Source organism: Oncorhynchus masou, chromosome 27, assembly GCF_036934945.1.
Source record: "Oncorhynchus masou masou isolate Uvic2021 chromosome 27, UVic_Omas_1.1, whole genome shotgun sequence".
Taxonomy (NCBI): Eukaryota; Metazoa; Chordata; class Actinopteri; order Salmoniformes; family Salmonidae; genus Oncorhynchus; species Oncorhynchus masou.
The window spans coordinates 40,578,109-40,722,287 of record NC_088238.1 but is presented as its reverse complement, the minus strand read 5'-3'; the positions used below and the strand labels follow the sequence as shown (position 1 = coordinate 40,722,287).

At 41.9% G+C, this 144,179-nt stretch overlaps 3 protein-coding genes across 7 annotated transcripts; 2 read left to right on the top strand and 1 right to left on the bottom strand.

Annotated features, from left to right (window-relative positions):
* The first annotated feature begins 24,200 nt into the window (after positions 1–24,200).
* On the top strand, positions 24,201–88,853 carry LOC135516156 (astrocytic phosphoprotein PEA-15). The gene is made up of 4 exons (XM_064940238.1): positions 24,201–24,700; positions 78,516–78,690; positions 79,665–79,820; positions 79,975–88,853. The coding sequence occupies exons 2-4, from the start codon at positions 78,519–78,521 to the stop codon at positions 80,037–80,039; spliced, it is 393 nt and encodes a 130-aa protein (XP_064796310.1). The 5' UTR covers positions 24,201–24,700; positions 78,516–78,518; the 3' UTR covers positions 80,040–88,853.
* An 11,258-nt stretch (positions 88,854–100,111) lies between these two features.
* LOC135516155 (NACHT, LRR and PYD domains-containing protein 1 homolog) lies at positions 100,112–109,002 on the top strand. Of its 2 annotated transcripts, none has more exons than XM_064940235.1 (8): positions 100,112–100,271; positions 100,466–100,548; positions 104,014–104,051; positions 104,189–104,253; positions 104,337–104,934; positions 105,314–105,439; positions 105,575–105,707; positions 105,992–109,002. In XM_064940235.1, the coding sequence occupies exons 2-8, from the start codon at positions 100,527–100,529 to the stop codon at positions 106,282–106,284; spliced, it is 1,275 nt and encodes a 424-aa protein (XP_064796307.1). In that variant the 5' UTR covers positions 100,112–100,271; positions 100,466–100,526; the 3' UTR covers positions 106,285–109,002. The 2 variants fall into 2 exon arrangements, with proteins under 2 accessions (XP_064796307.1, XP_064796308.1); XM_064940236.1 differs by lacking the exon at positions 100,112–100,271 and having other exon boundaries at positions 100,281–100,548; positions 104,337–104,557; positions 104,675–104,934.
* On the bottom strand, positions 108,992–143,949 carry LOC135516154 (E3 ubiquitin/ISG15 ligase TRIM25-like). Of its 4 annotated transcripts, XR_010451900.1 has the most exons (11): positions 143,793–143,940; positions 139,863–140,138; positions 133,591–133,788; positions 132,256–132,474; positions 129,245–129,340; positions 128,701–128,934; positions 124,987–125,009; positions 121,228–121,373; positions 113,974–114,123; positions 110,202–110,273; positions 108,992–110,092 (listed from the first exon to the last, which is right to left on the bottom strand). XR_010451900.1 is itself a non-coding variant. In XM_064940234.1 (10 exons), exons 2-10 carry the CDS (start codon positions 140,118–140,120, stop codon positions 110,260–110,262), a joined length of 1,338 nt encoding a protein of 445 aa, XP_064796306.1. In that variant the 5' UTR covers positions 140,121–140,138; positions 143,793–143,940; the 3' UTR covers positions 108,992–110,259. The 4 variants fall into 4 exon arrangements, 3 of the variants coding, with proteins under 3 accessions (XP_064796306.1, XP_064796305.1, XP_064796304.1); XM_064940234.1 differs by having other exon boundaries at positions 108,992–110,273; XM_064940233.1 differs by lacking the exons at positions 108,992–110,092; positions 110,202–110,273 and having other exon boundaries at positions 110,293–114,123; positions 143,916–143,949.
* Positions 143,950–144,179: the final 230 nt, after the last annotated feature.

The following is a 144,179-nucleotide window of genomic DNA, read 5'->3' as shown; positions in this document are numbered from 1 at the left end:
CGAAACTACACAGTACTGTATTTCCAAGCTAGTCGGAAGACTTCCAGTTTGGTGTGGTGCCATTTCCGTTCCAATTTTCTGGAAGCTTGCTTCAGAGGTCGGGAATTTTCTGTATACCAGGGAGCTAGTTTCTTATGACAAATGTTTTTAGTTTTTAGGGATGCAACTGCATCGAGGGTATTGCACAAGGTTAAATTGAGTTCCTCAGTTAGGTGGTTAACTGATTTTTGTCCTCTGACGTCCTTGGGTAGGCAGAGGGAGACTGGAAGGGCATCAAGGAGTCTTTGGGTTGTCTGAGAATTTATAGCACGAATTTTGATGCTCCTTGGTTGGGGTCTGAGCAGATTATTTGTTGCGATTGCAAACATAATAAAATGGTGGTCCGATAGTACAGGATTATGAGGAAAAACATTAAGATCCACAACATTTATTCCATGGGACAAAACTTTGTCCAGAGTATGACTGTGACAGCGAGTAAGTCCAGAGACATGTTGGACAAAACCCACTGAGTCGATGATGTCTCTGAAAGCCTTTAGGAGTGGGTCTGTGGACTTTTCCATGTGAATATTAAAATCACCAACAATTAGAATATTATCTGCTATGACTACAAGGTCTGATAGGAATTCAGGGAACTCAGTGAGGAATGCTGTATATGGGCCAGGAGGCCTGTAAACAGTAGCTATAAAAAGTGATTGAGTAGGCTGCATAGATTTCATGACTAGAAGCCCAAAAGACGAAAATGTATTTTTTTTTTGTAAATTGAAATTTGCTATCATAAATGTTAGCAACACCTCCGCCTTTGCGGGATGCAAGGGGGATATGGTCACTAGTGTAACCAGGAGGTGAGGCCTCATTTAACACAGTATATTCATCAGGCTTAAGCCATGTTTCAGTCAGGCGAATCACATCAAGATTATGATCAGTGATTAGTTCATTGACTATAACTGCCTTTGAAGAGAGGGATCTAACATTAAGTAGCCCTATTTTGAGATGTGAGGTATCATGATCTCTTTCAATAATGTCAGGAAGGGAGGAGGTCTTTAGTGAGATTCCTAAGGCGAACACCGCCATGTTTAGTTTTACCCAACCTAGGTCGAGGCACAGACACGGTCTCAATGGGGATAGCTGAGCTGACACTACACTGACTGTGCTAGTGGCAGACTTCACTAAGCTAGCAGGCTGGCTAACAGCCTGCTGCCTGGCTTGCACCCTATTTCATTGTGGAGCTAGAGGAGTTAGAGCCCTGTCTATGTTGGTAGATAAGATGAGAGCACCCCTTCAGCTAGGATGGAGTCCATCACTCCTCAGCAGGCCAGGCTTGTTTGTAGATGATTCCCAGAAAGAGGGCCAATTATCTACAAATTCTATCTTTCGGGAGGGGCAGAAAACAGTTTTCAACCAGCGATTGAGTTGTGAGACTGCTGTAGAGCTCATCACTCCCCCTAACTAGGAGGGGGCCAGAGACAATTACTCGATGCCGACACATCTTTCTAGCTGATTTACACACTGAAGCTATGTTGAGCTTGGTGACCTCTGACTGTTTCATCCTAACATCGTTGGTGCCAACGTGTATATCAATATCTCTATACTTGGATGTCCTGACGAACCATGTCCAAATAAAGCGTCCGGAGTGAAAAAGTTGAATGAAAAAAAAGTTGAGTGAGGGAAAAACTAAAAATATAAACGGTAAATTAAAAAGTAAAAAACGTAAAATTGCCAGGTAGCAAAGTAAGGTTGGCAACAAAACGCACAGCAACAAGTCTGCAAGTTGTGACCGGAAATATAAGGCCATTCTACTGACAATTTCTGTCTATGGATATTGCTTGACTGTGTTAATTTGGTCAAGTCGCCAAAATGTTCAACAGTATGCAACTGCAGCCCACAATTCGGGGCGTTCCCTAGAGCATCCCATTAGTGGAGCAACACCGCTTGCTCGTTAGCGACACCATGTGCTAGCTTGCTAGTTAGCTAGCACATAGTGTCACCCCTGCCTGTTGTGTACCTGAGAAAACCGTGCCCGACAGGCAATAACAGGGACACTGTCTACCGGTGTCGCCCCCACCTACCTTTAGTTACTCTGGTATACAGCAGGCGGGAGGCAGGGGCAACCCTGTGTGCTACCGACACAGTGTGCTAGCTTGCTAGTTAGCTAATTAGCACACAGTGTCGCCCCATCCTCAGTAGGGCTAGCTGTCTAAGCTAGCACACAGTTTCCTTCGCTCCCACCTAGTCTGGTTCTCCTAGTCTGTCAAATGGTAGGCTGCAGTGTTCATTGTAAATTGTGTTTGCTGTCAAACAAATGAAGACAGAGGAGATGGCACTGTTTACACAAATGTGATAGTAATGTCACCAATCTTGAAGGTATACAAGGTAAATAAAGTGGATGATAAAATATAAGTGAAGCAATCAACCTATACTATATTAAAGTTTTAATTACCTATGATACCAAAACAATGCAAGGTGATCTAAAATTATTTATCCTTAAATAAGTGAATACATGTACACTGCTCTTCTAAATCAAGCCTTGTGAAATGCACAGTATGATACGCGTACTGTACATCCTGTCACCTCCTTAAGACCAGATGCATGGTGGGAACTGGGAATGTGACACTTTGACTTATAGTGCTAATGAGTGCTAGCGGTGGGAGGGAGGGGGGTGTGGTGAATATGAGAGAAAAAGAGAGCGAGGCAGGAATACAGAGAGATAGACAAAGAGAGAGGCAGGGAGATTAAGAGGGAAGGAGAGATGGGGAGATGGGGAGAAAGAGAACAGGAGAGAGAGAAAGAGGGCAAGGGTAAGAAACAGAAAATGAGGAAAAATCCATAAAATGTGTTTTAGACAGACATTGCAGTTTTGAATCTATGAGGGAATCAAAAATTATTATGAAGAAAATATAAATCGTCTCTCTGGCTTGCTATGTATCTCAGTAATTACACTCAGTAGAGACACTGAAAGACTCGCAGCGACTGTGTATAGTGCACACAAACACATGCGTGCGCACGCATGCATATTTTGCATGGGCACACATATACTGTATATTCACACACTCACATACATATCCATACACGCATATTTGCACACACGCAAGCTCAAAAATGCTCTGCATTCTCACACACATAGACACAAAATAAAACACACATTTCAGAACTGTCCGTATTGATGTCTGCTTGAACCTCAGATCCATCAGATCATTTAACCCGCATACCCTCTCCTTATCCCATCACAGCCCCTAATCAGACCTCCATAACTTGCTCTGAAAGCAAACAGGAACACAGAATATAACATACCAAACACGCAAGCGCACACAAACACGCACTCACAAATAAACAACCTGCTGGGACAGTAATGGCCTTAGTGCCTACTCCCCCTCTGTGGCTCGCCCACGGTCCGTATGCTAGCCTAAATGTTGCTAAGTAGTGTGTGTGTGTGTGTGTGTGTCTCATTCTCTTCTGCTGCGAGCTCCCCAAATGGGTTCGGGAAACATGTGCCAGCCTTTTGCACTGGTGTCCAGGCAACCAGAAAGGGCAGAAAAGTGTGGAAGACAGCCACAGACACACACACAACCTGTAGAGCATTACGTTGTCATTCTACAGAGATTCTGAAAAGGGTATTGCGTGTGATGGAATACAGACGATTTTGACTGCCTTGTATTGCTATCAAAATCACTATCCCTGTAGAAGCCTTCTATTAGACCTGGGTTAATACTATCTGAAAGCAATTCAAATACTTTATCTGTGCTTGACTGAGCTTGCCTGGCTTAATGGACCAATAGTCCTCGAACTAAGGATCCTGCTAATCTGGCACTCCAGGCAGACTAGACCAAACGCTCAAAGTATTTGAAAGACTTCAAAAAGTATTTGAACCCAAGTCTGACACATATTTACATTATATTTCATATTTTAGGATGACAATAATATGACAGTGTTAGTCACTGTTTGCATCCTAAATGGCACCCTAGACTGCACTACGTTTGACCAGGGCCCATAGGGAATAGGTTGCCATTTGGAACAAAGCATCTGTAAAAATTGAAAGATTCTTTGACAGTTGGGACTTGGGGATAACATGTTGCTTGGTAACTGCAGAACCTGACAGAATGAAAAAAATCAAGGCTCCAATTGAACAGTTTGTGTTGATGATTGGTGAAGGCGTGTGTGTGTGTGTTTGTGCGTGTGTCGTCCTTGAATGAAATACATTTGCCTCAGTCAATGTAACTATGTCACACACTAAAGACACACACACACACAGACAGACACCGACACACACACACACACACACACACACACACACCTCTAAAGAGCCAGATCTGAGGCAGAAGGTTCTTCAACCAAAGAACAGTTCAGAGGTCTCTTTCTGTGGAAAATATCTTTGTCCAATCAGCCAGTCACTTCAGTTCCTCAAATGTCAATGCTTTCCTCTATTCTAGTCAACCTTGAATGAACTCAAAGCAGCTGTTTCACACTCAAAAGATCCTGTAACATGCATTTGTATTGTCATTTGTTTTTGTTACAAAGTCAATTAAACTAATCACAAAGAAACAGAACATTCATTTAACTGGCTCTAGTTTTGCAACCCACCATTGTGTGTTTTTCTCTGCACCTCACTGAAACTGCAGCCATTTTGGATCTTCTCCCTCTGCCTGTGCCAAACTGAAACTGCAGCCATTTTGGATCTTCTCCCTCTGCCTGTGCCAAACTGAAACTGCAGCCATTTTGGATCTTCTCCCTCTGCCTGTGCCAAACTGAAACTGCAGCTATTTTGTATCTTCTCCCTCCACCAACACTAACACGGCAGCCTTTTTGGCATCTAAATTAATTTTCTTCGATGGAGTTTAACGGCGTTTGGCATCCAATGTTAATGGAGCATTACCGGGAAAAAAGAAGAAAACGTTTCGGGAAGGGGGGTAAAACGACATCATACAAAATTAAACACGTCAATTAAGAAAGCCCATCACACTTCAATCACAGTCCACTCCAAAATACATCCCTACTCAGGGGCCTGTGATGGGGATACATTCACCGACAGGATTTCTTGCACCGCCTCGGATGTGAAATCACGAAGTCCCCCAAAAAAACGTTCAGCAGCATTTCACAATGATTCCAATTTTCTTAGACTTGTTCTCTGCTTGTGCTGTCCAGCTTATGACCATTACAATAAATAATACAAAGTCCACCTTTTTAAACATGTAGCATTTCACTATCCCTTGGTTGATGAGAAACCTTCACTGGTCGTGGTGGCTCCACTACCACTGCTTAGACTTGGATGTCAATGAAGGAAACCCCCCGGCTCCTCTCTGATTCAGAGGAGTTGGGTTAAATGCAGAAGACACATTTCAGTTGAAGGCATTCAGTTGTACAACTGACTAGGTATCCCCCTTTCCCTTTCGTCCCCGCCACTCGTTCCTTTCAATCTTTTCACCGCCTCCAGATAGGAGACACGCTGGACACTACTTTAGCCTTGCCACCTCATTCTCCCTTACACTAACAGGGCACTCCAAGAATTCAGGCTCATGTTTCGCCGTCCACCATACAGGTCAGTCGACGTGCAAATCAAACCAAGTTGTATTTGTTACACGCGCCAAATGCAACAGGTGTAGACCTTACAGTGAAATGCTTATGACAAAACCTTAACCGACAATGCAGTTTTAAGAGAAATAAGTGTTAAGTAAAAAAAAATAGATAAGTTAATTTGTTTTAAATAATTGCAGAGCAGCAGTAAAATAACAGCAGCGAGGCTTTATACAGGGGGTAGTGGTACGGAGTCAATCTGCGGGGGCACAGGTTAGACGAGGTAATTGAGGCAATATGTACATGTAGGTAGAGTTAAAGTGACTATGCACAGATAATAAGCACCAACAACTCCATTAATGTCTTCAGTTATAGCCTTTGCCTTCATTTCTTGCACCACCACAGAAATAAACACCCTAATAGGCGCCCTGCTACGAAAATCCATGCAGGAAACATTCCACTCCGATATCGTTTTGCCTTAAAACGCTTCTTCTGCTCCGCAGACAAAAAAACTAAATCCAAATAAGACCACTTCTTGTGACTCACCGACTCCACACTTTCCTCCGACACATTCCAGATTTTCTGGGAGACGTTAAACAGATTTCCTAAGTGGCATTGATCCAAAACCCTGACTCTGACTAAAAACGAGTCTAGGTGCTTCTCTATTTTCCAGCACAGCTTTACTTCTCTTGTTTCCCTTTTTCTTCACCACTGTAACCCACTCATTCTCACTTTCTGTACAATTAGCTTCACCCGACTCACTAGCAGTTCCAAACAAAACCTCAGTTTCTGCCTGAACCCCATCTAAATGAATGAGGTAAACCAATAGAGATGTAAAGAGAACTCACGTGCCCTAAAAGCCAGTTTTAGCATTGGCAGCTCCACTGAGGACTTTCACCATTTTGAAGTAGTCAACTGGGTGCGACTTCCTATGGGTTAAGGAAGGATCATACAACTCCATAAGTGCAGGTGGCTGTAAATCCCCAACCTTGGCTTTATACCTGTTCAAAAAACAGACTACAGGTGGCAGTATGCACCCTTTCAGTTTGTTTGCCAACTCATAGAAGTAGTAGAAGAAAATTGACTACCCCGGGGGAGGGGCCTCATTAATGAGCTGCTGGTAATGGATACTAATTAGTGTCACACTCAGACCTTAGACCTGGGCTTGTCTCCCAAATGGCACCCTATTTCCTATAAAGTGAGAGAGAAAAAATGTACCGAAGCCCTGCGAGCCCCAGGTCAAAAGTAGTACACTACATAGGGAATAGGGTTGCATTTGAGACAGCGACGTTAGACCAGGGCCTGTATCCACAAAGCATCTCAGAAAAGGTCTTGGGAATGCAGATTTAATCTGTTTTAAGAAAACAAATCCAAGCTCAGAGTAAGTTTAAGGATGATGTTAAGACACTGCCCAGGCAAACTCTGAGCCAGGAGTGAAATCAACTCATAAAAGTTTATCTCAGCAGGTAATCATGACAGTTTGAGGTAGAGCAAAGGAAAGATATTGATGACGCTCATTGACATTAGGCAAGTTTCCATTGACCCAGGTTTAATCAGCAAAAGCAATGTCACAAAAAAAGTATTTGCGACATGTGTAATGGAAACCGCAGATATAGGATATATTTCCTAAAGATCAACAATATTTTTATCCATTCTTATTGCAACAAATTATGATGACAATGGTGTTATTTGAATAAATGATGATTGACAAATAATTTTGAAGGTATGTGGAGCACGTGATGTCTCCGCCTAACTATAAAGCTCCACATTTCATTCTAAATGCCTGTCTTGCAAATTCAATATTTTTCAACTATAATTGTTTGTTTTTTTACAGGAAAAAATGTTTCCTGACTTTCAAGAATGCTTGAATTGCTTCGCCTTTTCTAGTTGGCTGGCAAGTTTCACCATCCAATTATTTCAGACCTTCAGGAGTGCAAGTTTCACCATGGCACGAGACCTGGGCGATGTGTTGGCACATGAGAAGTATTAGAATATGGCAAATATTAGTCAATGATTGCATTCTATCCATGCTGGCTTTCGTGGGCCATCTGTGACATGGAACAGACAGGTTGGAGGGTATACAGGCTGTCGCCAATTTATTAATGAGCAGTTAGTCTGATTGGGTAATCAAAACACTAGGTTTTTGTGGATTTTTTTACATTTTTATAGGTGTGACATCATTATTTCCAGATGTTTTCATCGACACAAGATGGTTAAATGGAATTGTTGCATCTTTTTTTATGTGAACTTCCCTAAATGTCGACCCAAAAACGTTCAGGGAAACATACAGTTGAAGTCGGAGGTTGACATACACTTAGGTTTTAGTCATTAAAACTTGTTTTTCAATCACTCCACAAATTTCTTCTTAACAAACTTAACAAACAGACAGATTATTTCACTTATAATTCACTGTATCACAATTCCAGTGGGTCAGAAGTTTACATACACTAAGTTGGCTGTGCCTTTAAACAGCTTGGAAAATTCCAGAAAATTATGTCATGGCTTTAGAAGCTTCTGATAGGCTAATTGACATCATTTGAGTCAATTGGAGGTGTACCTGTGGATGTACTTCAAGGCCTACCTTCAAACTCGGTGCCTCTTTGCTTGACATCATGGGAAAATCAAAGGAAATCAGCCAAGACTTCAGAAAATAAAATTACTAATTTACTAAAATTACTAAGGTTCATCCTTGGGAGCAATTTCCAAATGCCTGAAGGTACCAATTTCATCTGTACAAACAATAGTACGCAAGTATAAACACCATGGGACCACGCAGCCGTCATACCGCTCAGGAAGGAGACGCGTTCTCCTAGAGATTAACGTATTTTTGTACGAAATGTGCAAATCAATCCCAGAACAACAGCAAAGGACCTTGTGAAGATCCTGGAGGAAACAGGTACAAAAGTATCTATATCCACAGTAAAATGAGTCCTATATAGACATAATCTTAAAGGCCATTCAGCAAGTAAGAAGCCACTGCTCCAAACCACCATAAAAAAAGCCAGATTATGGTTTGCAACTGCACATGGGGACAAAGATCGAACTTTTTGAAGAAATGTCCTCTGGTCTGATGAAACAAAAATAGAACTGAGGGGAGAAGGGGAGGCTTGTGTAGGGTTACAGTTGATTTTGGAGGTCTTCTAAAGAACCCCACCATTGATTATGTTGTTATTAATTTGCTTACATGCCATTGTACTTATACTCACTGAATAGCTGAATATTGAGGCCTCTGTATTTCTAGCTCTCTGCCAAAACCCGCAGCCCCGTGTCTGTGAGAAAAGGTGAGAAGAGGGACTGAGGGTGATAGCGAGACACAGAAAGACAGTGTCTGTTTTTCTCTGAAACAAGGGGTGATTTGCATACCGCTGAGACATGTTCTCAGGAAGCTTATGTTAAGAATAACTTGTTCTTTTAGCTACACATGCAGGGTTTGATATAGGAGAAGGTGTGATCCCGGGGATATAAGATGCTGTCTTTCTTTTGTTCGGAGCAGAACTCTGGAGAGACAAATTGTATGTTGATCTTTTTATTTTTTTATTTTAAAAAAAACAACCCCTTTTCCTCCCCAATTTCGTGGTATCCAATTGTTAGAAGTTACTATCTTGTCTCATTGCCAAAACTCCCGCACAGGCTCGGGAGAGACGAAGGTCGAAAGCCATGCGTCCTCCGAAACACAACCCAACCAAGCCGCACTGCTTCTTAACACAGCTCGCATCCAACCCGGAAGCCAGCTGCACAAATGTGTTGGAGGAAACAACCCTCCCTAACCCGGACGACGCTAGGCCAATTGTGCTTCGCCCCATGGACCTCCCGGTCGTGGCCGGCTGCGATGTATGTTGATCTTTGACTTCTGTCTACGGCTGTATTCTAATTAAAATATCTTCATTTTATATATGCACATTTTAAGTATTCCTTATTTGTAAAGTAAATAACGGTGCCCAGAAAAGTGGACCCAACACTTGCAAGCCGAAGAGTACCATCCCAACCGTGAAGCACAGGGGTGGCAGCATCATGTTGTGGCGGTACTTTGCTGCAAGAGGGACTGGTGCACTTCACAAAATAGATGGCTTCATGAGGAAGGAAAATTAGGTGGATATATTGAAGCAACATCACAAGACATCAGTGTCACGCCCTGACCTTAGAGAGCTTTTTATGTCTCTATTTTGGTTTGGTCAGGTTGGTCAGGTTGGTCAGGTATGTTTTTGTATTTCTTTGTTTTGGCCGGGTTTAGTTCTCAATCAGGGACAGCTGTCTATTGTTGTCTCTGATTGGGAACCATACTTAGGTAGCTTTTTCCCAAATGGTTTTTGTGTGTAGTTGTTTTCTGTTTAGTGTTTTGCACCTGACAGGACTGTTTCGGTTTTGGTTATTCACTTTGTTATTTTTGTTTAGTGTTCAGTTCAAATAAAAAGTAGTCAACACTTACCACCCTGCGCTTTGATCCGATTCCTTTTCATCCGACGATGACACCGGTTACAGGAAGTTAAATCTTGATCGCAAATGGGTCTTCCAAATGGACAATGACCCCAAGCATACTTCCAAAGTTGTGGCAAAATGGCTTAAGGTCAACAAAGTCAAGGTATTGGAGTGGCTGTCATAAACCCCTGACCTCAATCCTATAGAAAATGTGTGGGCAGAACTGAAAAATTGTGTGCGAGCAAGAAGGACCACAAACGTGACTCAGTTACATCAGCTCTGTCAGGAGGAGTGGGCCAAAATTCACTCAACTTATTGTGGGAAGCTTGTGGAAGGCTATCCGAAAGGTTTGACCCAAGTTAAACAATTTAAAGACAATGCTACCAAATACTAATTTAGGGTATGTACACTTCTGACCCACTGGGAATGTGATGAAAGAAATAAAAGCTTAAATAAATAATTCTCTCTACTATTATTCTGACATTTCACATTCTTAAAATAAAGTTTTGATCCAAACTGACCGGGACAGGGAATTCTTACTTGGATTAAATGTCAAGAATTGTGAAAAACTGAGTTTAAATGTATTTGGCAAGGGTGTATGTGTCACGCCCTGACCTTAGAGAGCCTTTTCTCTTTTTGGTTTGGTCAGGGTGTGATTTGGGTGGGCATTTTACGTTTTGTTATCGTTGATTTTTGTATTTCTATGTTTTGGCCAGGTATGGTTCTCAAACAGGGACAGCTGTCTATCGTTGTCTCTGATTGGGAACCATACTTAGGTAGTCCGTTTTCCCTCCTTTCTTTGTGGGAAGTTAACTTTGTTTGATGGCACATAGCCTTAAGCTTCACGGTTTGTTTTGGTATTGTTTATTGTTTTGTTGGCGACATCTACTATTAAAAGTGTGTACGCTTACCACGCTGCACCTTTGTCCTCTTCTTTTAACGGCCATGACAGAACTTCCCACCACCAAGAGACAAAGCAGCGTGGTAAGGAGGGGCAGCGTTTTCAGGACTCCTGGACATGAGAAGAGATTCTGGACGGGAAAGGACCCTGGAGTCAAGCTAGGGGAGTATCACCGTCCACGGGAGGAATTGTAAGCAGCTAAAGCTGAGAGGCGATGTTATGAGGGAACATGGCTGGCAAGGAAGCCCGAGAGGCAGCCCCCCCAAAAAAATTGAGGGGGGGAACACGGGGAGTGTGGCAGAGTCAGGTTGGAGACCTGAGCCAACTCCCCGTGCTTACCATGGCGGGTGTTGTACTGGTCAGGCACTGTGTTATGCGGTGGAGCGCACGGTGTCTCCAGTACCCGTTCTTAGCCCGGTGCGCTACATCCAAGCTCCCGGCATCTGCCGGGCTAGGGTGAGCATCCAGCCAGGACGGATTGTGCCAACCCTGCTCTCCAGACCTCCAGTACGTCTCTACGGCCAAGGATATCCTGCGCCGGCTCTGCGCACTGTGTCTTCAGCGTGTCTGCACAGCCCAGTGCGTCCTGTGCCTGCGCCCCGCACGTGCCGGGCCAAATTCACCATCCAGCCAGCACGGATTGTGCAGGCTCTTAGCTCGAGACCTCCAGTGCGCCTCCACTGCCCAGTGTATCTGGTGCCTCGGCCAAGGACAAGGCCTCCGGCTCCGGTATGTCTCCCCAGCCTGGTGAGTCCTGTGTCTACTCCCAGAGCCAGGCCTCCTGTGTGTCTCTCCACTCCAGTGATGATCCATGGCACAAAGCCTCCAGTGATCCATGGCACGAAGCCTCCAGTGATGATCCATGGCAAGAAGCCTCCAGTGATGATTCTCCAGTGATGATCCATGGCACGAAGCCTCCAGTGATGATCCATGGCACGAAGCCTCCAGTGATGATCCATAGCAAGAAGCCTCCAGTGATGATCCATGGCACGAAGCCTCCAGTGTTGATCCATGGCAAGAAGCCTCCAGTGATGATCCATGGCACGAAGCCTCCAGTGATGATCCATGTCAAGAAGCCTCAGTGATGATCCATGGCACGAAGCCTCCAGTGATGATCCATGTCAAGAAGCCTCAGTGATGAGCCATGGCAAGAAGCCTCCAGTGGTGAAACATGGCACGAAGTCTCCAGTGATGATCCAGGGCCTCCAGATCCATGGAAGCCTCCAGTGATGATCCATGGCCCTCCAGTGGTGAGCCTCCAGTCCGGAGCCTCCAGAGCCTCCAGGCCTCCAGTCCAGAGGACGGCCTCCAGTCCAGAGGAGGGGTACTGTCACGCCCTGACCTTAGAGAGCCTTATGCTTCACAGTTTGTTTTGGTATTGTTTATTGTTTTGTTGGTGACATCTACTATTAAAAGTATGTACGCTCACCACTCGGTACATTGGTCCTCTTCTTTTAATGGCCGTGACAGTATGTGAACTTCCGACTTCAACTGTAGCTATTGTTGCAAATGATGGGGAATAACCAATTGCAATAAGAGAGTGGTCAAAATGTACACAATTGTTACCCGGAGGAAAATGGAGTAGGGTCCTTATAATATTAAAACAACATAGCCTATGCAGGGTTTTAAGACATCCAAACTTTTCACAATCGCTGGAATAATATCTAATATAAAGAGAAAGGGAGAATGTCCACACAGTTATACTGCTCCCAAATTGAATGTTTTATATACTGTATAAATCACATTTCTCTAGAAGTGACATTGCATACGCACCAAGGACGTTCTCACCATAAAACCAGGACAGCGTGAATCATTCTAAGTTTCGTTTTTAATGAAATTCGATGAAAAACAAGCAATCTGTTCTTCATTATAGTAGGCCGAGGATATGGGTAGCCTAAGAAGGGATTTGGGTTTTAAAAATGTGATACTGGAAACAAGCAATTGTTACAGGAAAATAACTTCTAAATACGAGGTTTACCGGTATTCACCAATGTTCTCATCTCTCGTTTCATGATGGGCATTGGACACGTGTAGTCTACATCATGGAGGGGGTTTTACACACCTCCAAAGCATGGCTAAAATAATATAGGCTAGCCTACAATAGATACAGTACCTTCGGAAACTATTCCTGACCCCTTAACTTTTTCCACATTTTGGTAAGTTACAGCCTTATTAAAAAAGGATTCAATTGGGGGGTTTTCCTCATTAATCTAAACACCAATCCCTCAATCCCCATAATGTCAAAGTGGAATTATGTTTTTAGACATTTTCACAAATGAATGAAAAATGAAATGCTGAAATGTCTTGCGTCAATAAGTGTTCAACCCCGTTGTTATGGCAAGCCTAAATAAGGGTGGCAGGGTAGCCTAGTGGTTAGAGCGTTGGCCTAGTAAACAGGCAGTTAACCCACTGTTCCTAGGCCGTCATTGAAAATAAGAATTTGTTCTTAACTGACTTGCCTAGTAAAATAAAGGTAAAATTAAAAAATAAGTTCAGGAGTGAAAATGTGCTTACCAAGTCACATAATAAGTTGCATGGACTCACTCTGTGTGCAATAATAGTGTTTAACATGATTTTTGAACGACGACCTCATCTCTGTACTCCACATACTGTAGATAAAAAGGGAATGTCAGCTCACCGTTTTCTGAATTGGGGGGGGGGGGGGTATTGGGGCGGCAGCGTAGCCTAGTAGTTAGAGTGTTGGACTAGCAACCGGAAGGTTGCAAGTTCAAGCTGACAAGGTACAAATCTGTCATTCTGCCCCTGAACAGGCAGTTAACCCACTGTTCTCAGGCCATCATTGAAAATAAGAATGTGTTCTTAACTGACTTGCCTGGTTAAATAAAGGTAAAATTAAATTGTTGCTTTTGTTAAAGAAAATAGGTAAAAGCACAGCCCTACCACTTGTTAGGTGGAGATTTTATTTTATTTTGATGGATCTGATTATATAAAGTGATCTATAGCGATGCTTTAGGCTGCAATGCTAGAAACAAGCTGTAAAATGCAGGGGAAAGACGTGACTCCAATGGATATGGGATATATTTGGGTTGACGCTATAGCATTCAAATGCTGCGCTACAACCTTCCATAGCCGAGGAGACAAAACAATGCACTTTGCTTGGATAAGTCATGTGTGATTCTGTCACTGTCAATTGACGTTGAATATTTCAACGTACTAACTCTAAATCAGTCAGGAGCAGGCTATACCCTGCCATTTCAGAAATTAATTGGGAAGCCTTTGTGACACACTACAGGCTGGCAGGAGCGCTCAGCTTTTCAACAACACATCAACACCAGCACTTCAACAACATGCCTATACACTTTGCATTTAGGCTGTATAAAATGAAATTGAAAGAATAATGAAACAAAAACTTCCTTATTAGGCTATACAGTCATTCTACAGTGCCTTAGAATTCAGTTTTAGAAACACGAGTTTGTCCAGTCTTTGGTTTGAAGATCATGTGGTGAGCTATGCATGCCTAGTTTGTTAATTTAGGCTAGGAGATGCGCTTATATTTCCATGCCCTAAACGCAAATCTATTTTCTAACAACAATATCATCGAATAAAATGTGATAAATCAGAAAAGGATAGTTTCCAGGAATTAAAAATAGTTACAAGTGCATATATGCCTACCTGATGTTATGCAGCTGCTGTGTTAAAAAAAAATGTATTTTTCACTAATTCATTGATGATTAGATACTTCAGTTGTACTGGGTCTGTTGCACTACATTTTTTACCGTTGATAGACAACTTCAGCACTGTTCCAGACTATCCTCTATTTTAACAATAGCCAATATAGAAATCAACATGCACTCATTCGTTGTCATGCTCTGTTGTGGTATTTCAAGATTCTTATTAGGGCCTCCCGAGTGTCGCAGCGGGCTAAGGCACTGCATTGCAGTGCTTGAGGCAGCACTACAGACCTGGGTTTGATTCCAGGCTGTGTCATAGCTGACCATGACAAGGAGACCCATGAGGTGGTGCACAATTGGCCCAGTATCGTCTGGGTTAGGGTAGGGTTTGGCCGGTTGGGATTTCCTTGGCCCACCGCACCCTAGCAACTCCTTGTGGAGCAAGCTGACTCTGGTCGCCAGCTGGAGGGTGTTTCCTCCGACACATTGGTGCGACTGGCTTCCGGGTTAAGCGAGCAGTTTTTCAAGAAGCGGCTTGGCAGAGTTGTGTTTTGGAGGACGTATTGCTCTCGCTTCTCCCGAGTCTCTAGGGGAGTTGCAGCGCTGGGACAAGACTGTAACTACCAATTGGATATCAGGAAAAAGGGGTACAAGTTTTAAAAAATCATAAAATAAAAACTATTCAGTTCTATCCCTGGACACTGGCTGTGGTGTCGCTGAAAGGAACGCTTGTGAGAGAAGGGGGAGGGGGAAGAGTAGACAGAAAAGAGAAACAATGAAAATGCAGAGTCATTCTGCCCCTCTCTTTCTCTCCTTTTAAACCCCCTGTCGCTTTCTCTGGCTGACACTGATCTGACAGCACTGATTAGGGACTGGACAGTAGTTTGTGTGTGTGTGTGTGTGTGTGTGTGTGTGTGTGTGTGTGTGTGTGTGTGTGTGTGTGTGTGTGTGTGTGTGTGTGTGTGTGTGTGTGTGTGTGTGTGTGTGTGTGTGTGTGTGTGTGTGTGTGTGTCTTACTGACTAAGTACCTTGGCTGATCTTCTTTAGTAACACACATCACAAGTACTAATTGGACATCAATAACAAGCATAAAGAAGTAAAGACTGCATGCTTAATATTGACATGTCAAATGATGTAGAATTGCATTAAACGCACATTTATAAAAAAATCATTTTATTTTTATCAGGCCACAAATAAGATGATAGATTCAAGCATTATTGGACTATTTCTCTCTATACCATTGTACTTCATATACCTTTGACTATTGGATGTTCTTATAGGCACTTTAGTATTGTCAGTGTAACAGTATAGCTTCCGTCCCTCTCCTCGCCCCTACCTGGGTTTGAACCAGGAACACATCGACAAAAGCCACCCTCGAAGCATCGTTACCCATCGCTCCACAAAAGCCGCAGCACTTGCAGAGCAAGGGGAACAACTACTCCAAGTCTCAGAGCAAGTGATGTCACCAATTGAAACGCTATTAGCGCGCACCCTGCTAACAAGCTAGCCATTTCACATCGGTTACACCAGCCTAACCTGGGGAGTTGATGGTCTTGAAGTCATAAACAGCTCAGTGCTTGAAGCACAGCGAAGAGCTGCTGGCAAAATGCACGAAAGTGCTGTTTGAATGAATGCGTACGAGCCTGCTGCTGCCTACCATCGCTCAGTCAGACTGCTCTATCAAATATCAAATCATAGACTTAATTATAACATAATAACACACAGAAATACGAGCCTTTGGTCATTAATATGGTCGAATCCGGAAACTATCATTTCGAAAACAAAACGTTTATTCTTTCAGTAAAATACGGAACCGTTCTGTATTTTATCTAACGGGTGGCATCCCTAAGTCTAAATATTGCTGTTACATTGTACAACCTTCATTGTTATGTCATAATTATGTACAATTCTGGCAAATTAATTACAGTCTTTGTTAGGAATAAATGGACTTCACACAGTTTGCAAAGAGCCAGGCGGCCCAAACTGCTGTATATACCCTGACTGCTTGCACGGAACGCAAGAGAAGTGCCACAATTTCCCTAATTATAAGAAATTCATGTTAGCAGGCAATATTAACTAAATATGCAGGTTTAAAAATATATACAGTGCCTTGCGAAAGTATTCGGCCCCCTTGAACTTTGCGACCTTTTGCCACATTTCAGGCTTCAAACATAAAGATATAAAACTGTATTTTTTTGTGAAGAATCAACAACAAGTGGGACACAATCATGAAGTGGAACGTCATTTATTGGATATTTCAAACTTTTTAACAAATCAAAAACTGAAAAATTGGGCGTGCAAAATTATTCAGCCCCCTTAAGTTAATACTTTGTAGAGACATACCCCAAGCGACTTACAGCTGTATTGACTTACCTTGAAAAAGGTCATGTCTCGTTTTGTTTTGAATTTACTCAATGGCAATATTAATCTGATCATTCTTGTAGCCCCTCTCCTTGAACTCTCTTTGCGTCTCAGCCATATTTCTGTCGAAATCGGACTGTTTTTTGCAAATTCTTTTGATTCGACAGAATTGGCTGTAGGGTAAACTGTTTTTCAAGGGAAGTGGGTGGCAACTATCAGCCCTCAACAAATTGTTACGATCAGTAGGCTTCACTCTGATTTACCACCCCAAGATATTCCTGAACAACGTCTATTTGCGCCCCTACTGGATGGAAATTACAAATGTAATGGCTGTGCTCAATGCAATGGCACTTATAAATGTAGATCCTTCAAACACCCACAAACAGGGAAATCGATCCCAATAAAAGGTGTTATTACGTGCTCCACTAAGGCAGTTATTTATCTTATAACTTGTCCTTGTGGTAAAAAATTATGTAGGTAAAACAAAGCGCGAATTAAAAGTACGTATCACAGAGCACCGTAGCACCATTAGGTGTAAAAACTTGACTTATCCAGTTGCGGCCCACTTCTTGGAGGCAGGCCACTCGATTTCGTCTCTGCGTTATATTGGCATCGAACATGTCACCCTCCCTAGGAGAGGGGGTGTCCTTGATAATTTATTGTTAAAACGAGAGGCTGCCTGGATCTTTAATTTAAAGACCCTTGCGCCCTTCGGTCTCAACGTAGACTTTGATCTGAAGCCATTCTTGTGATTATTGTGACTTTGCCATTGTAATTGTGTGTAAACTTGTATAGTCAAATTAATCTATGATCGTATGCTATCCATTTGTTTGTATGCTGTTCTTTGTATGACATTTTAATATTTGATTATTAACCAATGATATTAGGCCACTCCTGGCCATGATTACAGACACCTATGTCCTTTGACACTATATAAACGAGTCATCCTGCAGTGTTTGTGATTATACCCTGATGAAGACAGCTTGGCTGTCGAAACGTTGGTATTACATTTTTGCATCTGAGCTCCAAGAGTGTGCGGCTCTCTTTTATTTTTATTTTTAGGTTTGGTGCAACGACAGTGCTAAATCATCACCCGTTTGGCGAAGTAGGCTGTGATTCGATGAGAAATTAACAGGCACTGCATCGATTATATGCAACGCAGGACACGCTATATAAACTAGTAATATCATCAACCATGTGTAGTTAACTAGTGATTATGTGAAGATTGATTGTTTTTTTTTAAGTTTAATGCTAGCTAGCAACTTACCTTGGCTTCTTGTTGCCCTCGCGTAACAGGTAGTCAGCCTGCCATGCAGGCTCCTCGTGGAGTGCAATGTAAGGCAGGTGGTTAGAGCGTTGGACTAGTACTTGGAAGGTTGCTAAAACAAATCCCCGAGCTGACAAGGTAAAAATCTGTCGTTCTGCCCCTGAACAAGGCAGTTAACCCACTGTTCCTAGGCCGTCAATGAAAATATGAATGTGTTCTTCACTGACTTGCCTAGTTAAATAAAGGTGTAAAAAATAAAAAATAAAAATGTCCAGATCGGTGTCCAAAAATTCAGATTTCCGATTGTTATGAAAACTTGAAATCGGCCCTAATTAATCGGCCCTTCTGATTAATCGGTTGACCTAATAGGAGTACAACATCTTTATTCTCCACACTTTAATACGACCAATGTTCTACTCTGAGATGTATCGTGGATAAAGGCCCAGGACTTATCGACTCTCACACAGCATTAGGGAGGACACAAATGGATGTGGATGGATGGCGGTAACTAAAGGACCACAGCTCAGACCTGCATGGGTTCCGCTCAGTGGGCTAAAACATTTTGCTACGTTTTGCAACGGCACGTTCTGAACAACACATTCTCCCTGAAACAGACAGACTGGATATAGTCCACCTACTGAACATGGTCTACCAGGGTTTAAAGCAAAAAAGGTCAACTCAAAAAGCTGAAGTACCTCAGAAGGCAATTCTGGAGCAGGGGTTACCATGCCTACCACCGGAACACACATCTCTAAGTACTAATTACATGTCAATATTAAGCATGCAGTCCTTACTTCCTTATGCTTGTTATTGATGTCCAATTAGTACTTAGTGATGTGTGTTATCTAAAAAAGGCCAGTCTAGGTACTTAGATAGTAACACACACACACACACACACAAACTACTGTCCAGTTCCTACTCAGTGCTGTCAGATCAGTGTCAGCCAGAGAAAGCGACAGGGGGTTTAAAAGGAGAGAAAGAGAGGGGCAGAATGACTCTGCATTTTCATTGTTTCTCTTTTCTGTCTACTCTTCCCCCTCCCCCTTCTCTTACAACAAGCGTTCCTTTCAGCGACATCACAGCCAGTGCCCAGGGATAGAACACACACAGAAGCACACACTCAGACACATAGTCCCCCCCCCTCTCTCTATCGTTCTCTGGCCATCAGATGACTAGAAGAAATTTGTTTAGGCTATATTGTACAGTAGCTTTCAGCATAGACAACAACAAAAATACTTTTGTATCTACAACAGCAATCTGTACATATGATTCATAATCTAGTTTACCCTAAAACCATTTAATCTTCCTCTCCGCTATCTCTCTTACATTTTTTTTCTTTGTATCACATATATTTATTTATTTTGATTTTCTTTCTTTCTTTCCCTTCCTTCTTTCTCAGCCAGCCTTGATGAGCATGGACCCTCAAGGAGGGTTGCTTTGAAGAGGTCCTCTGTCTGTCTGTCTGTCTGTCTGTCTGTCTGTCTGTCTGTCTGTCTGTCTGTCTGTCTGTCTGTCTGTCTGTCTGTCTGTCTGTGTTTGTCTCTGAGAGCCTTTTTTGTTATTTTTCCTAAACAAGCTGATCTTGTGATGGGAAACGAGAACTTCCCGATTAGACTATCCTGGGAGCGAACAACTACACACACACACACACACACACACACACACACACACACACACACACACACACACACACACACACACACACACACACACACACACACACACACACACACACACACACACACACACACACACACACCCATCGCACTATGCAAAACAAACACATACAAAATACAAACACACAGACACACACACACACACACACCAAGGTTATAATGGTTTTGTGTTTTTATATTAGTTTTTATTTCTATTAATTTTAGGATTCTTATGTGAAATTCAGTTTGGTCTTAGTTTGTTTTCTGACTTTATTTACTAGTTTTGATTCAGTTTAAGTTTGATGAAACAAATTCTGTTTCGTTTTTATATTATTTTTGTGTTTTTCTGTTGTATCCAGAAAGAAGGATTCCCCATTATAGTCAGTGGGAAAATGGCAATATTTGTCTTCAATATTCTTGTAAATAATAAACAAATCGAAGACAATCATGGTACCAATCATTTATTCTATTACACCAGATGTATGTCCTTGGGCCGATTATTTTAAAACCGCACACATAAAGAGTTACAAGGATAATTTAGTTGCTACCGGTATGTCATGTCTTGAGAATCCCCCCCATGAGACGCCATCTTACCAAGCTAAAACCGACTTCCTGAGCATCAAATGAGCCATTGAGTCTTCACATAAGAATGAATAGTGTGACGTCATTGATGGCTTGGTCCATTCATATACTGTACAGTCAATGAGGCAGACATCTCCGAATGATTGGAAACCAAAGTTTTCAGACAAAACCTTTTCCGTGGTTTTAGGGAAGGTAGATTTTGCAAACTAGCCACTTGCGAAATGCACTCATTAAAAATAACCATATCGCTAGCTAGCTACTACTTTATGTCCGGCAGGGATGTTCACACTAGGGCAACAATCGGATAAGTGGTGACGTCACCGGATAAGGCAATGACAGTCTTCCATGTACTGACTCCTCCTCTCTGTCCAGGTACTTGTAAGGATGTGTATGTTGGAATATAGGTACATTGTGGGAGGCAAACTGTCTGTCTAGAGCAGGGCTGCCCAACCCTCTTCCTGGAGATCTACTGTCCTGTAGCTTTTCAGTCCAACCCTAATTTAGCATATCTGATTAAGCTAGCTAAGATATTGTTGAGCAGCTAATGAGTAGAATCAGGTGTGTTAAATTAGGGTTGGACTGAAACCCCACAGGACAGGAGATCTCCAGGAAGAAGGTTGGGCAGCCCTGATCTAGAGTGACTTGATAGCTAGTGATAGTGATGCTAAATAAGGCAGGCCCAACAAGATTTAAAATAGATTTAAAATAGAAAAAAACTAAAACTGAACATTATTCATGATGTTTTTTTATTTTATTTTATTTGTTTTGGAGTCAAAGATAATAGTTTCAGTACAATTTTTGTTTTTCAAACAGGTTTGTTAATTATTTTATTTCAGTTGACTAAATTGTTTTTTCAAGACTTGTTTTTTAAATTATAATTTTGACCCCTTTCTCATGGTATCCAATTGTTTTAGTAGCTACTATCTTGTCTCATCGCTACAACTCCCATATGGGCTCGGGAGAGACAAAGGTTGAAAGTCATGCGTCCTCCGATACACAACCCAACGAAGCCGCACTGCTTCTTAACACAGAACGCATCCAACCCGGAAGCCAGCCACACCAATGTGTCGGAGGAAACACCGTGCACCTGGCAACCTTGGTTAGCGCGCACTGCGCCCGGCCCGCCACAGGAGTCGCCGGTGCGCGATGAGACAAGGATATCCCTGGCGGATCCTGGCAGACTGGCGGCTCCTGGCAGACTGGCAGCTCTGGCGGCTCCTGGCAGACTGGCGGCTCCTTGCAGACTGGCGGCTCCTTGCAGACTGGCGGCTCTGGCGGCTCCTTGCAGACTGGTGGCTCTGGCGGCTCCTTGCAGACTGGCGGCTCTGGCAGCTCCTTGCAGACTGGCAGCTCTGGCGGCTCCTGGCAGACTGGCGGCTCCTTGCAGACTGGCGGCTCTGGACTGGCGGCGGGAGACTCCTTGCAGACTGGCGGCTCTGGACAGGCTGGACAGCCTGGACTCTAGCAGCTCTGGACAGGCGGGAGACTCTAGCAGCTCTGGAGACTCTAGCAGCTCTGGACAGCTCTGGACAGGCAGGAGACTCTAGCAGCTCTGAACAGGCGGGAGACTCTAGCAGCTATGGACAGGCGGGAGACTCTAGCAGCTCTGGACAGGCGGGAGACTCTAGGCCTCAGGGCGAGTGCGGGAAGGAGAAACAGGGAGTACTGGGCCCCGGACACGCACTGGAAGCCTGGTGCGGGGGGCTACCACCGGAGGGCTGGTGCGTGTAGGTGGCACTGGATAGACCGGACCGTGCAGGTGCACTGGAGCTCTTGAGCACCGAGCCTGCCCAACCTTACCTGGCTCGATGCCCACTCTAGCCCGGCCGATACGAGGAGCTGGTATGTACCACACCGGGCTATGCACCCGCACTGGAGACACCGTGCGCTCCACAGCATAACGCGGGGGGCTGCCACCGGAGGGCTGGTGCGTGTAGGTGGCACTGGATAGACCGGACCGTGCAGGTGCACTGGAGCTCTTGAGCACAGAGCCTGCCCAACCTTACCTGGCTCGATGCCCACTCTAGCCCGGCCGATACGAGGAGCTGGTAGGTACCACACCGGGCTATGCACCCGCACTGGTGACACCGTGTGCTCCACAGCATAACATGTTGCCTGCCCGGTCCCTCTCGCTCTCCGGTAAGCACAGGAAGTTGCCGCAGGTCTCCTACCTGGCTTCGCCATACTCCTTGTGTGCCCCCCCAATAAATTTTTGGGGCTGACTCTCGGGCTTCCAGCCCTGCTTCCGTGCTGCCTCTTCAAACCGCTGCCTCTCCACTTTGGCTGCCTCCAGCTCTGCCTTGGGGTGCCGATATTCCCCCGGCTGTGTCCAGGGTCCTTCTCCATCCAGTATCTCCTCCCAAGTCCAATAGTCCTGATTGCGCTGCTCCTCCTGCCGCTGCCTGTCACCACGCTGCTTGGTCCTGTTTTGGTGGGGGATTCTCTAAATGTTTTCTTCCTCTAAAGAAGAGGAGGACCAAAATGCAGCGTGGTTAGAGTTCAAGATGTTTAATAAAGATAATACACGAGAACACTACAAAATACAAAACAACAAAGGTGAAAACCGAAACAGTCCTATCTGGTGCAATGACACAAAGACAGAAGACAATCACCCACAAAATACCCAAAGAACATGGCTGCCTAAATATGGTTCCCAATCAGAGACAACGATAAACACCTGCCTCTAATTGTGAACCAATCTAGGCAACCATAGACTTACATAAACACCTAGACTAAAAAACACGTCATTAACATACAAAACCCCTAGACCAGGGAAAACACATAAATCCCCCATGTCACACACTGACCTAACCAAAATAATAAAGAAAACAAAGATAACTAAGGCCAGGGCGTGACAGACCCAAGTTAAACAATTTAAAGGCAATGCTTCCAAATACTGATTGAGTGTATGTAAACTTCTGACCCACTGAGAATATGAAGAAAGAAAGAAAATCTGAAATAAATAATTATCTCTACTATATCTGACATTTCACATTCTTAAAATAAAATGGTGAGGAATGTCAGGAATTGTTAAAAACGGATATTAAATATATTTGGCTAAGGTGTATGTAAACTTCCGACTTCAACTGTACATCCACAGGTACACCTCCAATTGACTCAAATTATGTAAATTAGCATATTAGAAGCTTCTAAAGCCATGACATCATTTTCTGGAATTTTCCAAACTGGTTAAAGGCACAGTCAACTTAGTATATGTAAACTTCTGACGCACTGGAATTGTGATACAGTGAATTATAAGTGAAATAATCTGCCTGTAAACAATTGTTGGAAAAATGACCTGTGTCATGCACAAAGTAGATGTCCTAACTGACTTGCCAGAACTATAGTTTGTTAACAAGAAATGTGTGGAGTGGTTGAAAAACAAGTTTTAATGACTCCAACCTAAGTGTATGTGAACTTCCGACTTCAACTGTATGTCCCATACCCCCCCATAACATTTGCTATCCCTTCTCCCCGTCTCTCTTTTCTCTCTATCTCTCTTCCAATTCTCCGACCCACTACCATCCAACCACAACATGTCAATTTAATATAGTAGGCCCATCGTTGAATACACAACTGCATCAGAGTGGAGAGCAAATTATATAAAAATGGGGCTTGTTTTTACTGTGACAAGGAAACCTATTCCCTCAGTTTAGAGAATTCAATGTAATCTACCTCGCGCTCCTGGCTAGAGAGATGCCAATGATTGTGATGCTCGCGATTCCGATGCCACACTGGATGTTACATCGGAGGAAACAAGAGAAAAAGAGTTGGAGGACAATAACGTGTCGGGGGGTGTGGCAGTGATGGAGAGCAGCGGGATCAGGACGGACGGAGGGGTGGAAAAGGAGGTGGGATTTGCAAACCGGATAGCGTGGTGACATCATCTTGGAAAAATGTGTGTGCGTGAGTGTCTGCGAAACAACGGTATCAGACAGCGCGTGTGACCGGGAACGACAACCGAGAGAGAGAGAGAGGGAGAGAGAGAGAGAGAGTAAAGAAAAGGCGTTTCCATCAACGAACCGGCAAAACTGTGTATCCAGACAACCGGATGGACGGATAGAACTTGCCAGGAACAAAAACAAAGCACTTATCCATACCAGCCAATAGAATTTCGCCTTAACAATTGCTTTTGTAATCGCTTTTATATGTTTATAAAATAAAATCCATCACTAGACGGCGTTCCAGAGCTGACAACATCCTAAACCAACCAGCCTACATTCTGGATAGAGGAGCTGACTGAAGAAGCCGATTTTGCAGCGAGATTGTGCGTCAATCGAATACAAATCACATTTTGATAACTGGTAGAGAAGTGAACACTATCTCACCCACAGAACAGGGCATCTCTCTTCGCGGACTCATAGCCTACACAAAGCCCGGGGTAAGCCAACACATGTTTTTAATATCCTGGCTTCACTCACTATTTGTATGGGAGGTTATAATGTTGGCGTGTCATTGTATGCGAGTGTGTTTTTTCAGTTTTTGCTTTTTGAATTTGTCATTATTCAATGATATAATAATGGTTGTATGCTACTACTTGATTTATCATTATTTTGGCACCATCATCAGAGAATTCCGTTACATGATGAACAATAAACCCTACTTCCATAACATGTATAGTTTTGTGTTTCAAAACACTTGATATGACTTTCGTTTGGTTGTTGGGTTGTCTTTTGTCTTTTGTCTTGGATGATAACCCACTTCCCAACAAGTGAACGATGCCGGCAATGAATGATGGGACGTTGCTCAGGAAGAGAACCCGACTTGAATGAACTGCTTAACCCATGAATTTGCATTATAGGCGAATGCCTTATCCTTCAAGGACCATTTCATTTACTCGATGTATTGATTCATCGTTATGATGATATTGTGTAAACTGTCACTTCTGCTTTCTCAATGTTGCTGTGTAGCCTAATCCCATTTTTTTTTTTTTTTTACATTGACATCCCTAACCACTTTATCTGGAATGTTCTGTGGCGTTCAATATCGGAGAGTGGTTCAACAATAGCTTAATAATCGATGCTGTTAAACAACCTGTGACCAAGCTAATGTGTCTGTGTTTTGTCGTGCCTCATCATGACTGTGAATAATGGCCATGAGGAAAATGTTGAGCACATATCATCCTTAATCCCGACCGCTGCGCCGAGCCCAGCATCACCATGCACGAATGTGTGCACGAGTGAGTAATTGGTGGAAAGCGAACGACCATATAGACTGCTTGCTGAAAACTACTGTTAGGCTATACTGTAATGAATCAGGTTGATGATTGAGACAACAATTAGTGACAGTACTATAATGAAATAATAATAATAATGGTAATAATTAATATTGCCATTATTGTTGGTTAATTACCAATGCATTACTAATATATTGTCATCAAAATATTGTTTTTAGTCTATTTCCTTGTAATTTTTGTCAGTGATTTGGTGTACAATAACCCTTGCACTACTAGGCTACAGAGCTGGAGCTGTACCAAGCGTCTCAGAGGAGGATCGGATCTAAAATCAGTTAAGCCTTTTAAACAGTGTAAACTGTGTTAGGCACAGGGTGACAGCTGCCACTGCATGCATTTCCTGTCACTGCCTTTTCTCTCACAAGTTACATTCCAAATATACCAAGGACCACTTCCACAAGTCTCCTGATCTGTGTGCAGTGCGCACACAATGGTTGTGTAAACTTTTTTAAACAACCAAACCCATAAAATGTCAGTCGATGTATTAAACGCGTTGTACATCTGTTGTACAAACGGAGTGTGTACTAGTCCAACAATAAGAGGAGTTGGCTAAAAACACAGATTCGGCACCAGACTATATTTCCATTGTTTCAAGTCATTCTGTAGGAAGATACAACGACTACAACTGTCACACTAAGAAAGCTACTCTGCTTTGTGCTATTAAAAAAGGACCCGTAGGTTTTTAAAGAGTCTGTCAACCCGAAAACCCCTTTGTGTCGACTCAGAGACTGGCGAAACACTCGACCGCATACATTCCCACAGACACAGACAGGACGTAGCCAAGGGGGAAGCACATTTCTGCTGTGCTGAACAGTTTTGTCCGCCGAGCAAAAAAAAAAAATCGATATATCAAATGGGAGAGCCATTCCGGCCCGGCAGAGAGAGAAAGACAGAGAGAGAGAGAGAGAGAGAGAGAGAGAGAGAGAGAGAGAGAGAGAGAGAGAGAGAGAGAGGGGGGGGGGGGGATCATTAAACCAAAAAGTAAGCTGTCTCAATGTCCTCTACCGCCCACGTCCAAGACACACGCTCCGCTGTTCTCTTGACTCCCTTATCAGAGCAGAACTTTCTTTACTGTGGCCGTTGAGCATTTTCCGACTGAGTCAATTGTGGAACCAGGAATGTCTCACTCTGTACCTGAAGCAAAGGAAACTATCACATGAAATGCTTTGTCGTGTTACGATGTAAGACATGTAATTTAAGCAGTGTTTCTGTGTTGAGGTCTGCAATCTCAGCACGTATTTTGGAAACGACAGTAAGGGAGTCGGGATGTGCTTGTGAAAATCTCCAGAATATTTACACGTTCTTCTCGCTCAGTTCCAGATGTAGAGGAAACTATGCCTTCGAGGGTGGGTGCTGTGTTGCATCATTGAGCTGTCGGTGAGGTGTTGTGCTGAAGTTGAACCCTGTAGGTAACTTTGGGAGTTTGGAATTGGAACGCCTCCCAAAAATCTTTCAAACCACGGTTCTGGAACATTATGTCACGAATGCACACACACACACACACACACACACACACACACACACACACACACACACACACACACACACACACACACACACACACACACACACACACACACACACACACACACACACACACACACAAATCCCCCCCCCCTCTCTCTCTCGCTGTCTCTTTCACAAGGTCAACCATCCACTGTCTGGCAGTCCAGTGGTGTGTTGGAGAGGAGAGGAGGGCTTAAGCCTCACCCAGCTCTAAACTGGGTCGGCACAAAATCCTGATTAACCCATCCCAACAGTTGCTATGCTGCAGTACTTCCATGCAGTCAGCGCCCTGGTAAAAAGTAGTGGACTATACAGTATAGGAAATAGGGTGCCATTTGGGACACAGCCCATATGTAGGCTACACTATTCCTGGTTTGTTATGGATTATGGAATCTTACTGGAATCGCTTGCGCGCTCACACACACACACACACACATCCAGCAGCCCCCCCCCCCCAAACCCCCCTCCTATATGTAATCCACTCTCTGCTTCCAGATGAAAAGTCTCAATAGCCGTGATTTGATTTGATATGACTTGATTCGATTGGACTGCTGTGTTTGGAGAAGGATGATTGAGTGCACAGATGGAGGTATTGTATGTGTGTGTGTGTGTGTGTGTGTGTGTGTGTGTGTGTGTGTGTGTGTGTGTGTGTGTGTGTGTGTGTGTGTGTGTGTGTGTGTGTGTGTGTGTGTGTGTGTGTGTGTGTGCGTGTAGTGATATCGTTGTGTGCCACAGAAAGAGGCACCTCTAACTCTTCATCTTTGTTTTTCTCTTTCTGTCTCACTCTTTACTGTAGATGCTAGCTAGCATGTCCGTCTGCCTGTCTCTCTGTTTGTCGGCCTCTCTTTCTGTCTGCCTGTCTCCCTCTCTCTCTCTCTCTCGCTCACCATCTCTGTCTATCTCTATCATGTTTGTCTGTCTGTCCTCCCTATTAATTTCTCCCTCTACCCACTACATTTTTGGTAGATTCCTCATACAGATGTAAGATCTTCATTTGATCACTCTTTTGTTGCAGAGAATGTTCCTGCACAGCAGCAAACACAAACTTGTAGTGTATTCAAAGGTTAGAAAGGCTTTTAAAGTTTGTAATTTCCACTTTAAAATGTCAGACTTGATTTTCCATAATTAAAAATGTATCAACCCCTTCAATATTTTCCATTAATTATAAACCACATAATAATTCACATTTCCTGTTGCTGCAGGATTATTGTCCTGCTGTAGAATACTGGCTCAAATTAAGATCCTACATCTGTACCTTCAGTCTGATCAGTCCAGCTGTGTGTGTGTTGGTTTTCTCTGCCTCTCAACCTGCCCGTATCTGTGGTGGGTATGGTGGCCTGTGTGTGTCATTCAGTACCAGCAGTCAATTGTTCTGTATCTTACTACACACATCCAATCAATCAGAATAAACCAAATTACAAGACAGTCAAAATAAAACTACATTACTTATTGGGTAACACAAGCACAAGCATAAAGCAAAATGCAGTGTTATCTGGCCCTAAATCGACAGTACACCGTGGCATATTATTTGACCATGGTTACTAATCAAAACCTTAGAAAAACCTTGACAAGGTACAGTGAGCACAGCCTTACCACTGAGAAGGGTAGACACAGGAAAAACCTGGCTCCCTATAGAGGAAAGGCTGTGCAACCACTGCACCACAGCAGAACCCGAGACAGAGCTGCATTTCCTGACAAAATGTCAAGAATATGAAACAATTAGAGTGTCACTTCCCCAAATTTGAAACTCTTATTCACAGTTTCAAAGATCTCTCTGATGAGAATATATTTCCCATCCTGTTGGGGGAGGATGCAGAGAGCTGTGGGTTGGCCTCGCATGACATTGCTGCCTGACATAAAATGAGGGACCATGTCTGACAGACCGAACAACGTGCACATGTCCTTTATGCCATTGTTAAATGAATGGTTATTTTGACCCTTGATTATTGTTGTTACTGTTGTCCCATTAACAATATTGATTCTTATTTTAATTATGTTAATATTGTAAATCTCCAAAGTAATCTTTGGCAATATGTACATTGTTACGTCATGCCAATAAAGCAAATATAATTGAATTGAAATTTAAAGAGAGAGATAAAGTCTGCATCTCTAGGCAGTGAGTCTGGTCTGTGCCTGTTGCTCTGCCTCTTCATCTGCTGTTGAGATGATCAAGTGGGACAGACAGGATAGAGAGAGAGAGAGTGAGACAGTGCGACACAGAAACAGAGAGAGAGGGAGAGATAGAGAGAGTGAGACAGTGCGACACAGAAACAGAGAGAGAGGGAGAGATAGAGAGAGTGAGACAGTGCGACACAGAAACAGAGAGAGAGGGAGAGATAGAGAGAGTGAGACAGTGCGACACAGAAACAGAGAGAGAGGGAGAGATAGAGAGAGCGAGTGTGAGAGAGAGCGAGAGAGAGAAAGAGAGAGAGAGAACGAGAGAGAGCGTGAGTTTGCCCATGCCAACCACTATGTAAGCAAGGAGGCAGTGTGTGTGCTGTCAGATGGAAAGAAAGAGAGGTGGATGGATGCATGGATGGATGGATGGAAGGAAGTGGGTGAATGTTACCATGGCACTGTGGATATCTCCAAACCTTGGTGCTGTTAAGAGATTTGTATTCCCCAAAAGAGCACACACACACTGACACAAACACACAAACAAAATCCCAAAGTATTTTGTTTTCAATCCTTTCTATCCCTTGTCTTTCTCGCCGTTATTTTTGCTCAGTAAGACATGAATCTAGCCATCCATCCAGCCATTTGGGTCTTGGCCAGACAGGGTCTCTCCATCAGTTAAGGTTTGCACAGACACACAAGCTTCATATTTCATCAGTTCCCCTTCTATAAAGCTAAGGTGAAAAAAGACTTCCATTACTTCGTGGCTTGTTTTGAAGCTCAGTGCCAGATAACAATGTTAACTTGATTCCCCCGACTATAACACAATAAAAAGACAGGCAGAGACACGCTCGGTCGGTGCGTGTGTGCTCGCATGCGTTCATGCATGTGTGTCCATACGCACGTCCGTGTGTGTGTGTGTGTGTGTGTGTGTGTGTGTGTGTGTGTGTGTCAGTGTGTGCATGCATATGGGTTTGACCTTGTGCTGTGCTGTTGCTTATGTAATCCACATGAAGATACCTAATCAAACCAAATGTTATTAGTCGCATACACCTATTTTGCAGATGTTAATCCAGGTGTTGCGAAACGCTTATTTTCCTAGCTCCAACCGTGCAGTAATATCTAACAATACACAACTAGGGCTGTGGCGGTCACGAGATTTCATAGACCGTTGATTGACAAGCAAATAACTGTCAGTCTTACGGTAATTGAGCGTTAATTAACATAAACACATTTAGCATCTCCTGGCTTCCACACATAGCCTACAAGACACTGTTGCTGACCTTTGGAACATCTACATTTAAAAAAAGATTAATAAAATCCATGTAATATAGCATACACCTTCACAATAAATCCATAATTTATTAAAGACAGGTCAAAAGATGCGTGATATGAAGAAAAAGAAGAGCATTCTCTGACTTGTCCTTATGTTAGGTCCTGATCTGGCAATGCCAAATGGCTGTGTGCTACACTAGTTCATTTAGCAGACAAGATTTGCTTAGAATTGCGTGGCATTATTTTATACTGTGAAGAATACAATTGAACAAAGCTGAATGAAATAGAATACAATCTCCAAACGATTTGAGGGAGTGCGCACATGCGGCTATTCTGTGTTGAGAAGTTGACAAAGAAATATTCCTAGAGCTATTAATGTAACTTTAGTTGTACTACAAACGTTGCGCTGTATGTTTCGATTTTTAATACATTGTAAGGCTGCATGATGCGACTCTAATGATGATTTGAAAAAATAGCTTAAAAGGCATGAGCTCTGCTTTGTTTTTTGTTTTTTTGCACAGGCTGTACACACTACATCAGTCTCTCATTCACAATTTGACAATCACTTGATAATGCCTAGAATTTCACGGCGGCATCCCCTTTGTGTGGCCGTAATGAATCCCCCCCAAAAATCCATGCCTTTTGCGGCCAGGGGCCGTTGTGCCCTTCTCCCCGAGTGCTGCGCGCTCCTTCTTGTGATTGGGTCTTTCTCACAGGCTACAAGTGAAGACAGACACATCGGGACGCAGCTGCGATGAGAAGGCCAAACGAACAGCAAAAGCACTAGTCTATGTCAAGCTACTATCCCCCGTAGTACAAAGGTCGACCTATTCTATTCTGTGCGAGAAATTAAATATTCCAAACATAGTCTGGGACAATTGTGGGATGCGATAGATCCCAAATTAATTTAACCACTAGCATCAAAACATTTTTTACGCCATGTGGCTGATGCAACAGATCAGAACATTTAGCTTAAAATGTTGATAAACTATTAAGCTATTTCTTCACATTATAAGCGCAGCAATGCGCACATGGTATAGTAGGTTATAAGAGCAAATGTTCCATTAAAGGAAAACACCATAATTAAAAGTGACCTCAAATGCGATTATGCATGTAATGCTTTTATTATAAAGGTGCGTTTTTATGGTGAAAATGATCTTCCCCAACTTGAAACTCAGGCGCTGCTTATATATGCCAGTTAGGCTCTACACCCCTTGTAAAACCGGATTAATGTGCTTAATTTTAAGAAGTTATTTGCCAGTTTAGTTGCGATACAAATCTTATTAAAACATAAAGGCCTATGGGCTACGCTACATGAGGTGTGCGAATATGATTTGAAAAAGTTGTCAAAAAAGGCATTGTTTCTTATGCTGGGCATCGTTCACAAGTGGTAATATATAATTCACAAGTGACAGGCTAATATTGCCACCCATCAGACGATTCTTGATTTAATCTTGCCTTTACATATACTAACTAAGACATGTGTGAAATTTGTTTTGATTTAGAATGTACCTTTATCATGCACCTGTATCAAAAAATTCAGTCATATTATGCACTCGATGTTTTCCCAAAACTGATAGAGAAATATAAGCAACGTGCAACTTACAGTTGAAATAAATATAGAGGCCATCATCAGTTGCATAGCCTATTGAAGCAAATTGATGGTAAAGGGACAATAGATTGCGCAAGTTTGGTAGGCTACTAATGAACATCAGCACGTGACTAAACGGTCACATGGAATTTAACTGCCTTCATGACTCGTGACCACCGGTGTGGCGTGAATATTACCGCAACACTATACACAACAATACACACAAATCTAAAAAGTAATAGAATGGAATGAAGAAATATATATATATACAGTGCTTGCGAAAGTATTCGGCCCCCTTGAACTTTGCGACCTTTTGCCACATTTCAGGCTTCAAACATAAAGATATAAAACTGTATTTTTTGTTGTGGGACACAATCATGAAGTGGAACGACATTTATTGGATATTTCAAACTTTTTTAACAAATCAAAAACTGAAAAATTGGGCGTGCAAAATTATTCAGCCCCTTAAGTTAATACTTTGTTACCAGATTTGCTGCGATTACAGCTGTAAGTTGCTTGGGGTATGTCTCTATCAGTTTTGCACATTGAGAGACTGAAATTTTTTCCCATTCCTCCTTTTGAACAGCAGTTTTCAGTTCTTTCCACAGATTCTCGATTGGATTCAGGTCTGGACTTTGACTTGGCCATTCTAACACCTGGATATGTTTATTTTCAAACCATTCCATTGTAGATTTTGCTTTATGTTTTGGATCATTGTCTTGTTGGAAGACAAATCTCTGTCCCAGTCTCAGGTCTTTTGCAGACTCCATCAGGTTTTCTTCCAGAATGGTCCTGTATTTGGCTCAATCCATCTTCCCATCAATTTTAACCATCTTCCCTGTCCCTGCTGAAGAAAAGCAGGCCCAAACCATGATGCTGCCACCACCATGTTTGACAGTGGGTATGGTGTGTTCAGGGTGATGAGATGTGTTGCTTTTACACCAAACATAACGTTTTGCATTGTTGCCAAAAAGTTCAATTTTGGTTTAGTCTGACCAGAGCACCTTCTTCCACATGTTTGGTGTGTCTCCCAGGTGGCTTGTGGCAAACTTTAAACAACACTTTTTATGGATATCTTTAAGAAATGGCTTTCTTCTTGCCACTTCCATAAAGGCCAGATTTGTGCAATATACGACTGATTGTTGTCCTATGGACAGAGTCTCCCACCTCAGCTGTAGATCTCTGCAGTTCATCCAGAGTGATCATGGGCCTCTTGGCTGCATCTCTGATCAGTCTTCTCCTTGTATGAGCTGAAAGTTTAGAGGGACGGCCAGGTCTTGGTAGATTTGCAGTGGTCTGATACTCCTTCCATTTCAATATTATCACTTGCACAGTGCTCCTTGGGATGTTTAAAGCTTGTAAATCTTTTCGTATCCAAATCCGCTTTAAACTTCTTCACAACAGTATCTCGGACCTGCCTGGTGTGTTCCTTGTTCTTCATGATGCTCTCTGCGCTTTTAACGGACCTCTGAGACTATCACAGTGCAGGTGCATTTATACGGAGACTTGATTACACACAGGTGGATTGTATTTATCATCATTAGTCATTTAGGTCAACATTGGATCATTCAGAGACTGAACTTCTGGAGAGATGCACTGAAAGTAAAGGGGCTGAATAATAAATGTTTCAGTTTTTGATTTGTTAAAAAAGTTTGAAATATCCAATAAATGTCTTCCACTTCATGATTGTGTCCCACTTGTTGTTGATTCTTCACAAAAAATACAGTTTTATATCTTTATGTTTGAAGCCTGAAATGTGGCAAAAGGTCGCAAAGTTCAAGGGGTCCGAATACTTTCGCAAGGCACTGTATATATATATATACATATATATGTGATGGGATTTATAGGAGAGTATATGGATAGAATATGTAGTATATCTGAGGAATAGGATATGTACAGCAATAGTTAAGTAGCATGGACTTGACTAGAGCACAGTATATACACATGAAATGGGTAAAACAGTATGTAAACAGCCCTATGTAAGTTGCATGGTAGAGTAACCGGCTGGTAGCTGTCTTGTGACAGTGACTTAAGTTCAGGGCAGGGTACTGGGTGGGGGCCGTCTAGTGGTGACTATTTAACGGTCTGATGGCCTTGAGATAGAAGCTGTTTTTCAGTCTCTCGGTCCCAGCTTTGATGCACCTCTACTGACCTCACCTTCTGGATGGTAGCTGGGTGAACAGGCCATGGCTCGGCTGGGTGTGGTCCTTGAAGATCGTCTTGGCCTTCCTGTGACACCAGATGCTGTAGATGTCCTGGAGGGCAGACAGCGTGCCCCCGGTGATGTGTTGGGCAGACCACACCACCATCTGGAGAGCCCTGCGGTCATGGATGGTGCAGCTGCCGTGCCAGGCGGTGATACAGCCCGACAGGATGCTCTCAATGGTGCATCTGTAAAAGTTTGTGAGGGCCAAGCCGAATTTGTTCAGGCTCCTGAGTGTTGCGCCTTTTTCACAACACTGTCTGTGTGGGTGGACCATTTCAGATGGTCAGTGACGTGTACGCCGAGGAACCTGCAGCTTTTCACCGTCTCCACTGTGGCCCCGTCGATGTGGATGGGGTCGTGCTCCTTCAGCTGTCTCCTGAAGTCCACGATCAGCTCTTTTGTGTTGTTGACGTTGAGGGAGAGGGTATTTTCCTGGCATCACTCTGCCAGGGCCCTCACCTCCTCCCTGTAGGCTGTCTCGTCATTGTTGGTAATCAGGCCTACCACGGTTGTGTCGTCTCTTTCCTTATCCTATAGGTAATGCATTTTCTGTGCAGGAACATTTGCAGCATCAAATGAGTGATCAAATTCAGATCCTACATCTGAGGCACTTTCTCAGACATGTTACATTGTGTTGACTTTGTGTTATGTCATGTGTTTGGACAAGTGTTTTTATTCTGTAAAGCCAGTTAATAATATTGGTTACTAAAACACATGTGCAGAAGGATTAGTGTATATACCACGAGCTCAGTCCCTGTCAGCTTATCAACAGCTGCCGTTTGTCTGTTATACTGGAAATACACACACGCACACACACTCGCGCACACACGCACACACGCATACACACAGAGAGAGAGAGACATACACACACACAGTCTACTTCCCATTGAATGTGGGCCAAAGTCCTGATTATAGTCACCCTGCTCAGCTCTGCTGTCTGAAAATAACCCAGCGACAGGATGGAAGGAAAATGGCCGACATTTTGTATTGGGGATTTATTTGGCTAATTAAATAAATCAGAGGGAGGACAGGACCGGACAGGAAAGGACAGCGGCTTTGACTTTGACATTGTATTATCTCCTGTTTGTTTTGACGAGAATAACAAAAGCCTCCTACTTTAAGTACCGTAGAGATGAAGACAGTGGAAAAAAGAGAGGGAAAGACACTGCAGGAAAAAAAGAGGGAGAAAAGGGGAAGCTGAAGGGCGATGGTGAGGGTTCAAACGGTTACTGAACGAGGGCTGGGCCAGATGAGTGTGTGTGGGGAGGGGGAAGGCACCTGTTTGTGTCTTTATTTCAGGCTGTTTTCCATTGATTCTGAGTCAGCCGTAGCGTGTTGCGAAACAAGGGATAACGGGCTATTTGCTGCAAGACCTGATCCCAGTTCAGCAGAAGTCAAGGTGTCAGCTGGTGGTTATGTAATGACATCCTGTATGTTCTATACCCAACAAATCCAGGGTCGCTTTTGATTCTCGGCTCCTAATGGGTAACCTGATCCTATAGGTCTGTATGGTTAGGGGCAAGTGGGTGTGGTTCCTTGACAATCATTTATTCTTAAAACGAGAGGCCGCCTGGATCTTCAATTGAAAGGCTCTTGCTCCCTTCGGTCTTAACGTTGAGTTTGATCTGAAGCCATTATTGTGATTGTTGTGTTTGTGCTACCCATTGCAAATAATATTTTACATTTACATTACATTTAAGTCATTTGGCAGACGCTCTTATCCAGAGCGACTTACAAATTGGTGAATTCACCTTATGACATCCATTGTAGATAACTAACACTATAGACACAATATAGACAACCAACACCATAGACACAATGCAGATATCTACAATGTGTCCATACTGTTAGCCATCCACACTGTGTCCACAGTGCCAGCCATCCACAACGCAACAACAACAATTTTGTAGGCCTATATAGCCAAATTGTATCTATGACCGTATGTTATCCATTCATGCTTTTTTACATCTTCTATTTATGTCTGTAAATCAACCAGTGAAGTCAAGCCAGGATTGCAGACACCTGTGTCTGTGTGTGTGTGTGTGTGTGTGTGTGTGTGTGTGTGTGTGTGTGTGTGTGTGTGTGTGTGTGTGTGTGTGTGTGTGTGTGTGTGTGTGTGTGTGTGTGTGTGTGTGTGTGTGTGTGTGTGTGTGTGTGTGTGTCCTTTCAAACTATATAAACTAGTGACTAGTGTTTGTCGTTATACCTTAATGAAGACAGTTTGGCAATACAATGATTGTCGGCCACTACAGCCAGGCGTGTTACACTGCTTTACTTTTCTTTCAGAGGGGAAGGAGGGAGGGGAAGGAGGGATAGGGGAAGGAGGGAGGGAAAGGAGGGATAGGGGAAGGAGGGAGGGAAAGGGAGGAGCGTGTCTGAGTCATCTACAGTTACAGACATCCTCGGAAAAGAGAGGGAGAGACCAAACGAGAGGAGAGCAGGAGGCTTGGGCGGTATTACATCATATACCATATATCGGGGTATTTGGAAAATACCGTCAATACCGTTGAAACTATTTCTTTGAAGTTTTTCAATAATATAAAATATTTGGCGCTACTTTTTAAGTTATTACCTGCAGTCAACTTGTGCAATACGATAAGAATACATACAAGCTTACCGTAGTTCCCCAGAACAGTTGAGCCAGTCACATGTTTGTTTGTTAAAAGCACAATGGTAGAAAGCGGGAGCTGGTGAGTCCACAGCATTCTATATCTATCGGCAAGTCTCTGTTGTGCGGTGCACATAAGGTGATGAAGTTCCACTTGTACGCAATTCACTACTAAATGTTTGCCATCAGATATCTTATAATTGGTTTCTGCCTGAAGTCACAGAGTTCTGGATGAGTTATCTGTACAGCTGCCATTTTTTCCCTCTGCTTCCTACTAAGCATTTTTCTTCTTCTTCTCACATCGGCTCCGTGTACACATGGTGCTCTTCATTCAGAAAAGCATGCATCACATCTTTGTTCATTTGCATAATTTCTCTCGTTCACTTTCGCTTGGCAATGTCCACGCTCACCAACAATGACATTCGTTAGCTACTAGCTATGCTTGTATAACTTTATGGGCTGGATTTTCCTGTCTTTGCAATTAGTTTGTTTATTTTCGCTGGTTAGAATTTAGGTAACGGTGATTTTGCTATCAGTTTGTGCTAAATTTGTTTGTGTTCTGGTAATAGAGGCCCAATGGGCTTTTCTTGAGGTTTTAGCGCCCTCTTGTGTGCTATGCCGGTAATACCGTAAATCCTGGGAAATGGAAAAGTACAGTATGACGATATGACAATCGACAATCTGGATACTGCCCAAGCCTAGAGAGGAGGAAGTTATCATTCAAGTCATGGCAGTCACTCTTACCCATTGGCATAAAGGGGATAGTGTCACTCAGATCTGATGGTGTCAATGTGGGGAAAGATAGGTGACCTCACCTTATCTTCCCTTCTTTGTGGTATATACACTGCTCAAAAAAAGAAAGAACACTTAAACAACACAATGTAACTCCAAGTCAATCACACTTCTGTGAAATCAAACTGCCCACTTAGGAAGCAACACTGATTGACAATACATTTCACATGCTGTTGTGCAAATGGAATAGACAACAGGTGGAAATTATAGGCATTTAGCAAGACACCTCCAATAAAGGAGTGGTTCTGCAGGTGGGACCACAGACCACTTCTCAGTTCCTATGCTTCCTGGCTGATGTTTTGGTCATTTTTGAATGCTGGCGGTGCTTTCACTCTAGTGGTAGCATGAGACGGAGTCTACAACCCACACAACTGGCTCAGGTAGTGCAGCTCATCCAGGATGGTACATCAATGCGAGATGTGGCAACTAGGTTTGCTGTGTCTGTCAGCGTAGTGTCCAGAGCATGGAGGCGCTACCAGGAGACAGGCCAGTACATCAGGAGACGTGGAGGAGGCCGTAGGAGGGCAACAACCCAGCAGCAGGACCGCTACCTCCGCCTTTGTGCAAGGAGGAGCAGGAGGAGCACTGCCAGAGCCCTGCAAAATGACCTCCAGCAGGCCACAAATGTGCATGTGTCTGCTCAAACGGTCAGAAACAGACTCCATGAGGGTGGTATGAGGGCCCGACGTCCACAGGTGGGGGTTATGCTTACAGCCCAACACTGTGCAGGACATTAGGCATTTGCCAGAGAACACCAAGATTGGCAAATTCGCCACTGGCGCCCTGTGCTCTTCACAGATGAAAGCAGGTTCACACTGAGCACATGTGACAGACGTGACAGTCTGGAGGCGCTGTGGAGAACATTCTGCTGCCTGCAACATCCTCCAGCATGACCGGTTTGGCGGTTGGTCAGTCATGGTGTGGGGTGGCATTTCTTTGGGGGGCAGCACTGCCCTCCATGTGCTCGCCAGAGGTAGCCTGACTGCCATTAGGTACCGAGATGAAATCCTCAGACCCCTTGTGAGACCATATGCTGGTGTGGTTGGCCCTGGGTTCCTCCTAATGGAAGACAATGCTAAACCTCGTGTGGCTGGAGTGTGTCAGCAGTTCCTGCAAGAGGAAGGCATTGATGCTATGGACTGGCCCGCCCGTTTCCCAGACCTGAATCCAATTGAGCACATCTGGGACATCATGTCTCACTCCATCCACCGACGCCACGTTGCACCACAGACTGTCCAGGAGTTGGCAGATGCTTTAGTCCAGGTTTGGGAGGAGATCCATCAGGAGACCATCCGCCACCTCATCAGGAGCATGCCCAGGCGTTGTAGGGAGGTCATACACGCACGTGGAGGCCACACACACTACTGAGCCTCATTTTGACTTGTTTTAAGGACATTACATCAAAGTTGGATCAGCCTGTAGTGTGGTTTTCCACTTTAATTTTGAGTGTGACTCCAAATCCAGACCTCCATGGGTTGATAAATTTGATTTCCATTGATCATTTTTGTGTGATTTTGTTGTCAGCACATTCAACTATGTAAAGAAAAAAGTATTTAATAAGAATATTTCATTCATTCAGATCTAGGATGTGTTATTTTAGTGTTCCCTTTATTTTTTTGAGCAGTGTATTTATACTATAATAGCTGTATTTGAGCCACTGACCACCCCTCCCATGCCCTTCTAGTTCATCTACATCTATATTGTAATAGCTCAAACCCACACTTAGCGTTTCAGTCTGTGTGTATATAAGCAGAATGTTGCAGAGATAAACAATCAATTAGAGAATGACTTCACTCCCAAGCAGCATCGCTGTGTGATTCTACACTTTACAGCATGATTCACATGAGTGTGTGTGTGTGTGTGTGTGTGTGTGTGTGTGTGTGTGTGTGTGTGTGTGTGTGTGTGTGTGTGTGTGTGTGTGTGTGTGTGTGTGTGTGTGTGTGTGTGTGTGTGTGTGTGTGTGTGTGTGTGTGTGTGTGTGTGTGTGTGTGTGTGTGTGTGTGTGTGTGTGTACTTGCCTGAGCACACTTTGCTATTTTCCATTAGCGGAATCAGCAGCAGTGAGGAGGAGGAGGAAGAAGCAATATGATTCAGAGAAAATTACACTCAGTCAATCATCCAATCCTCATCTTCCTGTGTGTGTGTGTGAACTGGATTCCTGGAGCAAGATTGGACGACATTACCAGAGGCAATTTTGCCTATTAAGGGGCACTTGGTCTAGCGAAGATAGAGCGTCCTATGGGGTGTGAATGTAACAGTAATGGCCATGTTGTACACTCTCACGCTAAACCAACCAATGGAGAGAGGTAAAGGGATACTTCAGGATTTTGGCAATGAATCCCTTTTTCTACTTCCCCGGAGTCAGATGAACTTGTGGATAAAATGTTTGTCTCTGCATGCAGTTTGAAGGAAGTTGCTAACTAGCATTAGCGCAACTGCTAAGTAGCGTTAGCACAGTGACTCAAAGTCTATGGTAACTGCAAGCATTGGCTTGCAAAACTAACAATAACTTCCATCATACTGGATGCAGATACATAAAAATGGCATCCGTGAGATCATTCGACTCTGGGGTAGTAGATAAAGGGCTTCAATAACAAATTCCTAAAGTATCCCTTTAATATGTTTTGGCATGGGATACATCTTTTGGACAAAATTGTAGCATGTTACAAACGGTACCTCATATGATGCAAGAGCTAGCACAACCATTAGACCTGGACAGGGTCAACACACACACACACACAGCATTTTTCTAGTCTAAGTGTTCTTCATTTTCTTCATTACGCATTCGTGCTTAACTGTGTGAGTGGATTTGTGCACCTGTTTGCATATTGCAGTGTGTGTATTTGAATGTGTATGAGGCTGCAATATTGGTTGTGTGTTAGGCTGTTGACAGCAGTGTGAATGTTATGTTGTTGTTTTTCACCCTGTGAGAGGTTATCAGCCAAGCTATAGCACTCTTTCTTCCTTCCTTTCTTTCTTTCTCTCTCTCTCTCTCTCTCTCTCTCTCTCTCTCTCTCTCTCTCTCTCTCTCTCTCTCTCTTTCTCTCCTTCTCTCAATTCAATCTAAGCGCTTTATTGGCATGGGAAACATTATTAACATTGCCAAAGCAAGTGAGGTAGATGATAAACAAAAGTGAAATAAACAATACGAACATTGTTTGTAATGTTTACAAATACAGTAAACATTACAATAAAGAACATGAGCTGGCGCACACCCAGAACAATCATTTTGTGTGGAGGAGCTGACTAATGGCGAATAAACTATAAACAACATCAAATAAAGAGAGTCACACACTCCATATATCAACTCCCAGTCATTTATTGGGTAAATCACCAACGTTTCGGCATCACTGTGCCTTCCTCAGGGTAACGTCATGAATACTCGAAAGAGGTTTTGTAGACACCCAGTGCAATTAATGCAACCAATGGCAGTAGTGAGGGGTGTGTCATAATGATTAAGTTAATTAGAATGAATTGAGTTGAAACTGTTAAAAAAATAGTTTATGGCATATTAAATATATTAGGCTATTGTTATCATGTGGAAACGTAATTTAATGTTGTACATAATATTAGCATCAACATACATTATTGTTTAATTCAATTTCACATATTTAACTGTTTCCTATTTCATATTTGTTACATGTAATCTTTTGGTTCAACCCTAATGCATAATACGCCTCGTCAATAGGGTGAACATATTAGGTTTACGCCGATAAGCTGTAGAAAGAATATATACATTCATGAAAGAGAGAATTGTACATAAAAAGGGCCTGTGATCAGAGTCAATATTCAGACCACTCGGGGTCAATGTTTTTAGATCGGATCTCCACTAAGCCTCCCTTTGGAGTATTAGGGTCTCGATGTTACCTCCTCTCCTTGGTAGAGCAACATGTTCAATGCCTGTGTATTTGAGGGAGGAGATGGGATGGTCAGCGTCAACAAAGTGAGCTGCTTCTGGATAGTCAATGTTCTTACACCTGATTGATCTGCGGTGTTCAGCTACGCGTTGTTTTAATTGTCTTTTCGTTTTGTCCTACATAGGCTTCTCTGCATGAGCAGGTGATGAGATACATTACTCCCTTGGTCTTGCATGAGATGACACCCCTAACAGGGATTTTTCCCGACCTGCACGTGGGTGTCTGAAGAAGGATGTTTTTATAGTGCTACTGCACTTTGCACATGAGCCACATTTGTAGTTCCCATTTGGAAAGGGAAAGGAGGTATACCTAGTCAATTGTACATCGGAATGCATTCAACTGAGACGTCTCTTCCGGGTTTAACCCAATGGGTGTCAAGAGTGTCTGAGTGCAGAAGAGGGTTGCGTTGTTTTTCTTTGATTGAGTTTTAAGTAATTCCTCTCTTGATTTTTTTTAGATATTTACATCATTGCAGCATCGAGAGTTTTGTAGCCTCTCTTTTTTTTAAAGCATTGCTGTCAAAATCTGTCTGGAGGACACAGATTTGTTTAACCTTGCATAACTGGCTGTATGGTAGTCCATTCTCGAGGGGAAGGGGATGCATACTATCTGCACACAGCAAGGTATTGCGATCTGTGGGCTTTGTGTATAAGTCTGTGTGTAATGCATCACTCTCTTTGATAATCCATAAGTTCAGGTCGTTTATTTTTCTCTCATCAGTTTGCATGGTGAGTTTGAGTTATTCAGAGCTCTCGTTTAGTAGAGTTTGGAATTCATTTAGTTCCTGCTGACTTCCTTCCCAGAGCACAAAGACATCATCTATGTATCTCTTCCATAGGAGGATTTTAGAAAGTAGAGTGTGTGTCTCTGTTTTGTAAAGGAGTGCTTCCTAAAATTGTCCCACATACAGGTTTGCATAGTTGGGGGAAAGTAAACATTGCACCCACAAAAGTTCCAAAATAATAAAGACATTGCAAATGTCATATTATGTGCAAATAGTTCAAGTACTAAAGGGAAAATAAATAAATGTAAATATGGGTTGTATTCACAATGATGTTTGTTCTTCACTGGTTTCCCTTTTCTTGTGGCAACAGGTCCCAAATCTTGCTGCTGATATGGGATTGTTTTCAAATTCTTTGTGGGTCTGTGTAATCTGAGGGAAATATGTGTCTCTAATATGGTCATACATTTGGCAGGAGGTTAGGAAGTACAGCTCAGTTTCCGCCTAATTTTGTGGGCAGTGTGCACATAGCCTGTCTGCCTATGGTGGTCTTTCTCAATAGCAAGGCTATGCTCACTGAGTCTGTACACAGTCAAAGCTTTCCTTAAGTTTGGGTCAGTCACAGTGGTAAGGTATTCTGCCACTGTGTACTCTCTGTTTAGGGCCAAATAGCATTCTAGTTTGCTCTGTTTTTTTGTTAATACTTTCCAATGTGTCAAGTAATTATCTTTTTGTTTTCTCATAATTTGGTTGGGTCTAATTGTGTTGCTGTCCTGGGGCTCTGTGGGGTGTGTTTGTGTTTGTGAACAGAGACCCAGGACCAGCTGTAGTTCATTCAATGTACTTGGAGAATCCAGTGGGTTCTGGTAGTCTTTAATTAGTTGATTCTAAGATTTGTATTTGATCATGTATATGTTTTTTCTGTTTGTTCCACACATCTCCGTTTTGGATTAGAAAACTCGTTGTGCTGTTGATTGTTCAGTGTTTTCCAATTTTCCCAGAAGTGGTTAGGGTCAATGGATTCTTCAATTATATCCAGCTGATTTCTGATGAGCTGTCCCTTCTTTTTCTGTCGTGTATTTCTGTTTTGTTTGAGTTGTTTTAGATTGATGAGAAAAAAATAACAATTTAATCCATTTTAGGATACGGCTGTAACGGTAAACAAAATGTGCAAAAACTGAACGAGTCTGAATACTTTCCGAATGCACTGTTTGTTTCCAATGCCAACAAAGTCCCTTTGAATTTAACTGAGAGGGTGTGAAGGGAGAAAGAGAGGGAGAAAGAGAGGGAGAAAGAGAGTGAGAAAGAGAGGGAGAAAGAGAGTGAGAAAGAGAGGGAGAAGAGAGGGAAACAGAATAGGTGTTGGAAGAGCGGGAAGGTGATGAAAGGAATGAAAGAATGAACCTCCTTTAACACTTGTCGGAGGTTTGACGTCATCCAAGTGGCGGGTCTTACCTAAGACTAGTGTGTGTGTGTGTGTGTGTGTGTGTGTGTGTGTGTGTGTGTGTGTGTGTGTGTGTGTGTGTGTGTGTGTGTGTGTGTGTGTGTGTGTGTGTGTGTGTGTGTGTCCTGTCAAAGACTAGGCTGTGTACCCAGCCCTCAGTAAAGCGAGGAAGAATTGGATTTTAGTCTCCTATAAATTCAGACAAAGCTGAATCATTGTGCTCACATCCATTCACTCATAAACTCAAGTTACGCAAACCGACACACACATCACACACACAATTACACATGCACACCTGCAAATGCTGATGAATACTAAGAAATACTCTTTTGATGCTGGATGATCATTGACCTCCACTCTGTTGACTTGATGACCTTTTAACCTTAACTCAATGTGGCTCCAGGAAATGAGTGTCTCTTGACATTTGAGAGCTGATTAAAAACATGTATAGCATGTGACAAGTGCTCACTACTCTCTTCCATTAGGCAACACGCTAAATACCTAATATTCTCTGCTTCTCTGTTCTCCATTGTATCTTGCTCTCTCTCTCTCTCTCTCTCTCTCTCTCTCTCTCTCTCTCTCTCTCTCTCTCTCTCTCTGTTCTCTCTCTCTGTTCAAAAGCTTGGGGTCACTTAGAAATGTCCTTGTTTTTGAAAGAAAAGCACATTTCTTTGTCCATTAAAATAACATAGAATTGATCAGAAAAAAAGTGTAGACATTGTTAATGTTGTAAATGACTTTTGTAGCTGGCAATTTCTTGCATGGAATAGCCTTCATTTCTCAGAACAAGAATAGACTGATGAGTTTCATACCATTTCTGTCCATTTTGAGCCTGTAATCGAACCCACAAATGCTGATGCTCCAGATACTCAACTGGTTAGAGCCAGTTTGCGCTTTTCTGTAACGAAAGTAGTACACAGCGTTGTACGAGATCTTCAGTTTCTTAATCTAAAGAAGGACAGTTTTATTGCTTCTTAAATCAGGACAACAGTTTTAATCTGTGCTTACATAATTGCAAAGAGGTTTTCTAATGATCAATTAGCCTTTTAAAATGATAAACTTGGATTAGCTAACACAATGTGCCATTGGAACACAGGAGTGATGGTTGCTGTAAATGGGCCTCTGTACGTCTATGTAGATATTCCATTAAAAAATCAGCCGTTTCCAGCTACAATAGTCATTTACAACATTAAGAATGTCTACACTGTATTTCTGATCAATTTGATGTTATTTTAATGGACCAAAAAAATGCATTTCTTTCAAAAACAATTTCTAAGTGACCCCAAACTTTTGAACGGTAGTGTATATCTCTCTTACCCTCCGGGCATCTCTCCTCTTGTCTCCTTGATTCCTGTGTGTTCATCTCCCACTCCCACACCCCATTAGGCGGCATCCCAAATAGCACCCTTTTCCCTACATATTGCACTACCTTTGACTAGAGCTCTGGTCAAAAGTAGTGCACTATAAAGGGAATAGGGTGCCATTTGGTATGCAGCCTAGGAACTACCAGACATAACCCCAGACTAGTCTGGTTTACTTGATTATAAAAGACCTATCAACATGTCTATCTGAGCAGGCTTAAGGGCAAGATGTCCTCAAAATGTCTGCGTCTGTGTGTCTGCCAGTGTGTGTGTCTGTCTTCTCTCGCTCTCTCAATCTCCATCTCTCTCTCCATCTAGCTCTCATTAGCAGCAGTAGTCTAAGGTGTCACATTGTCACTTGGGTGGCTCTGGATCTCGCTCTGTCTATCCCTAATTAGTGCAGTAGTTGTCAGTTATTTGATTCTCTGTTGATAGAAGAAAACGCTGCTGTTATGCGTTGACTCATAGTGGAGACAGAGGGGGAGAGAAGAAAATAAAGGAGGAAAGGAGGCGATCGAAGGAAAGACGGGAGTAAAGATATATTTTTTGACATTTGGTTCACAACAGGATGTCTTGAGAATGACGTCATAAACACATGATTCACACACACACTCACGCGGCAGTGAAAACTCACGAATGATTAAGTGGGGCAAACGCTTACACTTCTCTCTCTCCCACTCACACACAGAGAGAGAGTGAGAGAGAGACACACACACACCCTTCCTTTTACCAATGCATTTATCCTTCTCCGTTTCTCTCTCCACTTCTACCTCTTTCTCATTCTCTTCCACCTCCCCCTCTCTCTCTCTGTTAGTCTCTCTCCCTTTCCCTGCACCCAGAGGCAGAAGGATATTTTTATCTAGCGTAACGCAGAGCCACTAATAAGGCATTATAATACTGGAATACATTTGGATTAGATTTCATACTACAGCACTATAGTACACCATTCCATGTATGTCAACCAGCATTCACAGTCAAAGACACATACACACACATACTTCACATAAAGATTATAATGATAAAAATACTCATCTTCCATCACACATATTCTGCCACATCATTACTGTAATATTATCTGAAATTTGTTGAGAGGGAAATGGTTTCGGGTTATCTTTGTGTGCATTTATTTAATTGTTTCTGTACTCCCTCTGAAACAAAGGGCAAAACTACACTGAACCAAATATAAAAGCATCATGTAGGGTGTTGGTCCGATGTTTCATGAGCTAAAAGATCCCAGAAATGTTCCATGCACACAAAAAAGCTTGTTTCTCTCAATTTTGTGCACAAATATGTTTTACATCCTTGTTACTGAGCGTTTCTCCTTTGCCAAGATAATCCATCCACCTGACAGGTGTAGCATATCAAGAAGATGATTAAACAGCATGATCATTACACAGGTGCACCTTGTGCTGTGGACAATAAAAGGCCACTCCGAAATGTGCAGTTTTGTCACATAACACAATGCCACAGATGTCTTAAATGTTGAGGGAGCGTGCAATTGGCATACTGAATGCAAGAATGTAAACCAGAGCTGTTGCCAGAGAATTTAATGTTAATTTCTCTAACATAACATGCCTCCAATATCGTTTTAGAGAATTTGGCAGTATGTCCAACCGGCCTCACAACCGCAGACTGGCCGGTTTGTTGATGTCAACATTGTGAACAGAGTGCCCCATGGTGGCGGTGGGATTATGGTGTGGGCTGGTATAAACTACGGACAACAAATACAATGGCATTTTATCAATGTCAATTTGAATGCACAAAAATACCGCGATGAGATCCTGAGGCCCATTTTTTTAAGGTATCTGTGACCAACAGATACATATCTGTATTTCCAGTCATGTGAAATCCATAGATTAGGGCCTCATTTATTTATTTCAATTGACTGATTTCCTCATATGAACTGTAACTCAGTAAAAGCAATGAAATTGTTGCATGTTGCGTCCATATTTTTGTTCAGTATAACTAAAAAGTTGGTCACAAAAAAAGTTACATTTGTTGCAGTGAATTTTTGGATAGAAGTGATGTGCATGGTGTTTTGTTTTTTTCTTCCTCCAGACAGTCTCTGCCTGATGCAATACATTGTCATCTAGGACAGATAAACAGAGAGGGGGTGTGGGGGGGGGGAGAGGGAAGAGGGGGGAGAGAGAGAGACAGAGGCAAGAGGGGGGAGAGCGAGACAGAGGCAAGAGGGGGGAGAGAGAGACAGAGGCAAGAGGGGGGAGAGAGAGACAGAGGCAAGAGGGGGGAGAGAGAGACAGAGGCAAGAGGAACTGAGAGTGAGAGAGGAAGAGAGAGAAAGACCCCACAGAGCCCCAGGACAGCAACACAATTAGACCCAACCAAATCATGAGAAAACAATAAGATAATTACTAGATAATTAGCCTATGTGTATTCAATAGGTGCTTTTGATTTGGCAGTGATGCTATAGCTCACTGCTAGTCCCTCACAATGCAAGTGAACGTCAGCATGATTCTTTGTTAGAAGGAGGCTATTGTGAATGCACTACACAAAACACAATCTTTTAAACAAATTCCACCGTACAGTATATACAGTGCCTTGTGAAAATATTCGGCCCCCTTGAACTTTGCAACCTTTTGCCACATTTCAGGCTTCAAACATAAAGATATAAAACTGTATTTTTTTGTGAAAAATCAACAAGTGGGACACAATCATGAAGTGGAACGACATTTATTGGATATTTAAAACTTTTTTAACAAATCAAAAACTGAAAAATTGGGCGTGCAAAATTATTCAGCCCCCTTAAGTTAATACTTTGTAGCGCCACCTTTTGCTGCGATTACAGCTTAAGTCGCTTGGGGTATGTCTCTATCAGTTTTGCACATCGAGAGACTGAAATCTTTTCCCATTCCTCCTTGCAAAACAGCTCGAGCTCAGTGAGGTTGGATGGAGAGCATTTGTGAACAGCAGTTTTCAGTTCTTTCCACAGATTCTCGATTGGATTCAGGTCTGGACTTTGACTTGGCCATTCTAACACCTGGATATGTTTATTTTTGAACCATTCCATTGTAGATTTTGCTTTATGTTTTGGATCATTGTCTTGTTGGAAGACAGTCCCAGTCTCAGGTCTTTTGCAGACTCCATCAGGTTTTCTTCCAGAATGGTCCTGTATTTGGCTCCATCCATCTTCCCTTAAATTTTAACCATCTTCCCTGTCCCTGCTGAAGAAAAGCAGGCCCAAACCATGATGCTGCCACCACCATGTTTGACAGTGGGTATGGTGTGTTCAGGGTGATGAGCTGTGTTGCTTTTACGCCAAACGTAACGTTTTGCATTGTTGCCAAAAAGTTCAATTTTGGTTTCATCTGACCAGAGCACCTTCTTCCATGTTTGGTGTGTCTCCCAAAACTTTAAACGACACTTTTTATGGATATCTTTAAGAAATAGCTTTCTTTGCCACTCTTCCATAAAGGCCAGATTTGTGCAATATACGACTGATTGTTGTCTTATGGACAGAGTCTCCCACCTCAGCTGTAGATCTCTGCAGTTCATCCAGAGTGATCATGGGCCTCTTGGCTGCATCTCTGATCAGTCTTCTCCTTGTATGAGCTGAAAGTTTAGAGGGACGGCCAGGTCTTGGTAGATTTGCAGTGGTCTGTTACTCCTTCCATTTCAATATTATCGCTTGCACAGTGCTCCTTGGGATGTTTAAAGCTTGGGAAATCCTTTTGTATCCAAATCCGGCTTTAAACTTCTTCACAACAGTATCTCGGACCTGCCTGGTGTGTTCCTTGTTCTTCATGATGCTCTCTGCGCTTTTAACGGACCTCTGAGACTATCACAGTGCAGGTGCATTTATACGGAGACTTGATTACACACAGGTGGATTGTATTTATCATCATTAGTCATTTAGGTCAACATTGGATCATTCAGAGATCCTCACTGAAATTCTGGAGAGAGTTTGCTGCACTGAAAGTAAAGGGGCTAAATAATTTTGCACGCCCAATTTTTCAGTTTTTGATTTGTTAAAAAAGTTTGAAATATCCAATAAATGTCGTTCCACTTCATGATTGTGTCCCACTTGTTGTTGATTCTTCACAAAAAAATACAGTTTTATATATTTATGTTTGAAGCCTGAAATGTGGCAAAAGGTCGCAAAGTTCAAGGGGGCCGAATACTTTCGCAAGGCACTGTATGCTATGCCTTCAGTCTTAATGCTAGGAATTCATGCAATTTATGACGCTAGCTAATACTAACCTGCACTTTTTGCTTCTAATTTGCAACTATTCATAATCCTACTCGTGTTAGCCGCTAATGCTACCTATAAACATTAGTGGCTTACAGCTCATAAGCAGTTCTTAATGACTTCTAATTTGAGTGTTTACCAGGTGCGGAAGACTACTTATGTTGTTGTTTAGCCCCCCGAACACGGGATTATTTGGAGGATTAAAGAATTACTGAAGACCTGGCTATTCATCTCCTTAAAATGTGTGTGTGTTTGTAATCCCTACATAAGGTGCTACTATGGGTCCTGGTCAAAAGTAGTGCACTACATAGGGAATAGGATGCAATTTGGGACACATGGAGCCTGTGTGTCTGTGGGTCATTCCGCCGAATCGGTGCCATTTGCATGTTGTAACTTTTCAAAATTAAACTTCATTCTTTATCTTTTTTTCAGCACTGTATCTAATAGCACACATGTTAAACTATTCTCAGTCCTGTTACCAAAACTCTTACAAGTGTTTAAATATCAATTAAAAGTTATGCCAACTAGTTAATTTTTTTTTCCCTCAATAAAGTGGTTTTTGAAAGGTAATAATTGGTTACATGTTCAAAAAATATATATCTTTAGCTAAAAAGTCAGGTGAAATGTATTTTTTTTTAAACACAAAGACATTTTTTTTAGGGAGACCCCAACCTAAATTTGATCAAAAATCTATTATGTGATTTATCAAACAATTGTTTAAATGATGGACCAAACATAATTGAAAAATAAGTTGTTTATCTTTATTTTTTAAATAAAAAACAATTAAATAATAGGTATGAACATTGGGTGCTTTGGGTGCTTTCGCATGAGTGTGTGCGTGCTTTTGCATGAGTGTGTGCGTGCTTTCGCATGAGTGTGTGCGTGCTTTTGCATGAGTGTGTGCGTGTGTGAGTGCTTTTGCATGAGTGTGTGTGAGTGCTTTTGCATGAGTGTGTGTGAGTGCTTTTGCATGAGTGCTTTTGCATGAGTGTGTGTGTGTCGCATGAGTGCTTTTGCATGAGTGTGTGTGAGTGCTTTTGCATGAGTGTGTGTGAGTGCTTTCGCATGAGTGTGTGTGCGTGCTTTCGCATGAGTGTGTGTGCGTGCTTTCGCATGAGTGTGTGTGCGTGCTTTCGCATGAGTGTGTGTGAGTGCTTTCGCATGAGTGTGTGTGAGTGCTTTTGCATGAGTGTGTGTGAGTGCTTTTGCATGAGTGTGTGCGTGCTTTTGCATGAGTGTGTGTGAGTGCTTTCACATGAGTGTGTGTGTGTGCTTTTGCATAAGTGTGTGTGCGTGATTTTGCATGAGTGTGTGCGTGCTTTTGCATGAGTGTGTGTGTGCTTTTGCATGAGTGTGTGTGCGTGCTTTTGCATGAGTGTGTGCGTGCTTTTGCATGAGTGTGTGTGAGTGCTTTCGCATGAGTGTGTGTGCGTGCTTTTGCATGAGTGTGTGTGAGTGCTTTCGCATGAGTGTGTGTGCGTGCTTTTGCATGAGTGTGTGTGCATGTATGTGAGTGCGTGCTTGTGTGTGTGTGTGTGCATGAGTGTGTGGGTTGGGGTGGCTTTTGCATGAGTGTGTGGTGCTTTTGATGAGAGTGCTTTTGATGAGTGTGTGCGTGCTTTTGCATGAGAGCATGAGTGTGTGTGCGTGCTTTTGCATGAGTGTGTGTGCGTGCTTTTGCATGAGTGTGTGTGAGAGAGAGAGAGAGAGAGAGAAAGATAGAGAAGGTGTGAGTTTTGCTCCTCCCCCTGCAGCATGTGTGTCTGGCTCCTGCCTCTGCACAGTATGGGTTCTCCATCTTCCTCTACAAAAGGCAAGACAGACAACAAATGCAAAAAGCTGATCATCTCCACATTGACGACCAGTACCTAATATTAACCTGAAAATACTATTTTTCTGCATATAAAACACAACATTCACTTGCAAGCACGACATACAATTTTATTTCATATAGAATTGCAAAAAAAATGAATGAACAAAAACTTGCCTTGTCTTAGAAAGTCTCCAGTTTGGCACTAGAGCTAACTCTCATCCTGACCCGGAAGTGCTTGGCTCTGGATTATCAGCTCTGTCTGGTGAAAGGAGGGGGCTCTCTGGAGGTGTGGTGAAGTGCTTTAGGGCTACTTTCCTGGACTTGGTCCTGTCGTAAGTCTCTCTCCACTTCCTGCCTGATGCTATGTCCTCCCAGTATTTCTGCTGTTCCTTTTTGAAGTATCTCTCTCTCCTCTCTGGGCACGGCATCGCGTCGAACGTGAGAGCGCCGCTGCTTCTCCGCAGCGCTTAGTCGGGTTGGCTCCCTGTAAGTAATGTGTTCACGTTGTAAAACAGAAAGCACCTTCAGTAATTCCAACTGTAAAACTTCAAATCAAGAGAATAGTATTAATCAATGTATATATCAGATACGCTATTTCATTCAAAACCTCTCACTCCTGTTACTCGTATACAGTCCTGTTACCCTTCATATTTAGCCTGAGTTTTCAGCATAGCATTAGCAAATGCATGAAATGTAGCCACGTGGCATCAATGCTAACAGCATGAGAACATTTAGCACCTTCAAGTGGTTTACCAAAACTAAAAAATTCTATGAAATAATTTAGGTAACAGGACTTCTCGGTCATACTTACAATATGATAAAATGAATACAGAAGCAGAGTGAGAGAACTTACTTTTGGTCTTCCCATGGCCTTCAGGAGACTCAAATGATGCTACTTCCTGTTGATCATGTAACTTGTGGAATGTCCCAAATTTTTAGAGGGGGGAATGTGTCAGGTTAACAGGACTGAGTGAAAACCTGGGGACAACGACTAAAATATGTATTTTAACTAACATCTTGTGATTTTCTGAAGGATTCTAATTATTATATGTCATGGTTAAGTGTACTGAGAGTGGGGGACGGGTTAAAATCCTATTTTGTCAGTGTTCTGGGTAGTTTTTATTAAGGTTTTACATGATGTGTCTTCAAATTGCAATTAGGACAAAGTGCAGGACACTTATATAATGTATTATACAGATACTTTTCATGCATATTTATGCATGTAATCTCTTGGAGACCGGAAAAGGCACCGATTCGGCGAAATGGCCCCTGTATTGTCAGAGTGAACTGTTCACCCCTTGGCCGTTTTCCACTAACCTATTTATCCCATCCCTCCATCTCTCTGTCATTCTATCCCTCCCTCTCTCTTTCAATCTCAAATGTACGCTCCCCTTCTGCCCTCTGATACTGATATTTGGCAGTGTTCTCGCTCTCTCCCCTGTCTATCACTTTCTATTTCTATTTCTCTCTCTCTCTCTCTCTCTCTCTCTCTCTCAATTCAAGTCAATTCAATTCAAGGGCTTTATTGGCATGGGAAACATGTGTTAACATTGCCAAAGCAAGTGAGGTAGATAATATATAAAGTGAAATAAACAATAAAAATGAACAGTAAACATTACACATACAGATGTTTCAAAACAATAAAGACATTACAAATGTCATATTATATATATATATATATATATATATATATACAGTGTTTTGACAATGTACAAATGGTAAAGGACACAAGATAAAATAAATAAGCATAAATATGGGTTGTATTTACAATGGTGTGTGTTCTTCACTGGTTGCCCTTTTCTCATGGCAACAGGTCACAAATCTTGCTGCTGTGATGGCACACTGTGGAATTTCACCCAGTAGATATGGGAGTTTTTCAAAATTGGATTTGTTTTCGAATTCTTTGTGGATCTGTATAATCTGAGGGAAATATGTCTCTCTAATATGGGCATACATTGGGCAGGAGGTTAGGAAGTGCAGCTCAGTTTCCACCTCATTTTGTGGGTAGTGAGCACATAGCCTGTCTTCTCTTGAGAGCCATGTCTGCCTACGGCGGCCTTTCTCAATAGCAAGGCTATGCTCACTGAGTCTGTACATAGTCAACGCTTTCCTTAATTTTGGGTCAGTCACAGTGGTCAGGTATTCTGCCGCTGTGTACTCTCTGTGTAGGGCCAAATAGCATTCCAGTTTGCTCTGTTTTTTTGTTAATTCTTTCCAATGTGTCAAGTAATTATCTTTTTGCTTTCTCATGATTTGGTTGGGTCTAATTGTGCTCTCTCTCTCTCTCTCTCTCTCTCTCTCTCTCTCTCTCTCTCTCTCTCTCTCTCTCTCTCTCTCTCTCTATCCCTCTATCCCTCTATCCCTCTGTTTGGTTTAGTCTGGTCTGGTCTGGAGGCTGAGAGTGCATCCTAAATAGCACCCCATTCCCTTTACAGTAAGGCGATTGCCATTTATATTAAACCAGGTGGAGCCCGCAAAAGAGAAGTACACAAATACAACACAGTACACATTCACAGACAAGCTCACTGATGAATACACACAGAACCAGTAGATTATTCGATACTTTCAGGCACACGTACACATATCAGTAAGACATTATACATATTCATACTTTAACATATACATTGCATTCAGAAAGTATTCAGACCACTTGACTTTTTCCACATTCCACAAGTTACAGCCTTATTCTAAAATGGATACAATTGTTGTTTTTCCTCATCAATCTACACACATTACCCCATAATGACAAAGTAAAAACAGGTTTTTAACATTTTTTAGCAAATGTATTACAAATAAAAACCGGAAATATCACATTTACATAAGTTTTCAGACCCTTTACTCAGTACTTTGTTGAAGCACCTTTGGCAGCAATTACATCCTTCGTGGGTATGAGGCTGCAAGCTCTTATGCACTGTGCATATGCATATACTTAAATACATGTAAATACAGTTTATTCATATTCAACACATACAAAAGACAGACATGCCCACAAGAGAGGTGAGGAGATAGATGAGAGAGAGGGAGAAAGAAATTGAGAGAGGTATGGAGAGAGAGAGGGGGATAGAGGAGAGAGGGAGTTAAAGAGAGAAAGGGAGAGAGAGGGAGAAAGAGGTAGAGAGAGGTTTGGCGAGAGGAGGGGTAGAGGAGAGAGGGCGAGAAAGAGAGAAAGGGAGACATGTAGACAGAGAGAGGGAGAGAGAGAGAGAGAGAGAGAGAAAGAGAGAGAGAGATAGATAGAGAGAGAGAGAGAGAGAGAGAGAGAGAGAGAGAGAGAAAGAAAGAGAGAGAGAGACTGGTGAAATGAAAGGATGAGTTGCTACTTAATACCGATGGTGAATCCAGCTGCTGTTTTTTCCCTCCGCTGCTCCCGACGACCGGCCAGGAAGTGTTGGTCACTCACAGCTGGGTTACCATGACAACCGTGCATGACACCGTAAGCCCAATGAAACCTTTGGAAAGGTAGTAAACATAAGGAAGGGAAGGTGGAGAGAGAAATGGAGAGAGAGAGAGAGAGAGAAACGGAGAGAGGGTGAGAGAGAAAGAGAGGGCGGAGGAAGAAGAGAAAGGTGGTGGGAGTTACAAAGAGGTTATAGGAGTAAGGAAAGGAAGGAGGTAGGGGGAGGGGACAGGCGGGCTAAAGGAAGGAAATGAGGAAGGAAAGAGAGGGGTGACAAGGATCTCTTTGTTGTACTCAGAGGGGTAGTTATCTGCAAAAGGAAGGAAACACAGCACTGTGTGTTGGTGTACTACTGCATGCTAAGTACATCAGAGGAGGCTGGTGGGAGGAGCTATTGGAGGATGGACTCATTGTAAAGACTGGAATGGGATGAATGGAATAGTATCAAACACATCACACATATGGAAACCACGTTTGACTCCGTTCCAAATAATCCATTGCAGCCAATACAATGAGTCTGTCCTCCTATAGCTCCTCCCACCAGCCTCCTCTGATTTAAATTGTTCTCTCATCCTCTCTCTCTCCCTTCCTCTCTCTCTTTCTCTCTCCCTCTTACTCCCTCCCATCTCTGTGTGTGCGTGTGTGAGGAGAAAGCTAGTTGGTCTGTTTGTTGGATTTCTCCCATGGTTTCAGTTTGACCTTTGATCCCTTGTCTTATACAACAGCTACTGCTCTGCTGTGCCAGCCGGCCGTGGGCATCAGTATGCCCGACACACCCACACACCCACCCACAGACACACACATACACAGACACTTTGCTCAAAGTCTTACACATCCTGCTGTGGATACCCTGTATGGATTCAGAAATATACAGTACCAGTCAAAAGTTTGGACACACCTAGTCATTCAAGGGTTTTTCATTATTTTTACTATTTTCTACATTGTAGAATAATAGTGAAGACATCAAAACTATGAAATAACACATATGGAATCATGTAGTTACCAAAAAAGTGTTAAACAAATTCAAATCTATTTTAGAATTTAGATTCTTCGAAGTAGCCACCCTTTGCCTTGATGACAGCTTTGCACACTCTTTGCATAGTAGCCACACTTTGTCTCTCAACCAGCTTTAGGAGGTAGTCACCTGGAGTGCTTTTCCAACAGGTTTGAAGGAGTTCCCACATATGCTGAGCACTTGTTGGCTGCTTTTTCTTCACTCTGCGGTCCAACTCATCCCAAACCATCTCAATTGGGTTGAGGCCGGATGATTGCTGAGGGCAGGTCATCTGATGCAGCACTCCATCACTCTCCTTCTTGGTAAAATAGCCCTACACAGCCTGGAGGTGTGTTGGGTCATTGTCTTGTTGAAAAACAAATGATAGTCCCACTAAGCGCAAACCAGATGGGATGGCATATCGCTGCAGAATGCTGTGGTAGCCATGCTGGTTGAATTCTAAATATATCACTGACAGTGTCAACAGCAAAGCATCCCCACACATCACATCTCCTCCTCCATGCTTCATGGTGGAAATCACACATGCGGAGATAATCCGTTCACCTACTCTGCATTTCACAAAGACACGGCGGTCTCAAATTTGGACTTATCAGACGAAAGGACCGATTTCCACCGATCTAATGTCCATTGCTCGTGTTTCTTGGTCCAAGCAAGTCTCTTCTTTTTATTGGTGTCCTTAAATGGTGGTTTCTTTGCAGCATTTCGATCATGAAGGCCTGATTCACGCAGTCTCCTCTGAACAGTTGATTTTGAGATGTGTCTGTTACTTATTTGGGCTGCAATCTGAGGTGGAGCTAATTGCCGATTTCTGAGGCTGGTAACTCTAATGAACTTACCCTCTGCAGTAGAGGTAACTCTGGGTCTTCCTTTCCTATGGCGGTCCTCATGAGAGCCAGTTTCATCATAGTGCTTGATGGTTTTTGCGACTGCACTTGAAGAAACTTTCAAAGTTCTTGACATTTTCCAGACTGACTGACCTTCATGTCTTAAAATAATGACAGAATGTCATTAGTCTTTGCTTATTTGACCTGTTCTTGCCATAATAGGGACTTTTGTGAAATAGGGCCATCTTCTGTATTACCACCCCTACCTTGTCACAACACAACTGATTGGCTCAAATGCATTAAGAAGGAAAGAAATCCCACAAATTACATTTTAACAAGGCGCACCTGTTAATTGAAATGCATTCCAGGTGTCTACCTCATGAAGCTGGTTGAGAGAATGCCAAGAGTGTGCAAAGCTGTCCTCAAGGCAAAGGGTGGCTACTTTGAAGAATCTCAAATATAAAATAAATGTTGATTTGTTTATCACTTTTTTGGTTACTACATGATTACATATGTGGTATTATGTATTCACTATTATTCTACAATGTAGAAAATAGTAAAAAATTAAGTAAAACCCTTGAATGAGTAGGTGTGTCCACACTTTTGACTGGTGCTGTAGATAGACCATGAATTGAGATTGGCGATTCAGAGATACTGTGCTGATTACTGGGTTGAAGTGTCTGTTAGTAATGAGGTCGATAATGTGTGTGTGCATCTGTGTTTATTTGTGTGTGTGTGTGTGTGTGTGTGTGTGTGTGTGTGTGTGTGTGTGTGTGTGTGTGTGTGTGTGTGTGTGTGTGTGTGTGTGTGTGTGTGTGTGTGTGTGTGTGTGTGTGTGTGTGACAGAAGGTTGGTGGCACCTTAATTGGGGAGGACGGGCTCACGGTAATGGCTGGAGCGGAATAGGTGGAATGGTATCAAATACAGTCGTGGCCAAAAGTTTTGAGAATGACACAAATTTTAATTTCCACAAAGTTTACTGCTTCAGTGTCTTTAGATATTTTTGTCAGGTGTTACTTTGGAATACTGAAGTATAAATACAAGCATTTCATAAGTTTCAAGTTTATTGACAATTTCATGAGGTTGATGCAGTGGAGTCAATATTTGCAGTGTTGACCCTTCTTTTTCAAGACCTCTGCAATCCGCCCCTGGCATGCTGTCAATTAACTTCTGGCCAACATCCTGACTGAAGGAAGCCCATTCTTGCATAATCAATGCTTGGAGTTTGTCAGAATTTGTGGGTTTTTGTTTGTCCACCCACCTCTTAAGGATTGACCACAAGTTCTCAATGGGATTAAGGTCTGGAGAGTTTCCTGGCCATGGACCCAAAATATCGATGTTTTTCTCCCCAAGACACTTAGTTATCACTTTGGCCTTATGGCAAGTTGCTCCATCATGCTGGAAAAGGTATTGTTTGCCACCAAACTGTTCCTGGATTGTTGGGAGAAGTTGCTCTCGGAGGATGTGTTGGTACCATTCTTTATTCATGGCTGTGTTCTTAGGCAAAATTGTGAGTGAGCCCACTCCCTTGGCTGAGAAGCAACCCCACACATGAATGGTCTCAGGATGCTTTACTGTTGGCATGACACAGGACTGATAGTAGCGCTCACCTTGTCTTCTCCCGACAAGCTTTTTTCCGGATTCCCCAAACAATCGGAAAGGGGATTCATCAGAGAAAATGACTTCATCCCAGTCCTCAGCAGTCCAATCCCTGTACCTTTTGCAGAATATCAGTCTGTCCCTGATGTTTTTCCTGGAGAGAAGTGGCTTCTTTGCTGCCCTTCTTGACACCAGGCCATCCTCCAAAAGTCTTCGCCTCACTGTGCGTGCAGATGCACTCCCACCTGCCTGCTGCCATTCCTGAGCAAAATCTGTACTGATGGTTCCCTGATCCCGCAGCTGAATCAACTTTAGGAGACAGTCCTAAGTGCTGGACTTTCTTGGGCTCCCTGAAGCCTTCTTCACAACAATTGAACTGCTCTCCTTGAAGTTCTTGTCACGGCTGGCTGAAGGACTGGACCGAGGTGTAGCATGGTAAGCGTACATTTTAACTTTATTTAAAAATGACACCGACAAAACAAAGAACAAAAAAACAACCGTGAAGCTTTGGGCTATGTGCCCTGAACAACTACAAAGTTAACTTCCCACAAAACAGGTGGGGGAAAAGGGTACCTAAGTATGGTTCTCAATCAGAGACAACGATAGACAGCTGTCCCTAATTGGCCATACCAGGCCAAGACATAGAAATACAACACATAGAAAAAGGACATAGAATGCCCACCCTAGTCACACCCTGGCCTAACCAAAATAGAGAATAAAAAGCCTCTCTATGGCCAGAGCGTGACAGTTCTTGATGATCCGATAAATGGTTGATTTAGGTGCAATCTTACTGGCAGCAATATCCTTGCCTGTGAAGCCCTTTTGTGCAAAGCAATAATGACGGCACGTGTTTCCTAGCAGGTAACAATAGTTGACAGAGGAAGAACAATGATTCCAAGCACCACCCTCCTTTTGAAGTTTCCTCTGTTATTTGGACAGCATGACAGAGGGATCTCCAGCCTTGTCCTCGTCAACACTTACACCTGTGTTAACGAGAGAATCAGTGACATGATGTCAGCTGGTCCTTTTGTGGCAGGGCTGAAATGCAGTAGAAATATTTTGGGGGGATTCAGTTCATTTACTGTACATGGCAAAGAGGGACTTTGCAATTAATTGCAATTCATCTGATCACTCTTCATAACATTCTGGAGTATATGCAAATTGCCACCATACAAATTGAGGCAGCAGACTTTGTTCAAATTAATATTTGTGTCATTCTCAAAACTCTTGGCCACGACTGTACATCAAACATGTGGTTTCCATGTGTTTGTTGCCATTCCAGTTGGTCTGTTCCAGCCATTATTATAAGTCATCCTCCCCTCAGCAGCCTTTACTGGTGTGTGTGTGTGTTTCTCCACTGAGACAGTGGTGTGGAATGCAGCTGCAGTAGCTAATACCAGATGGATAGTTCTCCAGAAACTCACTCTTCAAAGAGCAGCAGTGGAGGCCTCCCAATTTATGTAGCTCACCCACGCACACAGACACACACACAAATGGAGCACTGCATACAGACACACACGTTTTTCTCTTCTCCTTCGGGAGAATGGTAGAGAAGCGGTTGATTACAACTTTGTTGCAAAGTGTCTGCGTGTGTGTGTGTGCGTGTACCCTCACTATCATTCTGTTCAGAGAGGAAAGGCACATTTAGATATTGTCAAGGCCCTATGGGAGGTTAGACTATCAGAAGGCCAGCTGTCTTTGTCTGCGTCTCAAGTGGCACCCCATTCCCTACATAGGGCACTACTTTTGATTCTGGTCTACAAAGGGAATAGGGTGCCATTTGGGACACATACTTTGTGTTTCCTTTTGTTGTGTGTATGATACAAAGATCACATTACCAGACAATGTTATGAAGAGGAGAGGAAGGAAGAAAGAACAGAAAGAAAGAAGAAAGGGTCAAGGAAAGGAAACGTGAAGAGGACAGAGACAGAGAGAGGGGGAGAGAGAAAAGGATACAAAGAAAGATAGAGAGAGAGAGAGAGAAGAGATACCTAGACAGAAGGGGTAGAGAGAGAAAAAGCGGGAACAGCAGGAGGTAGAGAGAGAAAAACAATCATTATGTGGTGGTTAATTTCCTTACTATCAAATGAGGAGAGACAAACTTATCACACAAGACAGAGTTATACTTAAACTAAATCTTTATTCACTTATTAATAAGGGAGCAGGTCAATACAACACACACATATAAAGTGAATCGATTGAGTGCTCTAAGGTAATGATGGCTGGTCGACGAATCACACTCAGATGATTCGTTGAGAGCCCAGAGACAAAAATACAAAGGTCTTTTATAGCCAATATACACCCCCTTCAGGCTACATGACAAACAACAGATGTATGGAATGGGTCCCAAGGTTAAGAATTGCATGAAGGATACTTATAATTCACAGTATACACTATCTGCTGTAAAAACAGTTATCTTTGTGTAGAGACCAAGCCTGGCCCTGGGGTCATCTCTCCCTGGTACCGTATATAGAACAGAAACATTAACTCGTGCTCTGGAATGCGGTATCACCCAAAGACATCGTAAATCTTCCAAAGGCCCATCCTCAGTAGAACACACATAGGCGAGTGTTCTAACAACTCCTTATTCTGTTGCATAAAACAACCATTTGATGCAATTACAGCATTATAACGTAATCTTGTAATTTCTCCACCATAGTTACAATAACGATCTATTGTACATATTAAAAATAAGACAACTATTTATACACACACAGACACAGACACATACAAATATACATACTGTACATAGCCAATTATTTCCCTTGAATGAGGAAATGGGCCAGTGGCCTACATTCCTAGGCACTTTGCTATGCTTCGTCTCTCTCCAGATTAGTGTTCACTCTCTCTGCTTTCAGCCACTCCCTTTCTCCTCAACTCCCTCTTCCTCTCTTCTACCCATGCCTATGTGCTGGCCGGTATTTACACTCAGGGGGACCAGTCTCTCTCTTTTCTTTATCTGTCTCTTCTCCTTTTTCCTTTTCTCCTCTCTCCCCACGCGCTCTCGTTCTCTCTCTACGTGCGTCTCTCTCACTCCTCCCTCTCTCTCTCTCTCTCTTTGTCTCTTTCTCTCTCTCATCCCTCTCTTTTCTCCACGCATGCCCATCCTACTGCCGACAATCTTTTTACACTGATGCTAGCTGACAGCACACACACTGGCTCAGTGGTTACACAGCAGTTTGCATGGCCAAATACTCTCTCTCTCTCTCTCTCTCTCTCTCTCTCCCTAATGCCTTCTTTATTCCCCGAACACAGTCCTACTGTAGGGGAAATGGGTTTGGAGGGAAAGGGAACATATTGGTTTTAAAGACTGGTTGGATGGAGCTTTAAATCCTGTCGCTGAGCAGGAAGGCAGTTGAAAGGCAGGGATGGATAGGAGAGAGGGAGAGATGATCAGAGTTGGAGTGGAGGAAAGGAGGAGAGGAGTAGAGTAGAGGCGGTTGGAAGGCAGGGAGAATGTGAGGGAGGTAGAGAGTGTCAGAGGCTATAGATGTGGGAGAGATTTAAAAAATAAAATAAAAAGTGTGGAGAAAGAGAGGAAAGGAGGAGAGGAGAGGGGGATGGCGTGCCCTGAAGGGTGGTGTTTCACCTGTGGTGAGATCGCATCTTATTTTGGTGTGCGGGTGGGCGCATGCATACATTCATATGACAATGCTATGCTTAATTCAAATCAAATTGTATTTGTCACATTCTTCGTAAACAACAGGTGTAGACTTACAGTGAAATGCTTACTTACGGGTCCTTCCCAACAATATAGAGAAAAGAAAGGAGAAATTATATAAAAATAATAACACAGGGAATAAATACACAATGAGTAACAATAATTTAGCTATATACTCGGGGTACCAGTACCAAGTCGATGTGCAAGGGTACGAAGTAATTGAGGTAGATATGTAAGTATAACGTGACTAGGCAAAAAGATAGATAATCAACAGCAGCAGCGTATGAGATGAGTCAAAATAGTTAGTGCAAAAAGGGTCAATGAAGATAGTTAAATAGTTAACCAATAGCTACCGGAATAACTATTTAGCAGCCTTATGGCTTAGGGGTGTTCAGCGTCCTGTTGGTTCCAGACTTGGTGCTTCGGTACCGCTTGCCGTGCGGTAGCAGAGAAAACAGTCTATGACTTGGGTGGCTGTAATCTTTGACAATTTTAGGGCCTCCTCTCTGACACTGCCTGCTAAAGAAGTCCTGAATGACAGGGAGTTCGGCCCCAGAGATGTACTGGGCCGCACGTACTACCCTCTGTAGGGCCTTGCAGTCGGATGCCGAGCAGTTGCCATACTAAGCGGTGATGAAGCCAGATTCTCTCAATGGTGCAGCGTAGAACTTTTTGAGGATCTGAGGGCCCATGCCAAACCTTTTTAAATAATTTTTATTTAACCTTTATTTGACTCTCAATGTCGTCTGTGATCAGGCCAAGCACGTCATGTCGTCAGCAAACTTAATGATGATGTTGGCGTTGTGCGAGACCACGAAGTTGTTAGTTAACAGGGAGTACAGGCGGGTACTAAGCACACACCCCTGAGGGACCCCCGTGTTGAGGGTCAGCATGGCAGATGTGTTGTTGCCTACCCTCACCACCTGGGGGTGGCCTGTCAGGATGTCCAGAATCCAGCTGCAGAGGGAGGTGTTCAGTCCCACGGTCCTGAGCTTAGTGATGAGCTTGGAGGGAACTATGGTGTTGAACGCTAAGCCATAGTCAATAAACAGCGTTCTCACATAGGTGTTTCTCTTGCCCAGGTGGCAGAGGGCTGTATGTAGTGCAATAGATATTGCATCATCTGTGGATCTGTTGGGGCAGTATGTGAATTGGAGCTGCTCCAGTGTGTCTAGGATGATGGTGTTGATGTGAGCCATGACCAGCCTTTCAAAGCATTTCAAGGCTACAGATAGTCATTTAGACAGGATACCTTGGCGTTCTTGGACACAGAGACTATGGTGTTCAGCTTGAAACATGTATGTATTACAGACTGGGTCAGGGAGAGGTTGAAAATGTCAGTGAAGACTCTTGCCAGCTGGTCAGAGCTTGCTCTGAGTACATGTCCTGGTAATCCATCTGGCCCCGCGGCCTTGTGAATGTTAACCTGTTTAATGGTCTCACTCACATAGGCTATGGAGAGCGAGATCACACAGTCGTCCAGAACAGCTGGTACTCTCATGCATGTTTCAGTGTTGCTTGCCTAAAAGCCAATATATAAGGAATTTAGCTTGTCTGGTACAGTGGTTCCTCCTTTAAAAGTTGTGAGCTTAAACCGCGGGACTTTGATGTACCCAGCGTCACGACTTCATTGCTCCAGACCACCACAAGGGGGAGTTAGAGCCCTCACTATGCATTTGGGTCCCAAGGTTTTTATATGACCAATCATATCGAGTGGTGTGACTTTCTTCAGCAATGATGGCTGACAAAACATTACGGAAGCTAATGTAAGTAATTATAGCATCATAACGAGTCAAGCAAAACATTTACAATTGAGAGGTTTATGTTAGTTAATGTAGAGACAAACGATTGTGCATATTTTTTGTCATAAAGTTAATTTACGAAAATCGCTATTTAGCAAGGTTTTTTTTCAGTCATATCCAATACCAGGTGTATCAAACTCCATTCTTTGAATGATGCTGTGTCTGCATGTATGTATTACAATTATACACTTCAACAGTGTTTACCACTCCTGCTCCTGGGACATCAATGATTACACATTGTAACTATTCAACAGACTAGAAGCATGATTTAAGTAAAGGCTGATTTGTAATTCATATATACAGTTTAAAAACAGTACATCCTGCCACAAGCGTGCTGAATGACACGTGGAAGAGAGAGAAGAACAAGATGGGAGTAACAATGCAGGCTATTTGCTTTGAGACCGACATAATAATGTAATGAAACAAGCAGGGAGCAGGTATCGAACCCTCAACATTCTAGCCCGAAGTCCAGCACACTATCAACTGTGCCCAAATGTATTAATTGGGGTTGGGGACGATTGTGGCTAAAAACACTTTATCAATTGGAATCTTTAACGTGGAAAGGGGGGGGTATTATTAGTTTTTCACAACCTAGCAGGATGGGCTATTAGCTGAACAATAGACTATTCAACCTTTACGAAAGAATTTTCTAATAAACGAGCTAGGTGTGAACCCCCCTCCCCAACTTGAGCTAGGTGTGAACCCACCCTCTACCCCCCCAACTTGCAACAAATCATTTGTATCTATCTTTCCACATCTACCTACACACGTATCTACCTACACACAGTTAATGTTCTCAAAAAAAATAATATATATATATATACTGCATCTCGGTGCAAGAGGCTTTAGTACAGTCCCTTGTTCGAATTCAGGCTGTTTCACATCCGACTGTGATTGGGAGTGCCATAGGGCGGCGCTCAAGTGGCCCAGCGTCATCCGGGTTTGGCCAGGGTAGGCCTTCATTGTAAATAAGAATTTGTTCTTCCCTGACTTGCCTAGTTAAATAAAGGTACAATTTTTGGCTACTGCAGCGCAATCAATAGGAGGTGAACAGGGGCTGGTGCTGAAAATATAGATAACTTGTTATGCAAGTGTTGCACACCAACACACCAACAAACCTACACCAGTCGAGTAATTCATTTCAACAATAATCTTCATTATAATTTGACTTTACAAACAACAAGAGGGCTTAATTGGAGTCTATTTCTTCGGAGTCTAGACCTATAAAATAACTTAACTGAGTGAGGTAGGCCATGAGGCTTAAGCGCCTAATAGAAGTAGGATTTTTGTTATTAGGCCTACTTACAATTGCAACTGGTCAAAAATGTAGCATCCTACATAAAACAATCATTTAAAGAAAAAAAGTCTGCACGTTTGAAATAAAACAATGTAACTGATAATTAAAAGTGCACATTTGTAAATCCCAAACTCTAAAAGTAATTGGAAAGGTAGATACAAATGATGTGTGACACAATAAAAAATGTAAACAAGATGCAGTCCGTGAGGTGTAGGCTACAATATTTGATGTGCCTCACTCACAAACACAACATGGGGAACAGAGGGTTAAATAATAAACAAGTCATTGGTTGAGTGAAGCCAGGTGTGTAAGACAAAGACAGAACAAATGGAAAATGAAAAGGACAAGGAGAGGGACCGACTTCGGCGGACGTCGTGACCAATCTTTATGCTTTTGTTAATAAAATAAAATAACGAGAAAAAAGACATTCAAATGCGGATGTTTATATAAACTACATTTTAGTCGCACTTCCAGCCAGCTCCACGACCACAGGTAAAACCTTGCTGAGATGATCAATGCATTTGTTGTATCGTTCATTTCTCTAGCCAAAACATCTTGATGGCCTTGACCAGTTCATCTGTGCTTGTTGGCTTGGCAGAGTTACGGACAAATGTTTTCAATTGATGCCAAAGAAGTTTGATCTGGTTTAAATCAGGAGACCTACATGTAGAGATGGAAGAAAATATGTTTAGATATACTGTAGGCCTACCAAAGGTGTTGTAGGTCTTTTATTTATTTATTTATTTGTATTTTAACCTTTATTTTACTACATAAAGGTCTACAAACTCCGCTGGCGTCATGACCCAGTTTATGCTCTCATTTGCAATGTAAACCCGGGTGGCAGTGTGTTTTGGGTCATTGTCTGCAATTGGAGAGGAAAAAAATAAATTTAGGCTAACAACCAAAATTAGGTAAAATAATAACCCAGAAACAGCTCTCTGACATAGGGTCCAGCATATCTGTTGTTGATTACAAAGAAATCTCGACCCATGATACCTGAAAAAGGAGGCAAGAGTGAATTATTGTGGAACACATAACAGTCTGTGAGGTGTAGGCTACAATATTTGATGTGCCTTTTGCTTTGTAAATAGCCAAACTTACCATCAAAAATCAAATATGGGCCTGGTCCCTGGCGAGAAATTGCCCCCCACACATTGAGTTTGAGCTGATGCTTGGGACTCTGCTTCCTTGATCTTCCTTTTTTTCTGTAGCAATTTTGAGCAAATTGCTCAATGGCCACGGTTGATTAGTCTGTGAAAATGACATTATCGAATGTCTCGCCAGCTTTGATCCATGCCCTGGCTTGCAGGACGCAAAGTTCTTTGTTTTGTCAGACAAATCATTGGGTCGAAACTACAGAACAGTACAAAACAAGCAAACACACATGGTTAATGTTCTGATCATTTAAAACAAAATATATATATATATATAAACATTTCTTACCTGGCCTTTCCATAAGTACACTCAAGTTTCTTCAACTGTCTTCTGACTGTAATTAGAGTGCTGTTTCCTCCTTTCCTCACCCCGCCCAAAACCCTTAAACCAGTTACCATTCAAAAACGAGCTGTTATTCTAAAAGAAATGACATTGCGACCAAAGAGACGAAATGGACATAGTTTTCATCAAGCCAGCTTCTTTCTATGGTGCTACCCATTCCAGGGTTAGGACTGTAACCACCAGAGGACTTGAAAACAATACGTGGAGTTCAGTGGACAAAGGGCTGGACAATGGGCCACACCGAAAAAAAAACACGGATGGTTGCCAAGAAAGCGGTTAGTTAAGCTAAATTCTTAAAATGTATACACAGCATTTGTGTGTTGGAGTCACTTTTAATTCTTAATTGATCTACCGTTTTTATCGTAGGCCACTGTAATCAAAGAGGGCTCAGGGCGGTACCATTCTGCTCATCTGATGAAGGTGCTCATGGGTGAGATTCAAACTTTGAAGACCGAGATCGAGTCATTGAAGGCAAACCATCAGGAAGAGAAACATTCTCTGAGGGCAAAGATACGGGCGACAGCTGATGCATTGGTCCAGAGCCAGGCGGTTTTGGCGAAGAGTCGCTACTCATTAGCGGAGAGTCAGGCGGCATTGGCGGAAAGTCGGGTGTAGAATGACGCATTGAAAAGGGCGAGGAACGAGATGGAGTCCCAATCCATGCCAGGCACACCTGTGAGCTCTGAAACTCCACCGCCACCTGTTTTACTACAGTATGTATTGTAGACTGCACAGTAGCCTAATAAAAAAATAAACACATTTTGTTAATAAAATAATGATAAAAATACTCAAAATGCAGCTGTTGATTTAGTTATGGATCCATAACTAATTACTATGGGAAGAAATATCACTGATTTACAGAAATATTGGAACAAAGTTGTCTAATGAAGGCAAACAATTTAGAATCCTCCAATTCTGTAGCCTACTCCCAACGTCACGTTGTACAGCGCCATATTTTCCATTCCATCCTAACGGAAATCCAGAGGGTTTCGTTTTTCTCTGAATAGAAACACCATAATATTAATCAAATTAATTAAGCCAAATTTCTTATAATCACTCCCAAATACTATGTTATTACAAAAAAGGTTTTAAATTCTCTGGTAATGCCAATACGGAATACTATCAAATGCTTCTCAAGGATGCCCTCTGGTGGTCAAACTAGCAATAACTTGAAGTAACAGAAAAAATGGCTGACAAGTAAATGACGTGCCACAGAATGCTGCGGCAGCACGCAAGGTGTGCCGCAGTATGACACGACCCTTTAACTCAGTGCGGATATTGCAATCCATGCCTTCTGGTTGGGATATGTACGTACGGTCACTGTGGGGACAACATCATTGATGCACTTATTAATGGAGCCGGTGACTGATGTGGTAAACTCCTCAATGTTATCCAATGAATCCCTGAACATTTCAGTCTGTGCTAGCGAAACAATCCTGTAGCTTAGCATCACCTTCATCAGAAGCTTTCCAGCTGAAGCTGAGAGAATGCCAAGAGTGTGCAAAGCTGTCCTCAAGGCAAAGGGTGGCTACTTTGAAGAATCTCAAATATAAATTATATTTAGATTTTTTTGCACCCTTTTTTGGTTACTACATGATTCCATATGTGTTATTTCATAGTTTTGATGTATTCACTATTATTCTACAATGTAGAAAATAGTAAAAATAAAGAAAAACCCTGGAATAACTAGGTGTCCAAACTTTTGACTAGTACTGTATTTAGTGCAATACATAGGATAGAATGGTATATGTACAGCAATAGTTAAATAGGATAGGCCTTGACTAGAATACATTATATACATATAAAGTGGGTTAAAAGGTATGTAAACATTATTAAAATGACCAGTGTTACATGACTGTGTACAGTGCTTTCGGAAAGTATTCAGACCACATGATATTTTCCACAATTTGTTACGTTACATGCTTAATCTAAAATGGATTAACTTGTTTTTTTCCCACCTCAATCTACACACAAACTGATATCACATTTACACAAGTATTCAGACCGTTTACTTAGTACTTTGTTGAAGCACCTTTGGCAGCGATTACAGCCTCAAATCTTCTTGGGTATAACACTACCAGTATAACAAAACTGTTTGACATAAAAAAACACTGTAAACAAATAAATAATGTTTATTAATGATGAAATTATTAAAAATATTAAAAACATCATGAAGGCACTAGGTATTTTGACTGCATGAAAGAGCTACACCGTATTGAGAACAGACAGACTTAGCCAGTGAAATAGTGCATCGCTGTTAGTTTCAGACATAATGTATTGTTATTTTTTTAATTCCAAGTTGGATGCAATGGCCCAATTGATTCCCAAGTCAACTCAAACCGCTGATGGATTTGAATTAGACACAGAGCTTAAGTTAGGAATTACTCATGAATCAAGAATCATTCATCAGATTTGACAGAAACCAACACCAAATATACAGTAGTATAACCAAACAATAGTCTTATTTTCGTTTAAACTGACCACAAGTCCGGTGCAAAGTAGTTTGACGGAGTAGGTCTGTGTTTAGACGTAGCCCAGCAGGGATCACCAGGGTGCATCAACACAGAACAGAGATGTGCTGTGACACCGTGCAGAGAGGCTTGATGTCCCCTGTCGTTTCCTGTGTCCTGTCATTGTTTTGGGGTGGGTGTTTGTTTATGTTTGTTTTGGGTAGCGTCACAAGACGGGACAGTTTACAGTCACCTCCAAAATTATTGACAAAATAAATCATACAAATACTGAGCTATATTGTATGCTCAGAAAATATGGAAAATGGTATCATTTTATACAAATATAATTGGCCAGAGAAAGAGATTTTGTTTAACAAGTCATCATTTTGTATCTTAAAAAGATAGGTGTCAAAATGATGGGTACCTCTAAAGATTCTTATCAATAAATCAAACAAAATCCAATCTGCATTAACGGTTAATTTTTTAATCTCAGCTTAAAGGGGCAATCAGCAGTTGCTACGTCGATTTTTGGACCTATAAATTGATGATATGTACCCAACGATTCTTGAAGAATATAACTTGTAAATTCCTCATGAGTTTAGTTCAACTGTCGTACCCCATCAGAACCCAAAATACAGCGCATTCAGAAAGTATTCAGCCCTGTATTTTTTTCCACATTTTGTTACATTACAACCGTATTCTAAAATTGATTAAATACATGTTTTTCCTCATAAATCTACACATAATTCCTATGAGACTCGAAATTGAGCTCAGGTGGATCCTGTTTCCATTGATCATCCTTGAGCTGTTTCTACAACTTGATTGGAGTCCATCTGTGGTAAATTAAATTGATTGGACATGATTTGGAAAGGCACACACCTGTCTATATAAGGTCCGACAGTTGACAGTGCATGTCAGAGCAAAAACCAAGCCATGAGGTTGAAGGAATTGGCCATGGAGCTCCGAGACAAGATTGTGTCGAGGCACAGATCTGGGGAAGGGTACCAAAACATTTCTGCAGCATTGAAGGTCCCCAAGAACACAGTGGCCTCCATCATTCTTAAATGGAAGACATTTGTAACCACCAAGACTCTTCCTTGAGCTGGCCACCTGGCCAAACTGAGCAATCGGGGGAGAAGGGCCTTGGTCAGGGAGGCGACCAAGAACCTGATGATCACTCTGACAGAGCTCAAGTGTTCCTCTGTGGAGGTAGTAGAACCTTCCAGAAGACAACCATCTCTGCAGGACTCCACCAATCAGGTCTTCATGGTAGATTGGCCAGACGGAAGCCACTCCTCAGTAAAAGGCACCTGTAGTCCGCTTGGCAGCTCGCTTGGAGTTTGCCAAAAGGCAGCTAAAGGATTCTCAGACCACAAGATTTTCTGGTCTGATGAAACCAAGATTGAACTCTTTGGCCTGAATGCCAAGCGTCACGTCTGGAGGAAACCAGGCACCGCTCATCATCTGGCCAATACCATCCCTACGGTGAAGCATGATGGTGGCAGCATCATGCTGTGGGGATGGGAGAGTAGTCAGGATCAAAGTGAAGTTGAACGGAGCAAAGTACAGAGAGAATCTTGATGAAAACCTGCTCCAGAGTGCTTCACCTTCCAACAGGACAACGACCCTAAGCACACATCCTAGACAACGCAGGAGTGGCTTCGGAACAGGTCTCTGAATGTCCTTGAGGGGCCCAGCCAGAGCCCGGACTTGAACATCTCAGGAGAGACCTATAAAAAAGCTGTGCAGCGACGATCCCAATCTAACCTGGCAGAGGATCTACAGAGAAGAATTGGAGAAAATCCCCAAATACAGGTGTACCAAGCTTGTAGCGTCATACCAAAGAAGACCGAGTAAAGGATCTGAATACTTATGTAAATGTGATATTTCCGTTTTTAATTTTTTATAAATTTGCAAAAAATGTGTAGAAACATCTCAACATGATCAATAGAAACAGGATGCACCACAGCTCAATTTCGAGTCTCGTAGCAAAGGGTCTGTAAATAAAGTATTTCTGTTTTTTAGATTTAATAAATGTGCCAAAATGTCAAAACTGTTTTTGCTTTGTCATTCTGGGATATTGTGTGTAGATTGTTGAGGGGGAAAAAAGGATTACATTTTAGAATAAGGCTGTAACGTAACAAAATGTGGAAAAAGTCAAAGGGTCTGAATACTTTCCAAATGCACTGTATAAGCTTGTTTTACTAAAATGTTTGTAAACAAAGTAAGTGTATAAAAATCTATATATATATACGGAGCCTGACATGGTTAAACCTATAATTGTAATATCCTGGATGGTCAGTCCTTGCACCCATAGCTCTGTAAAATATATTTGAGAGTGGTTACGTTTTTCCAGCCCCATCCTTCAGCTTTTTACTGAAACGTGGTGGGAAGGATGCTTAATTATTGTTTCTATTGCTGATTGCCGCTTTAAGGAACTGTAATTGTTGCCTTCCATGGCTTCCTGTTTCACTGGGATATAAAATGAAGTAATACGCATGTAAAAATCCATTTGTCATCCATCACCGTTGTGAAAGGCAAGGACACGAAAAGAGACAAATGGTTGTGGATTTTCATAAATCAGGCAATGGGTAAAAAAAATAAAAAATAAAACGTCAACAAAAAAAAGATACCGCAATTAGGGCAGTAATTAAGATGTTTAAAACCACTGGAACTGTGGTAAACTTCCCTGGTAAAGGACGCATTTGTATCTTGTCCCACATATAACGAGGAAGATGGTTCGGGAGGCAAGTAAAAATTCAAGGGCCACAGTTGGAAAATAACATAACTTGGTGGCATCTTGGGGTCACCAAGATTCCAAAACTACAATTAGACGCCACCCCCATGCCAATAGGCTCTTTGGAAGAGTTGCTAGGGGAAAAATCCTGTTAAGCACAACAACAAATGTAAACACCTGGAGTTTGCGAAGCGGCATTGGCACTTGGATTGAAACCGGTGCTATGGTCAGATGAGACAAAAAATAGGGCTCTATGGCCACGCAAACCAGCGATGGGTTTTTGGCATTTAAAGAACAATGCATATGCAGAAAAGGACCTCATAACTACTATAACATGTGATGATGAATCATTGATGTTATGGGGCTGTTTTGCTTGCATTGGTCCTGGGGCACTTGTTAAGGTCAATGGCATCATGAACTTTACCCATTACCAGGACATTTCAGCCGAAAACCTGGTTGCCTCTGCTTGGAGCCTGAAACTTGGCCTCAAGTGGATCTTCCAGCAAGACAATGACCCCAAGCATACATCAAAATCCACAAAGAAATGGTGATTTGACAACAAAAACAACATTTTGAAAATGGCCATGCCAGTCTCCGGACTTGAACCCATTGAAAACCTGTGGTTTGAATTGAAGAGGGCAGTCCGTATGTGTACACTGAAGGATATCAAGGATATGGAAATATTCTGTATGGCGGAATGGTCTAAGATTCCTCCCAGTGTGTTCTCCAATCTCAAAAACATTATATACTGTAAAAAGTCCAAGTGCCATTATCCTAGCAAAGGGAGGTTGCACAAAGCATTGAAACCAGCGATGCCAACCATTTTGTCACCTATCATTTTGACACCTATCATTTTGTCACCTATCATTTTGACACCTATCATTTTGAGATAAAAAAGGATTACTTGTTCAACAAAATCTCTTTCTCTAAACAATTTGATTAGTATAACATAATAGAACTGTCCAGGTTTTTTGAGCATACAATATAGCTCAGAATTTATATTATCTATATTATCTATTTATTTTTTACTCATCTTTATCAAGGGTGCCAATGTGTAACACTGTAGTCGAGAGGAAAAGTGGGGTTGGCATGGAGGGATTGAGTTTCGAAAAGTTACCGGAGAAGTGAGGTTTAATAGTGAGTGAGAGATTCAAGAGAATGACTGATAGAGAGACAACAAAGCAGGCATAGAGATACTGAAAGTGAGAGGGGAGGAGGGAGGGGGCCATGTCATCATGCCCTGTGAAACAAAATAGGGGCAAAATAGTGTAAGGGGGAGAGAGAGGCAGACAGAGAGCAACACATAACAGAGGAAGCGGGGGTAAAGAGAGCGTGAGAGAGAGAGGCAGATTAGACAAAAGGAGAAAACACAGGTCGATTGAGAGGGAGAGATAGTGGTAGAGAGAGCGAGAGAGAGAAATGGAGGTATTTTATTCCCTTCCTAAATCCCTGTCATTTTTGTAGCTCACTGTAATGTGGTTGTCATGGTTACATGTAAAGATCGCATTTTAGCCTGGTCAAGCTTTGAAGCACATGGTTCAAAAGCCCCCCCCCCACACACACACACATACACATACACACACACACACCATGGTTAAAGCAGAGATAGTTTAATGGTGGTGTCAGGATTTGGCCAGGGTTGTTTTGGTCACTAGGTGCCCCCATTGTGCTTTTTGACCCTTTTGTTTTCCCTTGTTCCATTTATTATTCCATTTTTAGTTATTCCATTTTCCCTTGATTGTATTTAAACCCTTAGTTTTCCTCAGTTCTTTGCTCTGTGTTTGAATGTTAGTACCCAGCCCCAGTGATGCTGTGAACATTTGTTGCTCCAGTTGGTACTCTGTTTTTGTTCTTGTTTATTTATATTTGATTATCTTTTGAGGCTTTTTTCTGCTGTACCTACCACCTTGTGGATTTACCTTTTTGACTTGGAGGATTACCTTTGTTCTCTTGGAATTACTTTTGACGTTGTGGATTTTTATTTTTGCCTGTACTTTCCTTTTACTTTATTAAAACACCGTCTCAAGTACTGCTGTGTCTGCCTCATCTTCTGGGTTCTGCCGACTATTCGTGGCTCAGTTTGCTAAGGGACTGTTTCTCACACCGGAGACCCGGGTTCGTAACCGGGTCCTGACAGGTGGGGTTTAAGTAAAAATATATATATTCGTCATGGAGCTGTCAAACAGTAAGCCTGTGTGTTAGTCTGTGTTGACATTAGTCAGACATTGTCACCATAGTCACATTGGCACCACATTCAAAAGCTCTACTCTTTCTCTGTCTCTCTATCCCGCTAGCCCTTTCTCGCTCTCTCTCTTTTTCCTTCTCTCGCACCAGGAGCTTCTGGGGTAGAGTGGAACTTTCCCTGGTTGCTAGGTAACAGTCTCCGGGCTGAAAGACAAAGCAGGGTCTGGTCTCCATGGCAACTTCAGCAGTGTGAAGAGTGAATGGAGTTTGGGTAGTGGTGGTAGTAGTAGTGGTGTGTGTGTGTGTGCATGTGTGTGTGGGCAATAAAGGGGAGGTTGGTGATTATTCTTACAACAGTGTAGTGTCTGTGTCGGTGTGTATGGTGCCGCCTGTTTAGCCAGACAGTGACGGGCCCCCCACTCAGACACACACGAACACACACACATTCACACACACAAATGAACCATACAGGTCCCTTAGTTCTATTTGACGAGCACACCCCTCACTCACCCAGCAATAGAGAATAGGCATCCAAAGGTCGAGTAGCTATTGGAATAGAGTGATGGCGCTAGAGAGAGAGAGAGAGCAAAAGGGAAAGCGAGAGAGAGGGGGGAGGGGAGTCAGAGAGAAAGAGAACGGGGGACCGTGAGAGGGAGAGAGAGAGGAGAATACTCAATCACTCTCACTTTACCCCCTCTTGCATGGCTCACAGTGAGAAATATGGCTCAACAGGTGTGTGAGGCATGTTTTTACCCTCATAGTTTGGCCGCTATATGCTTCAGCTCGATGACAATTGTGTGTGTGTGTGTGTGTATGTGCATGCATGCGTGCGTGCTTGACAGCATGTGTCTGCGTGCCTGCCTGTGTGTTTGCACACATGTACAGTTGAAGTCGGAAGTTTACATACACTTAGGTTGTAGTCATAAAAAATAGTTTTCAACAACTCCACCAATTTCTTGTTAACAAACTATAGTTTTGGCAAGTCGGTTAGGACATCTACTTTGTGCATGACACAAGTAATTTTTCCAACAACTGTTTACAGACAGATTATTTCACTTACTGTATCACAATTCCAGTGGATCAGAAGTTTACATACACTAAGTTGATTGTGCCTTTAAACAGCTTGGAAAATTCCAGAAAATTATGTCATGGCTTTAGAAGCTTCTGATAGGCTAATCATTTGGGTCAATTGGAGGTGTACCTGTGGATGTATGTCAAGGCCTACCTTCAAACTCAGTGCCTCTTTGCTTGACATGATGGGAAAATCAAAAGAAATCAGCCAAGACCTCAGAAAAAAAATTCTAGACCTCCACACGTCTGGTTCATCCTTGGGAGCTATTTCCAAACGCCTGAAGGTACCACGCACAAACAATAGTACGCAAGTATAAACACAATGAGACCACGCAGCCGTCATACCGCTCAGGAAGGAGACGTGTTCTGTCTCCTAGAGGTGAACCACACTTTGGTGCGAAATGGGCAAATCAATCCCAGAACAACAGCAAAGGACCTTGTGAAGATGCTGGAGGAAACAGGTACAAAAGTATCTATATCCACAGTAAAAGGAGTCTTATATCGACATAACCTGAAAGGCTGCTCAGCAAGGAAGAAGCCACTGCTCCAAAACCGCCATAAAAAAGCCAGACTACTGTTTGCAACTGCACATGGGGACAAAGATCGTACTTTTTGGAGAAATGTCCTCTGGTCTGATGAAACAAAAATAGAACTGTTTGGCCATAATGACCATTGTTATGTTTGGAGGAAAAAGGGGGATGCTTGCAAGCCAAAGAACAACATCCCAACCGTGAAGCACGGGGGTGGCAGCATCATGTTGTGGGGGTGCTTTGCTGCAGGAGGGACTGGTGCACTTCACAAAATAGATGCCATCATGAGGAATGAAAATTATGTGGATATATTGAAGCAACATCTCAAGACATCAGTCAGGAAGTTAAAGCTTGGTCGCAAATTGGTCTTCCAAATGGACAATGACCCCAAGCATACTTCCAAAGTTGTGGCAAAATGGCTTAAGGACAACAAAGTCAAGGTATTGGAGTGGCCGTCACAAAGCCCTGACCTCAATCCTATAGAAAATTTGTGGGCAGAACTGAAAAAGTGTGTGCGAGCAAGGAGGCCTACAAACCTGACAGTTACAACAGCTCTGTCAGGAGGAATGGGCCAAAATTCACCCAACTTATTGTGGGAAGCTGGTGGAAGGCTACCCAAAACGTTGTGATCCTAACTGACCTAAGACAAGGAATTGTTACTCGGATTAAATGTCAGGAATTGTGAAAAACTGAGTTTAAATGTGTATGTAAACATCCGACTTCAACTTTATGTGTGAGAACAGTAGGTCTTGTTGGCGAGGTGGATAATAGCACAGTGGCATTGCTCTCTCGTCAAATGAACAGTCCATATGGTGTGCTCGGCTCTAGAGCAGCCAGAACTGGGTTCAAATACTATTTAGAATCTTTTCAAAACTCCAATAACTTTGCTCTTGCCTGCCTGGTGTCAGATGTGTGGGGATTACAGATTTGAGACTATTCTATTGGTCCATGAAGCCAGTTAAGCTCAATGAAGCACATATAAAGTATTTGAAATTACTTTGAATACTGTTGGAACCCGTTTTGCTTGGGGCTAGGCCAGATGGCTGCCAGGGGGTAGATTTAGGAGTTTACTCACGGGGGAGAGGGGCTGCCTGGGCTAGGCTGGCATTCTTGTCCCCCCCTCCACCCTCCTTACACTGGGATAGAGGGGTGGAGGGGTGGAGGGGGGGAGGTAGAGAGACAGAAGATACCAGCAGACGTTCTCTCCCACCTTCACCCTCCACACACTGGGATAGAGGGGTGGAGGGAGAGAGAGAGAGAGAGAGAGAGAGAGAGGGAGGTAGAGAGACAGAAGATACCAGCAGACGTTCTCTCCCACCTTCACCCTCCACACACTGGGATAGAGGGAGGGGTGGGGGGAGAGAGACAGAGAGCAGCAGACAAAAGCATGTTTGTGTTCATGAGAATGTGAGGGAGACAGTGGCCCTACTATGTGTGGAGGCAGTGTCAGCCTCGTCCTAGAGAACGAGGGGGGGGGGGGGGGGTTAAGAAAGAGGGAGAGGGAGGTAGGAGGCATGGAGAGAAAGAGAGATGGAGAGTAGAGACAGCGAGTGAGATGGGGAGAAAAAGAGAGAGATAAGGAGGAGAGAAATAGACTAGAAAGTAATAGAATAGATAATCTGTCTCGTGTTGTATTTCTCCACACACACAAAAGCAGGGCTGGTTTATGGTGTTGCAATAGAGAGACCCTTTAGGGTTACAGGGAAAGGCAGAGAGGACAGACAGACAGACAGACAGACAGACAGACAGATTGACGCACGCACTCACACTCATCTGAACAAACACACACACACACACACCTGCACTGCATTCCATTTTCCATTCACCCGGGAGTGTATTCTCCCACGCAACACTCTCTCTTTATTGACTAAAAACTGCTTTGAATTGAGGGGAGATGAATGTGACATTTAAGGTAATGACTATGTGTGGCTGGAGGGATGGGGTGCGGGGGGGGGACAGGGCCAGTAAAACACACTGTTGTTATATTGCTCTCCCTTAGTCACAGATCTAGTTTCATTTCACCCACACCCTATCATAACCTTCATCATTTAAGGGAAAATGACACAAACTGACCGCATAACAGTGTCTTTCAGGACGCTGATGTGCGCGCACACACACACACACACACACACACCATTGGGTCTGTATATGGACCACTGCCCTCTCCTGGTAGAAGAGAGTATGGCACTTCTAGTATTTAGGTCATGCCTGAGCCTTGTTAATAATACATACACATCAGTGGAGCTGGTGGGAGGAGCTGTAGGAAGAAGGGCTCATTGTAATGGCTGGAATGGAATTAATGGAATGGAGTCAAACCTCTGGTTTCCATATGTTTGATGTGTTTGATACCGTTCCATTTATTCCTGTCCAGCCATTACAATGGGCCTGTCCTACTATAGCTCCGCTCACCAGCCTCCTCTGATTCACAAATGCACGCACGCACACACACACACACACACACACAAGTCGCGTTCGGAGAGATCCACCAATAATTCTTCTTCTCCTTTTCAAGGCAAGACAGCTGTATGTGTGTGCAGTGTGCGTTCATTTTTATTGTAGGTAGATGCCATTGTACAAGAGCACATGCACACACATACAGTACACACACACACACACACACACAGGGAACACTTGAAAAACACTCCGTTAGTGTCACACTGTTACTAAAAACTCGATCACCCACATCAAATACACTCTTTCACAAAGAGGCTAATCTCATCAGGTGCATTGTCACATCGGCACCACAGTGTCACTCAACAGCTAAATATTGTCATATTAACAGTCACGGATGCATACAGTGTATTGTTGTGTATTGATGTTTGTGTGGCTTAGTAGTAAGTATAGCCACGTTCCAGCCTCCCATCTACAGAGTTGCCTGACTTTACCGGAGAGATCCAATAGAATAGAAGGACTGCTTCTGTGCTCCCCATTTATCTTACTCTTCTATTCTCTATCTCCCATTCTCTCTCATATTTGTATTTCTCTCTATCTAAATATCTATCTCGCTCTCTCTTTCCCTCTCTCTCTCTATCTATCTCACTCTCTTTCTCTCTTTTTCTTCTCTCGCTCCCTCTCTAGAGAGATGTTCCCCCAAACCACAGATGTAGGATCAGATTACACAACCCAAACCTTAACCATTAGGGAGTTGGAAAAACAACTGGCTGTAGGACAGTGGTTAGGAGTAATGTCTAGAGAAAAGAAGATTTACACACTAAAGAAATGTAGCCACACGCTCATACTTTGATGCAGAGTATGTGTTTAAGGTTCACTGTTTCAAAATTAGCTAACAGCTCTCTCTCTTCTCTCTTACTCTTCCTGCCCTCCCTTCTCCTCCCTCCCTCAGACCATGTCGGAGTACAGTTCTTTACTCAGTGACCTGTCTGAGAACATCACCAACGAGGACTTGGACCAACTCAAGTCAGCCTGCAAGGAGGACATCACAGAGGACCAGAGCAACACAATCACCTCCTCCAAGGAGTGGTTCAACTACCTGGAGAAAAACGAAAAGCTGGCACAGGGTGAGAGAGGGAGAATTTTTCAGGTTTCCCAGATCAACATTTGGGAAAGGAAGGGAGGAGGAGGAAGGGAGGGAGGGAGAGATGGAGGGGAGTGTAGGGCCCTATAAAATCTGTTGTATTTTTTGCCTGATTCCGTTTAGTTTTTCCACAACATTGCTTAAACCACATCAGGAGACCACTTTTGAGGTCTGGGGGGGAAAAAAAATTGAAGGAATTTAGATTTTGGGGTGTAGTTACCCTTTAATTCATGTGCACACCAGCCAGAGACCGTTGTTTTGTTAGTAAAGCTTCTGTAGTGTTCACATGATTGCAGAGTTTGCTAAACAAATGGCCACAGGATTGATGCAAATAATCCTGATATCATTCTGCCAGATAGGCATAAGGCTAAATTGTAGTTTAATTGAGGAGGTTTTTTTGGGAAACCTTTTCATCTCTACCAGAAGATGTTATCATTAGCATCATCATCGCTAGCGGCTACACAAAGTATATGAGTGCACCGCACACATGCTCACAGACTTTGGCGTTCCTGTGCCCTTTCAGGAAGTTGCAGGAAAGTACGAACCACTGATGCATTTTGTTAATGTCTTATGATTTACTTGGGTGAAATTCATACATTTTCAAACAAGTTCAATACATGTAGTTGATTTCCTACTAAGGTCAATACATTTTGGAACATGGTTGAATTCCGTTTCAATGGGATTCCGTCAACGTTCTCCACAACACCGATTTTTATAGGGCTCTAGGAGTGGAGAGTGACCAGGAGAAGAATGACAAACTGGCACAGTGTGAGAGACGCTGAAAGAGAGGAAGGGGACGGAGGAGAGGGGGGGATGGAGGGTTGTTTCATGGCGCAAACGAGCGAAGATCTTATAACGCTTCAAATTGAATCCCTTTCATATTACAATTAGTATTCTTGCACAGGTCTTTGCTCTTTTGCACCTCAGAAATATCACCCGATGTTGCCCTTCTTATAGATAACCTGTCGTACATCGAGCACATCTTTGAGATCTCACGACGACCAGACCTGCTGACCCGGGTCATTGAGTATCGCACCACCGTACTCAAGATCTCTGAGGACGACGAGATCGACACCAAGCTCACACGCATCCCCTCTGCCAAGAAATACAAAGGTGTGTGTGTGTGTGTGTGTGTGTGTGTGTGTGTGTGTGTGTGTGTGTGTGTGCGTGTGCGTGTGCGTGACACCAAGCTCACACGCATTCCCTCTGCCAAAAAACCTTCAACTTTTACTGAGACCCTTTTTTCTTTCTCTTTCTCTCTCCTCAGATATCATTCGCCAACCCTCTGAAGACGAGATCATCAAGTTGGCCCCTCCCCCTAAAAAAGTGTGAGGTCATCACCCCTGACCTTTGCACTTTGACCCCTGGCACTCCAACCATCTCGACCCCCCCCCCCCCACCCCCGTTCCACTAACAGACACCACATGACACAGAGACTAGCAGCCCCTCTCCAATTAACCAATCAGATCGCCACGATGCTTCGCTGCCACGTCTGCCGCGATCGCCTCTTCCCTGACTGAAGGAGGAGAAGACGAGCTCAAGATGAGAGAAAGATGGAGAGAACAAAAAAGAGAAAGGAAAGACAGAGCCAAAGCTAAAATCCTATCCCTCTTTGTTAAAAGAAGTGTGGGTTAGTTTGTGTTCCTGTAACACTGTTTTGAGAAAACGTGTGTGTGTGTGTGTGTGTGTGTGTGTGTGTGTGTGTGTGTGTGTGTGTGTGTGTGTGTGTGTGTGTGTGTGTGTGTGAGTGTGTGAGTGAGTGAGTGAGTGAGTGAGTGAGTGAGTGAGTGAGTGAGTGAGTGAGTGAGTGTGTGTGTGAGGGAACCGTTCCAGTTCGACCTAGATGTTGCAGGAAAAGCACCATTATATCAGATCCAGTAGTTACATCTCCTGTGTTGGGTCATTAGGATGAACCTGTTGTCATTAGTTACATACTGTAGATGTGCAACCATATTATTCAGTCAATCTTGCAGTGCACTTGAATTCCTATATCATTAAGGGGCAAATCCTAACTTCAGTCCAATGTTCACTTAGTCATGCATTGGGATACTAAGTGAAAATGTGACTTAAGTGGAAGTTAGAATTCCACTTAACTTAGCATTATGCATTGCTTTATCAGAGTTGAGCAAGAAGACACCTATAATACAGGTGTCATATTCCCTTTATTCAAAACTCGGGTGACATCAGATGATTGGATTTTTAAAAGTATTTTGTTAGATAGTCTTTAAAAAAAAGCCAATATTTGCCTTTAGACCAGCCATAGCATGGAATTATAGAAGAAGAAAATGTTATGATAGTACGTTTATGTATTCGGTAATTCAACGTTAATCAAATGTTATCGCTTAAACAGTCACACTTATTTACCCTCATTGTGATTTTACACAGAGATTCAATGCTCCTTTGCTGCGAAATCTTATTATAAAAAGACACCTTATTGTAAAAACGTATACAAACTTATTATATTGATCAACTTAAAACACTTTATGAAGCAGTATATGAACTATATGATGTGAAAAAAAGTCAACAATATATTTTATATCCTTATAAAATATATTTAAATGTTTTTTTATATAGCTAATATAGTGCTTCACGTGGTGTTGATCAATATAATATTTTTGTGTATGTTTTATCATATGCTTTTACAATAAGGTTTACCTATAAATGTAACTATTTTACTCGACAACAACAGCAACAAAAATGTTTATTGAACAGTTACTTTACTTTAGTGGCAGGGCCTCAAGACACTTTTCTCTAGTACCAAGTCAGACACCTGAGATGGTAGCCTATGATTAAAAAAGCAAACTATTTCATCTAACATATCAAGGAAATGCAGGATGGATATTTTGATGTGCAACCTGTCAAAATAGGATCCAGAATTATCCGATAGATTATTGGCTCTTCAGAGAATTTGCCGATATCTATGTGCATATTGGCGTATAAACTATTATTCACCACCTGAGGAAGTGGGAACTCAAAACACTTAGCCATGGAGGCTAATTGATTAATCTATCAGTAAATGCAGGCTAAAATTCTACAAAAACCTTTCCAGCGCAAGACTAGACTACTTGATGTAAAGCCTATTCACTGCAAATGGCGCACTCGGCTCCGCTACGCGGGTGCATCAAAACCATACTTACTACAGCCTACTGCGGTTGTAAAGTAGGGCCGTGAACTCAATATTAAGAGGTACATGATATACTCACAGAAAGCTGTGACTCTCCTCTCTGTAACTAAAATAACAGTAGTTGCTTGTTTTTCTCGCAATAGCCTTTTGAGCAACAGTCATATGCTTGTGCTCCTCCGAATGCATTTCTTCCTCTGTGCGCAAACAGTGGGGAGATGGAGTGAGAGTCAGCAGCCGACAACGAAACAGGGACAGGGCAAATACTTTCATAAGTAGGAATGAACATAATGTATAGGCTATTACAGTTGACACAATAATGATTTTAGAACAATCTACATGAACGTTCTGTATCAAAATCACAGAAAATGACCGACGTAAGTAAAAATGTTTCGGTAAGAGGAAAGCAATGTCGGTGTGGGCAACTTTCAACTTCAAAATATATAAACATTTGTCTTTCTGCTCAGACAATGCCACTCGGAATTCCAGCCGAATAGTTTTTCAGTACGTAAAACAACTGACCAATCACAGAGCAGGGAAGACGACTGCTTCTGAAAGGAAATGTAAGGAAAGAACAAAATGGCAGAAAGAAAGAAAACAGGCTCGATATCATGAAAAACAAAGTAGAATATATAAAACAATGATATACAGTTAATTGTTCATTAATCTCCTTTGTGAAATGCCCAAGTACTGCATGAGTCATCAATAAACACACAACAGTCAACTACACTCTGAATAATCTCATCCCTAATCCTTAACGCATTTTGAGCTGTCTCAACCATTGTACATCAATAAAAAAAAAAACAAGACTGTTGATTCAAATGAAATAATTACTCATTTACGTATATTTACACTGTGTTTCAATCCCTACGAAGAAGCCTGAGCAGAATTGGTGTATGTGACAACTAATGTGTCAAATGTGAAAATGTATGTGTTCAAGTGTGGTTGCACCCGCACACCAGTGGAGACTTGCTGAGGGGAGGACGACTCATAATAATGGCCAGATTGGAGTAAATGGAGTGACATCAAACACGTTGACTCCATTACAGTCCGTTCCAGACATTATCATGAGCCGTCCTCCCCTCAGCAACCTCCACTGGCGCACACATCAAGTTCAGTCCCACTCGTAAAGAAGGGGACTATATTGTAAGTTTGCTGAGCACTTCGCGAGTGGTCCGTGTAGATGTCTGCTAAACTAAAGGGTCTAGGCAGGGACAGTGATCACCTGTGTGTGAGCTTAAGGCTCCCGAGGTTTCCTGAGCCGAATGGAACCTTTTCTGATGTCCTAAGAGCTCAGAAAGACTTACACACAGACCTTTTTATAATTGTATAGTCACAGCACAATGGCCACCACTTTCTCTGAAGAAAAAAAAACAACTGTTCTCTCCTCTATAACCCCTACCCTCACCTCTCCCCCCATTCCCTCTTTCCCTCCCCCCAGTGCCAATGACCAAGCCTTTTATTTCGATCACAGATTTTGTGATCTGTTTTTGTATGGCTCGCCGTTTATCGTAGTGTTGGAACTGATTTGTATCCTATGCATTTAACTTTGTTTGTGATATTCGCTTCCGCATTATGTAGACCAGGGCCTGTAGTCACAAAGCGTCTCAGAAAAGGAGCCCTGATCTAAGATCAGGTCCCCCCCCCCCCCCTGTTTATATAATTGTATTCATTATGATCTAAAAGGCAAAACTGATCCTAGATCAGCACTCCAAGTCAAAGACTCTTCATGCATACCGAACTATGTCAAAAAGAGTATTGCAAGTATGTTCAGAGCATTTGTATTAAGGTGAACAGCCAAGAAAGTCACCCTTTCAAAGCCAGCACCCCTTTATAGTGAAGCGGTGGCTGCTGCTAACAAACCCTGTGCTGAAATGTGTTATTTGATCCGAGATATGTTGCTAGGGGCAGCATTAAAGTATGGTTTATAATCAGGGTTCGGTCAACCTGATCCTGGATCTGTTGCTAGGGAGAAGGAGTACAGTATTGCAGGCAACGGCACTCAGTTGTACTTAACCGCTATGATCTGTGGGTGCTGGTCGACAGGGTAGGTAGGTAGGTGCTCGTCTTGCTGGGGAGTTTGCGTCAGACGACCATTGTAGATCCTCTTAGGCCTACTATCACACTAACCACTTACAGAGTTCTGGAGATAAACATAGGAATTGTCCTTACTGTAAAACTTGGGGGGGGGGAATGTTTTTGTTTTTTTGATCAATTCTTTGGTGTAGATTCTTATGAGGATCACAAGGGAGGTGTTTTCTTGTTTGTTTTTGTCTTGTTTTTGTTTTGCGTGTTGTTGTTGTTGTTTTTTCGTGCTTACAGTATGTAGGGAATTGTGAATCTCGGTGTTTGTGTACAAGTGACAATTTTTTCAAGTCAGAATTCCATTATAGGTCATGGACTGTGTCATGTTAGCATTTGTGTGGTAGGATATCAGTAGAGAAATGGATAAACCTTACACACATACACACACAAACACTCATAATACAAATCAATGGCCAGATACCAATAAGGATCAACCTTCACTTTACAACATTCAAATTATTCTCATGTCTAAACACATATGTATTTGGTTATCCATGTTTGTTTGGTTGTAGCTACTGTATATACATATTTCTATATTCCAACTCACACCCAGAAAAATCATTCAAGCGATGAGGAAGTTGCCATATTCGTTACTAAGAATGCAAACCCACCATACCCTTTTTCTCTACCCCCCCCACCCCCCACCCCCTTTTACCCTTTGTCTTCCTCAGACCCCCCCACCCCCCCCACCCATGAATCAGCCTATCTATCAAGTGTTCTATATCTATGGTAAAACTCTCAATAGGGTCCAACCCATGGCGCTCGGTGTGGATTTGATATATTTCTTATTGGTTAGAAGTCACGTGTATGACATCGCTGTGCTTTTTATGTGGCCATTGGCTCAAATAATAACAACATATCACTCACAAATGATGTCAATTTGGAATTCCGTGTACCAATTACATATCAAGTTACAAACGAATGCTGCAAAAAAAATGTGTATTAGAAAAATAATAAAATCTAAGTCAAAAATAAACATAGCCTATATGACAAATATATATGTAACAATATAACCAAGACATACGTAGACCTAAAATTATAATGAACATTTTAAGACGTAAGACAACGCTAACCGTTATAGAGAGCTCATCAAACTACAATTCAAATTCAAACTATTCAAGCTACAGGAGTTTGACTTTTCCCTTAATCTCTTCGTTTACATTCAATATACTGAAGTTATGATTGAAGGGATTTTACAGTAGTTAATTTTCCTATGTTTACTTTTCAAATGTTTTGGGAATAGGTTGTACATATCTATGATGAATTTATATCAATATGTTGGTTTCGTAATGGATTAATTTATTTTATGCCAATGTATTGTTTGTTTTTGTATTTTTTAAGTATTCTGATATGTTCACTAAATGGGGTAAAAACATGTCACTTATCTGATATTAAGTAAGGATTGATCAGAGACCACACTTCAATTTAGATTTTAATCTCTGTATCTCTATCCATGTTTTTATCTTTAAATATGGAGTTAGGGGTTGCGACTTACGTCTCGGTTTTTGTTAGGAGATATAACCATCCTTCCTTAAAAAAAACAGATTGTATTCTATTATTGTATTTAATTTGTCTTCTTATCATCGGATGTATATTACAACACACACGCAAACTACACAAACTATTATCCAGACAGTTGCTAAATTGCAACAGGATATTCATTGTGATTATCTCTTCAAGTCATTTGTTGTTGTTTTTCATTGTGGTTGTTTTTATTGGATTATTGTCTTTGTTTTTGATAGAGATGCTTTTGTTTGTTGTGCCGTGAAATGTAACTATCTGAAGGCAGGCCGCTGGGTAGAAAAGTCTCACTCAGAAGAATTTGTTTCATTTCTGTTCATTTTCTTTTCTTTTTTTTTTTTTTTTTTTTTTTTTTTTTTTCTTCGCTGTGGAAAAAAAGTGTTGATTTGCAGTTGTGACCCCATGGATAGAGACGTAGAGGAGGGATGAATTTGGAGTCAGTGCAGTGTAGCAGTAGATGAAAACCCAGGCCCAAATTACACTAATTGCAAATCAAATAATTTCCCTGAGACTAACAACTTGCTAAGTTTATCGGTTTTAACAGGTTTCAACTGGTTAAGCCGCTCACAATTCCAACAGTGTTAACATAGTATGTGAACCTGCATTGTGATTTCCTTTATCTAAGGTCGATTGAATTTGTGGCCTGAGTTGGATTTGAAGTGGCTGGTGAACTATAAATTGCAAAGGTCTTTAAAGAATAAGTTCATTATTTTACAAATTAATGTTTGATGGTTCCTTATCCATTACAGTTTATCCTGGCTCATAGACTACGTTCAGGGTAAGGAACCATCCGACATTAAGTAGCAAAATGACAAACTTATCCTTTAAGGTGTTGAATGTTTCAGGACTCACACATGATGCTGTATCGTAGGCTAGAGAGGTTGTGTTGAGTATTTTTATGTGGAGTTTTGTGTGCTTGGCAAGAAGTTAGTGAGGTTGGGGATTTTGAATGTCTGTAGTTGGAAGATATTTGTACAGCAGAAACAACATTGACAAACATATATATTTTCACGTTCATTGCGTGACAGAAAGAGTGAAAGAGCAAAAAATCAATTGAAATTGTGACCATGCATTTTTAAAGCATGACTATTCAACCTTCTAGCACTAAATAGCAAAATGTGACGTGACAATTTTCAAATAAACATTGACATTAATATGCACAAGAAGCAAGCTTTCACGCCATATAGTAAAAGTGCCAACTTTATAGTTTAGTTGCAAAACCGCTAGGGAGGCGGATGGGAGACTTGACAAATCCTGATGCTTGTATGTGCTGTTAACATGACAGAATAAATAAAAAAGTGTACAGTATGTGTACTGAACAATCTCTCAGAGGCTACGTCCCGAAATCCACACTGGCATACTATTTAGAATGCAGCAGTATGTATGCTAGTGTGGATATTCGGATGGAGACTCTTTATTTTAGACGGAAGCGTTTTTGGCGGCTGTAAGAAGCCATTTTAAGTGTGTGTTTTTGCAGTAGAGACTAGCTAGCAACATTTGTTGTGCCGTGTTTTAAGGTGCTCTGCGAGAGGTGAGTTCAACAAGGCGAACCGTATGCGAATGTTTGCTAACAGAAGCTAACACGTTCCATTTGGTTTGTGCCAGCTGCAGACGTTTGCTAACATTAACAGTCTAAAAGGGTAGTGTGCAGCAAACATAATAAGAGTCTGTTTTGGGTCTAAACTTTTTAAAAAGTGTCTATTTGCGGCTTCACTGTTACAGTTTTGAATGTTTATTGTTCAACTGAGATTATTACTAGGTATTCTAACATTATTGAACTCTCCTCAGGTCGGTGTCGGGGCCATATATTTAGAGAGTTTGGACATTGTGTTTCTATAATGCACTTATATTCCATATGGCAGCCATGTTAGCTCCCCATTTTTACATTGGCAATATTGAGTTCATTGAATTTCTGACATTTTAAACAATGCTATATCTAACTGAACATCTAGAATTACAATTACAATCCAAACGCTCATCATGAATGGATAAATGGAATACTTGGAAGCACTATTGCGTTCTAACGGTTGGCCGAACTCTAAATATATGGCACTGGTCAGTGTTAATCATCGTAACTGCAGTGGTGTGGTCCCGTCAATGTGAGTAGAGGTCATCATCGTAAGGTCGCGAGTCATGACGTTCCTGTGCTTGGTTAAGGATAGACTAGGGTCTATGTCCTAATAATATCGCCTTTCTTCTGAAGTGTACACTGGTCACTACTTCCCACACATACGTAAATGCATTCTATGTAGCTAGGTATGGGCTAGCTAGAGGGAGTTTCCACCATATTTCGTATAGCAGCTATTTCCTTTCAAATCAGCAAAGGGAAGTGTACAAGTGCACACTTTGGGTGGAAGGATAGGTAATTGGGATGTAGCCTAGATATAGGCATCTAACCGTTTGATTTTAACATGAAGGAACTTTAGATTTCCGGCGGAATTCCACCAGGGGTTTAAAGCAGGCAAGAAGTAGCCTATCTAAATACATTATAATGATCATTTCCCCCTATTCATAATTTTGACCCTCAGAAGTGAAGAAAAGTAAGAGAAGGTATTTCTTAATGGATCACTGCATATCATATCTGGGTGTTGGAAAGTGTTGTATTTATGATCCTGTTTAAATATGACATCACAGACTGAGACTGACTTCACTGAGCCACAACACAATAGGCCACTATGTTCTTAGTGAGTAAGTTCAAAAGTATTAGTCAACCTGCGGTACCTTGCATACTGTAGTACTCATAAGCATAACGGAACCACAACATCTCCGGTGGTAACAAAACGTTTGATAAATGCAGGTCAAAGGTCAGGTTTCCTCTGATTAGCCAATGAAATGGTCTCAATCTTACCAAAATGACAGGATGTTGCATCAGTCTGAAGGAGTTGCTTGTCTTGAAGCTCTGTTCTCACCATGTGGTAAAGAGGATGGCCGCATTCCAAACCGACTAGATAGCAGACATCTTCCAGATCTCATGACTGGATAGGTGTTTAACAATTAACTAACCACATCATATGATGGCAATTTAATGACCTACTGCATACTCGATGACGTAGCACAGAACCATTGGTTGATACAATTCAATGCCTGCAATGTACTCGGCCTGGAAAGCAACCTATTACAACTACATCCACACCTTGCATTGTTATCATATCTCCCACTGGATGCCATAGGCTATATGCTGTTAGATTCTATTAGAATTCTTATTTTACAGGACCAAGAAAAGAAAAAAGGATTTATGACAGCAACAAATAAATAAATCAAATATAAGGTATTACATTATGTATTAAAATAAATAACGACCTACAGATGTGGCTTTTGTCCTGATTTACATGAGACTAAACTGAAATGATGCCATTTTGTCATTGTGCTAAAATTATTATAAATATTATATTATATATTAAAATATATTTGCTAACCTACTGATTTGTCTTGAGTGATCTTTTCTTTCCTAGTCAATTGGCTAGATTTTCAAGCAATTCTAAACAGTTTAATACCTCAGTAACTTTCAACCAGATATTATCAACCAGCAATTGTCCGTGATTTTTGTGGGAGATGCCGCCACTTCCTCTTTTGTTTCCCGCCACTTCAAGTGGCGGGTGTTGTTGGCTAATCTGTTGCAGATTGTTGAAATTCCTGAGCAGTTTCCTTCCTCTACGGCAACTGAATTAGGAAGGACACCTGTATCTTTGTAGTGACTGGGTGTACTAATACACCCATCCAAAGATTATAAGGCTCAATCAAGCTAGTTGTCTTGACTACTTTCTTATGTCATTCTCGCTGGCCCCAAAAGTTTAAAAAACGTGTTGATAGAGGACAGAATGCGGTTGTACAATTAAATAATTGGCCTTTACAGTGCCTTCAGAAAGTATTCAGACCCCTTGACTTATTCCACATTTTGTGACATGACAGCCTTATTCTAAAATGGATAAAATAAATAAAAATCCTCAGCAATCTACACACAATACCCCATGACGAAGCAAAAACAAGTTTAGACATTTTTACAACTGTATTAAACATAAAAAACAGGACTACCTTATTTACATAATTATTCAGACACTTTGCTATGAGACTCGAACTTGAGCTGAAGTTCATCCTGTTTCCGTTGATCACCCTTGAGATGTTTCTACAACTTGATTGGAGTCCACTTGTGGTGAATTCAATTGATTGGACATGATTTGGAAAGGATGCACACCTGTCTACATAAGGCCCCACAGTTGACAGTGCATGTCAGAGCAAAAACAAAGCCTTGAGGTCGAAGGAATTGTCCGTATAGCTCCGAGACAGGATTGTGTCGAGGCACAGATCTGGGGAAGGGTAACAAAACATTTCTGCAGCATTTAAGGTTCCCTTGAACACAGTTGCCTCCATCATTCTTAAATTGAAGAAGATTGGAACCACCAAGACTCTTCCTAGAGCTGGCCCCCAGCCAAACTGAGTCATTGGGGGGGGGAAGGGCCTTGGTCAGGGAGGTGACCAAGAACCCCATGGTCACGCTAACAGAGCTCTAGATTTCCTCTGTGGAGATGAGAGAACCTTCCATAAGGACAACCGTCTCTGCAGCACTCCACTAAGCAGGCCTTTATGGTAGAGTGGCCAGACGGAAGCCACTCCTCAGTAAAAGGCACATGACAGCCCACTTGGAGTTTGCCAAAAGGCACCTAAAGACTCTTAGACCATGAGAAACAAGATTCTCTGCTCTGATAAAACCAAGATTTAACTCTTTGGCCTGAATGCCAAGCGTCACGTCTGGAGGAAACCTGGCACCATCCCTATGGTGAAGCATGGTGGTGGCAGCCATTATGCTGTGTGGATGTTTTTCAGCTGCAGAGACTGGGAGACTAGTCAGGATCGAGGCAAAGATGAACAGAGCATAGTAAAGAGAGATTATTGATGAAAACCTGCTCAAGATCTCTCACTACCTAAAACCGTGGGAAGGTTCATCTTCCAACATGATAACAACCATAAGCACACAGCCAAGACAATGCAGGAGAGGCTTTCGGGACTCAAGTCTCCTTGAGTGCCAGAAAATGGACTTGAACCCAATCAAACATCTCTGGAGAAACCTGAAAGTAGTGGTGCAGCAACGCTTCCCATCCAACCTGACATACCTTGAGAGGATATGCATAGAAGATTTGGAGAAACTCCCCAAATACAGGTGTGCCTTGTTTGTAGCGTCATACCCAAGAAGACTCAAGGCTGTAATTGTTGCCAACGGTGCTGAGTAAACTGAACTGTCAGTTCTACAGCCTTGTTAAATGCTGACAAAAGTGCATATGATGCCAAAAAGCGATACACTTTCCTACCAGATCATCAGGTCAGTGAGTGTGATGGGTCAGCAACATTAAGTTAGGGAATTTTACAATAACACACGTAACTAGTAGACGGTAAGTAAAAATCATGATGTACAAGACACCTGTCTGATTCGTGCCTGTCTGAGTGGACTGATCCATTGTGGAGGCCATGAGGATGGTACAGTCCATCAGTCTAAGGGTGATTTCACATATAGTCCTCTTTAAAATAACCGATCTCAGTCCTCAAGAAAGTGAACTGGGTTAAAACAAAACAATAATTGCAAAATAACTCAGTTTCTCTTTTGTATTCACACTCCCCTTGCATTTCAATGAGGACTCTTCTGCAAGTTCACTTCACCTAGTCCTCTTTGCATTCACATTGCCATGTTTAGAAAGGAACCAAGATTTCTTTATAACATGCATTCTGGGTTTTTACAAAGTGTAGGACAAGCCATTCAATCAGAATGTGTTATCGGACAGCCTGCTTAGATATACCTGCTTACCTTTTGGATTGCATTTAATTCAAATATGAGACATAATAATTGTAATCAGAAGACACTATTAACATCTACATAGCAATAGAATAACTGCAGAATAAATAATGCTGTAATTTAAACTTGTACGCCCAAGGTAGGCTACTGCTCTTTTAAGAGCTAGAATAGATGTTGTACCCTTTCTGTGCATCCTTGACTCTCGCTATTCAATATCCAAAAACAGTACACATTGTTTCCCGCGAACCTGAACATCATAATCTTCTCTCTTTTGTGTCACCAATGTGAGGGTTTATTGGAGGGGAAATGGTGTTGCAGTAGTCTAATGTGTTGTGGGAATAATGACAAGTGAACCTTGTGAGCTTTGCTTTCACATTGCCCTAAAAAAGGTAACCCGGACTTAGAATTTCAAGCGAAGCGAACTCAGACCCCCTCTCGAAGTCGTCTCTGTTCTGTTCGCTTCAGGGGCTCTTTTGAGGGGCCTGAGTTCCTTTGGAGTGTTCAAACTGCACAAAAAAATAAAGAGAACAGCACTGGCTGAAAGGGATATAGTGTGAAAACACCCTAAGACATTTGCTACTGATAATGGTGCAAACTTAAATAGAAATAATATTATTTTATAACAAATGCTTTTGCTCCCGCATTGGATAGTGGTCACTGTCCGTGGTTCTGAATCACATCAGTGCGCTGTTGAATTTGCGCCTTTTCCTAACCATGTTGCTGTATGCATAATAGCAAAGTTAACCAGCATATTGGTGTTGAGAAGAATGCGGCAGAGGCAGCAGCGGATTTAGGAGACAAGAAAACAGCAATTGACTTAATTGTAAAAGAAAATCGAGGTGAGAGGAAACCCCAACTTAACTGTTAAATATGCCTGGCTGTCACGCCCTGGCCTAAGTTATCTTTGTTTTCTTTATTATTTTGGTTAGGTCAGGGTGTGACATGGGGGATTTATGTGTTTTGACTGGTCTAGGGTTTTTTGTATGTTTATGGGGCTGTACCCTTTCTAGGTAGTTTGTAGGTCTATGGATGCCTAGATTGGTTTTCAATTAGAGGCAGCTGTCTATCGTTGTCTCTGATTGGGAACCATATTTAGGCAGCCATATTCTGTGGGCACTTTGTGGGTGGTTGTTTCCTGTCTTTGTGTGCTCTGCACCAGATAGGACTGTTTCGGTTTTGCCACGTTTGTTATTTTGTAATTGTGTTCATGTTTAGTTTCTCTTATTAAACACCATGAACTCTAACTACGCTGCACTTTGGTCCTCCTCTCCTTCGACGGAAGAAAGCCGTTACACTGGCTTTATAAAGCATCCATATATGTCTACAGAAATAAGACAAATCCTGCTTCTGTTGCATGTTTTGAGTGTTTGTTTAATATACTATTGGTTACGTGAGCACCAAGCCTCAGGCAAGACATGTCAGAAACAATTTCACAATGTTTTTGTGAAATTTTACAAATTCGTTAGACCAGCCTCTCTGCTATTATTTATAATTTATTCAGTGTTTACATTTTTTTATAATAATAATAATAACCCTGCTTTGTCCTTGATCTCTGTATTTTTATTATTACTATTATTGTTATTATATTCATTGTGATCATCATTATAATAATAGGTAATAGGTCATTATCATTAGTAGGCTTAGTTTAGCAGGCTTGTTTAACCACCATCGAGCTGTAGGCCTAAGAGCACATCCTGTTTAGTCTTATTAATACCATAACTTAGTTAGGCCTATTTTCAATACTTATATATGCTACTGTATCAATCAATAATGTATTTGTTCTTGTCATCACACAGCATAGGAGTCATTCATGATTTGAAATTCAATCAAGCATTTTAGTTTAAAAAACAACAACAAAGCAACCATTTATTAACTGGCGTAAACAATACATAGGCCTAAACTCTTCCATTTCTGAAATTGCATTCATGAATGTGCCAAATCCTTTCAGTCAATTTGTATCTTTAATATATGTCAGGCAAACAAGTTCCCTACCTTCACCCTTTTCCACTTGCCTCCTCCGTTTCTGTAGTCATGCTGCTATCAGTTTGTTGTAAGTTTGGATTGAGCAGACATTCCCATATATTTTCAATAGGTGCATATGTGACATAACTCTGTTTCTATTCATAATAACATTCATAAATCTAATTTAAAAAATGACATTTTTTTCCATAGAGAATGTTTTATATTAATCAGCATATTTGAGTTAAACCATAACATTTGTTATAACATTTTTTGTATCTTTTCTGAAGGATAAAACTGAAATTGTAACCACTTGTGTATGGCTTGTTTAAGAAAGGATGATGCTTAAAAAAACATTTTCAGTTAGTTGGAAATGAGAAGTAATAAAGGCGAAAAGGCCATTTTATAAAGGATCTGTATAAAGGCAAAAGGGCCATTTTGAACAAAGGATGAAGCTTTTTTAATAATCTACTGGATAACCATTTTGGGTTTAAGAATAACTTATGTAAGAGTGAAGCTTTTAGTGAGAGGTTTAAAGATTTAATATATAATAATTCTAGCCACCCAAACTCATATTCATTTTATAAATAGGCACTTTTAATTTTGTCGGGCTTAGCATTCCAAATAAAATGATTTTTTTTTTGCTCAAGTGATTTCAAAATTGAGTTGTCTGGAGTAGGTAGTGCCATTAGTAAGTAAGTAAACTGTGATAGGACCAAAGAGTTTATCAATGTGATTTTCCCATAAATAGACAAGTTTAAACCTCTCCATGGTTGTAGAATAGAATCTACAGTATTTTTTGCAAACTTTCCATTGAAATTGATTGTGGTAAATTCATTTAAAAAAAAATAAATGTGAATACAAAGTATGTCTAATTTACCCATTTTATTGGTCAAATACAAGGTAGTATAAACACTGTGTCTTTTAATGATCCGATACGTAATATGGTACACTTGGCATTATTAGGTTTTAGTCCAGAGGCTAGGAAAGTGATCAAGATCTTGAGTGAGACTGTGCAGGGATCCAGATTGCAGACTTAAGAAAAGACTTGAGTCATTGGCATACATTGACACTTGTTTTTATCCCCTGGATTTTAACCCCTTGATGTTTTTGTTGAATCTAATTTTAAAAGCTAGCATTTCAATGGCCATAATAAATAGATATGGAGACAACGGACAGCCTTGTTTAACTGCTCTTAAAAGCTCAATACTTTCTGAGAAGTAACCAATGTATACAATTGTACATATGGGGTTGCTGTACATAACTTTAACCCATTGTATAAGAGATTCACTGAAATTATAGTACTCCAGGCATTTTGTAGATAAATTCTGGTCCTACTTCATCAAACAACTTTTCAAAATCTGCTATGAAGACCAGGCCTGGTATTTTTGATGTTTCATAATGTTCAATTGTTTCAACTAATTGTCATATATTATCTCCAATATATCATCCATGTAGAAAACCTGTATGATCAGGATGAACAATATCTCAAATCAAATCAAAGTTTATTTGTCACGTGCGCCAAATACAACAGGTTACAGTGAAATGCTTACTTACAGAATCAAACCAATGGTGCGATAAAAAAAAATGTGTGTGTGTGTGTAGGTAAGTAAAGAAATAATACAACAGTAAAAAGGCATTCGAAAAAAGAGTAGCAAGGCTACATACAGACACCTGTTAGTCAGGCTTATTGAAGTAGTATGTATATGTAGGTATCGTTAAAGTGACTATGCATATATGATGAACAGAGAGTAGCAGAAGTGTAAAAAGAGGGGTTGGCGGGTGGTGGGACACAATGCAGATTGCCCGGTTAGCCAATGTGCGGGAGCACTGGTTGATCGGGGCAATTTAGGTAGTATGTACATAAATGTATAGTTAAAGTGACTAGCTGTAGAACCTTTTGCCAAATATATTTTATTTCCTGAGGGGGAATAGGCTTTGTCGTACCCTCTTCACGACTGTCTTGGTGTGTTTGGACCAATCTAGTTTGTTGTTGATGTGGACACCAAGGAATTTGAAGCTCTCAACCTGCTCCACTACAACCCCGTCAATGAGAATAGGGGCGTGCTCTGTGCTTCTTTTTCTGTTGTCCACAATCATCTCCTTAGTCTTGGTTATGTTGAGGGATAGGTTGTTATTCTGGCACCACCCGGCCAGGTCTCTGACCTTCTCCCTATAGGCTGTCTCGTCGTTGTTGGTGATCAGGCCTACCATTGTTGTGTCGTCAGCAAACTTAATGATGGTGTTGGAGTTGTGCCTGGCCATGCAGTCGTGGGTGAACAGGGAGTACAGGAGGGGACTGAGCACGCACCCCTGGGGAGCTCCAGTGTTGAGGATCAGCGTGGCAGATGTGTTGCTACCTACCCTCACCACCTGGGGGCGGCCTGTCAGGAAGTCTAGGATCCAGTTGCAGAGGGAGGTGTTTAGTCCCAGGATCCTTAGCTTGGTGATGAGCTTTGAGGGTACTATGGTGTTGAACGCTGAGCTGTAGTCAATGAACAGCATTCTCACATAGGTGTTCCTTTTGTCCAGGTGGTAAAGGGCAGTGTGAAGTGCAATAGAGATAGCATCATCTGTTGATCTGTTTGGGTGGTATGCAAATTTGAGTGGGTCTAGGGTTTCTGGGACAATGGTATTGAAGTGAGCCATTACCGGCCTTTCAAAGCACTTCATGGCTACGGACGTGAGTGCTACGGGTCTGTAGTCATTTAGGCAGGTTGCCTTTGTGTTCTTGGGCACAGGGACTATGGTGGTCTGCTTGAAGCATGTTGGTATTACAGACTCAATCAGGAACATGTTGAAAATGTCAGTGAAGACACCTACCAGTTGGTCAGCACATGCCTGGAGCACACGTCCTGGTAATCCTTCTGGCCCCGCAGCCTTGTGTATGTTGACCTGTTTAAAGGTCTTACTCACGTCGGCTACAGAGAGCGTGATCACACAGTCGTCCGGAACAGCTGATGCTCTCATGCATGCCTCAGTGTTGCTTGCCTCGAAGCGAGCATAGAAGTGATTTAGCTCATCTGGTAGACTCGTGTCACTGGACAGCTCGCGGCTGTGCTTCCCTTTGTAGTCTGTAATAGTTTGCAAGCCCTGCCACATCCGACGAGCGTCAGAGCCAGTGTAGTATGATTCAATCTTAGCCCTGTATTGACGCTTTGCCTGTTTGATGGTTCATCGCAGGGCATAGCGGGATTTCTTTGTAAGCTTCTGGGTTAGAGTCCCACACCTTGAAAGCGGCAGCTCTACCCTTTAGCTCAGTGCGAATGTTGCCTGTAATCCATGGCTTCTGGTTGGGGTATGTACGTACAGTCACTGTGGGGACAACGTCCTCAATGCACTTATTGATAAAGCCAGTGACTGACAGTGGTGTATTCCTCAACGTCATCGGAAGAATCCCGGAACATGTTCCTGGCTGTGATAGCAAAGCAGTCCTGTAGTTTAGCATCTGCTTCATCTGACATTTATAAACCGATCTGGTAAAACCTTTTTGATTCTATGTGCTATGCATTTCGCCAGGATTTTTGCATCACAACATTGAAGTGTAAGAGGCCTCCTGTTTTTTAAATGATAAGGAAATATGGGCAGTCCCATGATAACACAATTCAATACTGCCATCTGCCACATTCAAAGGCCTGTAGGTCTATTGCATATCTTTGATGGTGCTTTTTAAGAGAACTAACCAAATAGCACGGAAAACAGAAGAAAAAAACAAACAATAATAGATCATATTAATATAAATAATAACAGCACAATCTTTTAAATGCATGCTTGTCACACCCTGACCATAGTTTATTTGTATGTTTCTATGTTTTGGTTGGTCAGGGTGTGATCTGAGTGGGCATTCTATGTTGGATGTCTTGTTTGTCGATTTCTATGTCTGGCCTGATATGGTTCTCAATCAGAGGCAGGTGTTAGTCATTGTCTCTGATTGGGAACCATATTTAGGTAGCCTGGGTTTCACTGTGTGTTTGTGGGTGATTGTTCCTGTCTCTGTGTTTGTTGCACCAGATAGGGCTGTTTCGGTTTTCCACGTTTGTTGTTTTGTATTGTTCGTGTTTCATCTTCAGTAAAGATGTATCTAACTAACCACGCTGCATTTTGGTCCGATCCTTGTTCCACCTCTTCGTCAGAGGAGGAGTTAGAAGAAACTTGTTACAATGCTCATATTTAGAAAGTCCTAGCAAGGCTATAAGGATATCAGCCCAGCCTGCTCAGTTCATTGGATCCAATTGTTTGAAAAAATTTTGAAAATGAAGAGAAAACTACCTATATATTTCGCAAGACTAGATCTTTATGTCCATTCCATTTAAGACATAATTCATGTAGTCCTCATTATATCCTGTTTTATTCTGACAAAAAAAGGAAGGAAAAAGGAACATAGATTTTAAAGGCCGCTAAATGACTGCCAGTAAAAATGTGTCTTAGTCGTCACACTACCCATAAAGAAATACCTAAGTTTAACTTACAATCGACTCTGACACAGCCATCACCGAAACGGTGAGAGCCCATTGTAAAATCAATTGTATCTACCTGTTCTTCCGTCATCATGATTACATTTCATGAACACCTTTAAACTTTTCCTCTGTTGACTGATAGTTTTCATTTATCCTCCTTTATTCCAATTATAACAATATTATCAGTCATACTTCTGCACTTTAGATCAAGTAATTAGGCTTTCATTGTTTTATCATACAGTAGCCTCTCTGTAGTGTATTTTAGGGAGTCCACGATAGTTTTCAATATCTTATTTCCGCTCATATTTCTTCCATAATTTTATTACTAATATATTCCTGTTTTTAGGGCCTCAACCTCCCCCAGTAGCACAAGCAATAGAACCCTTTTTTTAAACTCCTCAGTCATGCTTGTAAGCAATGCTCTATCTTCTTGAGACATGGTTACAAATAAATGTACCCCCCCGATGTTACATTTGGAATTTTAGATGGCGTCTTCCCTTCAGTTTCACTTAAGGAAAGGTCTTGTTCTCTTCGATGTATCTGATTCTTTTTCAAGAAGATCAAAATGATGATCAATAAATAGTTACAAGGTTCTCTATATTATCTAGAATGTTTGCTTCTCAGTTATCAGCTAATCCTCAATTTTTATGATTAATCGGACATGCTGTGCCTACTAAGCTGCCACCTGCCACGTCATCAACTACCTCAACCATTTGTGTGCCATAATTATTTTATCAAACAGTTCGCTCAGTGTATGTATACAGTTGATTTGATTAAAACACATAAGATTGTCTACATGTGGAAAAATACACATTTTTCAATTCCAACCTACTGATTGGTCGAAGGGAACATACAATTCTCGATCTACCAAAACATTTTTATTCAGGGACAGCCCTAGTTCCTACAACAATTGCAGAACTGATCATGTCAAAAGAGGTACTCAACCTTCAAAAGAGGTACTCATAACAATGAAACCACTTAAACTTGAATAACGTTTCCATTGACAAATATGACATATTTTAGATCATGCCACCAAATATGCTAATGAGCCCCTGCCAGCACATTGCCCCACCTACATTTCAAAGTGCAGTAAAGATTGTACCCAAAGCTACATTCATAAGTGGGAAGTGGGAATTTACCACATACGACTGGGAAAAATCCACTTGAACGGCCCTCTAACGGGTAATTGACTTTGATGTCACCTACTAAGGAAATTACCTTGATAACAGTTTTTCCGACAGTTAAATGAAACAAAACATTATTTATAAAAAAATCTATTCATATGGTTTAACAAAAAACTATCCATTGTTTTCAAGCATGATAGCTGTACTTTTAGTTTATGGTTGATGCAGCTTATTGTCCATTAGCCAATTGGCATTTCCCAACAATTTCAAAGCACGTGAATGCATCCAACTGGTAGTTACGACAACACAATTGGTAAATTCCCACCTCCCACATGGCTTCAAACTCAGCTTTAGATGTAATATTGGGTAGGAAATTTTACCATTATACTAGATTATCCATCCGATGTACTCTAAAAGGTACTGACTAGTACCATGTGAGTTCCAATGTGTACATTGCATGGTACCTTATGTGTACCTTTGACCTTTTTGTAAACCAGGGAACAACACTGTACCGTAACCATACCCTTAGTTTTGAGTGTGTGGAAGATATGTTCCTGGTAACAAATAACCGTCTGATGGCACAACTGAGACATTGATGCACTCCAGACCAAAAGTTTGTTAGTTCAAATTCTGAGAGCCTTTATGCACACTTATGGGCGAGATTCTATCAGATCCACTCTAGCGGACACCCGTAATTAAATGCAATTGCAAGTGAAGCATGCCAAGTAAATTTGTAGAATGTGCCGAAAAGTATCCAAGTTTATTGCGATTGACAGTAAATATATAGCCAAACACTAATATAGCATCCAATTACTGTAGAAATGTGCCGTGCAATGACTGTAAAATAGACCACATAATTAACATCAATGGCTTACAGTGTGGTTTCATGTTATCACAATGTGGAAACGTGTTTTTGGAACACTTCATATGTGACATTTACGCTGATCTTTCTGCTGCGCCACGAAATTTGTAGCATTCACCTAAACATTAATTACGATAATACATCTCTGCACTTAGGACAATAGGGCCTTCAGCACTGTATCATCACATGTGAAGTGTTCTAAAAACACATGGTTTTACATGACTTCACTTGTGAAAATCCACTTGTGAAATATCATCACATGAAGAGTTCCAAAAACACATGATTTCACATTTGAAAGTCCACATCACATGGTAAGTGTTCCATAAACACATGGTTTCACAAGATTTCACATATGCAAAACATGTGGAAACGTTACTTGTGAAATCATGTGGTTTTTCTGTAAAGGTTATGTTGAGTTTAGAATATCTTGGGGGTCAGATTAGATCATTATTGTCTTTTGTTGAATTGATATAACATTCTAACAGTATGTAGCATTATCTAGTCCAAATGACGCAATTCCACTATATGTATTGATTTGCATTAATTTAATTTCGGAACTTTTATCTTGAAGGCCAACCGTTGATTCCACTACTGTGGCTAATCGCTATTGTGGCTCAGTTCACATCGGTAGGACGTTCCAGCCTTCTCCCTAGGTACGTACTTTCTCACATCCGGGAAAGAATCTTCTATTTTTCATTCTCTTCATTTTCTGAGAGAGGGTTATTTGTTATTGTATATGCATTTAGTGGATGTTACAGGGAGAAAATAACACAGGTGGAGATATGTCAAAATAAGGCTGCATTTGGAGAAAATAAACAAGTACTCGACGTCCGGTTGTGAATTACAGTTGAACCAGACAGAAGCAGGCAGCCGACGTCATTATCCATTTGAACTGTATCGGACCGAAAATGGCCACGTTAAAACAACAAGGTGAGTGTTATGCCGATACCCTTCTGTGAGGTAGGCCTACTCTTGTTATTTCATTGTAGGGCGACTGTATGTGCATTAAAAAGCGTGCGCATAAATAAGAGAAGAACCTTGCTTTCTTCCTATGTTCCTGCCTTGAAGGGAGTTTTTGTAGCCAAGTAACTTGCTTCCGCAACAGCATTGCTTGCTCTTTGGAGTTTTAATCTGTAAATCTGTAAAGCACTTTATGCCAACTGCTGATGTAAAAGGGGCTTTTATAAGTAAATTTGATGTACTATGTAAAGAACTGACATGAATTTCCACAAAGGTGGTTGACTTCCCAGAAGTGTGTCTAAAGCTATGTGAATATGTGCCATGTAAAAAAAACTAACGTTTAAGTTCATTGCTCAGAACATGAGAACATATGAAAGCTGGTGGTTCCTTTTAACAGGAGTCTTCAATATTCCCAGGTAAGAAGTTTTAGGTTGGCCTCCCGGGTGGCGCAGTGGTCTGCAGTGCCACCAGAGATTCTGGGTGCGAGCCCAGGCTCTGTCGCAGCCGGCCACGATTGGGCGACGCACAATTGGCACAACGTCGTCCGGGTTAGGGAGGGTTTGGCCAGCAGGGATATCCTTGTCTCATCACGCACAAGTGACTCCTGTGGCGGGCCGGGAGCAGTGCACGCTGACCAGGTCACCAGGTGTACGGTGATTCCTCCGACACATTGGTGCGGCTGGCTTCCGGGTTGGATGTGCATTGTGTTAAGAAGCAGTGCAGCTAGGTTGGGTTGTGTTTCGGAGGACACATGGCTCTCGACCTTCACCTCTACCGAGTCCGTATGGGAGTTACAGTGATGAGACAAGACTGTAATTCCTACCAATTGGATACCACGAAATTGGGGAGAAAAAAAGGGGGTAAAATAATAATTTAAAAATAAGTTTTAGGTTGTAGTTTATTATAGGACTCTCTCTCTATACCATTTGTATTTCATATACCTTTGGGTATTGGATGTTCTTATATATAGGCACTTTAGTATTGCCAGTGTAACAGTATAGCTTCCGTCCCTCTCCTCGCCCCTACCTGGGCTCGAACGAGGAACACATTGACAACAGTCACCCTCGAAGCATCGTTACCCATCCCTCCACAAAAACCACGGCCCTTGCAAGGGGACCAACTACTTCAAGGTCTCAGAGCAAGTGGCGTCACCGATTGAAACGCTATTAGCGCGCACCCCGCTAACTAGCTAGCGATTTCACATCGGTTACACCAGCCTAATCTTGGGAGTTGATAGGCTTGAAGTCATAAACAGCTCAATGCTTGAAGCACAGCGAAGAGCTGCTGTCAAACGCACAACAGTGCTGTTTGAATGAATGCTTACGAGCCTGCTGCTGCCTACCACCACTCAGACTGCTCTATCAAATCATAGACTTAATTATAACAATAACACACAGAAATACGAGTCTTACGTCATTAATATGGTCAAATCCGGAAACTATAATTTCAAAAACAAAACGTGGGTAACCGGCTGAAAAGTCCCACCGGCACACTTTTTTGGTTACTACATGATTCCATATGTGTTATTTCATAGTTTTGATGTCTTCACTATTATTCTACGATGTAGAAAATAGTACAAATAAACAAAAACCCTGGAATAACTAGGTGTCCAAACTTTTGACTAGTACTGTATTTAGTGCAATACATAGGATAGAATGGTATATGTACAGCAATAGTTAAATAGGATAGGCCTTGACTAGAATACATTATATACATATAAAGTGGGTTAAAAGGTATGTAAACATTATTCCAATGACCAGTGTTACATGACTGTGTACAGTGCTTTCAGAAAGTATTCAGACCACATGATATTTTCCACAATTTGTTACGTTACATGCTTATTCTAAAATGGATTCACTTGTTTTTTCCCCACCTCAATCTACACACAAACTGATATCACATTTACATAAGTATTCAGACCCTTTACTCGGTACTTTGTTGAAGCACCTTTGGCAGGGATTACAGCCTCAAATCTTCTTGGGTATAACACTACTAGCTTGGCACACCTGTATTTGGTGAGTTTCTCCCATTCTTGTCTGCAGATCCTCTCAAGCTCTGTCAGGCTGGATGGGGAGCGTCGCTGCACAGGTAATTTCAGGTCTCTCCAGAGATGTTCGATCGGGTTCAAGTCCAGGCTCCGGCTGGGCCACTCAGGTCCTCATGCATTGTCTTGGCTGTGTGCTTAGGATCGTTGTCCTGTTAGAAGGTAAACCTTTGCCCCAGTCTGAGGTCCTGAGTGCTCTGGAGCAGGTTTTCCATCAAGGATCTCTCTGTACTTTTCTCTGTTAATTTTCTCTCAATTCTGACTCGTCTCCCAGTCCCTGCCACTGAAAAACATCCCAACAGCATGATGCTGCCACCACCATGCTTCACTGTAGGGATGGTGCCAGGTTTTCTCCAGATGTGATGTTTGGCATTCAGGCCAAAGAGTTCAATCTTGGGTTCATCAGACCAGAGAATCTTGTTTCTCATGGTCAGAGTCCTTTAGGTGCCTTTTGGCAGACTCCAGGCGGGCTGTCATGTGCCTTTTACTGAGGAGTGGCTTCCATCTGGCCATTCTACCATAAAGGCCTGATTGATGGAGTGCTACAAAGATGGTTGTCCTTCTGGAAGGTACTTGATCACCTCCCTGACCAAGGCCCTTCTCCCCTGATTTCTCAGTTTGCCTGTGTGGCCAGCTCTAAGAAGAGTCTTGGTGTTTCCAAACTTCTTCTATTTAAGAATAATGGAGGCCACTGTATTCTTGGGGACATTCAATGCTTTTGGTACACTTCCATCCCAGATCTGTGTCTCGATACAATCCTATCACAGATGTGGGACCTTTTATATAGACTGGTGTGTGCCTTTCCAAATAATGTCAAATCATTTGAATATACTACAGGTGGACTCCAAGTTGTAGAAACATCTCAACGATGATCAATGGAAACTGGATGTACCTGAGCTCAATTTCGAGTCTCAAAGCAAAGGGTCTGAATACATATGTAAATAAGGTATTTCTGTTAATTTTGAATAAATTTACTAACATTTTAAAAACCTGTTTTTGCTTTGTCATTACGGGATATCGTGTCGAGATTGATTAGAATAAGGCTGTAACGTAACAAAATGTGGAAAAAGTCAAGGGGTCTGAATACTTTCCAAACACACTGTATACAGGGCAACAGCCTCTAAGGTGCAAGGTTGAGTAACCGGGTGGTAGCTGGCTAGTGACAGTGACTAAATTTCAGGGCAGGGCGCTGTACTGGGTGAAGGCCGTCTAGTGGTGACTATTTGAAAGTCTGATGGCTTTGAGATAAAGTTGTTTTATCAGCTTAAGATGGCAGTCCCCCCCCCCCCCCCCTTTTCAGCTTTGATGCACCTGTACTGACCACTCTCTTACTTGATAGATACATGCATTGTCTGGTTATGTTATTTATTTATTATGTGACTTGTCTTCAGATACTCTGATGGAATGCTTGAGTTGCAGCCATCTTAAGGTGAGGACAACGTGTTGATATTATGAATAATCTACTTATTCTACACAAGGTTCATAACTGTTGTTACAATAATTTAAATATTTTTGAAAGATTAATCTGAAGGTTTTACCATATTTGGTTGGCTCAATCCTATACAGACCGCAGAAACTTGGATTGCGCTTGAGCCGTTAGTGTCTACAGAAAATGAGATTTCAATCTACAGGTAAACACCTTGGATCAACAGAGGATTTAGTAATTCAGTTTATTTAATATTTTGGTTACCTAATTTGCATTCCCTTCTTCCAGACTTGAATCTATCGCAGGACGCTATGAGTGCACAATATCAGGGCTGCGCTGGGTATGTGAGAGCAAAGTCACACTTCTGTACCACTTCAGCTCTTGGGAACCTCACAGGGCAGTGCTACAAAGCATGGGGTACAGGCAAGCAGGCCCCCTACTGGACATCAAAATCATTGAAGGAAAACTGAAAGAAGTGCATCTGCCACATTTTGCCTGTTTTGGTGAACGTATGGATATCAGCTATACTGAACAAGACATTGTTTTATTTACCTGGGAATTCTCAATACATATTAAAATAAATGTTTTAATCAAACTGATAATGTTCTGGTTTCTGTCCATTTTAGGGGTTGGAGATTGTTATGATCCCTCTATAAAGCAGAAAGTGAGAGTTCTTCATGTAGAAGGCCATGGTGTGTCCATAGAACAAGTGGATAAGGTCACCCGCTTCCACGTCAAGATTCTCCATCCATCTTTCTCTCTGAGAGGTGTTATCCTGCAGGCATTAGGGTGTTCCGTGCACTGTGACTTGCAGATCTACCGAGCCAGGACAGCACACCTCACGCTACATGTTTATCTGATGCCATGTGATCCTGCACTAACACAGGTTATAAAGGCTAACTCTGTTCCTCTTCCTCATTGTTACTTCCATATACAGTATTTATACAACCAGGATGGTCCCCAGCAACAATTTACATTGACTTAAAAAAAAAAAAATCAAAACACTCCAGATCAGACAAACGTAAAACAATCAGGCACCCTGATCAAAGCGTTAGCCAAGACGTGTTGGTGTATTTTAATGACTTAGCCCACACATTTTAAAGGTTTATCAATTTTCAAACCCACACGTGCCTGGACTTGGATTTTTTTATGACACTTCGCACCCATGTTATAGTTTTTTTCTTGTCAAACAATGTTGAGAACAAATGGTAATTGGAAGTATACACTGCAATAGACCGTGATGGATATGTTTGCTTGTTCTACAGGCAGTGGAGAAGCAGGAGAAGTGTCATGGATCCACAAGGATCCTGAAACCAAGACCAGAGAAGTCCCAATGGTTGACTAGTGATTTCTACCTCACAACATCCTGTCCTTCTGATGTCAACCCTCGTGTACGGTTTGAACTTGTATAGAACATTAATGAAATCCAAAACATTGCACATTCCCAGAAAACCCCCCCAAGAATGACTAATTTCAAAAAACTGTTCCATGTCTGTTAGTCTAACACTATCTATCTATTGTCTCAGAGATTGGAGCTCGCACATGTTGACCCACCAAACTTCTTTGAGATGTTTATAAGAGACGCAGATTTAGACTTCAGTCTGAACCTAAGCTGTAAAAGTCGTAAACAAACCATATGGAACCACGAAATACGAGCAGGTCAGAAAAGATCCATTGGCTTAGTAACCATAAATGTCAAATATAGTTTAAAGCCGGGATTCCTCAGGCAAGTTGCATGCTGCAATACAGACAATTCGCCTTTTAAAAGGCATATTCCTTTACATTCACGGTAAACACGGATGATATCGGCTCAATCGTAAACTATATTAAAAAGTCAACTGTAATGCACTTGCCAATTCTGCGCCTTTGATTGAATCCCATCCTAGAAATGTGTTTAAGGGTCATAAGTAAAGGCAAACTAATTGTATCAGTTTCCTTTATAGCTGAATACAGGGGTTCCATCTTGACCTCAGGCCAGCACTTTGTGGACCTCCACCAGACAGCCCTGATTGACAGAGTGAGCCAAGTTGGTCCCATCTTGGACAGACTCCTGAAGAGTGGAGTCATCACTGCTGATGGCTACAGTGACGTGATAGCTGAAAGAAATAACCAGAAGAAGATGAAGGCGCTCTTTGATGGGCCCTTAAATGGGTGTGGCCCCGAATGCAAAGATCGGTTCTTAGAGATCCTGACAGAGCTGGAGCCATACCTAATCAATCACCTGAAGCTGGAATGATGAGCTAGGTTGGTGAAAGGGGGGGCATTTGAAGTTTATTTAGGGGGAAAGAGCATGAATGAGTTCAGTTACTTTATTTCTTTATAAAATGTGCATATTATAATTATTTTATATCATTCCTTATATTTCTACATGTACAGTTGGAAGTCGGATGTTTACATAAACAAGTTTTAATGACTCCAACATAAGTCTTTCAACCACTCCACAAATTTCTTGCCAAAACTATAGGACATCTACTTTGTGCATGACACAGGTAATTTGTCCAACAATTGTTTACAGACAGATTATTTCACTTATAATTCACTGTATCACAATTCCAGTGGGTCAGAAGTTGACATACACTAAATTGACTGTGCCTTTAAACAGCTTGGAAAGTTCCCGAAAATTGTCATGGCTTTAGAAGCTCCTGATAGGCTAATTGATATCATTTGAGTTAATTGGAGGTGTACCCATGAATGTATTTCAAGGCCTACCTTCAAACTCAGTGCCTCTTTGCTTGACATCATTGGAAAATCAAAAGAAATCATCCTTGGGATAAATTTCCAAGCGCCTGAAGGTACCACGTTCATCTGTACAAAAAAATAGTACGCAAGTATAAACACCATGGGACCACGCAGCCGTCATACTGCTCAGGAAGGAGATGCGTTCTGTCTCCTAGATATGAACGTACTTTGGTGCGAAAAGTACAAATCAATTCCAGAACAACAGCAAAGGACCTTGTGAAGATGCTGGAGGAAACAGGTACAAAAGTATCTATATCCACAGTAAAACGAGTCCTATATCGACATAACCTGAAAGGCCGCTCAGCAAGGAAGAGGCCACTGCTCCAAAACCGCCATAAAAAAGCCAGACTACGGTTTGCGACTGCACATGGGGACAAAGATCGTACTTTTTGGAGAAATGTCCTCTGGTCTGATGAAACAAAAATAGAACTGTTTTGCCATAATGACCATCCTTATGTTTGGAGGAAAATGGGGGAGACTTGCAAGCCTAAGAACACCATCCCAACCGTGAGGACAACAAAGTCAAGCTATTGGAGTGGCCATCACAACACCATGACTTCAATCCTATTGAACATTTGTGGGCTAAACAATTAAAAAGGCTATGCTACCAAATACTAATTGAGTGTATGTAAACTTTTGACCCACTGGGAATGTGACAAAATAAATAAAAGCTGAAATAAATCTACTATTATTCTGACATTTCACATTCTTAAAATAAAGTGATGATCCTAACTGACCTTAGACAGGGAATTTTTACTCAGATGAAATGTCAGGAATTGTATTTGGCTAAGGTGTATGTAAACCTCTGACTTCAACTGTAGTGGGGGGGGTCCTCCATCAAATGTTTTGGGCATCTAAAGCTCATTTCCTGCATTTCTACACAATGTAATATGACCCTTTGGAGGTTACTGTTATTGTAGATACATTCCAGTTATATTTAAACACTTCTAATAATAATCATGAATAATGATGTGTGAGAAAGTCAAAACGCGCAAAAATGAGAACCTCCCCTGTTGTTGTAATGGTGAGGTTAGCCTTGTCTTGGGGGTATGATATGTGTGTGTCGTAACTTTCTCACTCACTCATTATTATCCGTAATCATAGTATCATCCACATTAATCTAGACGTGTTTAGAAACATTCTATTCTTATTTACAATAAAGGTGACTTAAATGACACTACATTATTTACCATTAATTTGTACTGGGCACAAAATAATCTGAGAAACAACCAAAACAGACAGCAATTGCATCCAACAAATTTGTAGATTCACCAGCTTGATGTACTCATTGTGTGCTATGAATGTGGGACCAAATACTTAACTTGTGAATTTGTCCCAATACCTTTGCTCCCCTAAAATGGGGGACTATGTACAAAAAAAATGCTGTAATTTCTAAACAATTCACCCAATATGGATGAAAATATCCTAAAATTAAAGCTGACAGTCTGCACTTTAAGTTCATAGTAAATTTTATTGGTCGCAAACATTTAGCAGATGTTATTGCAGGTGTAGTGAAATGCTTATTCATCACTACCTTACAGGTTCTACTCAATACATTGTTTCACTAATTTACATGAGTGTTAAGTCAGTACTGACGATTTTGTAATTTGAGTAGTGATGAGCAGTGGCACGGGGCGACCGCACAATTTCAGGGGAAATAGTGATATTTGCGCGATCGGTTTTCTATCACTCATTTACACATCACGTCAAAGATATGTCACCGTGTGGGACTGGATCAATTAACCTTGTCAGAGTGGGCGCCCTGATTATATTTTATGAGCTGGGCAGGTCTCCCACTCAAAAGTACGAGATGGGGAGGGGGTAGGTTGACCTCAGGTCTCCCCACCGGAAGCCCGATGGAGGAGAGGGGGAATCTATCAAACAGCGCACATCTAACTTTGTACAGTACTAATGCAATTAGTAAAAATATTTACACTACCAAATAAACCACAATTCATTCATAATAGTGTGAATATATAGTTTGACATATTGTTGCATTTTTTTCTGGTTTGTGCAAAATCATTAAAAATAATATTAAACCAGTCTGCACACCACCAAGGTGAATTGGTTTAGTCTTGACTCTTGGTTGACATTGTTGGGGGATGGGTAATGTATCGATGCTCGAGTGCCAAACCAACACACGTTTTTGTATGTTTTAAATGTTTTGATTATTTTTGTGTTCCAAATTTCTGAATAAAAATTAGTTAGTGCAGAATGGTGCTTTTTTGTTGTTGTTGGTGGGGGGGGAGCTGAAGGGGGGGGGGGGGCTTCGCCCAGGGAGCCATACAAGCTAGAACCGCCATTGGATGAGCAGAGTTTTGGAACATGTCTTCTGGTGAATAGACATTTCCTATTTGCATTACAACACAATTTCGTAATGGCTTGTTTTTATTTGAGGCATTTGGGAATCTACTACTTAACAGCTATGAAAAAGCATCTTGCATTTGACTGGCAGCTTCAGTGTCGCCGGTCGGGAGAAGGGCGGGTGAGCTGTGAGGAAAATGGCCACCAGAAAGGCAGGAGCACGGCTACCGCTTGATAAAGCGGAATATAGCAGGCGTCCTGTGAATGAGTCGATTGGCAAAAAAAAAAAGCAAATGGTCGAGGGACAGCTATTGGGGATCTTGGAGTGTTCGGGCGTCACAAGATTGTGATCATGAAAAAGGAAACTGACATATTTTATATCACTATCATGCACACGCACCCTCACACATAAGGATGGCTCTGTTGCAGAAAGACATACATGTTTGAGAGTGTCTTGATGCTGCTGTATTGTTTGTCCTTCATGTTCTAATACTTTACCCATTCCTTGTTTTTTTGTAATAAATAATTATAAAATAACATTTTTTTAAAGCCCTGGAGGTTGTTGCTGAGAAAAAGTCTCAATGTAGAACTGGCACAAGCGCAGGGTGCAGCATTGTATTACTAATGCCCTAGACAATAGAAAGTACTGCGCCGCCTTGTTCATAGATTTGTCTAAAGCTTTTGACACTGTAGACCATGCAATACTTTCAGGTAAGCTGTCGTTAATAGGACTGGGATCAGATGCTGTTAATAGGACTGGGATAAGGTTTACATCCCTGTTAGTAAGCATTTATCCTTTGCCAAGATAACCCATCCACCTGACAGCTGTGGCATACCAAGAAGCTGATTAAACAGCATGATCATTACACAGGTGCACCTTGTGCTGGGGACAACAAAAGGAAACTAAAATGTGCAGTTTTGTCATACAACACAATGCAACAGATGTCTCAAGTTGAGGGAGCGTGCAATTGGCATGCTGACTGCAGGAATGTCCACCAGAGCTGTTTGCAGATAATGAATTGAATGTTAATTTCTCTACCATAAGCCTTCTCCAACATCATTTTAGGGAATTTGGAATTCCAATGTCCAAATGGCCCCATATTCACAGACCATGTGTAACCTCGCCAGCCCAGGACCTCCACATCTGGCTTTTTCACCTGCGGGATTGTCACCATTGGTGGTCTGAAAGAAGCCAATGAAATGTAATAACAGCACAATGCATTTATTTATCTTTATAACATTCATGCAGAATTGATTGGCTGGATAGAACGACAACTAATTTGCTCAAAATCACCCGTATGAAAATCCCTGAAAAATATACTATTTTGTCAAATGATATTTACAAACATTCACTGTCAACTTTCGTAACAATGTGAAGAAAAAACAGATCCCATGCAAGACACAAAAGCCATGATGTACCACCATGTTATTTGCAGAACTTATTTGCAAATACATAGGCATACAAAATATGTCTAAAATAGCACACATTATCGATTGCTACAGTCATTAGAAGTAGACCTGCAAATGTTTCTCCGAACTGCAAGTCATGAAACATGGGTCGTATTCATTAGTATGCACCATTTCAAAACTTTTTGCAATGGGAAAGGAGAACAAGGGCTTCTTATTGGACAAGTCCTGGTCCATCCTTCCCAGTTTTCTTGTTTGGTCCCTAATGAATAGGACCGTGGGTGTGCAAATGATTACAAACATATACTGCATTATATTGTGCATTATTAAACAGATTGATAAACATTATCTCAACTTATTTGACAAATTGCGAACAGCTTTTGAAGAACACACCCACGTTTTACACATCTACCCGCCTGTCAAGTCTCCTTTGTTTTCTTTCTACAATCCATCTTCTGTATAAATTCACGTGTCAGAATTCAGTCAAGACGTGTGCACTCACGTGTCTCGTTACACAAACACCTAAATGCTAGCCTGGTCCCAGATCTGTTTTTGCCATCTTGCTAACCCCTATGGTTATAAATATTGGACTCAAGGAACCTAGATGTACTAAATTAGTTGTGAACTATTGTGGTTTGAAATTCATATCTGCAGGTAAGTGCAATACCTTTTAATTATTTACATAATATTAATTATCCAGTGCACTCAAATAATAAACACAGTATAACAATGCTCCATGCATTCAACCAGAGAATACAAAATAAAAAGTAGCTTTCACTGTATTCGGAAAGTGATTTTTTTCCACATTTTGTTACATTACAGCCTTATTATAAAATGTATTCAATTGTATTAAACTAAAACAGCCTGATTATAAAATGTATTAAATTGTATTAAACTAAAAACAGGACTACTTTATTTACATAAGTATTCAGACCCTTTGCTATTAGACTCGCAATTGAGCTCAGGTCCATCCTGTTTCCATTGATCATCCTTGATGTTTCTACGACTTGATTGGAGTCCACCTAAATTCAATTGATTGGACATGATTTGGAAAGCCACACACCTGTCTATATGGTGCCACAGTTGACAGTGCATGTCAGCAAAAACCAAACCATGAGGTCGAAGGAATTGGAACACAGTAGCCTTCATCATTCTTAAATGGAAGACGTTTGTAACCACCAAGACCCTTCCAAGAGCTGGCCGCCCGGCCAAACTGAGTAATCGGAGGAGAAGGGCCTTGGTCAGGGAGGTGACCAAGAACCCGATGGTCACTCTGACAGAGTTCGAGCATTCCTCTGTGGAGATCGGAGAACCTTCCAGAAGGACAACCATCTCTGCACCACTCCACCAATCAGGCCTTTATGGTAGAGTGGCCAGACGGAAGCCATTCCTCAGTAAAACGCACATGACAGTCCGCTTGGAGTTTGCCAAAAGACAACAAAAGACTCTCAGACCCTGAGGGTTATGGTAGTGGCAGCATCATGCTGTGGGGATGTTTTTCCATCGGCAGGGACTGGAAGATTAGTCAGGATCGAAGGAAAGATGAACGGAGCAAAGTATAGAGAGATCCCTAATGAAAACCTGCTCCAGAGCGCTCCAGACTTCAGACTGGGGCGAAGGTTAACCTTCCAACAGGACAACGACCCTAAGCACACAGCCAAGACAACGCAGGAGTGGCTTCGGGACAAGTCTCAATGTCCTTGAGTGGCCCAGCCAGAGCTCGGACTTGAACCCGATCAAACATCTATAGAGACACGCTCCCCATCCAACATGACAGAGCTTGAAAGGCCTTGCAGAGACAATTGGGAAAAACTCCCCAACTACAGGTGTGCCAAGCTTGTAATGTAATACCCAAGCAGACTCGAGGCTGTAATCGCTGCCATAGGTGCTTCAACAAAGTACCGAGTTAAGGGTCTGAATACATAAGTAAATGTGATTTCAGTTTTTTTATACATATGCTAAAATGTTTAGAAACTTGTTTTTGCTTTATAATAATTATGGGGTAGTTTGTGTAAATTGATTTTGGGGAGAGAAAAAAACAAATTTAATACATTACAGCCTTATTCTAAAATGTAACAAAAATATGGAAAAGGTTGAGGGGGTCTCTGAATCCTTACCCGAATGCACTATATACTAGACCAGGTCCTGTATTCATAAAGCGTCTCAGAGTAGGATTTCAGATCTAGGAACAGGTTCCCCCTGTCAATATTAACTTATTCATTATGATCTAAAAAGGCAAAACTCCTACACTGAGGTGTTTTATGACAATGGCCCCAGACCTGGGTCTAAAAACCATTTTAAATCATTTCAAATACTGTACTTGATTGAGTTTGCCTAGTTTACTGAAAGCAATGGAGTATATCTAAAACTGCAAACCTCACCCATCTGGCACACCAGTCAGGTTAGGAACAAGTGCTTTGGTCAAGAAATAAAACAGTTTGAGGTTAGAATTAGAAACCCAGTGTTTAGCTATAACAGTATAATCTTGAACTACAAAAATATAGTCTTTATCCCAAATGGCACCCTACTGCCTAAATCAGGGCTATTCAACTGGTGGCCTGTGGGCTTGCGGGCCAAAATGACAAGCACTATGGTTTCTAGCACCTATGTGGCATTTGGATTCTTCTTTCTTTATATGAGTTTGGCTCTAGTGTGAATGGTTTAAGGGAACAAATACTTTTTGAACCCATTTCTGAAAGCTAAGCACATGTACATGCCTTCTGTTTCCCTCTCTGATGCCCACGAGGACTTGCTAGAGGAAGTGTGACAAAAAAAACACACCAAATGACTGAGGAAAATAAATTCAAAGCATACTTCCTTCAGACTGGAATTTGGCATTACCGGACTTGACATGTGTGTTATTTTTTGAGATACTTCGTTTTCAGAATTTAAAATGACCTAATTACTTTTAAGAAGCTTTAAATGGTGAGCGAACATTGCGCCTTTTCCTTTTCAATTCTTGCATTTTTGGGTTGCACCTCTAACCACATTGGTTGAGCGACATCCACTTCTTTCCTAATTCATTTTAGCAACAATTTAAGAAAAGTACTTTACTGGTGTGTGCTTTTATTTTTTAAACAGTTCTTCCTTAAACTAAACGCATGTGGAAAATGTCTGCCCCCCCTTCAATTAACCTTTTTACATCTGTAAGAATATAGTTGAATAGCCCTGGCCTAAGTAGTGTACAACATTTGACCAAAGCCTGGTCAAAAGTGGTGTACTATATATGAAATATGGTTCCATGCATCCATAAACATCTCCCCTTCGAAACATTGATGTAGAATGTATAATATTTGAAAGGTTTCCCAAAATGGTTGGGAAAATCCTAAATTCAAAGTAAAAATTTTACATGGTCAAATATTGATGTCAGTGGGAGGCTATGAGAGACAGTTTGACAGTTTGGAAGAATGGATTTGACAATTCACCCCATAGTCATTTCATCAGTTCGAATAAATCTCCTCTTCATCTTCCTCACCATAGAGTTCGTCTGCTGACTCGTGGTCGTGTATACCCTCCTCTTCCTCGCTCATCTCCTCCTCTTGTTCATCTCCATCACTGCCATCCTCCTCGTCGTCATCTTCATCCTCCTCTCCTCCGGTGTCCGGCTCTTCCCTGACTGAAGGACCTGGTAGAAGACAAAACCTTTAAAACTAGAATCTGCATTTGGTGAAGCAGAGCCACTGTTCACCCTCAATGCGTTGTTAATTAAATTTCACAATACATATTCTGCTGTTCAATTGCAACATTTGTTGTTGTTTCAAGTAACTTCTTTGTTGTAATATCCCCAACGGATTTGGCAGTTTCACCAAATACAGACTCTAGCTTTAAGAGAACAATACTTTGTCGATTTGTCGTCACTGGGAAACAAATGTGTGTGTATGTGTGTGAGTGTGTTGCACAGTATACTGGTATCACAGTACCAAAATGTCATGATACCAACATTTTTAAATAGCTTAGTAGTTTCATATGATAACACCAACTTTTTCAGCCATACTAATCTAAAGAACCCGCTGGCGCCCATTATAAAATGTTTATAAAGTCCACTGTTTAGTTACATTTTTGACGGGCGGGGATGGAGACCATGATCAGTCTTCTGTTGTTACATTTGTACATTGGAGCAGCATGCAAAGCAATGCAAAGTTGATACATTGTATATAATTTCATCCCTGGTATAACCAAGAGCACAGGCCAGTCTGAGTACAGGCTTTGCAAGTTCGCTGTCAAGCAGCAGTGCCAGAGAGGATAAAACAGCAAAGGAAAGTGCTTGCTCTTGCTCAAACAACAACAAAAAATAGCCTTTTTCTTCTTCCAGCACGATTTTTATATTATTTCACAAACCATGTCAAGGCCATTTTAAACTAATCCCAGACTGCTAATTATTGGTTTGATAACAAACAATGTTGTTCAGTCATGTTACCTAGCTAATTAGATTTTTTAAAATTCAATGCAGTCTGGTATTAGAACGGTAGCCCCTACCTGCAAAAGCAGGGTGTCTGCGGAAAGCTGTGTATCTTGGCTATTGATCGGTGCCTTCAAATCCTTCGTGTGACTTACTACCATATAGGGGGCAAATTAATTTATAAGGGCAGGCCCAGCTGATGACCTCATTTCAAGATGGCTGATATCTACATTCCGGGTAGATTAGTGAAGCATAAATGAAATAAACACAGAATAAGTTGATACACACCGAAAGCCGGGATTCCACAGATCATGGGGATATCTTATTTGTCTGCCTGTGACCTACCGTTTTTGATCACCAGCCCAGAGAGTCAAAATGTATGTATTTTACACAACGTTTCCCCCAAACATCTTACAAGTTAAGCTTCAATTTCGTCTGTGTTTGAGCTATAACTACATGAGGGGTATCTAGCCTATTGCCAATGTTATCTGATGTATGACTTAATAGCAACATTGAATGTCACCGAGTGACTATATCAAAAATATGATGTTGCCTGCTTAAGGCAGCAGCTATGAATAAGTTTACCGACATAGAAGCTTGGAATAAAACGGGAGTGATTTGGACATTGAGGATTTCGACTCGGCCGACGAAGATTGCTTTCTAGAAGGATTGGATCCACTTTTAGATCTGTAAGTAAATTATTTATGACTTTATATAAACTCAGCAGAAACGTCCTCCCAACTGCATTCATTTAATGAAAACTTAACATGTGTAAATATTTGCATGAACAAAACAAGATTCAACAACTGAGACAAACTGAACAAGTTCCACAGACATGTAACTAACAGAAATGGAATAATGTGTCGCTGAACAAAGGGGGGAGTCAAAATCAAAAGTAACAGTGGCCACCAGCTGCATTAAGTACTGCAGTGCATCTCCTACTCATGGACTGCACAAGATTTGCCTGTTCTTGCCATGAGATGTTACCCCACTCTTCCACCAAGGCACCTGCAAGTTCCCGAACATTTCTGAGGGGAATGGCCCTAGGCCTCACCCTCCGATCCAACCGGTTCCAGACGTGCTCAATGGGATTGAGATCCGGGCTCTTCGCTGGCCATGGCAGAACACTGACATTTCTGTCTTGCAGGAAATCACACATAGAATGAGCAGAATGGCTGGTGGCATTGTCATGCTGAAGGGTCATGTCAGGATGAACCTGCAGGAAGTGTACCACATGAGGGAGGAGGATGTCTTCCCTGTAATGCACAGCGGTGAGATTGCATGCAATGACAACAAGCTCAGTCCAATGATGCTGTGATACACCGCCCCAGACCACGACGGACCCTCCATCTCCAAATCGATCTTGCTCCAGAGTACAGGTCTCGGTGGAACGCTCATTCCTTCGACGATAAACGCGAATCCACGATAAACGCGAATCCGACCATCACCCCTGGTGAGACAAAACCGCGACTCGTCAGTGAAGAGCACTTTTTGCCAGTCCTGTTTGGTCCAGCGATGGTGGGTTTGTGCCCATAGGCGACGTTGTTGCCGGTGATGTCTGGTGAGGACCTGCCTTACAACAGGCCTACAAGCCCTCAGTCCAGCCTCTCTCAGCCTATTGTGGACAGTCAGAGCACTGATGGAGGGATTGTGCGTTCCTGGTCTAACTCGGGCAGTTGTTGTTGCCATCCTGTACTTGTCCCACAGGTGTGATGTTCGGATGTACCGATCCTGTGCAGGTGTTGTACACGTGGTCTGCCACTGGGAGGACGATCAGCTGTCCGTCCTGTCTTGCTGTCTTAGGCGTCTCACAGTGCGGACATTGCAATTTATTGCCCTGGCCACATCTGCAGTCCTTATGCCTCCTTGCAGCATGCCTAAGGCACGTTCACACAAATGAGCAGGGACCCCGGGCATCTTTCTTTTGGTGTTTTCAGAGTCAGTAGAAAGGCCTTTTTAGTGTCCTAAGTTAAGTTTTCATAACTGTGACCTTAATTGCCTACCGTCTGTAAGCTGTTAGTGTCTTAACGACCGTTCCACACGTGCATGTTCATTAATGGTTTATGGCACATTGAACAAGCATGGGGAAACAGTGTTTAAACCCTTTACAATGAAGATCTGTGAAGTTATTTGGATGTCTCTGTGAAGTTATTTATATGCTGTCTCATCGTTGTCGGTAATCAGGCCTACCACTGTTGTGTCGTGAGCAAACTTAATGATGGTGTTGGAGTTGTGTTTGTCCACGCAGTCGTGGGTGAACAGGGAGTACAGGAGGGAACTCGGCACAAACCTGAGGGGCCACAATGTCGAGGATCAGCATAGCAGGCGTGTTTGTTGCCTACCCTTACCACCTGGGGTGGCCCATCAGGAAGTCCAGGATCCAGTTGCAGAGGGAGGTGTTTAGTCCCAGGGTCCTTAGTGATGAGCTTTGTGGGCACTATGGTGTTGAACGCTGAGCTGTAGTCAATGAACAGAAATCTCACATAGAAGTTCCTTTTGTCCAGGTGGGAAAAGGGCAGTATGGAGTGCGATTGCATCATCTGTGAATATGTTGGGGGGTGGTATGCAAATTGGAGTGGGTCTAGGGTATGAGGGAGAATACTGTTGATGTGAGCCATGACGAGCCTTTCAAAGCACTTCATAGCTACCGACGGGAGTGCTACTGGGCGGTAATCATTTAGGCAGGTTACCTTCGCTTCCGTGGGTACAGGGACTATGGTGGTCTGCTTGAAACATGTAGGTTTTACAGACTCGGTCAGGGAGTTGAAAATGTCAATGAAGACACTTGCCAGTTGGTCCGCGCATGCTTTGAGTACACGTCCTGGTAATCCGTCTGGCCCCGCAGCTTTGTGAATGTTGACCTGTTTAAACAGATTTAAGTTTCTCTGCATTAAAGTCCTCCGCCACTAGGAGCGACACTTTTGGATGAGCATTTTCATATTTGCTTCTGGCCTTATACAGATGGTTGAGTACACTCTTAGTGCAAGCATCAGTTTCTGGTGGTAAATAGACAGCTACAAATAATATAGACGAAAACTCTCGTGGTAGATAGTGTGGTCTACAGCTTATCATAAGGTACTCTACCTCAGGCGAAAAATACCTTGAGACTTCTTCAATATTAAACATCACGCACCAGCTGTTATTGACAAATAGATGCACACCCCTGCCCCTCGTCTTACCAGAGGTAGCTTCTCTGGCCTGCTGGTGCATGGAAAATCCCGCCAGCTCTATATTATCCATGTCGTCGTTCAGCCATGACTCGGTGAAACATAAGATATTACAGTTAATGTCCCGTTGGTAGTATAATCTTGATCGTAGGTCATCCATTTTATTTTCCTATGGCTGCACGTTGGCCAATAGAACAGATGGCAGTGGAAGTTTACTCACTCGCCTACAAATTCTCAAAAGTCAGCCCAACCTCTGCCCCCTTTTTCTCAGTCTTTTCTTCATGCAAATGACGGGGATTTGTGCCCATTCCCGAGGAAGCAGTATATCCTTCCCGTCAGACTCCTTGAAGAAAAAGGGGGTGTATGTTTGTGGTTCTCACCTCTGCCTCCAAAGTGTTACTGTTTGCATTGTGTGTGTGCTTCACACCTATGTAAGTCACTGTACAGATAAAGTTTAGGCTTGGTGTTTTTACTTGAGTCAACTGTAATTCTGTGTGTCTTACAACAACATATCCCTAGATTTTATTCATCAGGATATGGATGCAGAAGATTTGGATGATGACGTTTGAGAGCCACCCCTCCCCAGCAAGCTCTTTGTGCTAGCCGATTCAGCCTCTGCCTACACGTGGAACCTTTTCATCTATGAAGGCAAGGCGATCACACCCACTAGAAAAGGGCCTTAGTTATGACTGTTATGCAGCTGATGGACTTCTCCTTACTTGGCAGTGAATAACAAGCTATTTGTGGACAATTTATACACTAGACATCTTGAAAAAGCAAGTAGGGGCTTGTAGCATTCGTGGGGAAACCGATTCTAAGGTAAACGACATGACAAACAAAGCGGAGAAGGGGTCCATACTAACAAGCTGCTTTTTGTGAAATGGAGGGACACTAGAGAAGTGACCATGCTCACCACACAGCATAAGGCATTCAAAAAACAACCATGTCTCGAGGAGGGTGAAAAATGCTAAAGGGAATGGGTGAGGAAGAATGTCCCCATTGCTGTTTCTGTGAAGGACTATAATGCCAGCATGGGCGGTGGCGACTTGCTGATGCTCTGATAGGCTACTACCAGGTCCTCCACAAGACTGGGAAGTGGTACAATACTTTTTTTAACCAGTTTGTGGACATGGCGACAGTAAATGCCTACATTCTCCACAAGCAGATTGCCAAAGTAAATGGTCAAAGCCCCCTCTCCCTATTCGCCTTCCAAGACAAGCTGGTGTTGGAAATGGCTGAATTTGGGGCCCAAAGCAACCTCACAACCATCACAATGATACAGGTCAAACATTTTCTGTAACTCTTCACAAGGTTTTCACACACTGTTGCTGGTATTTTTGCCCATTCCTCCATGCAGATCTCCTCTAGAGCAGTGATGTTTTGGGGCTGTTGCTGGGCAACACGGACTTTCAACTCCCTCCAAAGATTTTCTATGGGGTTGAGATCTGGAGACTGGCTAGGCCACTCCAGGACCTTGAAATGCTTCTTACGAAGCCACTCCTTTGTTGCCCGGGCGGTGTGTTTAGGATCATTGTCATGTTGAAAGACCCAGCCACGTTTCATCTTCAATGCCCTTGCTGATGGAAGGAGGTTTTCACTCACTTTTAAGTGGGAGAACTTGCACAATTGGTGGCTGACTAAATACTTTTTGGCCCCACTGTATATGCCACTTGGGAGAAGTTTAGGTAACTTGGAATCGTCCTGTGACCACACCTGACACCACTTACTAAAACATCTGCCCATTCCTAGTTGTTAGGTCTATCAATTCCTTTTTAATGATATTGTTCAGATGTTGCGGAAGCCATCTGATGTGTTTCCAGCTCATCGGTTATTTTGCACGTGCTTGATCTTGTGTATTCCGATCAAGCACACACAAAATTTAACTATGTAACTCCTATCTTCTGATAATTTCCTCATAATCTTCCAGTCTCCTTTCCAAATTTACCAAGTTTTTACATGTCAGAATCATGTAATTACACATGAATAGCAGTAACTTTTGGGTATGTCTATTTAGGCGGAAATCACATCTTGCCATTACATTTAAGAGGTTAACTTGACAGCAGTTCTAAGCAAATTTGATTGGCTCAGGAAGTAATAGGGTCTTCAAAAGGTAGGATTCACATAGGCCTAACTATATAAATAAAAAAAATCTATAATTTGCTGGTGTTCCTTACATTCTGTTTGGTGCCTAAAGTTTTTAAAGTTGGGAGTAGTGCGTGTGTTTGTGTAAGAGAGAGTGGTGTGTGTGTTAATGAGAGAGGGAGACTGTGTGAGGGAGGGAAGGTGCGTCTGTGTCCATTCCTCCAGCCAAATCACAGGTAGGCCTTTGCAAATATGAGCAAATTAGCCATTCAATGCAGTATTCTATTAAATACAGTGAACAGTGTGAATTAATATGTGTAGGCCTCCCGAGTGGTGCAGCAGTCTTAGGCATTGCATCGCAGTGCTAGCGGCGTCACTACAGATCCGGGTTCGATACCTGGCTGTGTTGCAGCCGGCCGCGATCGGGAGACCAATGAGGCGGCGCACAATTGGCTCAGCGTCGTCCGAGTTAGGGGAGGGTTCGGCGGGATATCCTTGTCCCATCGCTCTCTAGCGACTCCTGTGGCAGGCTGGGCGCATGCACACTGACACGGTCGCCAGGTGTATGGAGTTCCCTCCGACACATTGGTACAGCGAGCAGTGTGTCAAGAAGTAGTGCGGTTTGGCAGGTCGCGTTTCTGAGGACGCATGGCTCTCGACCTTCGCCTCTTCCGAGTCTGTACGGGAGTTGCAGCGATGGGACAAGACTGACTACCAAATGGATATAACAAAATTGGGGAAAAGGTACAATAAAAAATCCATGTGTTGCATTGAGTGAAAGTGTGAATATCAGTGACTGGTTGTGTGTGTAGCACATGTGCATAACATTCAGAAGACAGGAACAAGTGTCCGGGGGACGGGCAAACAGTACGCTAGGACACTGAATTGTTCCCCCGTGGTATCGAGATAATACTTGGCCTGGTATCATGACAACACTAGTGCATGAATCACAAATTCAAGATCTATTCAAATTATTCTAAACTTCCAACACCCTGGTTCCTTTATCATGCGCACACACACACACACTTCTTTCTTTCCCCTCACTCACTCACGCACGCACGCAAACACGTCTGTTACTCACAGATATCGTCGATGAATTGAGAGATGCAGGAGCGTACATTAGTGAGGAAGTCATCCTGCTTAACCTCCAGGGCCTCGGCCAGGCCTTCAGTGTCCACACCAACATACTCTGGGTAGAAGAGGGGCTTCTTCAACTGCCTGCAGAAACTGGAACACACGCATTACAAATTTCACGTCACCCATAGACAGGATGAGAGACGCACTGCAAATGGCATTTCACCCATAGACAGGATGAGAGACGCACTGCAAATGGCATTTCACCCATAGACAGGAGACACACACAATACATTTAATATTACACCCCACACAGACAGACACATTTCAGGTATACAGTGCCTTCAGAGAGTATTTATACTACTCGACCTAGTCCATCTTTAGATGTATTATAGGCTGAATATAAAGTTGATTAAATACATTTCTCACCCATCTACACACAAAACCCAATAATGACAAAGTGAAAACCTGTTTCTATAAAATGTATTGAAAATGAAATACAGAAATATGTCATTTACATGTGTATTAAACACCCGAGTCAATACTTTATAAAGCACCTTTGGCAGCAATTACAGATGCGAGTCTTTAAGGGTAAGCCTAAGAGCTTTCCACATCTGGATTGTGTAACATTTGCCCATTATTATTTTCAAAATTCTTGAAGCTCAAAATTCTTCAAACCATTTTCAGGTCTTGCTATAGATTTTCAATTAAGATTTAAGTCAAAACTGTAACTTGGCCTCTTGAGAACATTCACTGTCTTCTTGGTAAGCAACTCCATTGTATATTTGGCTTTGAGTTTAAGGTTATTATCCTGCTTATAGGTGAAATAATCTCCCAGTGTCTGGTGGAAAGCAGACAGCCAGGTTTTTCACTAGGATTTTGCCTGTGCTTAGCTTCACTCCATTTATTTTTAAACCTGAAAATCTCCCCAGTCCTTAACGATTACAACCATACCCATAACATGATGCAGCCACCACTATGCTTGAGAGTGGTACTCAGTAATGTGTTGTATTGGATTTGCCCCAAACATAACACTTTGTATTCTGGACAAAACGTTAATTGCTTTGCCACATTTTTTTGCAGTATTACTTTAGTGCCTTTTTGCAAACAGGATGCATGTTTTGAAATATATTTATTCTTTACAGGCTTCCTTTTCCCTCTGTCAATTAGGTTAGTATTGTAGAGTAAGTACAATGTCCAATATCCATCCTTAGTTCTCCTATCACAGTATTAAACTCTGTTTCAAAGTCACCATTGGCCTCATGGTGAAATCCCTGAGCGTCCTTTCTCTCCATCAACTGAGTTAGGAAGGACGCCTGTAACTTTGTAGTGACTGGGTGTATTGATACACCAACCAAAGTCTAATTAATAACTTCACCATGCTCAAAGGGATATTCAATGTCTGTTGTTTTTAACCATCTACCAACAGGTGCCCTTTGTGAAGCATTGGCAAACCTTCCTGGTCTTTACGGTTGAATCTGTGTTTGAAATTCAGTGATCGACTGAGGGACCTTACAGATACAGTGCCCTCCGTAATTATTGGGACAGAGACAACATTTTTGTTGTTTTGGCTCTGTACTGCAGCACATCACTTTCAGGTTAAAGTGCAGAATCTCAGCTTTAATTTCAGGGTATTTTCATCCATCTCCGGTGAACCGTTTCGAAATTACAGCACTTTGTGTACATAGGGACTATTTTTGGGGACCAAAACTACAGGTACAAATTCACTTGTGTATTGAAGTAGTCAAAAGTTTAGTATTTGGTCCCATATTCCTAGCACCCTTGTGACTCTACTTGCTTGTGACTCTACTCTACATCAAACTTGTTGGCTGTATTCAAATACAAAGTGCTGGAGTACAGAGCCAAAACAACATAAAATGTGTCACTGTTACAAAACTTAAGGAGGACACTAATTGTATGTGTGGGGTACAGAGATGAGGTAGTCATTCAAAAATCATGTTAAACAATAGTATTGCACACAGAGTAGTCTTACAACTTACAGTGCGTTCGGAAAGTATTCACACCCCTTGACTTTTTCCTCTTTGTTACGTTACAGCCTTATTCTAAAATTGATTCAATTGTTTTTTTCCCCTCAATTGACACACAATACCCCATAATAACTAAGCAAACACAGGTTATTAGTATTTTTGCAAATGCATAAAACTAAACTGAAATTTCGCATAAGTATTCAGACCCTTTACTCAGTACTTTGTTGAAGCACCTTTGCCAGCAATTACAGCCTCAAATCTTCGCTACAAGCTTGGCACACCTGTATTTGGGGAGTTTCTCCAATTCTTCCCTGTGGATCCTCTCGAGCTCCATCAGGTTGGATGGGGAGTGTCACTGCACTGCTATTTTCAGGTCTCTCCAGAGATGTTTGATTGGGTTCAAGTCCAGGCTCTGGCTAGGCCAATCAATTAAATTCAGAGACTTGTCCCAAAGCCACTCCTGCGTTGTCTGGCTGTGTGTTTAGGGTTGTTGTCCTGTTAGAAGGTAAACCTTCACCCCCAGTCGGAGGTCCTAAGAGCTCTGGAGCAGGTTTTCATCAAGGATATCTTTGTACTTTGCTCTGCTAATCTTTCCCTCGATAGTCTCCCAGTCCCTGCCGCTGAAAAATATCCCCACAGCGTGATGCTGCCACCACCATGCTTCGCCGTAGGGATGGTGCCAGGTTTCCTCCAGACGTGATGCTTGGCATTCAGGCCAAAGAGTTCAATCTTGGTTTCATCAGACCAGAGAATCTTGTTTCCCATGGGTTGAGAGTCTTTAGGTACCTTTTGGCAAACTCCAAGTGGGCTGTCATGTGCCTTTTACTAAGGAGTGGCTTCCGCCTGGACACTAACATAAAGGCCTGATTGGTGGAGTGCTGCAGAGATGGTTGTCCTTCTGGAAGGTTCTCCCAACGCCACAGAGGAACTCTGGAGCTCTGTCAGAGTGACCATCGGGTTCTAGGTCACCTCCCTAACCAAGGCCCTTCTCCTCTGATTGCTCAGTTTGGCCGGGCGGCCAGCTGTAGGAAGTGTCTTGGTGGTTCCAAACTTCTTCCATTTAAGAATGATGGAGGCCACTGTGTTCTTGGGTACCTTCAATGCTGCAGAAATGTTTTGGTACCTTTCCCCAGATCTGTGCTTCGACACAATCCTGTCTCGGAGCTCTACGGACAAATGCATTGACCTCATGGCTTGGTTTTTGCTCTGACATGCACTGTCAACTGTGGAACCTTATATAGACAGGTACATCCCTTTCCATATCATGTCCAATCAATTGAATTAACCACAGGTGGACTCCAATCAAGTTGTATAAACATCTCAAGGATGATCCGTGGAAACAGGATGCACCGGAGCTCAATTTCGAGTCTCAAAGCAAAGGGTGTGAATACTTATGTAAATGTAATATTTACATTTTTTTATTATGAGGTATTGTTTCAATTATTGAGGATTTTTTATTTATTTAATACATTTTAGAATACGGTTGTAACGTAACAAAATGTGGAAAAAGTCAAGGGGTCTGTATACTTTCCGAATGCACTTTATAATGTGACTTGTTAAGCATATGTTTACTCCTGAACTTATTTAGGCTTGCCATAACAGAGGTTGAATACCTATTGGACACAAGACATTTAAGATTTTCATTAATTTGTAAAAATGTCTAAAAACATAATTCCAGTGACAGAATACATTTGAGATTCAGGCTGTAACATCAAAATATGGAAAAAGTCAAGGGTTGGAATACTTTGAAGGCACTGTAACATACAACAATAACTTACTTTTTGCTTGATGATTTGTATGCCTAAACAGCAAATCAGAGAAAAGGATTAACATGTATTAGTTTCAGAAAACAGAACGAAAAATTAACTATTTATGGACAGCAAGAGATTTTCCTGACCATGTGACTTTTTGTTGTGGTCAGTGAACAGCATCAACCACTTATGTACTATCCTTGATGATTTGAAATGCATATCCACCTGTTCATGTACAGTTGCATCCAAATATATTGGAAACCTCAATTTTCATAAATTTCATTTTCTTTGTCGTCCTACTGAAAAATCCACAACCTGCAGACACAGTTTTTGGAGTCTGGGTTGAACATTGCACTCCAAAGCCCCTTGATAATCTGTTGTTTTCATGTCTTGCACACATTCAAGGCCTCCAGTGGCAGAAGCAGCAAAGCAATCCAACAGCATTATCGAACGTCCCCCATGTTTGATTGTGGGGAGGGTGTTCTTTTCTTTGAATAGATGTGGTAAAGAGGTCAATGGAACGCAGACCATGGGGGATAGTAGGATGCCGGATTGGCGCACATTCAACAAATCGGATCTATTCAATGAAAAGAACACTCACACTACAATCTGAAATGAGGAGGCTTGATAATGCTGTGGAGGTTACTTTGCTGCCTCTGGTACTGGGGGCCTTGAACATGCGCAAAGCATCTTGAAATCAGCAGAGGTCTTCTTTGAAGATTGTGGGTCATTCAGTAGGACAACAACCCCGAACACACATCAAAATGCACCCAGGAATGGTTCAAGAGATGCTGGCCAACGAAGAGTCCAGATCTGAATCACATCCTAAATGTGGCAAGATCTGAAAACAGCAGTTGGTGGAGGGCAACATTGAAGAGCATGTTTGCTGCTAAAAAGTGGGCCAAATTTCCAGTAGGAAGGTACAAAAAGCTCATTGATGGCTACAAGAAGCATGTATCTGCAGTTATCTTGGCCAAAGTTCTAGCTCAAGGGGTGGCAATTTTGTCTTTATTTTCTAAATTAAATTTGTAAACTTTTGTTAACTTCTTATGGTATAGGGGACACTTGCTTCCCACTTAACCAAAAGCCAGAGAAAATGCAGCTTGGCAAATTCAAATAAAATAATATAAAAATCAAACTTACATTAAATCACACATGTAAAGATACTAAATTAAAGCTACACTCGTTGTGAATCCAGCCAACATGTCAGATTTTAAAAAGGCTTTTCGGTCGAAAGCATAAGAAGCTATTATCTGATGATTGCACAACAGTAAACAAAGAGGGTAGAATATCTCAACCCTGCAGGTGCTACACAAAACGCAGAAATAAAATACACTGCTCAAAACAATAAAGGGAACACTAAAATAACACATCCTAGATCTGAATGAAATATTCTTATTAAATACTTTTTTTCTTTACATAGTTGAATGTGCTGACAACAAAATCACACAATATTATCAATGTAAATCAAATTTATGAACCCATGGAGGTCTGGATTTGGAGTCACACTCAAAATTAAAGTAGAAAACCACACTACAGGCTGATCCAACTTTGATGAAATGTCCTTAAAACAAGTCAAAATGAGGCTCAGTACTGTGTGTGGCCTCCACGTGCCTGTATGACCTTCCTACAATACCTGGGCATGCTCCCAATGAGGTGGAGGATGGTCTCCTGAAGGATCTCCTCCCAGACCTGGACTAAAGCATCCGCCAACTCCTGGACAGTCTGTGGTTCAACGTGGCGTTGGTGGATGGAGCGAGACATCATGTCCCAGATGTGCTCAATTGCATTCAGGTCTGGGGAACGGGCGGGCCAGTCCATAGCATCTCAATGCCTTCCTCTTGCAGGAACTGCTGACACTCTCCAGCCACATGACATCTAGCATTGTCTTGCATTAGGAGGAACCCAGGGCCAACTGCACCAGCATATGGTCTCACAAGGGGTCTAAGGATCTCATCTTGGTACCTAATGGCAGTCAGGCTACCTCTGGTGAGCACATGGAGGGCTGTGTGGCCCCCCAAAGAAATGCCACACCATGACTGACCCACCGTCAAACCGGTTGCAGACAGCAGAACGTTCTCCACGGCGTCTCCAGACTCAGTCACATCTGTCACATGTGCTCAGTGTGAACCTGCTTTCATCTGTGAAGAGCACAGGGCGACAGTGGCGAATTTGCCAATCTTGGTGTTCTCTGGCAAATGCCAAATGTCCTGCACGGTGTTGGGCTGTAAGCACAAAGTGCTCCTCCTGCTCCTCCTTGCACAAAGGCGGAGGTAGCGGTCCTGCTGCTGGGTTGTTGCCCTCCTACGGCCTCCTCCACGTCTCCTGATGTACTGGCCTGTCTCCTGGTAGCGCCTCCATGCTCTGGACACTACGCTGACAGACACAGCAAACCTTCTTGCCACAGCTCGCATTGATGTGCCATCCTGGATGAGCTGCACTACCTGAGCCACTTGTGTGGGTTGTAGACTCCGTCTCATGCTACCACTAGAGTGAAAGCACCGCCAGCAAAGTAACCAAAACATCAGCCAGGAAGCATAGGAACTGAGAACTGGTCTGTGGTCACCACCTGCAGAACCACTCCTTTATTGGGGGTGTCTTGCTAATTGCCTATAATTACCACCTGTTGTCTATTCCATTTGCACAACAGCATGTGAAATTTATTGTCAATCAGTGTTGCTTCCTAAGTGGACAGTTTGATTTCACAGAAGTGTGATTGACTTGGAGTTACATTGTGTTGTTTAAGAGTTCTCTTTATTTTTTTGAGCAGTGTATAAAAATGCCTTACCTTTGACAAGCTTCTTTTGTTGGCGCTCCAATATGTCCCATAAACATCACAATTGGTCCTTTTGTTCGATTAATTTCGTCCATATATATCTAAAATGTCAATTTATTTGGCGTGTTTGATCCAGGAAAAAAACATCTTCCAAATTGCGCAACGTCACCACAAAATATTTCAAAAGTTGCCTGTAAACTTTGCCAAAACATTTCAAACTACTTTTGTAATACAACTTTAGGTATTTTTAAACGTTAATAATCAATCAAATTGAAGACGGGTCTCTCTGTGTTCAATACAGGAAGACAACAAACCAAGCTACTTTTCAAGTCTTGCGCAACTCTCAACAGTGTTACGAAGTTCCTAGATAGCCGTACTTCTTCATTGCACAAAGGAATAACCTCAACCAAATTCCAAAGACTGGTGACATCCAGTGGAAACGGTAGGAACTGAAAACAAGTTCCTAAGAAATATCATTTCCCAATGAGACCTTACTGAACAAAGACCTCAAAAAAGAAAGATTTCTGAACAGTTAGTCCTCTGGGTTTTGCCTGCTACATAAGTTCTGTTATACTCACAGACATGATGCAAACCATTTTAGAAACTTCAGAGTGTTTTCTATCCAAATCTACTTATAATATGCATATCTTATATTCTTGGCATGAGTAGCAGGAAGTTGAAATTGGGCACGCTATTTATCCAAAAGTGAAAATGTAGCCCCCTATACCTTAAGAAGTTAACAAAAATAAAATTGGTTCTGCAATGTTGAAAATCCAACAACGTGTGGTGACCAAAACTGTTCGAAATTTCAACTTATTTTAGAAGAAAAAGGGAATTATTTAAGAAAAGTGTAAAGGGGCCAATATATTTGGCCGCAACTGTATATCCATTGTTTGGCTGAATATATTATAATTTAAAAACATTTTGTTAAATGAAAACAATCAAATGAAAAACCACACACTGACCTCTAGGAAGCGGAAGGGGTCGTTCTCCTGGGCGAGGTTCTGGATTCTGCTGTGGACATCCTGCAGACGAGCGTGATCCTGGGTCACCTTGGCTATGTTCCGCTGAATGTTGGGGCCACACTCGCTCTCTTGGGAGCGGGTACAGTCCCTTAAGGTTATGAGGAAGCCCTCCAGGTGGACCTGTAACTCCTCCCCCACTGTCATGATCCGCTGGTCCGAGTCCTCCAGGAACTTCTGCACAGAGAGAGAGAGGGTTGAGAGATGGGGGCAGGGGTGTGCGTGCATGCGTGTGTTTAACCAGAGAAAACCAACTAATCAGTGTCCAAATTTTCTCTTCGTCTGCCACTAAAGTAAAATGCATGAAAATATACAACTCTATGAACAAACAAATACATGACATCTTACATTACGATAAGAGTCCGGGTCGGTACTCAGAAAGTGTCTCAGAATAGGAGTGCCGATCTTGGATCAGGTACCCCCCCGTCCATATAATCATATTAATTCAGTCTACAAGACAAAACATATCCTGGATCAGCACTCTCACCTTGTTAATTTGTTCCTCCACTTTCTGCTCCTGGAGAGTTTTTTCTGCTTTGCTCAACTTCCTGTCCACCTTCTGTAGCTGGGTCTCCAGAATGCCCTGAGGGACCAGAGAGAGGGGGAGAAACCGGGGAGGAGTTTGGGGGCAGAAGAGAGAGGAGGAGAGAGTGTGTGTTAGGGGGAAGAGAGAACGTTAGGGGGAAGAGAAATGGAGACAGGGGAGAACCAGTGTTACCTACATTCACCATGACAAGACTATAGTGAGGGTAAATGGTGAACTGAAAATGTCTCCCTTTCTCTCATTGGTTCAGACAAGTCACTTCTGGAAATGGGTTGACCAAGTCATTCAAACAGTGAGATCACAAGTTATGATGAGTCCTAAATGACACGCTACTTTATAGTTTACTACTTTGAACAGAGCCCTATGTGATAGTTTTCTTCCCACTATAGGGAATAGGGTGCCATTTGGGACTCGCACATTGTCTCATTTGCTCAACCATGTCAGACTAGTGACAACAATACAATTATATTCACCTGTGTTCTAGACTCAATAGCCTATCTGTGGCAGCCTAGTCTAGAGCACATACGTGTGGTCTTTGTGTGTGTGTGTGTGTGTGTTTACCTTTTGTTTGATTGAATGTAATAGGGGGTATATTCTTCTTGCTTGGGAGTGTGTTCTAGCAGAGCTTTAACAGACCTGCCAACCCTGTCCAACTTTTTAGAGTACCAGAAGCACGTAGCAAATTGGAAATTCAACCGAAATGGGGTTCTCTTTCCCCCGCACGCTCATGCTGTTTGTGAGTATGATTGCAATTACAGAATTGTACCAAATCGAGTCTATAAAAGGTTAAAATATGTTCTTGACATTATTCCATTTACACATATGGTAAGACACAAACAAGATGTCATTAGAAAGAACACAAAAGGGTCTTTATTCTTGGAGTTCTTATTTTATTAAACAAATAAGTTATTTGTTTAGGTACAAAATGTACCAACCTCTTATCCACGATACCCTTTTTATTTAAAAACTCTGATATGATAAGAACAACAAATGTTTGAAGCAGAGCATCAGTATCAAATAAACATATTATTCATAATAAAACGAAAACGCTATGATAGGAAATAGTGGGTGAGAACAAATCTTCTGGAGACCTTCAAATGTTCAGGAAATAATAGCTTTATGCAGCAGGGCATCAGGGTAGACTTCTCTGTGGCAAACAGTCCCTCTAGCAATCATTGAAACCTTCTTGGTAACGAGGGCACTCAGCATGTCTGTACTGAGGGAGGCTTTGTACTGGGTTTTGTTCTTGGAAACGAGACTGAATATTCATTAGCAGTCTGCATTGCAGTGGAATATAACCAATATCAATATATATAATAAATATATCCCATTTAGCAGACGCTTTTGTCCCCAGCACTTTTCATATGGGTGGCCCCATCCGCAAGCGCCAACCGACTGAGCCACACAGGATCCCCAGCATCACATCCGAAAGGTGGGAGTAGACCAGGCGCCCCCCTTTTTTCTGATCTGTGCACATGTTGACCAGACTCAAAAGGTTGTTGCCTGATCAACAGAGGCTCCCTCAGGAATAATGCAAGGAAAGCTGGCCATGTAAAAGTTGAGTGATAAGAACTTAGCAGTCTGCCTGTTGGCAATGTCAGCGACCACCGCATGCTGGAGGAGCACATCGCCAAATGGTAATTTCAGCAACATGTAGTCTACTGCAGAGGAAAATACGTTTTTGACATCTGCATAGAAGGTCTTCAGATCCAGCTTGCCTTGGCCCCCAAATTCAGTCTCTATAGTAGAGGAACGCTTGTCACCTCTCAAACAGAGCCAATCACTAGGGCCAGCTCACAAGTATTGGCTTTTTAGACACGGTTCCTAATGAACACCAAAAGGAAAATAATTTTGAATACATATAAACAAAAATAAATGATTGCATCGACAGACCGCAAACTGGCTACACAGAATAGAAGTAGGCTACCGCAAAGGGAATCTGAACGCTGTCGCTAAAAGAGTCCGGTGTTTCAGCCTATGTAAAAGGTGCCTATTGGATTTCTTTGCTGCGCAAACATCATTTCAGATTTTCGAAATGTATATAATCTCCAATCTAGTGCAAAGGCATTTTAGAAGCATTGCCTCTATAGCTAATACCAGACACTCATGCATTCTTCATCGCGCAGTCTTCAAAACTCCCCACTCCATTTAATGCCAAGATGTTTAGATTTAGTTTTGATTATACTTTTGTAATGCTTTTTTTGTGACGTGGATCATAATTACAGTTACAGTCTATCAGGATGCATGATCCACGTAATGTTACGTGGAAAATACAACTAATGGGACGCAGAATTAACTATATATCACACTTTCTTTCACTAGCAAATGCGAGTGAACTGCTGGCACTTTAGAGCCCACTGAATGACCATCTCATGTTCGCTAAAGTTAGCTTGAAACAATTAGTGTTGACCTTTCCACAACACACGGAATCAAAAAGAGATTTGTCCGCGTGTTTACGTACAGCTGACAGTCGGCAAACTCAGCATCACAACAAACAGGAGGTGCAGACACGGGGTAGCTACCTCAAATAATGATGTATTAATCTCCATGTCCGTTGACACAAACTCCGTACATGTCTGTGTGTTGCAGCTCAAGAATCGGGATGTTAGATTTACTCAGTGGATTTTGTTTTTATAAAAAATATTTTAAAAATATGGAAAAGCAAAAATCAGGCCTTATTAATTTCTGCGTACTTTTAACTCGGGTCTCGTACCGGAGTACATGCGTACAGAGAATTGTGTACAGAGAATTGCGTAGTTGGTACGCAAAATGAGTGCATTTTGGCAGGTGTGCTTTTACCTTCAGATCTTTCATGGTGTTCTTTGGTTTTTGGAGTGCTACATTTAGGCATGTACATCACCCTCCTGACTAGTAGACCAACCAACAGAGACCTCTTAACGTTACCGCTCTTCCTACAATCATTGTCATTTAGGTTCCAACTCTAGAGCCTTTACCTTCAGACTCTTCATGGTGTTCTTCATGGTCTTGATGGTGTGTCCAGCGTGGCCCCCCTCTATGGTACAGGCATTACAGACACACATCCTGTCGTCCATGCAGTAGTAGCGGTACATCTCATCATGTTCGGGACACTTCCTCTTCCTCAGGTCTCCCAGGGGCTCGGTCAGGGGGTGCTCCCTAAATGCAGGTAGCTCCAGGTGGGCCTTCACATGCTCCTGACACAGACAAAATTAAGAAAAAAAGTCAAGTTTGAAAATAAATATATATTTGGGTGGCACTATTTGTCAATCAATCATCAGGGGAGTTTTGTAAGACCAACGCAAACGTGGCCAAAGACATGACTGAAACAGGAACCAACTTTTCCGTAATTCTAAAGCAAGAGGTCACAAATGAAAGTGATACTTGAGACCTCTCAAACAAATTCAATTGTACACAGTCTATGTTTTAAGTTTGTGTGTGTGATATGGGGGTATAGAAAAGTTTGACATTTATAAAGAAACACTTTTATTAACAATCACAGCAGTGTAAAGTAATTAAGTAAAAATACTTTAAAGTACTACTTAGGTAGTTTTTTTGGGTATCTGTACTTTACTATTTATATTTGACAACTTTTACTTCACTACATTCCTAAAGAAAATAATGTACTTTTTACTCCATACATTTCCCCTGAGACCTAAAAGTGCTTGTTACATTTTGAATGCTTAGCAGGACAGGAAAATGGTTAAATTCACACACCTATCAAGAGAGCATCCCTGGTCATCCCTACTGCCTCTGATCTGGGGGAATTCACTAAACACAAACGCATCTTTTGTAAATTATGTCAGAGTTTTAGAGTGTGCCCCTGGCGATCGGTAAATAAAATAAAAACAAGACAACGGTGCTCTCTGTTTTGCTTTATATAAGTATTTTACTGGGTGACTCAGTGTTACTTGAGTAACTTTCTATTAAGGTATCTATTCTTTTACTCAAGTATGACAATTGGGTACTTTTTCACCAATGAACCACAGCTCTGTTGACACTGCCATGTTGATATGAGCCTTGCTGTTGAAAAACTACTAGCGTCCGACTTTCGGTTGTCACAGATGCACCTCCACAGACTTCACTCTCCAACTTTCGTCTACATTCAGCTTAGTTAGCCTTAGTGCTCAAAAACACCCAATGTGTTGAGAATACTGGTGCTGCGCAAGCTGCGCAAAAACGTAGACTTAGATAGCAGAATAATGTTGGAATATTTCTGCTGCACAGTGCTTAACAAGGGTGCCACACTAACATATTTGGAATTATGGGTGCTGAATAGCAATATTCCATGTATGGGCCTCCTATATCTTTACCTGACACATGGACACCTCGCATTTCAGACACGTCTTCACCGCAAACACCACCTCTCCTCCAGCCCCGGGAGCTCCAGGTTCCCCTTTCCCCGCCTCGCTAATGTCCCCGGGGCGGCAGTAGTCACAGGGCACGGACACAGGGATCGTGGCTGTTGCCGGGCGGCCACCATCTGGTTGTTGTGGTCTTGACAACGCTGCCTGGACATCATAGTGACAGCACAGAGAAAGGACAAGGAATAGAGTACGCTGTGTTTTGTGGTAGACCTATAGGCTATGAATCAGTAGAGTAAGCTATTGTATAGATTAATTATCCTAAAACTAAGGTCATCATCACAGTGACAGTCCTATAAAATAGCAAAAATATATCAAATTAATGGCATTCGGTAATCACGATTAATCAACATGTTTTGCTCAGATTTGGCCATAAATAAATATTCTTCCATTTCAAACAGTGCATTGAATTACAGGCATATTATGCTTGATTGTAAGGGACGTAAAACACAAAATGATCTACATCAGAATGTTTTAATAGCATTTCTCACAACAGACAAAGTCACTGGAACATACAGCTTATGAATTAATGGTCCCAGTGTTTAAGTAGGCCTATTCCCTCTCATTAATGTTATTGAAGTGTAATTCGCGCACAGCACATACACACTCTCTCACACACCCACAACTTTAAGTACTGTTAAAGCTTCAGGCCTTCTAAATGAGTGTGACTATTAGAAAAAAGAACTGGCTCTATGGATACAAAGAGCTTTTAAACTTGTCCAACAATGTTATGAAAACACTAACTATATGCACTGTTCAGATAACCCACTCACACACATCCTCTCACATACACAATCATACACACCCCACTGTTGCATATGCAACCTACCTTAGAAGCATCTCTTTGAGTAACCTATTCCATTTCAGTCCTTCCTGTGCCATCCAAATGTGCACAGGAAGGTCAAGTTATCCGGTTGGCTAGCTAAGTAACATTACTAGCTAAACAATATTGCTTCGGGGTCATTTAAAATGGCCCTCGACATAAGCACGAATCCACAGCAGAAAGAAAACATAGCTCCAGTAATATTAGCCATAACTTTTACAATTTTGCCTGGAGGCACACGGTACTTCAGCGATGTAGCTGAAGGCGCAACATTGACTGTCGCTGTGTTTTGTTCTGCACTTAACCCCCTAAATTCAATGCAGTGAAAGGTGACAGAGCTAGAGCAGTGTTTGTCAAATCGTGTGTAGCATCTGAAACAGTTTATGACCCCTCTGTGGAAAGATGAGACTCACAAACATGTTTGTGTTCTCCATTTTGCTTTACGACCCCCACAAGAATCTTGGGACTTGTCTGAAGTAAGTACAGACGATCTGCCAACTTGTGTCTGTAGCGTCCGAACAGTTTGGGCTACACACTAACAGTCTGTGGAAAGGTGAGTCTCTCACAAACACGTATATGTCGGTTGTTTTGCTCTAGGACACCCACAGGCCTCACAAGACTAGTCTGAAGGTCCCCCGGTACCAGTTGAAAGAAATACATGGAAGTATATACGGAGACTTACAAAAATAAAGGGTTAAATACACATAGAAAAGAATTACAGGCAATCGTCTGTTCCATGCAGGGGCGCAACTTTCACTGGAGACGGGGGGGCATGACCCCCCACATTCTCAAATTGCATTTGTCCCCCCCAGTTGTATCATTGCACTGTGATACAAAAAGTGGCACTGGTATCAGAGTGGTCGGGTAGACTCTGGCACATGCCGGCTGGATTTAGGACTGCGCGGACATCACAGAGTGTGCGAACAGAGGCAGCTGTTGCCTGTGTGTGTTGTGCTTTTTCTCAGAGTTGTAAAAGCAAGCAGAGCAGAAACTGGCTACTCTTTGACTGAAATCACTGACAAGGATATGCTGTTTGACTTCACATAAATGTTTTTATTTATTAGCAGTGCTGAGTTGGTAGTGTAACTGACATGTAATGCATTAGCTAACGTTACATGTTTCATCCCCTCTCAACTGAAGTGAATTAACTAGCTAGCTAGCTTAGTAGTTACCACAGCCAGTTCAGCTCCAGCCTCTAGCTATCTGTCAGGTAGCTGTATCTAACAGCTTGTGTGTATGGAAATGTTTTGTAGCCTTTGTGTTGTCGCATTTCAACAGAAGTAAATGAACTTGGCAAGTTTTCAATAACTTTAGTTATTATTTTTGCCTCAATCCCACTACATCGGAATCAAACAATGAAACCAGCAGCCAAACAATTGAAGACCGATATTCTGACAATTTTTGAGAACACAATGTGAGATTTCTTAGTCAGTATAGCAATGTAACATTATTAATCTGTCAGTTTCCATACTTCTCACACCGACACGGTATAAACAGCGCTACAGGCTTCACTGTCATGGTGCACAGTCAGTACACAACACTATGCTCATCATGTCTTAGCAGGATCAGATGGTGACAAGTGTCCCAACAGGGTCAGACAGCCAGGGAAGACCAGTCTGCAGAGATCAGGTTAATTTTGCAGTATATTATTACAACCAGTGAATGGATATAAAGCTCCAATCTTGAGTTGAAGGGCAGGCTACTGTGTAGAATTGGGAAATAATAGTAATTTCAATTTTTGAACCATTGATTCTATTTTTGGATAATATCATGTATAATGTACACCAAGGTCAATCTTTGTCATGCCTCATCTGAGCAGGTTCAAACAGTGACAGGGGTCTCAGCAGGGTCAAGCAACCTGGGAAGACCAGTCTGATGGCGCTGAGGTAAACTTTGGCAGATACAACACTTTATTCTGTCTGTGCAGCAAACACTGGACAAGCCAGAAGATTCAAAGATAAACTTTAGAGGTTTGTCAGACTATTTCCAAACCATATCAAGGGTTGATAGAGAATTTTACCTATGACACGAAACATGTAAAACAAAAAAAAGTGTGGAAGATCTGGGAGACACTATTGATGAATGGAAACAGATACACTACTGTTCAAAAGTTTGGGGTCACGGGCCTCCTGGGTGGCGCAGTGGTCTAAGGCTGTGCCACCAGAGATTCTGGGTTCGAGTTCAGGCTCTGTCGCAGCCGGCCGCGACCTGGAGGCCCATGGGGCGGCGCACAATTGGCCAAGCGTTGTCCGGGTTAGGAAGGTTTGGCCGTCAGGGATATCCTTGTCTCATCGCACACTAGCGACTCCTGTGGCGGGCCGGGCGCAGTGCACGCTGACCAGGTCGCCAGGTGTACGGTGTTACCTCCGACACATTAGTGCGGCTGGCTTCCGGGTTGGATGGGCATTGTGTCAAGAAGCAATGTGACTCGGTTGGGTTGTGTTTCGGAAGAAGCAAGGCTCTCGACCTTTGCCTCTCCCGAGTCTGTACGGAAGTTTCAGCGATGAGACAAGACTGTAACTACTACCAATTGGATACCATGGAATTGGAAAGAAAAACAGGGGTACATTTTATTTTTTAATAAATAAATTAAAAGGTTTGGTGTCACTTAGAAATGTCCTTGTTTTTTAAAGAAAAGCAAATTTTTGGTCTATTAAAATATCAAATTGATTAGAAATACAGTGTAGACATTGTTAATGTTGTAAATGACTATTTATTGTAGCTGGAAACGGCAGATCTTTTACGGAATATCTACATATGCGTACAGAGGCCCATTATCAGCAACCATCACTCCTGTGTTCCAATGGCACGTTGTGTTAGCTAATCCAAGTTTATCATTTTAAAAGGCTAATTGATCATTAGAAAACCCTTTTGCAATTATGTTAGCACAGCTGAAAACTGTTGTCCTGATTAAAGAAGCAATAAAACTGTCCTTCTTTAGACTAGTTGAGTATCTGGAGAATCATCAAATGAAGGCTATTCCATGTGGGAAATTGCCAAGAAACTTAAGACTGTACAGCGCCGTGTACTACTCCCTTCACAGAACAGCGCTAACTGGCTCTAACCAGAGTAGAAAGAGGAGTGAGAGGCCCCAGTGCACCACTGAGCAAGAGGACAAGTGCATTAGAGTGTCTAGTTTGAGAAAGAGTGTCTAGTTTGAGAAACAGACGCCTCACAAGTCCTCAACTGGCAGCTTCATTAAAAAGTACCCGCAAAACACCAGTCTCAACGTCAACAGTGAAGAGGCAACTCCGGGTTGCTGGCCTTCTAGGCAGAGATGCAAAGAAAAAGCCATATCTCAGACTGGCCAATAAAAAATTAAGATGGTCAAAAGAACAGACACTGGACAGAGATATGGCTTTTTCTTTGCAACTCTGCCTAAAAGGCCAGCATTTCGGAATCGCCTCTACACTGTTGACGTTGAGACTAAACAATTTTTATATTTTTGAGAATGTGGGAATGGTCCGTGGGTATTTAAATAACAATCCTGTCGAAGTTGTTTTATTTTGTGACATCGGGAAAGGCAGTAGGACAGGATAATGGTATCTCTGGAAGTGTACATTCCTCAGTTATTAGTTTTCTGCCTCAATGTTGTAGAAAATGAATGAGTAAATATTAAACTATTTGTGAAAGACGTAATGTGATGTTTGCCTTCTAAATGGGAAAATTGACTGTAGTCAGCCAGGGAAGACCAGTCTGCAGAGATCAGGTTAATTTTGCAGTATATTATTACAACCAGTGAATGGATATAAAGCTCCAATCTTGAGTTGAAGGGCAGGCTACTGTGTAGAATTGGGAAATAATAGTAATTTCAATTTTTGAACCATTGATTCTATTTTTGGATAATATCATGTATAATGTACACCAAGGTCAATCTTTGTCATGCCTCATCTGAGCAGGTTCAAACAGTGACAGGGGTCTCAGGAGGGTCAAGCAACCTGGGAAGACCAGTCTGATGGCGCTGAGGTAAACTTTGGCAGATACAACAAGATAAGACATGAAAATATCGGAAGAGTTCATTTGGGAAATAAAGACCAAACATTTTCCCATGGTGCCCCGACTTCCCAGTTAAATAAAAAGTTACATGATTAGTTTAAATCACACAGAGAATTGATTTGATAATATACAGTCTTCACATTTAATGATAGTCAACGACACAACACTAGCATTTATAACGACTAATTGCATTGGCATTCATTTTAAGGTTGGTTATCCTCGAGCAATGTCACAATAGATGGAAGAAATGTGATGCCTCACTAGATTTTATTTATTACACGATTAAGGGTATACTGTGCAACTTTCGTAAGTTCTGGATGCCTTATATGGAATACTGTACGAGAAAAGGAGTCTATTGAAAACATGCCCATGTCAGAGGAGATACCTATTTATGCAATCCCTAGCTGCTGGGCGGCTCAGTCCTGGCCCTGGGGGTCTGCCATACTGTTGGTTGTCACTCTGGCCCTGGAGTAACACACCTGAAACCAATAATAAATGTTTCACTAAGATCCTAAAGCTGAGTGGGGTGTGTTGGGGCGCTGCAGGGCGGTGGACCCCTAGGGGCAGGATGGGGTGATCCAGCTATATTGTATGCAAGTAAAAAGAGCACTACAGTACTATTAGGCCTGTGATCTGAATTACAGTGCCCTCCATAATTATTGGAAAGTCACTTATTTTTCGGCTCAATACATCAAGTTTGGATTTGAAAACAAACAATGACTATGAAGTCAAAGTAAGTACAGTCAGGTTTAATTTGAGGGTATTTCCATCCATATCGGGTGAACCGTTTAAAAATTACAGCACTTGTTGTATATCATCCCCCCATTTTAGGGGAGCAAAAGTAATTCAGACCCCCTGCCAGGTTATGTCCTCCCCTCTTCTAAAACAAAAGTTACGCCCCTGGTTCCATGCGGTGAAGCTGTTATTCAATAGGTTTCTATGAGCTAATAACAGTAAGGCCCCTCCCAAAAAATCGAATAATTTTTTTTTTCCCCCCAAGGGGTCGTAAAATACAAAAAGCAAAATGATCCTTGGTAAGACGAGCTTAAAACAATTCCATATAGCTTAGTAGAACCCCCCCCGGCTTAGACTCTTATGGGTTAAAAAGGGTCAATGCGGAAACAGGTGCACTTAAAAGGTTTCGTGCGGTGAACAAATGGAGACGCAATTAACGACGTCAAAAAGAATTACGCCGATAATTATCACGCATTAACTTTGACAATCCTACTATAAACTGATCAACTTTACTTTTCTGCTTTTACCACAACTTCTATGACCAAGCGCCATATGTATCAAGCGTCTCAGAGTAGGTGTGCTGATCCAAGATTGAAAAGGTAAAACTGATCCTAGATCAGCACTACTACTCAGACGCTTTGTGAAAATGGCCCTAGGACACACATACCTGTCCCCGGAGGCGGTAGTCGTCGGCGATGTTGGCCAGCTTGAAGTTCTTCTGCGAGGCTGCGGAGCAGCGGTGACTCTCGCGACACTCTGGGCAACGGAAGCGACCTCGCTCTGCCTGGCGTTTGAGGCGGCGGACGCAGAGGAGGCAGAAGTTGTGGCCGCAAGGCAGCAGGTGGGGGTCACGGAACAGGTCCAAGCACACGGGACAAGTGAGCTCATCTTCAAGAACAGTGGACTGATCCATGGAGGTAGCCATGATGGGAAGGGGAGGAAGCTGATAGATGGGAAGAAAAAGGGGGAAAGGAAAGGAACTGAGCTGATGTGAAAGGGGGAAGAGCCAAGGTGTGTGGTTTGCAGAGAAAAATTCAATGTTGATAGGAGTTTATGTCCCTCTAATATAAAACATGGTTATTGGAGTATTTCGAGGTAATCAGATAAGTAGTAACACATTTGGCAATTTAAAACATAACTCGATTTAAACTTTTATCTTCTCATTTCCAATAAACACTGTAGATGTTGGATGAAAAGTGTAAGAGATGAGTCACCCAGCTCTGAACTTGCTGACAAAACCTAAAATTCAAAGGTAATTTGTGGTCGTAGTTGAATATCTGCTGGGGTGTATTCATTATATTGATGTTGCAAAAGGTTTTGCAACTGAAACCGTTTACTCCAAACGGAAAAGATTTTACCTTGGAAAACCAGTTACTATTGGACAAATTAATGTTGGTCCCTCCAGGTTTCGTTCGGTTTGTTTCTGTTTGCCATGAATAGTAAACGGTTTCATTGCAAGACGTAATGAACAGGGATGGAAATTAAGCTAGCCCCCTAGCCCGTGGCTACTTTTCAGTCAGGACTAGAACAGTAGAAAATGCGCAAAACTAGCCCACCGGCTAGTGAATATTTGTATTTTCAAATATTGCATGACAAAAGAAATTGGCCAATTTCAATTCCAATAGTAGCCTCATAACTCACCATTTCATACAGTGCATTCGTTAAGTATTCAGACCCTTGAATTTTTCACAATGTTACGTTACAGCCTATTTCTAAAAATGTATTAAATCATTTTCCCTCATCCATCTACACACAATACCCCATAATTACCAAGCCAAAAACAGGGTTTTAGAAATGTTTGCTGATTTATAAAAAAATATATAAAAAATACCTTAGAGGTCGACCGATTAATCGGAATGGCCGATTAATTAGGGCCGATTTCAAGTTTTCAAAATAATCGGAAATCAGTATTTTTGGACACCGATTTGGCCATTTTTTTATATATTTTTTTTACACCTTTACTCAACTAGGCAAGTCAGTTAAGAACACATTTTTATTTTCAATGACGGCCTAGGAACGGTGGGTTAACTGCCTTGTTCAGGTGCAGAATGACAGATTTTTACCTTGTCAGCTCGGGGAGTCAATCTTGCAAACTTACAGTTAACTAGTCCAACACTCTAACCACCTGCCTCTCATTGCACTCCACGAGGAGCCTGCATGTTACGCGAATGCAGTAAGAAGCCAAGATAAGTTGCTAGCTAGCATTAAACGTATCTTATAAAAAACAATCAATCATAATCACTAGTTAACTACACATGGTTGATGATATTACTAGATATTATCTAGCGTGTCCTATGTTGCATATAACCTGACTGAGCATAGAAGCATACAAGTATCTAAGTATCTGACTGAGCGGGGGGTAGGCAGAAGCAGGCGTGTAAACATTCATTCAAACAGCACTTTCGTGCGTTTTGCCAGCAGCGCTTCGTTGTGCGTCAAGCATTGCGCTGTTTATGACTTCAAGCCTATCAACTCCCGAGATGAGGCTGGCGTAACCGAAGTGAAATGGTTAGCTAGTTAGCGCACGCTAATAGCGTTTCAAACATCACTCGCTCTGAGCCTTCTAGTAGTTGTTCCCCTTGCTCTGCACGGGTAACGCTGCTTCGATGGTGGCTGTTGTCGTTGTGTTGCTGGTTCGAGCGAGAGGGACGGAAGCTATACTGTTACACTGGCAATACTAAAGTGCCTATAAGAACATCCAATAGTCAAAGGTTAATGAAATACAAATGGTATAGAGGGAAATAGTCATTTAATCCCTATAATAACTACAACCTAAATCTTCTTACCTGGGAATATTGAAGACTCATGTTAAAAGGAACCACCAGCTTTCATATGTTCTCATGTTCTGAGCAAGGAACTGAAACGTTAGCTTTCTTACATGGCACATATTGCACTTTTACTTTCTTCTCCAACACTGTTTTTACATTATTTAAACCAAATTGAACATGTTTCATTATTTACTTGAGGCTTATATTAAGTTCAAATAAGTGTTCATTCAGTATTGTTGTAATTGTCATTATTACAAATAAAAAAGCAAAAAATTGGCCAATTAATCGGTATCGTCTTTATTTGTCCTCCAATAAACTGTATCGGCATTGAAAAATCATAATTGGTCGACCTCTATACCTTATTTACATAAGTACTTAGACCCTTTGTATGAGACTCAAAATTGAGCTCAGGTGCATCCTGTGTCCATTGATCATCCTTGAGATGTTTCTACAACGTGACTGGAGTCCACCTGTGGTAAACTGAATTGAAGGTCCCCAAAAACACAGTTGCCTCCATCATTCTTAAATGGAAGAAGTTTGTAAACACCAAGATTCTTCCTAGAGCTGGCATCGTGGTCAAACTGAGCAATCGGGGAAGAAGGGCCTTGGTCAGGGAGATGACCAAGAACCTGGTCACTATGACAGAGCTCCAGAGTTCCTTTGTGGAGACGGGAGAACCTTTCAGAAGGTAAACCATCTCTGCACCAATCAGGCCTTTATGGTAGAGTGGCCAGACGGAAGCCACTCTTCAGTAAAAGACATGACCGCTCGCTTAAGAGTTTGACAAAAGGCAACTAAAGGACTTTCAGACCATGATAAACAAGATTATCTGGTCTGATGAAACGAAGATTGAACTCTTTGGCCTTGATGCCAAGCGTCACATCTGGAGAAAACCTGGCACCCTCCCAACAGTGAAGCATGGTGGTGGCACCATCATGCTGTGGGGAAGTTTAACCATCGGCATGGACTGGGAGACTAGTCGGGATCGAGGAAAAGATTAATGGAGCAAAGTACAGAGGGATCCTTGATTAAATTCTGCTCCAGAGCACTCAGGACCTCAAACAGGTTCACCTTCCAACAGAACAATGACCCTAAGTACACAACCAAGACAATGCAGGAGTGGATTTGTGACAAGTTTCTGAATGTCCTTGAGTGGCCCAGCCAGATCCCAGACTTGAACCTTTATCTAACAACTCTGGAGACCTGAAAATAGCTGTGTAGAGAGAGACGCTCCCCGTCCAACCTGACAGCGCTTAAGAGAATCTGAAAGGACTGGGAGAAACTCCCCAAATACTGGTGTGCCAAGCTTGTAGCGTCACACCCAAGAAGACTCGAGGCTGTAATCACTGCCAAAGGTGCTTCAACAAAGTACTGAGTAGTAAAGGGTCTGAATACTTATGTCAATAACATTTCAGTGTTTTATTTTTAATAAATTTGCTAAAATGTCTCAACCTTTTGGGGGTTTGTCATTATTGAGTGTGTAGAAGTCAAGGCGTCTGAATACTTTCCGAAGAATGCACCGTACATGACATCTCCCTTTCTTTAGATGCACTGTAGCTAGCTAACTCTTTCATCGTCAACGATACTGGAGACATCTAACTACGTCTTGTATGCAAGTGCAATGGCTCAAAACAAAAGCAGCTGAGTTCAAATCTATTTATATGATAAATATAATACGCTGACCTACATGGAATGTTGTAGTTTAGAGCGCTAATGTTAGCTATCTAGCTAAAGGTAATTAATTAGCTAGCTATCATAGGTGGCATAATAGCAGCGCAAGCGCACCTTGTGGCGATAGGCGTTGACAATACAAACATTGCCGCACATACCTTACGTCTATTACAGAGGACACCGTATTTCACAAATTCTTATTTAGCCTGTCCCATTCCTTGCCATATCGGTATCTCCAATGAACATGATTCAGGCACTTATTGTTCTTCGACCATTCTTACCAGGGAACCGAAAGTGAACTCTCTCGTGACCTCGTGACGCTGCGGGCAAGCTGATAGGGTCACGTGACGAGAATGCGCGCGTGGAACTTTTTTATATTATATTTTGTATTATTATTAAACAGTAACACACAATACGGAACAGACAGAGAGGGATTACATAAAGAAAAACCACATCAAATCCAGACGGGAAGTGACATTTTGTTTTGCATACATTTCAATGATTCTAAATTATTTTCCAAATCAGTTAAATATTTTAAAAGGGAC

Excerpts from the sequence above, each read along its gene's own strand:
- LOC135516156 (XM_064940238.1), top strand. The coding sequence starts at position 78,519 with ATGTCGGAGTACAGTTCTTTACTCAGTGACCTGTCTGAGAACATCACC. Across the intron at positions 78,691-79,664 it reads AAACGAAAAGCTGGCACAGG|ATAACCTGTCGTACATCGAG; the intron begins GTGAGAGAGGGA and ends CCCTTCTTATAG. Across the intron at positions 79,821-79,974 it reads CTCTGCCAAGAAATACAAAG|ATATCATTCGCCAACCCTCT; the intron begins GTGTGTGTGTGT and ends CTCTCTCCTCAG.
- LOC135516155 (XM_064940235.1), top strand. The coding sequence starts at position 100,527 with ATGGCCACGTTAAAACAACAAG. Across the intron at positions 104,254-104,336 it reads AATGAGATTTCAATCTACAG|ACTTGAATCTATCGCAGGAC; the intron begins GTAAACACCTTG and ends CCCTTCTTCCAG. Across the intron at positions 104,935-105,313 it reads GTGATCCTGCACTAACACAG|GCAGTGGAGAAGCAGGAGAA; the intron begins GTTATAAAGGCT and ends CTTGTTCTACAG.
- LOC135516154 (XM_064940233.1), bottom strand. The coding sequence starts at position 140,120 with ATGGCTACCTCCATGGATCAGTCCACTGTTCTTGAAGATGAGCTCACT. Across the intron at positions 128,935-129,244 it reads TGGAGGAACAAATTAACAAG|AAGTTCCTGGAGGACTCGGA; the intron begins GTGAGAGTGCTG and ends CTCTCTGTGCAG. Across the intron at positions 125,010-128,700 it reads ACCCCTTCCGCTTCCTAGAG|GCATACAAATCATCAAGCAA; the intron begins GTCAGTGTGTGG and ends TTTGCTGTTTAG.